The 144,179-nt window shown below is 42.4% G+C and overlaps 1 protein-coding gene and 1 non-coding gene across 2 annotated transcripts; both read left to right on the top strand.

The window, feature by feature from the left end:
• Positions 1-26,334: 26,334 nt before the first annotated feature.
• On the top strand, positions 26,335-120,678 carry LOC124798599 (RNA 3'-terminal phosphate cyclase). The gene is made up of 10 exons (XM_047262067.1): positions 26,335-26,525; positions 26,614-26,731; positions 49,365-49,494; positions 82,088-82,211; positions 92,027-92,085; positions 95,994-96,135; positions 107,490-107,614; positions 107,744-107,897; positions 112,341-112,445; positions 120,382-120,678. The coding sequence occupies exons 1-10, from the start codon at positions 26,481-26,483 to the stop codon at positions 120,460-120,462; spliced, it is 1,083 nt and encodes a 360-aa protein (XP_047118023.1). The 5' UTR covers positions 26,335-26,480; the 3' UTR covers positions 120,463-120,678.
• LOC124799742 lies at positions 92,124-92,250 on the top strand. The gene has a single exon (XR_007017081.1). It is a non-coding gene; the product is annotated as a small nucleolar RNA SNORA79 (small nucleolar RNA).
• Positions 120,679-144,179: the final 23,501 nt, after the last annotated feature.

The raw sequence follows: 144,179 nt of genomic DNA, 5'->3' as shown, positions 1-144,179 counted from the left end.
ACGTTTTACATTTCTTGGCTTTTGGTGAATTCGAATGGCGCCATTGCATTGATTGTTGCTTGGATTCAGGTGCATGGTGATAAACCCACGTCTCGTCACCTGTCATAAGGTGACCAAGGAACTCATCACCTGCTTCAGCAAAGTGTGTGAATAACTCGAGTGCAAAGCCCACTCTTTTCTTTTTGAGTTCTTTCATTAACAGTATTGGATCCCAGTGCACACACAATTTCCTGTACCCTCACTTGACAGTCACAACGTCATAAAGAGTTGTCATTGACACGTCCGGTATGATCTGAAGCAATTCTTTCAATGTGAGACGTCTATTCGCACGAATTGCTTCCTCTGTTCTCTGAAGAAGGGCATCAGAGATCACAGATGGTCGACCTGTTCTTTGTTCATCATGAACATCGGTCCTACCTTCAGAGAAATGACGACACCATTTCGTTACATTTTGTCGATTCATAATGTTCCCATAAACAGAAACAATTTCTTTGTGAGTATCCGCTGGTCACTGACCTTTTGCGTGAAGAAAACGTATGACGGAGTGCACTTCACATTTGGCGGGATTCTAAATTGGCGCAGCCATTTTAAACACGACCTACTCCAAATAGAAGCAACGTTCAACTGCCGAACGACCGCGAGGAGAAAGCTAACGGTTCAAGGTTAACACCAGTGTTGCCAACTTGCTTGCCAAAACTCTTCTGTTTCACTGGCGTACGGTGTATCTTTACTTTCCAGAATGCCCACGTATAAAAGTCACCAAATATATACTAATTAACACATTTAATTGTCATTTTTATGAAAAGACACATCTTTTTCTAAGTTGTAATGTAGTAACTAAGTTACATAGTATTGTGTAAATATAACACCCTCCCCCTATTTTTTAGTTTCAATTTCATTTAAAAACTTCAAGAATAATATTTATAATAACAAAAATTGTTTTATTTGCTTTATTGTCCAAATAACTGTGAACATAAAGTGGTTGAGTGCTTGTAAAGGAATTCCGATTCATTGTTTCATGTATGAATTTGTACGTGAGCAAGTGCAATTGTAGTTTCATTATTAAAAGACCCACACTGCAGTGCAAAATTAACTGTTTACAGTTACTCTGTGTGAAGCCAGTATCCAAATTATGTTCTTCCGGTATAAATGTACTGTTCCAGAAGTGGCTAACGTACACAAAATTTGTCGAAGCAGTAGTGCCTGACTGATAGTGAAGAATAATATGTACACGAATGGCCGATATGTCATCATATCACACACAAGGGAAGATGTTAGCCTGATACTCTGTCATTCGAGTGTTCTCGGATTCAACAATAGGTGCCAAGTACTACGGTGATAGCAATCCTTTGCAGATTTCATTTGTGATTTTTTAGAGGACAATGCGCCTCTCAATTACATTTCAGTTATCAAGGTAGATCCGTTTTCTTATATACAACGAACATTTTCATTCCCAGAATTACTTTATTTATTTATTTCTTCTCAAAAGAGACCATAGAGAATACATTGAGAGCAGAAGAGCGGGACTATCTTTGAGGGCACCGTTAGCCCACTGCTAGCCCTAATTAATGTAACTTGTTTCGCACCCCTGCTATCAAGTGACTAAACCCTGCCACCGATACATAGCAACAACAATCAAAATTATTGTGAACCATATTACAGGATTTTGTTTAGCCACCATGATAGTCAGGTGGAATAAGTCTCAGAGTGACAACATCTCCACCCAACCTGGTAACTATCAACGTGGCTACCGATCGAGGTGGCGCAGTGGTTAGCACACTGGACTCGCATTCGAGAAGAGGACAGTTCGAACCTGCGTCCGGCCATCATGATTTAGGTTTTCCCTGATTTCTCGAAAACACTTCAGGTGAATGCTGGGATTGTCCCCTTGAAAGGGCACAGCGGACTTCCTTCCACATCCTTCATTAATCTGCTGGGACCAATGACCTCACAGTTCGGTCCCCTCCCCCAAATCAACCAACCTTCCAATGTGGTACCATCATCTGGGAAAAAATTCCATTGTGACGCCGAAGCACAGGAAAATTTCATTGCCTAATGTAATGCTGAACGCACCCAGAAAAGGACGTACCTAAGTAAAACTGGCTAGAGAAATGAATCCAGTAATTTTAAAATTTTAACTTTAGCCGGATAAAGAGCAATTATTAATTATAAGGGAGTTTGAAGACAATTATCGGAATTCCTCAGTGTGAGCCATTGCATGGAATCATTGTCCTATACTGAGAAATGTATGAACCAGCAGCCGTAGTGGAGAAGAAGTGATTGCATGCCATATAACAGTATGCAAGAGTAGTGGCAGTTATGGACTTTGGCACAGGTAGCAGCAGGTGGCTGAGTATGGCACAGGAGGCCGATGCGAGACAGGGTGTCCCTCAACTACAACATGTTACCACAGCCTGCAGAGGGGCATCCTCACCAAGAAACATGCATTTCAAGCAGTATGACAGATCACAGGGGTCGACCACTTTCTGCAATGAGTGATTTCAACGCAGCACAGTGGACTGCTGCAAGACAAAGTTAAATGATAGAACTGTTTTGTTAGCGGAAAGTTATTTTAGTTATGAGTAAGAGAATGGTTGAGCGAATGGACAAAGATAGGTTCTCACCTCTTGATGAGGTGTATGAACCCCTCAATAGTTTTAAGGATATTCAGATTAAGCAGAAGCCACTTGATGACAGTGTAAAGAATGTGGTGATAAATGAAATGTGTTTATGAAGTTCAAAATGTTCAAATGTGTGTGAATTCCTAAGGGACCAAACTGCTTAGGTCATCGGTCCCTAGACTTACACACTACTTAAAGTAACTTATGCTAAGAACAACACACACACCCATGCCCAAGAAAGGACTCGAACCTCCAGCAGGCGTGGATGCGCAGTCCGTGACATGACGCCTCAAACTGCATGGCCACTCCTTGCCTAGAGTATGGAAGCAAAGGAACACATACGTTTCGTTACATTTAAGGGAAGATGCCGTTATATGGACAAATGGTACCAAACATACTTGCAAGACAGCACAACAATTTCAGGTAAAGTATTTGCAAAACTACTGGTCGAAAGGCATATAGGAAGATTTAATGAGGGATTTGCTGTGTAGAGAGCGATATCAGTCATGATATGACTCATTAACTGATTTCTGCAAACGCTGGTGAGCGAAAGTATGTATGTACTCAGTAGAACAGCTCACAAAGGGAGGGAATCTCCACGGTACACAGTCACTGTAAAAAAAGCTTCGAAAGAAAAGGAGATTATTGAATAATAGGTGTAAAACAAAGCATAAGGCTACAGGTACAGAGATTCTGAATGAAACCCACTTGGCTGTCAAGACAGCAGCATGATACCTTCAGTGACTACTGTAGCAGCATATTGACAAATGACGTTTCACAAAATCCAAAGAAACTCTGGTTGTATGTAAAGGCTGCTAGCAGCACCAAAGTTAGTGTCCAATTCATAACGAACGCCGTTTTCAGATGTTCTTTACAAAGGAAAACCCAGGAGAATTGCCTCAATTTAATCGCCATACCACAGAAAATTTAGATGCAATAAGTATTTCTGTCAGTGGTGTTCAGAAACAGCTGAGATCTTCAAAACTGAACAAACCTCCATATCCAGATGCAATCCCTGTAAGATTCTGTACTGAATTGTGGCTGAGTTAGTCTCTCTTCCAACTATAATCTATGGTACAGCCCTGAAAAAAAAAACATGCCCAGTTCTTGGAAAAAGGCTCAGTTCACACCTGTCTACAAGAAGGGTAGTAGAAGTGATCTGCATAACTACCATCCAGTATCTTTGACATCGATTTGTTGTAGACTCTTAGAACATATTCTGAGCTCAAACATAATGAACAAATTTACCTCCTCAATGCCAACCAGCATAGATTTTGAAAACATCGTTCATATGAAAACCAGCCCGCACTTTGTTCGCATGACATTCTGAAAGTTTTGGATCAAGGCAACCAGGTACATGCAGTGTTCTTTGATTTCTGAAAAGCGTTTGACTCAGTACCACACCTACGCTTATTGTCAACAGTACGATCATATGGGGCATCAAGTGAAATTTGTGATTGGATTGAGGACTTTTTGGTAGGGAGGACAGGGCATGTAATCTTGGATGGAGAGTCATCGTCAGATGTAGAAGTAAATTTGACTGTGCCCCAGGGACGTGTGCTGGGACCCTTGCTGTTCATGTTTTATATTAATTACCTTGCAGACAATATTGATAGTAAAATCCCTCTTTGTGCAGATGATACAGTTATCTGTAATGAAGTACTATCTGAGAGAAGTTGCATAAATATTCAATCAGATGGTGATAAAATGTCAATGTGGTGCAGAAATTGGTAACTTATCCTAAATGTTCAGAAAAGTATAATTTTGCACTCCACAAAACGAAAAAAACTTGGTATCCTATGACTATAATATCAGTCGTGGGTAAAGCAAGTGATAGACTTCGGCTTATTGTTAGAATACTGGGGGAAGTGAAGTCAGTCTACAAAAGATATTGCTTACAAATCACTTGTGCGACCAGTTTTAGAATATTGCTAAAGTGTGTAGGACCCATACCAAATAGATCTAACAGGGGATATTGAAGAGAAGGGTAGTATGAATGGTCACAGGTTTTTTTGGTCCATGGGAGAGTCTCACTTTGATGCTGAAGGAACTGAACTGGCAGACTCCCAAGAAAGTCTGTTAACAAAGATTCAAGAACCAGCTTTAAATAATTACTCTAGGGATATGCTACAACCTCCTATGTATTGGTGACATAGAGATCATATGGATAAGATTACAATAAATGCAGCACTCACAGATGCATTCAAACACAATAAATGCAGCACTCACAGAGGCATTCAAACAATCATTCTTCCCACATTCCATATGTCAATGGAACAGGAAGAATCCCTAATAACTCGCACAATGGAACATACCCTCTACCATGCATCTAACAATGGTTTCAAGAATGTAGACGTAGATGTAAAATTAATTGAAACAGGAATGAATGTCAAATCGTTTAGTTGCAATTTAGAGAGACTTTTGCCATATGATGTACAGAAAGCGATGCTATGAACACCGCGAGACACTAGCGAGAATTATTTTCGCTATCTTAGTACAGTAGAGCGAACATGACTCTACAGATCGAATATGACTCTAAAGAGTGAATACATAAAACCATGTTTTTTGGTAAAGTGAGCTTTTAATGAAGAACGCCTTGGATGAACGAGTTAGAAGTACCTAGCAACACCATTACACTGCATTTTGAGCAGCAGAATCCAAGTAGGAATAAGTGGCTACATTTTTTTCTCACTCTGCAAATAATGTGTACTGGCTTGCTGTAAGTACTGTGCAACTGCAAGAAACGTTATATTGACCAAGTATAGTAACAATAAGTACTACAGTTGTGAAACCACTATTATTTGCTGCAAATTATTCTTTGGGCAGTATTACTTGTTCGCGGTGATAAACTGTGCTCCCCACCAAGTAAGAGACTCAAGTATAATTTTGTTTGCGAAGTTTAGTGTGTCATGTACCGTGGGATAGGAACCCATCTACATCTATCTACACCTACATAGTTACTCTGCAATTCACACTGAAGTGCCTGGCAGAGGGTTCATCGAACCATTTTCAAACTACTTCTCTACCATTCCACTCTCGAATGGTGCATGGGAAAAAGGAACACCTAAATCTTTCCTTTCGAGCTCTGATTTCTGTTATTTTATTCTGATGATAATTTCTCCCTACACAGGTGGAAGTCAACAAAATATTTTCACATTCAGATGAGAAAGTTGGTGATTGAAATTTCGTAAATTGATCTCGCCGCAAAGAAAACTGCCTTTATTTCAGTGGCTGTCACCAAACTCGCGTATCATATCAGTGACACTTTAACCCCATTGCCCGATAACACTAAACGAGCTGCCCTTCTTTGCACTTTCTTGATGTCCTCCATCAATCCTAACTGGTAAGGATCCTATACTGCACAGCAATATTCCAGGAAAGGATGGACAAGTGTTATGTAGGCTGTCTCTTTAGTGGGTTTGTTGCATCTTCTGCCACAATATTATGTATGTGGTCCATCCACTTTGAGTTGCTTTTGTGCAATTTACCCTATACTCAAAATTTATCAGATTTCTTTTACTACCCATGTGGATGACTACACACATTTCTTTGTTTAGTGCCAATCGCCACTTTTCGCACCATACAGATATTCTCTTTAGATCATTTTGTAATTGGAATTGATTGTCTGATGATTTTACTAGACGGTAAATTACAATGTCATCTGCAAACAATCTAATGGGGCTGCTCAGATTATCACCTAGATCATTTATGTAAATCAGGAACAGCAGAGGACCTATGACACCACCTTGCAGAACGCCAGATATCACTTCTGTTCTACTTGATGATTTACCGCCTATCAATACAAATTGTTATCTCTCTGAGAGGAAATCACGAATCCAGTCACACAACTGAGACGATACAAGCTATTTCATTAATAGTCGCTTGTGAGGAACGGTATCAAAAACCTTCTGGAAATCTAGGAATATGGGATCGATCTGAGATCCCTTGTCGACAGCACCCATTACTTCATGGGAATAAAGAGCTAGCTGTGTTGCACAAGAACGATATTTTCTGAATCCGTGTTGGTTATGCATCAGTAAGTCATTTTCTTCCATGTGATTCATAATGTTCAGGTACAGTATATGCTCCAAAATCCAACTGCAAATTGAGGTCATTCATATGGGTCCATAATTCAATGGGTTATTCCTATTTCCTTTCTTGAATATTGGTGTAACCTGTAGTACTTTCCAGTCTTTAGGAACAGATCTTGTAACCTCCCCACAGAATTTTTTAAAAAGGATATTATTTAACAATCCTAATGGACATTGTGCTAAGTGTAAGCTCCCCAGAGAAATTTAAAAGGACAATATTTAATAGAAATGGGAGCCAAGCGTAACCTCCCTGCAATGAAGTGTACTGACAAAGACAATAAAAATGTGAAATTCGCAATCTGACTCTGGTGTAAGCTCCCACAAAAAAAATAATGAAAGACAATTCAATGCTAATGAGACTTCAGTGACAATGTAAACTCAATTAAACCGAAATATCGGTCTTTGGCCCTGTGCAAAAAATCAGAATTAATTTCTTACCTCAGTATAACTGCATGTCAAATTTCTGCTCTTATTGTTGGCCACGGCTTGGAGGAAATGCATTGCAAATAATATTTTTTTTTTTTTGAAATTTAACTGAAACTTTTCTTCAAAGGAAATGGAAGGAAATCGTTGGTTCAATTAAATGGTTTTTTTATAAAAAATTGCTTTGAAATCAAAATTATTATTGGGGGGATTATTGCACAAATTAGTTACAATTAATTTACATTATTAGCTAAGGGCATTGCTGATTGATTACCTTGTTTAAAAAATAATATACCTCGTCCTGAATCTTGACCAGAATGCCATGTCGACGCCCGTCGACTCCTCATACACAACTGCACTGGGCTGCTACTACCGGCATACTGCACTGCTCACAGACTGCCCACTAACAGACTGCTCGCAACTGTACTGCACTACTACTACCGACCGACTACTGGACGCAACTGAACTGAGCTACTGCTATCGACAGACTGTACTGCACGACGACTACTAGCGTACAGCTCGCAACACTCGCGCGGTCAAGCGCAGACTAACCACGATAAATGGCTCTCTGGTCAGAGACTCTGCAATGCCTCGCCATCGCCGCCTCACAACATACGTGTTTCATAACCCTCCACTGGGGGGGGCAAAAATTTGGCAGCGATGGTGAGTCATTTGGACTTGCCAAGCGCGGCAAAATTTTTCTTTAATTAATGAACTTCTACAATTTACAGAATATTTAAATGTAGTACATGAATTAAATGTTGTGCACATGCACCGAGTACAAAACATTTCAGACAAAGACAAAATGTGAGTACAAAACATAGTAGCAAATCAGAAAACTGTATATACAAATTATTTGACAGATAACAGAGTGCACACGCACTGAAAAAATTCTTTAGCATTTTCAGAACAAATAAACAGAATGGCAGAAAATCATGTTGATAAGTGACATGAGTGTACTCGCACTGGAGTTGAGAACATATCAGCAAATGACGAAATGTATATACAATGAGTAACAAATGACATAAGTGCATACGCACTGAAGTATTGAACATACAGAATGAGTACAAATCATATTGAAAAATGAGAAAAGTGCACAGGCACTGAAGTTCAGTAGAAAACATATTAACACACATTAGTGCACATGCACTGTAGTTCAGAACATATCATCAAAATTAAAATGTATATACAATATAAAAGACAAGAGTGCACATATACTGTACTTCAGAACAAATCGAAAAAATGTCTTTAGCATTTTCGCAATAAATAAACATAATGGCAAAAAATCATGTCGACAAGTGCCATAAGTATACTCGCACTGGAGTTCAGCGAATCCAAAAAAAATGTATAACCCATGAACATAAATGATGTTACCAAAAAAAATTATTTTCACTATGTGACAAGAATTAGGATAGGAAAGGGAAGGATTGCATCATGGTTGTAGCACTTTAGATTGCACACAGCTGTTCTGAAAGTCCATATCTTTCCACAGAAGTATAACACCAAGTGACACAAGTTGAAGTTCTTTTCCCATCAGAATTTATCAGCGTAGCCAAGACACTGAACTGTCGTAGTAATGTTCCATGTTTTCATTTTGGCAGTACATTAGGTACACCAAACAGTGGGACCATAATAACGTCTCCATCGCTCACGGTGGTGGACAGCATGTCGTGTCAACACCACGCTCTTACAATGCACACCAACGTAGAATTAGTGCAAAAACCGAATATAGTACTCCATGATCAGGAGGATGGACAGGACAAATGGATATTGCAGTAATTCAGGGTAGTTAGCTCATAAGGTGAAGGACATTAAGTCACATAATATTGAGAATTACAGTAGTAGTTTGCGGCATTCATAGCCTAGTTATTGAACATCTCTGTACCATGTAGTTAGTATTACAGAATAATGTTCATAAAATTAAATTATTGGCATCATGGGTAATCGTATTACAATAAACAGTGGCAGTCCTTGGCCAGTTACAAAGCATATTTAGTATGACAGAATAATGTTCATCAGAAGTCTTAATTGAAAAGGAGAGTCAATTATTGGCCTAGCATTAATATAATACATTGAGTGATACAAATTATTGGCACTCATTGGCCATTTACCAAAACATGAAAACTCAACATTGAAAACAAGAGTTAATTAATGGCATAATTAATAACATAATTCATTGAGTGACATTAATTATTGGCACTCAGTGGCCAGCAAGTATTGAATAGAATAAAACATTGTTCATCATTCAGTATTATTCAGATCATTACGAAGTCATTATTAAAAATCAGTTAATTACAGTCATAGCATTAATAATCATGGGCATTATAAGTAGTCTCATTACAATAAACAGTGGCAGTTATTAGCCAGTTACAAAGCATTATTTTATATTTTTTTTGTATTATTAAGAAGTCATTACTGAAGTGACATACTATTCAGAGCTGATCAGCATTACTCAGAACTTTCTCAAACTGGTATCACTATTTGGGACTGGTAATACATTTTTTGTTAGCAATGCATTGCATTGGGATCGATAATTAATTGCTGAGGCATAACAATATTTGCTTTTGACCTATTGCAGCAAATGAGGATAGGTAACGTCATTTGTCATGAGTCAGCTGCAGCAAGGTTATGTAACAAGGCAGTATATGTGATCACATTTATAAATGATAGACACAAATGGGTAAAAAATAAAATGCAAGTACTAGAACAGGTATAATAAGTAACAGGTTTAGTAAGTATCATGAAAAGCTTCTCCTGGAAAAAAATACAAAATGGATTATTGAGCTGAAAGAAGAAACGCATACTATGCTGAAAAGTAGTGAACTTCGAATTAACAGGTAGTGAAATGTGTATAAAAATGTGTTCCATAGCTGTCCTTTCCAAAATTTTCCGTCATCCTACTATGCAATATAACACCTGCTGTCAAAGCAAACTGCAACAAATACTTAAATAACTACATAGCATAAATACATAACTTCAACATTATCCTCATCTGTAAAGAAAAAAACTTCATTATCCATATCATCAAAAACTTCATTATCATCATCACCTGTAAAGAAAAACTTCATTATTCATAATAGCATATTCTTCATCATTATTCATCAGCATTCATTATCATCTGCAAAAAAAAATCACTTCATTACTCATTACACAACTATTCCTTATCTCTAGCATATTTCATCACTAAATCTAAAATGTGTAGTTCTGTCTGACAGCCTGCATCAATCACCTTGTATTCTGAAAGAAAAAATTAGTTAAGACTGCTATTCTACGATGAGTATAGTATATTCTTGTTAATGCTTGTTAATCCTGATCCATTTACTCTTCCTCATAAAGTTATTGCATCTTCTTTCGTTTATTCCATAGGTGAAATTCCCATTTCTGTTGAATTTATTTCTTACATGCATCATTTCCTTCTGAAATTGATGAACAAAGATTAATGTCTTGCATTTAAATCATATACCCACTAAATAATGACTGGTTTATGGTAACATAATTAACCATACAGCATAACATGACAGAAAACGTAATATGTCAAAGACATTGACAGTGTTCAGATGCAAAAATGTACACAGAATAATACAACGCAGCAGCAAAAAAAAATGTAAAACAGTCACGATGTTGAGATATCATAGGGCAAAAAGAATGTCAAAATCAACTGGTGTGTGTTATATCTTAGCTATTTCACAGGGCATACAAACAAAACTGGAATACAATCATACACACAAAAAAATGGAAAATGTGCACGGTCTGATGTGTAACGACAAGAAAAGCGACCTGCTAACCTTACCTTGTCGGGCACTTGCCAAGAAAAAAATACGATAATCATCAATAATTAGTCATGTGAATATAATTGCATAAGTGGTCATAAAGATTAGTAAATGGCATCATAGCATGTTACATCATAAAGTGGTTTCATTCAATAAACGGTTTAATATTTGACCAATGGTGGTTGCCTTTCGATTTTCTGGTTCTCAAAGTTTCGACATGTACAACATTGGGGTGAGGGATGCTGCGAATCCGATATGGACCTGCGTATAGAAGTTCAAATTTACTGCACTTACCTTTTAATTTGCTGGATAAATAGTGTGTACGTACTAATATCTTCTGTCCAATGTGAAAGTCTCGGCGTCTACAAACCTGTTTTTGCTGTCTTCTCCGGCGCTCTGCGGCACGTTTGATGTTGTTCAGCGCAATGTCAATTATTTCGTGGTGTCTTAGTCGACGATATTTAGAGAAGTTTACTAATTCTTTAATTTTGTTTGATGGTTCAACGTTTTTCGGTATAACAGACGGAGATAGCATAGTGGATTCATTTGGAATGGAATTAATTACATCTTGGAATGAGAGTACGTGTGTATCCCAATCAATATGTCTTTTGTGGCAGTATATTCGGCACAGCTTACCAATTTCTTTCATTAACCGTTCACAAGGGTTCGAAGAAGCATGGTACTTGGATATATAAATCGGAGAAATGTTTCTAGCTCGTAACATGCGTGTCCATATAGCAGAACGAAATTGTGATCCATTGTCAGAAATTACTTTCATCACATGCCCTACGTGAAATAGAAAATGTTTTACAAATGCTTTCGAAGCAGTTTTAGCAGTAGCTTTACGTAACGGAGTGAAAGTAACAAATTTTGAAATGAGCTCAACAGCGACAAAGATGTAGCAAAAACCTCTGTTAGTTCTCGGAATAGGACCAAAAATGTCTACAGCGGCCATGTGTCTTAATTTAACAGGTACAATGGGATATAAAGGAGGAATATGTGAAGTGGTGTCTGATTTAGCTTTCTGGCAAATTTTACAAGACGCTAAAACTCGTCGTATACGTTTCTCCATGTTGGTAAAATAACAGTTCTGTCTCAGTATAAGAAAACATTTTCTTGCTCCGTAATGTGCGTAACTTAAATGAGTGTACCAGATTAATTTGTTAACCAGTTCGTCAGAAATGCATAATAACCAATTGTTGCTGTCAGGATGAGAGCGGCGAAACAGAATGTCATTGCGTACAGTGTAGTGGTTCCTAATCGTAACATTATTCTTATCTTGTCAGAGGTGTTTAATTTCTTTCCACACGTTGTCTTTATTTTGCTCTTTTGCTATGTCCTGTAATGATGACGAAATAAAATTTTCAAATGCTACTTGTTGGATGTACATAACGCTGAAATTTGCTTTGCAGAAGTTGGTTGCGACGTCTTGCTGATTGTTGCTGAGAGAACGCGATAGTGCGTCTGCTATAACATTTTGTGTGCCGGGAATGTGAACTATTGTAAAATTAAATTCCTGTAAATAAAGTTTCCATCTACTTAATCTGTCGTGAGTAAATTTAGCCGAAAGTAAAAACTGTATCGCTCTGTGGTCTGTGTAAACGGTGGTATGTCTGCCATAAAGAAAATGCCGAAATCTCGTGAAAGCCCATACAACACATAATGTTTCCAATTCTGTAACGGAGTAATTTCGTTCAGCAGGTGACAAAATGCGACTTGCAAATGCGATGTTTTTAATTACTATTGAACCATCTTCTTCAATTTCCTGGAAAATATGTACGCCTAAAGCCGTGTTAGAACTGTCGGTGGCAATGGGAAAATTTCTAGTAAGATCTGGGTGTGGTAAAAGTGGAGCATTCAACAAAGCATGTTTCAGGTTCACGAATTCAGAGTGTGCTTCCTTATCCCATGACCAAATAGTGTTTTTACCTGTTAATTGGCATAATCTAGGTGTGTCTAAAGCAGAATGATGAATAAATTTACGAAAAAAGTTAATTAAGCCCAAAAAACTGCGTAGTTGTTTCTTCGTCGTAGGAACAGTAATGTCATGTAGAGCTTGAAGTTTTTCCGGATCAGGCGCAATGCCTTCTGCTGAAATTACGTGTCCAAGAAATTTTATAGAAGTTTTGCCAAAATGCGATTTAGTGAGGTTAACTGTAAGTCCTTGTGCATGAAAAGTTTGCAACAGTTGTTCTAGAATCAGATTGTATTCAGACCAGTTAGCTTCTGCGATAAGAATGTCGTCTACGTACGTCGTAATTCTGTCCTTAAGTTCTGTCGGAAGTATAGTGTTCAAACCGCGAATAAAAGCTGCAGAAGAAATAGTTAAGCCGCACGGTAATTTACAAAATTGATAACAGTCGCCAAAACAGAGAAAAGCTGTATATTTTCTGCAATTCGGATGAAGCTGAATTTGCCAAAATCCCGATTTCAAATCTAATGTAGAATAAATAGCAGTACCATGAAATTTCTGTAAAAGTTCCTCTAAAGTCTGTGGTCGATCTGTTTCATTAATAATAATGTCATTAATGTGACGTGAATCAAGTACAAGGCGAAGTGAGCCATCTTTTTTCTTAACAATATGTAGCGGGTTTATGTACGGACTAACTGCCGGTTCAATAATTCCTTGGTCAAGCATATCCTGCAATTCTTTCTTAACCTGTTCTCTGTGAATATATGGAATGGGATAATGCTTTGCTTTAAATGTGTCGTGCTGTTTGACTTGAAATTCATACATAAAACCGGACATAGTACCAGGAATATTGTCAAAAACTGGAGCTTTCTGTAAAAGAATTTTGTGTAACTGCGTGCGTTCGTCGTCTGTATTTGCACTGCTCTCTTTAACCTTATCAGAAATCATCTGTATTACGTCGTAGTCAGCTTCGTCTGGAGTGTTATAGTTGTGTACATACGTATCCGTGAACAATGTGGGATTACAGTCTATGCTACGTGTTGCGGAAATGACCTCTGTGCGGATAATTGTTTGTTCTTCCGCAGATAGTGAGTGCTGAAATTCTAAAGCAAGTTGTACATTTTCATCCTTTAACATTAAATAAGAATTCTGAAAATCAATAACTGTGTCGTGTTGTACCAGAAAATCCGTCCCTGAAATAACGTCTGTTGTCAGTAAAGGAACAATCCAAAAATTAGAGTGAAAAGTGTGACCTGCAATACAAAATGATAAATGCGTCTGTAATTTAACGTCTACTCCTTTACTCGATACTGCTCCTTTCACTTTTGTTTTGCCTAAAGGTAATGTCGGATAGGTATTCTCTTTGTTACACTCGTTAAAAGTTTCTTCATTTATTACTGATATAGGTGATCCAGAATCAATTACTGCTGAGAATTTCGATGAACCAATTTTAATTTCGATAACAGGATGTGAAATAGATTTCTGAACAAATGGTCTTTCATGCAAGAGAGTGTCTCTGATATCGTCAAAAGTAATTACATTTTCGTGGATAACATTCTGTGTGTCTAAAGTAGTACTTGTATTATTGGAAGATGCGACCTGTACAGTATCTAGTCAGATTCTATCTGATGTGTTACTATTTTCAGCTGGATGTTGTGGCATTTCTACTATTTGAACTGTTCTATTACTTCTTCCAGACGTATTACGTTCTGGATGGTACCTACTGTCGGGTTCATTCATGAGAATATGTTCTTGCGTATGATTTTGCTGTTGGTGAGACCGACTGTTATTATATGTACGCTGATAATTGTGCTCATCGTTTTTACGTCTGTCGTGATAGTCATTCCTATACGGTGCATTGCGATAGGAATTGAAATACTGTCTTCTTTGTACGTAGTTGTTTCCTTGCTGTCGTGCGCTACCATTTGTTGGATCTGGGACTATACGTGCACGCGGCTGAACATTAAAGCCTGGTTGACCTTGTGCATTACATTGTTGGTTACGTATGCTAACCGGTTGACTTTCATGCTGTTGCGGTGGAAAACCTCTATTATTACCAAAATGTGGTTCCTGTTGCTGATGATTTTGACGATATTGATAATCAGAATTCTGTCTGTGATTTAAGTCCTGGTAGTTGTCGTTCCTAAAGCGTCTGTTACTTTTCCTATTGAAATTACGTCCCTGATCATAATTACTGTAATTTTGTTGACCTTGGTTATTATACGAAAAGTTTTTGTTTACAAAAGAATAATCAGATTGTTGTACTTCCAAGAGCTGTAACAAATCTCTGAATGCTGAAATATTTTCTTTTTGCTGACCTGTTAAAAGTGACACTCTTAATGACCGTGGCAATTTAGAGATACATAATTGAATAAGTGCAGATTCACTGTACGGTTCACTTAAGTACTGGTTTTGTTGGACCATATGCTCAAAAAATTGCGTGACACTGGGAAAATTTGTGTTCTCATAATTTGGTAAGCTAATTAAGTGGTCTTTAATTCCGCGCTGTGTCGTCTTCGACCAATACGCTGACAGAAATGCATTCTGGAATTCTTCTACCGAATAGCATTGTCTCGCGATCGGTCTCATACGAGTTGCCGGTTCGCCTTCCAAAAAACTGCAAATAAATTCAAGTTTATGCGTAACGGGCCAAGTCGGTGGAAGAGCAAAGCTAAATTGGTGAATCCAATCCAGTGGGTGAATCTGTGTTCTGTCATTCTTAAACACTTTAAATTTTCTTATCGACAGAAAATGTTTGTAATCGAAATTATCGTCTCTGTGTGATGGAACAGGTTCAGGATTGTAAGAGAATCTATTGAACTGTGGTTGTTCGGATTCTAAGTCCCGTACTCTCTGTAGATTACTCAAATTATACGCGTTGCGCGAGTCTGACAAATGTTCGCAAAGTGGCGTCTGCTGTGATGTGTTATTAACTGAAATACTTTTCATTTCTGTTACCTCTTGCTGTAAGCTTGACAATTTTCTACGCATGGTGTTGTGAGATGAATCGATCTCATTAATTGTCTGCTGTAAATTTTGAAATTCAGGTGTTTGATTAAACGAAACCGGTGAAGTATCATCTGATTTGTTGTCATTACTACTTTCTATAACATCAATACGACTGGCCAATTCATCATACTTTTCAGTCAGTATTTTTACCTGCTCATCAGACTTAGTGTCAGAGGCATTAATCTGTTTTTGCAATTTACGTGTTGTTTCGTTCAGTTTTTTAACGTCAGTTTTGACGACATTGGAATCCTGTGTTAGTTCTAATTGTTCGAGTCTGTCGGTCACTGTTTGAAAATCGGTTGTGTATGTGTCTGTTTTCGATTTAAGATCAGAAATTTCGTCACGTAATTCTGTGTTCGACTGTTTGATGGAATTAATTTCGCCGGACACTGTGGCAATATTGTTGTCTACGTATGTCTTCGCTTTCGCGAACATTTTACGTTTGTCTTCTTGTCTCTGAGCAGTGATTGTTTCCATGACTTGATGTTTGACTTTATTTTGATCCTGAATAAATTTGCGAAAACGCGTATCACTGTTTTGTATGTGAAGATTAAAGCGTTCGTCAATCTGAGTGTTCTGCTGTTCGAATTTCGCGTCTATCTTTGCGTCCATTGTGCGCGAAAGTTCTACCGTCATTGCTTTAAACTCGTCCCGTAATTGTGTAGCTTTTTCAGAGCATTGTTTAGCGACTCCGCTAATTTCGTCTCTGAGTGTTTCTATTGCAGCTGTTTGCAATTCCCTTAATTCCTGAGCAACAGACTTAATTTCTTCGCTACTTTTTCTTGAACAAGCGTCAATTTCCTCGTGCAGTTGTTCCTTAGTGTCATGACACTGTGCGGCAACGTCTCTAATTTGTTCACTAAGCTGTCTAGAACTATTGTCTAATTTTTCATTTAACTGTTTGTTCTGTTCACTAAGTTGTCTGAAATCTTCACTTTGTTTTTCACTAAGTTGTTTGAAATCTTCACTTTGTTTTTCACTAAGTTGTTTGAAATCTTCCCTCTGTTGTCTGAAATTATTGTCTATTTTCTCACTTTGCTGTTGTAGCAAACTTGTCATAATTCGTACCAAGTCAAAATTAGCGTTTATATTCTCTGTGCTGTTTAGTGGTGGATCTGGAATTGTCTCGTTTTCTGTAACCATTTGGTTATTCTGAGATTTAAAAAAAGGTTTGCCAGTTAAACATACACTGTCAGTCCCTATTTCGGAATTAAATAAATCCGTCGTACTTTCACTACACTGACCATTTTCATTCGAAAAATTTGTCTGTACGTTACTTGAATTTTCCAAACCGGTTGTGTTACGCTGGGTAGCGCTCATTACAATAGAGCGTCCCGCGTCATCAATTGTCGTCAAATTAACAGAAGAGACAATTGAGTTCGTTTGTTCATCATTAAGATAAAAGTCATCATTAGTGGTTGGAATGCACTGATTGTTAGTGAACGCAGGATTGTCATCATTACACTGCGTGTCACAATTACTATCGGTCACGTTGTTTAAGTCGGTAATTTCATTCACAATACTTCGCGATACACTATTCACAGTCTTTCGCGGCATTTTTACAATAGTCACAATTATTCACAAAACAAATAAGCACAATGCAAAAGCAACACACAAATACAACAGAGCAACGAATTGCCGTTGACCTGTAGAAAGAAAGTCACAAAATTAGTAAAAGTGTTGCGCCAAATCCTAATTATATCTAAGCAAATAAGAGCAGATATCTGACTGTTTTTCAAAAGATTCTCAACGAAATACGATCCTGGACTGGGTGTCGCCAAGTGTAACCTCCCCACAGAATTTTTTAAAACGGATATTATTTAAGAATCCTAATGGACATTGTGCTAAGTGTAAGCTCCCCAGAGAAATTTAAAAGGACAATATTTAATAGAAATGGGAGCCAAGCGTAACCTCCCTGCAATGAAATGTACTGACAAAGACAATAAAAATGTGAAATTCGCAATCTGACTCTGGTGTAAGCTCCCACAAAAAAAATAATGAAAGACAATTCAATGCTAATGAGACTTCAGTGACAATGTAAACTCAATTAAACCGAAATATCGGTCTTTGGCCCTGTGCAAAAAATCAGAATTAATTTCTTACCTCAGTATAACTGCATGTCAAATTTCTGCTCTTATTGTTGGCCACGGCTTGGAGGAAATGCATTGCAAATAATTTTTTTTTTTTTTTAAATTTAACTGAAACTTTTCTTCAAAGGAAATGGAAGGAAATCGTTGGTTCAATTAAATGGTTTTTTTTAATAAAAAATTGCTTTGAAATCAAAATTATTATTGGGGCGATTATTGCACAAATTAGTTACAATTAATTTACATTATTAGCTAAGGGCATTGCTGATTGATTACCTTGTTTAAAAAATAATATACCTCGTCCTGAATCTTGACCAGAATGCCATGTCGACGCCCGTCGACTCCTCACACACAACTGCACTGGGCTGCTACTACCGGCATACTGCACTGCTCACAGACTGCCCACTAACAGACAGCTCGCAACTGTACTGCATGACTACTACCGACCGACTACTAGACGCAACTGAACTGAGCTACTGCTATCGACAGACTGTACTGCACGACGACTACTAGCGTACAGCTCGCAACACTCGCGCGGTCAAGCGCAGACTAACCACGATAAATGGCTCTCTGGTCAGAAACTCTGCAATGCCTCGCCATCGCCGCCTCACAACATACGTGTTTCAATCTTTCGTCAAGTGAGCGCTAGTATATGATTGCCAATAAAGGTGCTATTGTGTCTGTATACTCTGAAAGTAACCTGATTGGTATACCATTTGGACTGGAAGACTTGCCTTTCTTAAGTGATTTGTCTTGTTCTGCAACACCTAAGATATCAACTTTTATGTCACTCATGCTAACAGCTGTTCTGGTTTCGAATTCTGGAATATTTACTTCGTCTTCTTTCGTGAAGGACTGTTGCTTGGTCGATTCTCGTCGTTTCTTTGCCCTGTACCGTTGAGACTGGAGCCCTTTTTGATCTTTCCCGAGACTGTCTAACCTAAAAAACCGCCCAATCCACACCACACAGCCCCTGCTAGCTGTGCAGCCGCCACCTGTCTGTAGTAGACATCTGACCTATTTAGCGGAACCCGAATCCCCACCACCCTATGACGCAACTCGGGAATCTGCAGCCTACACAATCGCGTTTGACGACTTTTTTCTCTCAAAGCTATAAAGTGCAGGCTTAAGCGACTGAATTTCTCGAATGTATAATTGTTTCAGTACAGGTTACTGTTTGCATAAAAGATCACATCTGAGTAGTTAGTGAAAATTGACTTCAGACTAAAGTAAGCAAATTATGTCAAAGATATGCTTAAGTTCACATCCAATAGTTGTACACTTTTCAAAATCTACCACCACACTGGCTAAGCATCTTCATTGCTTAGCAGGTTTTTACGTTAAAATAATATTTCAGTGTACTTCTGCATGACTAATATATTTTATCATCGAATATATGTTTTGATGGAATCTTTGCTGAGTGATTTTATATCTGTTGTCCATTCATATTAGTCACCAAACTGGTAAATGTCATCTCAAAGTTAGTTAGAAGTAGTTGTGCATACATTGGTTAGAAGCAACTGAATGTACATCTTTATGGTATTAACTTCACAACAGTAATTATTTTGTGCCTTTTCCAACAATTATTTTTGTGTGGTAAAGTACTTGCTGTGGTTTCGGTAGAGCAATTAACTTTGGTTGTTTACTGAGTACTCTACAGGGTGTTTCAAAAAGAACTTTACAACTTTGAAAATTCGTATAAATTAATTCATACTACCTATAGAGGTAACTATAATGTTAATTTGTAGGGAAATACATCAAGTTTTGTCCCGCCCAGTTCGCTAGTGCCGAATCGCACTACCAGGAGCGCTACCGGTAGTTGCATTAAAGATGGCTGCCCTAAGTGGACCTGACCATACTAGTTTGAAGAGCATGCTGGTTTGAAGAATCGAAGTCGGCGACAACAGTTCAGCGTCATTTCCATATCAAGTACCCTAAAGATCCTACTAGCAGTCCTACAATTTATGAGTGGCATAAATGTTTTGTAGAAACAGGGTGCTTGGTAAGACATGGGACAGGTCGATCAAGCATATCTGACGATGTCGTTGAGCAAGTGAAACCACGTTTTGTCAACAGCCCTACAACATCGCCTCAATTTTATAAATGAGGATTCATCAAGGATATCGTGTTTGTATCTCCTGTGCCGGCTTCTCTACCTGAACTTAGAATTTACGCCGACACTAAACAAGTCACACCTACAATGCTACAGCGAGTTTGGAAAGAAATTGACTTCTGATGGGATGTGTGCAGGATAACCAACGGAAGCCACATGCAATATCTACAAAAAAACCACTAAACCCAGCTCTATGTCTTCTTTCAATAAATTTATAAAAAATTTTAAAATTGTAAAGTCTCTTTTCAAACACCCTATACTACACATGATTGTCTGGTCATACTTATGAATGAATCCGACCATCACTCATCATCACTTTAAGGAGCAAAACAATTATCCACATTAGGATAAAACTGGGTAGGGCATCGCAACACTGTCCTTTCTCATTTCTTCAACTGTCATCTGTCATGGTGGCAGCCCCCTTTGGCGCTACAGTCACACTGACCTCATCCCATGTGACTTCCAGCTTTCTGTGCATGACTGGGAGATCTCCAAAAACATATTTTTTTAACTATCATGTCGTTAAGTTTTGCAGAGCAGTGGGCTTCAACTTGAGAAAGAAAATTTGAAAATGTAAGTCTGTAACATTGCATTGTAACGAAAAATCATGGACTGTGGAAAAACTGCAAAAGATCAGAATCGAAGCACTTGAGACAGGTTGTTGTGGAAGGATGTTGACAAATAGGTGGGCTGATAACCAGAAATGAGGAGGTTCTAAACAAATTCCGTAAGAAAAGAATATATGGTGAACACTGAGAAAAAGAAGGTACAAGATCACAAGGCATGCGTTAAAAAGTCAGTGAATAACTTCCATAATACTATGGGAGATGCAGAAGATAAAAACAGTAGGGGAAAGCAGAGACTGGAATTTTTCCAGAGAATAACTGAAGTTGGGTGCAAGTACTTTTCTGAGATGAACAGGTTAACACAGCAAAGGAATACATAGTTGGATGCATCAAACTAGCTGGGAGACTGATGACCAAAAAAAAAAAATCCCTCTCCTGTGCTAACAGCAAAGGGATGCAACTAATGAATTAAGTATCCATAGATGTTAGTTGAATTTTATTCAACAAGCTGCCACAGTGTCTGAAGTGCTACAAGGAAGTTCTAAACTATAGCATACAAATTGAGACTTGACTGCTGTAAGAAATTAGCACATTGAGCAAAACTTTTATTTTCGGAAGGAACATGTTATTTATTTATAAATCGAAGTTCACAAAAGCTGTAATCACTGTTTTCGCCCGTCATTAGGACAACCAAAGACGATGTTTGATCTCTGAACGTTTGGGATCTTCAGCTTGTGAACAATTGATGTCATCTACATCACAGCTCAACGTCAATGGACGTTACCAAAGCTTCAGTTTCGCACAAAGTAACTTATTATACATGTGTTCACTTAGTCATTAGATATAGTATATCTTCTGTGGCAGAAACAGACAAACTTAGGAAAAAATTTTAAACTTGAAGAAGAGGGCAATTAGAATAATAACGAAAAAGAGTAAGTGGGCTCACTGCCCGAAAATATTTAAAGAACTGTGGATCTTGACTGTCCACTGTGAATACAATTTCGAAATAATACTGTATACCAGGAAAAATATTCCTCATAGTGCCACAAACTCTGTAGTCAAACATAAAATAAGACCAGTAAATTCCTGCACCTAGAAAGAAAAGAGACACTCAAAATAGTAGGCATATCAGATACCAGGAATTGAAACTATATAATGCATTATCTCAAAACGTTAAAGAACAAGGTGAAATGGACAGTTGCAAAAAAACTGTTAAATATAGTGCCTCAAAAAAGTTATTGCATAGTTAAATATTATTTAAATGAAATCTAGCAAAAGTAGCAATTGATACAAAAGTGCAAAACAGATGTACTGACAACATTTTTTGTTAAATTGGAAGCTGTATATTAGTATAGGTAGTATACTGTTATGTATATTTTCATTCCATTGAATTCTTTGCCTAGTTATTAATATTGTATATATTATGTATACTTGTCAATTGTGTGTGTGTATCTAAGCATATATGTTATGTGTAGGTATCACATTAAATAAATCACACATGATGAGTGACTCATAAATCAATATGAATATGAATATCATAATTCATATTTGCTGCTGAAGAGGTGGTCTACAGTTGAGGCAGCTTAAGAAGATCCCTGACAGAACTCAGCGTCATTGCCAACTTTCAACTGTAAGTGCAGGTGAAAACAGTAGCCATCTACAGAGCTGTTACAATGCTGTGGCGTTGCCATTCACATATTTACAAAATTACATTATTGGTTGAGGTATACATGCAAAACTGCCATACCCAGCCTACTGCAACTGTCAGGGTTCAACTTATGACGACTGAACTACAGCAGCAGGCATTTTCTGTTGTGCATTTGGCACTCTTATAACAGAACTAGTGGGAGGGCAAGGAGGAAGAAAGTGTGACATTCTTTTGGACAACTTCTATTTATTACAATTTTAAACATAGCGAACATTTTTAAATTCTGAGATCACCAGTAAGAGAAATAGTTAATATAATCATTGACACAATAAATGATAATATTGATAATATTACTAATAATCACACAATTTCAAAAAACTGATTCCAGTGACATAGGTCAGTTAAACACATAGTTGAACACATAGTTGAATGAGTTGAATGCTCCAACTAGTACACAAATAAATGATTCTGAGGATGCGCCAGCATGAATCACGAAATATTTAACACTCCATTCATGAAGAAGACTGCCACAAAAGTTCTGCACCAAAGGCAGCCAACATTACATGTCTGTTTGCCAAAAGAACAAATTTGCTTGCATGAAATAGTACCGGTACAATAAACAGACCCAGTTCCCGCCGAAATACATCCGCTAAGTCTTTCAGAAGCGCCCCACAGGTTCCAAAACCAGCAAAAAGTCTTCCCTAACCGCTTATAAAAATATAACGAAGATCAATGGCAGCAGCACTGGCACCATTACTGACCCAAAGGTTAACGCGGCGATGCGGCAAGTGACATGCTGCAAGAAGGCGAGCCGACTGATCGACCCTTCCAGGTGGACACCTGGACCACAAGAGAGCTCGCTGTGTGGCCATCAAGGACAAGCTGTAAGCAGATGGCGTCACAGTGACACCGCTCTCAGCGCTGCGCCGCAGCAAGTCCTGACGAGGTGGTGCGGGAATTCAAGTCGCCGCAACTCGTGACGACTTAATGTTGGAATAACTCTGTAGTATCGCTGAATGACTTTCCATGTCCTCAATTCGTTTCTCAAGATACTCTCTACACCTTGGTTGTTTTTGTTACACCCTGTATATAAATTACTGAAAGCATAGCGTATAGCATTCAAAGTAAAGATCATACCAAGCACAGAAATATGGCGCAGTTTCTGTTTCTTTTATTTTAGGAAATTGCAGGCATTGTATATACATTGGATGATATTCAGACGACGTAGTTTCTCTAAGAATTAATACATAAAATTAAATGAAATACAGGTCTCTTGAAGTTCAACTCATAATGACCATCATGTCACATCACACTCTCAATTTAGTGCCAGTAAGCTTCATAACATACATTCTTTATCAGATTTGTGTGGGAAAGAGCTATAAAGTGAAACAACATTTCGGAACATCAACATTTATTTATTATCGAAAACATATATATACAAACCATAAAACCACATTTATAAGGGAAAAAATAGAGCCTGTTTACCTTATCTATTGGGTTTTTTCCGCAAATAACAGATAGTATCACAAACAACATCTTTTTCGCCTTAATTAGCGCTGACAGTACAGAACTTATATAGCAACATGCACATTGGATGACATAAGTCACTGACAATGGACATAGAATAGTTTCAGCTGCTGCAAGATGTTTAATACTGGATGCATGGTGAGGGAGCTCTAGCACCATACAGCATATGCAGAGGACAGCAACTTACCGGTGGCCAACATCAACTGACTGCACCAGCGTGTTGCAACAGATTATGTAATCATTGACTTCACAGAGAAATCCAGAGCACAGAATTAAGGCGAGAGACCAGGCCAGCTACAAAATGAAAGAAGAAATCGCTTCTTAGCTTTTGACAAGCTTAATGTGTAGTTCATTTTACGCATTGTCACATCTCTAATTTATACAGTTTCTTGATGTACTATACTTAAATACTGTTATAGGAAATGATATCACCAGTCAAACCAATTTAATAAAATTTAAATTTGTTGGTGATATGACTGTTTATGGTAGTATTTAAGTGCACCACAAATTTAATGAAGATTTAAAGTGGGTTCACACATGCAACTGAAATGATGGCACAGCATGTGGCATTCTGTTGTGGCAACGTGAGCTACCATTCACACAGAACGCAACTGATTCTATGACCTTGCACAGTTTTCAATGTGGCATTAACTGAAACCATATGGGCAGATATTAGTGTTATATTCCATGTTATGGCATTACACTACATGGTGAAAATGTTGTGTACTATGGCAAACCAAACAACAGCTGGCACATGAACAAGATTTTAGAATTTTATTGTATTCTTTAAGGTAGGAATTTCGAATACAGTATCTCTAATTTTTAGTTTAATAGCAGCCACATCACATTTAGCAGCTATTTCCTGCATGCAATCCACTATCTATATGGTGCTTGGTGTCTCAAACTACAAGGTTTATACCACTGCATTTTTGGTTGCAGTACGTATTAAGTTTTTTTTATTTATTCATTCAAAAATCTTTCACAATTGTGCGACACACACACACACACACACACACACACACACACACACACACACACACACAGCAGCTGCTACAAAAAAAATTAACATTAACATCAGGCTATTGTTGTAATTCCAGAAGCTGCAGAAGCATACCTGCGGACCACAATACGACAGTGAAAACGCACTAAAATCGAAAGGAGTGTAGCAGTAGTTATTCCATGATAACTACTACAGAGTGCTGATGTTTCGAAATACAGCCAGTGTGTAGCAATCAAATGATGCTATTCATTTGTGGGGGAAGGGTAGCTACGCCATGACTGAAGCCATCGGCACACGGGAAGAGATAACTAACGTTGACGTGGAGCTCTACGAGTTTTGTGACGTCACTTCCTTCTGTTTCACTTGAGGAGCTATTTCTTCAGATTTTTCGGCGATATGTCGAGTAAAACCAATAGGAAATAAAAACGCTCCCTGCATCACAAAGCAAGACGCCATACTGTATTTGTCGTTTTAGTAGAAGCCCATATTCGGTGGGTTTTATGTTATATATTACGTTCTATGAATATAAAAATTTTCCCATTAAATTGTGGCAAGGTACCACAGCAACAAGTTTCGAACTATTTCAGAATAAAAACAGTCTTGGTTGCAAAGTTTCACCCTTTTGGGGCTTCATCAGATTGTGTAAAAGTAGCTAAATATGTAACCATTCCATTATAAAGCCATATAAAATTCAAAATGGAGTGGATATGTAATCTATCCGTCATAAAATCATATAAAATGCAAAGTGTACCTAGAGCACACCAGCTGACTGCGGCGTAGCAGTATAAAATAGGGCCATGATTACAAAATAAACGCTGTATGAGACGCATGCAGCAGAATGCTGTTCGCATTGGCACATACAAAAATATTATTGTAATATATGTGTGCAAGCCAAACGAGCACAGCACTGTGTACTGCTCATATGGCGTTTATTTTCTAATTTGGCCCTATTTTGTACCGCTGTCAGCTGGTGTGCTCAAGGTCCACTTTGCATTTTATATGATTTTATGGCAGATGGATTACATAGTCAATCACTGTTGCGTCCAATTTCTATTTTATATGGCTTTATGACGGATAGTTTACATGTGCAGCCACTTTTACACAATCTGATGCTGCCCCAAAAGGGTGAAATCATTCATTGATGTTAAATAACTTAGCAACCTAGACTGTTTTTCTTCTGAAATAATCCTATAAATATATGTTGTTTACGTCCATGTTAGACACCGAAGAGATAAAATGTTCTATCTCCTCGGTACACAACCGAGCGAGGTGGCGCAGTGGTTTGACACTGGACTCGCATTCGGGAGGACGACGGTTCAATCCTCCGTCCGGCTATCCTGATTTAGGTTCTCCGTGATTTCCCTAAATCGCTCCACGCAAATGCCGGGATGGTTCCTTTGAAAGGGCACGGCCGACTTCCTTCCCTAATCCGATGAGACCGATGACCTCGCTGTCTGGCCTCCATCGCCAAACAACCCAACCTTCTTCGGTACACACATCATTGATTCACTATTTCATCATTCCTATGTCTAGATTTCTTTTTGTTCATTATCTTTGGTATAAATGTTACTCCCGCTGCGGTTGACAGTGACAGTATTCGCCGGGTTAGGGGGTTTGGTGTCGGCGAGCGGAGTATGGGAATGTGTGGGTGGAAAAACAATTGTGCAGCAATATTGCGTTGATAATAAGATTTCTGTTGTTACTGCTTCCGAAATGGCAGCACAGCCAGTAGACATAGATGGTGGTGTTTTGGAAGGCGTAAGTAGGATCACATGGAGTTATAAACCTGTTATTTGTCATTTTAGAGTGCTTCCGATTGAGATTATTTCACATTTATCTGCTCTAGGGTGGCCAAATCTTGCGCCTAGCAGCGTCATTCAGTTACCTGACGAAAGTACCTATAAAGGTGAGAAATATACGCGCTGGACGCAGCAAGCCCGGTCTTATGGCCCAACACTTGAAGGGTAATTAATCGCAGTTTGCATATTAACACCTAACGAATCTGTAATAGTAATGATTTGAGGTAGTAACTTCCTCGCAATAGAGCGGAAGAGTGTTGATACCTCTGTTCACATGATCAATCGTGAGCACCATTTGCACAGTATCTTGTGAATAACCTGTGTACATAGATCATTTTACACTAATAAAGTTTTTTAAATTACCATTCTTTACTGTCACAATTGTAAGTTAAGTTATAATTATTCTGTTTACTTCTTTTTGTAATAATTAGAAAGATGACATCGCCTTTGGGAAACAATGAATTAACATACCTGTAAATTTCGTTTTGTTAGAACTGTAATTTTCTACCAGTGTTTACTATTTGATCCCGTTTCATAACCATACAACATACCTTCAGAAAAAGACATCCAAACAAATTTCAAAATTAATACGCCAACTTCGAAATCCCTGGCATCACACATTAACTGCCCAATAGTGACGTGAAAATTTGTGTATGCCCGGAGCGAATTCTCAATCAGCGAATAACTTTCTGAATGGTTCATGCAGCTGCGGATTATCAACTATGTGTGTTCCTTCACAGTTTACGTTAGATGGTAACATTGTTTCTCAGAACAGCTTATCTTGCAGTATATACCCTTTTGATTTCTTTACTCGGTTTAAGTCCTTTGCTGCCTCTGACTGTAATACCATTGGAAAACGCAAACGGTAATTTCAATGAAAGCGAAAACATAATGGAAAACTGAAATTCAGTATATTTTGTCTTCCTGTATATAAATAGAAAGTCAGGAGGTATGATTTCTGAAATAGTGTAAGGGACCAATCAAATTAAAGCAAGCCAGGTTGAAAGAAGTAAACTGTTTATTATTTCAAAAAGTAATCGCAATAACTGTCGAATTTATCCCAGTGTGAGACTAGATGGTCAGTGCCTTCACATAAAAATGTTTGCATTTTCCAGTGGAACTATGATTTAACAAGGTGTGCATCTCTTCATCTGAAGCAACTTAAAAGCCATGTCTTTCTTCAGTGCTTCAAAAATATGGAAATTGCATGGGGAGAGATCAGGACTGTACAGGGGGATTTGTAAGGGCTCCATAGTAAAATTCCTGCCTTGTAATCGAACATTTAGATGGAACCAACATGTTGCCAAGGTTGTTTTAAGTGTACTGAAGTTTCACTAGGAAGCCCTTACACATCCTTCATACAGCCCCAAACTCTCCCCACACAGTTTCCATATTTTTGAAGCCCTGAAGAAAAACATTATCGACTGTCTATATACTTTGTAGAGGTTAATACCTGGGTACAATCATGGTTCTGTAGTATAGTGCGGTCTTCAGTGCTTAATATTCAGTGATATGCCTTTGAAACTGGTGTTGATCTCTTATTTTAAGTAAATTGCATAGAATTCCTCATTCACATCTAGAATTCTAAAGTATTGTCTTATTTCTTCAGTGGCATCATTGTCTCCTGTGGAATATGATGCCGGTGTCAAATCCTATTTCTTACGCAAAGCAACATTAACTGGTGAAATGACTGTTGTTTATGTGGCTTCCAATCATTATTCCACTAAATAAAGTTTCTAATCTGTGAAAAAAAAATATGTTCACTAATACTTGCACATGCTGAACTATTAACAAAAGGTGCTTCCCCCTTCAGCAGTACTAATAAAAACCTCACCCCCATAATGAAGTATACATTATGTTGTTAGTGGAAAAAGAACTGATGAACTACTCAAATAAAGTGGAGGAAAAAGCGATGGCTTTTGTTGCATTGCATCTTGGTACAAAATAAATTTCTTTGCTGTGTAATTGTTCTCAGTTATTTAGATATCTTCAAATAATGTTTGGAAGCACTTTACATTTTAGTAACTAAAGAATAAAGGAGTTAAGGGAGTTTGTTCACTGTTACATCTGTAACAAATTAAGTGGAAATGTTTGCCTCATACCCTTGATTTTATATTTAATGAGAGAGAAAGTATACGTTTTTAATTAGCTATGACAAAATTGCAGTGAAGATAGTGTGCAACATATTACAGCTGGCAGAAATTTCTGATGACACAAATAATTCCAAACCTGTTCCTGAAAAGATGTTCGACACATTTCAGAACTTTGGAAATATTAATGAATTCAATTCCTTGTCTCCCTGCTAAAGTGATCTCATCAGCAGGTATCAGTGGAGTAATGACAAGACAGGATGTGAAGCAATTCTTTCTTTGAAATCATAAAAGCTCAGTGCTTTGAATGATTCGGTCTTGCTGATACACACTCGAGTGAGCATTTTCCATGTGTCCTTTGATTATTGCTACAACTGCCATCAATGCACCCAAGACACTGGAAGGTTTCCCAAGCAGATTGGACACTCCTCCTTTCTAGCAACATTTGATGACCATCAATTTCCTAGCATCGATGATAAAGTCACTCATGTTACGGAAGTTATTCTTACAGCTGCAGAACGTACAGTACCTTCTACCTCTTCTTTGCTCCGGCATCCCGCCAGTTACTTGGTGGAATGAGGCCTGCCATGACACAATACGGAATGGAGACGTGCACTTCACGGGGTTCCGTGTGTGATGCCGTCGCATCATACATGATAGCAAGAAGGCAAGCTGGAACTTCTTTACCAGCTCCTTTAACACTTCCACTCCCTCATCAGTTGTTCGGAGGTGAATCCGACAGATATCTAGCCTGTCCGGTTTTTCCCTGACCTCTGGGCTGTCACGCAGGATACCTTAGTGGACTCAGTCGCAATCTCTAATTCACTGGGTTGAAACTTTGTTTCTAATTACCCACCAGCTTTTCTCCCAAAGAAACGGGTAGTGGAAGAGCAACCTCTTGCTTTTTCCTCTCAAAATCGTGAAAGCAGTAATGCCGTTTTTTCAATGCGGGACCTTAGACATGCATTCTCCTCGTCTGCTCCGGGATGACAGTATTCACGTCCAAATGTTGGTGCACCTAGTCTTTGCTGCCCCTTCGCCTTTATAATTGACTTTGTGTTGACAGTACCTTTCTCCAAAGTTGGTGGAAAGCTATCGTCATTCCTGTCATCTCCCCTCCAGCTATTGCCCAATTTCTCTCATGAGTAGTGTTTGTAAGGTTTTGGAGCGTATGGTAAATTGCTGTTTAGGCTGGTGGCTGGAGTCCCAAAACCTTTTAACAATGGCCCAATGCAGTTACTGAATGCATTGTTCCGCAATTGACCATTTTGTTGCTGTCTCCACATATCTCGTGAACAATTTTCTCAAAAACGCCAAACGGTAGCTATATTTTTTGATCTGGAGAGTGCATACAATACCTGTTGGAGGACTGGCATCCTCCGCACATTGTTCTCTTGGGGCTTTCGATGTTGGCTACCCCTATTCATTTGTGAATTTATGACAGAGTGCACATTTAAGGTGCGGATGAACACTACTCTATCCCTACTTTCTTCCAAGAAAGTAGTGCCCCAGGCATTATTTGCCATCGCTATAAATCCAATTATACCTTGTCTCCTTCCCGATGTCTTGGGGCTCCCTCTTTGTCAACGATTTTGCATCTACTACAGCTCTCAACACACAGGACTTCTTGAAAAACTTCAAGGATGTCTCAATTGTCTCCACTCACGGAGCTTCGAAACTGGCTTCTGACTTTCTCCCAGTAAGACTGACTGTGCAAAAGTTATGGCGTCGTATGGGGAAATGCAAAGGCTCAATCTAGATATAGTAGGGGTCAGTGAAGTGAAGTGGAAGGAAGACAAGGATTTCTGGTCAGATGAATATCGGGGTAATATCAACAGCAGCAGAAAATGGTATTACAGGTGTAGGATTCGTTATGAATAGTAGGAAGGTAGGGCAGAGGGTGTGTTACTGTGAACAGTTCAGTGACCGGGTTGTTCTAATCAGAATCGACAGCGAATACCTTGTTCAAGAATCACAAGAGGAGGAGGTATACTTGGAAAAGGCCAGGAGATACGGGAAGATTTCAATTAGATCACATCATGGTCCGACAAAGATTCCGAATTCAGATACTGGACTGTAAGGTGTACCCAGGAGCAGATATAGACTCAGATCACAATATAGTAGTGATGAAGATTAGGCTGAAGTTCAAGACATTAGTCAGGAAGAATCAATACACAAAGAAGTGGGATACGGGAGAACTAAGGAATGACGAGATACGTTTGAAGTTCTCTAACGCTACAGATACAGCAATAAGGAATAGCACAGTAGGCAGTACAGTTGAAGAGGAATGGACATCTCTAAAAAGGGCCATCACAGAAGTTGGGAAGGAAAACATAGGTACAAAGAAGGTTGCTGCGAAGAAACCATGGGTAACAGAAGAAATACTTCAGTTGATTGATGAAAGGAGGAAGTACAAACATGTTCTGGGAAAATCAGGAATACAGAAATACAAGTCACTGAGGAATGAAATAAATAGGAAGTGCAGGGAAGCTAAGACAAAATGGCTGCAGGAAAAATGTGAAGACATCGAGAAAGATATGATTGCCGGAAGGACAGACTCAGCATACAGGAAAGTCAAAACAACCTTTGGTGACATTAAAAGCAACGGTGGTAACATTAAGAGTGCAATGGGAATTCCACTGTTAAATGCAGAGGAGAGAGCAGATAGGTGGAAAGAATACATTGAAAGCCTCTATGAGGGTGAAGATTTGTCTGATGTGATAAAAGAAGAAACAGGAGTTGATTTAGAAGAGATAGGGGATCCAGTATTAGAATCGGAATTTAAAAGAGCTTTGGAGGACTTAAGGCCAAATAAGGCAGAAGGGATAGATAACATTCCATCAGAATTTCTAAAATCATTGGGGGAAGTGGCAACAAAACGACTATTCACGTTGGTGTGTAGAATATATGAGTCTGGCGATATACCATCTGACTTTCGGAAAAGCATCATCCACACAATTCCGAAGACGGCAAGAGCTGACAAGTGTGAGAATTATCGCACAATCAGCTTAACGGCTCATGCATCGAAGCTGCTTACAAGAATAATATACAGAAGAATGGAAAAGAAAATTGATAATGCGCTAGGTGACGATCAGTTTGGCTTTAGGTAAAGTAAAGAAATGAGAGAGGCAATTCTGACGTTACGGCTAATAATGGAAGCAAGGCTAAAGAAAAACCAAGACACTTTCATAGGATTTGTCAACCTGGAAAAAGCGTTCAACAATTTAAAATGGTGCAAGCTGTTCGAGATTCTGAAAAAAGTAGGGGTAAGCTATAGGGAGAGACGGGTCATATACAATATGTACAACAACCAAGAGGGAATAATAAGAGTGGATGATCAAGAACGAAGTGCTCGTATTAAGAAGGGTGTAAGACAAGGCTGTAGCCTTTCGCCCCTACTCTTCAATCTGTACATCGAGGAAGCAATGATGGAAATAAAAGAAAGGTTCAGGAGTGGAATTAAAATACAAGGTGAAAGGATATCAATGATACGATTCGCTGATGACATTGCTATCCTGAGTGAAAGTGAAGAAGAATTAAATGATCTGCTGAATGGAATTAACAGTCTAATGAGTACACAGTATGGTTTGAGAGTAAATCGGAGAAAGACGAAGGTAATGAGAAGTAGTAGAAATGAGAACAGCGAGAAACTTATCAGGATTGATGGTCACGAAGTCAATGAAGTTAAGGAATTCTGCTACCTAGGCAGTAAAATAACCAATGACGGACGGAGCAAGGAGGACATCAAAAGCAGACTCGCTATAGCAAAAAAGGCATTTCTGGCCAAGAGAAGTCTACTACTATCAAATACCGGCCTTAATTTGAGGAAGAAATTTCTGAGGATGTACGTCTGGAGTACAGCATTGTATGGCAGTGAAACATGGACCGTGGGAAAACCGGAACAGAAGAGAATCGAAGCATTTGAGATGTGGTGCTATAGACGAATGTTGAAAATTAGGTGGACTGATAAGGTAAGGAATGAGGAGGTTCTATGCAGAATCGGAGAGGAAAGGAATATGTGGAAAACACTGATAAGGAGAAGGGACAGAATGATAGGACATCTGCTAAGACATGAGGGAATGACTTCCATGGTACTAGAGGGAGCTGTAGAGGGCAAAAACTGTAGAGGAAGACAGAGATTGGAATACGTCAAGCAAATAATTGAGGACGTAGGTTGCAAGTGCTACTCTGAGATCAAGAGGTTAGCACAGGAAAGGAATTCGTGGCGGGCCGCATCAAACCAGTCAGTAGAATCCGGAAGGGAAAAAAAAAAAAAAAAAAAATAATTTGAGTTTTATCAGCTTTCGCTACATCTAGGCCCTGTTTGTCGCAGGGGGTTCACAAGTCTTTTGTGGATATGTGTGTGGCGAGCATGGGACCCCAAGCTTGAACGGCTCTCTTTCCTTTCCGGGTTGCATACCTCATCCTCGTCCCTCCCGCAGCCTCTTCCCTTCCTCTTATCCTTCTGTTGGGGAGTATGTTTCATGACTACGTCCGGAGATGGATGCTTGTAACCCGAAGACATAGTTTCTGTTCTTTGCTCTCTATGTCAAAAGTCTCAGTCGTGCCTTTGTCCTTCTCTTTTCCTTGCTTTTTCTCTTTACCTTCTTCTCCACTGCGGTGTTTGATACCTCTCTTCTTTCCTTTTCTTTGTTCCTTCCTTTATCTTACTTTCCTCCCTGTGCATGTCTGAAGGCCGACCCACGCGTTCCCAAGCATAGACGGTGACAGGGTAACGTGTAATTCCATGGCCCCCCCCCACCCCAGGGGGCCCACAGTCCTTTTATGGGTATGTGTGTGGCGCTCACTGGGCCCTGAGCTATTGCAGTTTCCTTTCCTTTCCAGGCTGCATTACTATCCCTGTTCCTCTCCCTCCTATGCTATTGTTTAATTTGCTGTTTCCATCTCCTTTTTGGCGTTTTTGGTCCCCTTGGGGTTTGACCTCCATTTCCAAAATTTTCCGTTTAGTGTGAGCCATTTGGGGATGAACTCCCTACCTAGCTTCCATGGTGCAGGTTCCTCTACCCCTCCCCTTTCCCTTTGCATCCTGCCCCCCCCCCCTCCCCCGCTCGTTTGGTTACCAGCACAGTAGCCAGTGCATGTTATGGGTCTGTTAAGTAACCACTTGGCTGAGCCCCTGAAACCACAGGGATCACACTACTAGTACCTGAGCTGATAACGCCTTCTGTATGCCCAGGAGTCAATGCTCATCACTTTGGGGCACCAGAACTCCTGGCAATGGCCGCCACGCCAGACGGCCCTTGCTGTGGCTGGGTGTCTCCCACAGGACGAGCCCCTGATCGAAGTGAGTGGTACTAGGGCGGACGCCTTGGGCATGAGGCGACAAAGGCTTCACCATCATGGCCATTCTGTGGCCGTCCTAAAAGTGGTAACAGACGTGACACTCATTCTTCCAATCCTTCGGCCTTCCCCTCCCTGGTCACCCCCTGGGTGGAGGGTCAGGCTCTGCGGATTGATCTGAAACCTTTCCCTCGGTACCTGGTTTGTACCAGGACAGATGGTGGAAGTTTTTCCACGACCAAGCCTTTGTTTTTCGTGGAGATGATTGAAGATAAGTATGTCAGAGTGGTATCCATGAGTAACATGTGGTCCAGTGCCCCACCCATCTTTGAACTCGGGACAGGGTGTTATTTTCCACTGAGATTTTCTTCTTCAAATTGATGATGCGCTCCTAACCTCCAGCAACAAGGGGTTAGATTTATCCGCCGTGTGCAGCAAGGCCCTCCAAGCAATTGCACCCCCGCTGCGCCTTTATCCTGGCCTTCGAGGGGGATGTCCTCCCAGAGGAGGTCAAGATCATGGTGTATCGGTGTGATGTAAAACCTTGTATTCCACCACTGATGAGATGCTTTAATTGCTTACGGTTTGGACACGTCTTCCCACTGCACCAGTAATCCCCTCTGCGATGACTGTGGATCCCCCCCCCCCCCCCCCTGCCAGTGTGTGTAAATTGTCACGGACAGCATTCTCCACACTCACCTTCATGCCCAGTGTTTGTGAAAGAAAGAAGGATTCAAGAGTACAAGACCTTAGATCAGCTCCCCTACACTGTGACTTCTACTTTTGCTTCAGTTACATCCATTCCCCCTCCTACGCCCTCCTCTTCCCCACCTCACCCCATTTCCCCCATGCCTTCAGCCTCCTCCTCCCTCTCCCACTCCTCCTCCCTCTCCCACTCCTCCTCCCTCTCCCACTCCTCCTCCCTCTCCCACTCCTCCTCCCTCTCCCACTCCTCCTCCCTCTCCCACTCCTCCTCCCTCTCCCACTCCTCCTCCCTCTCCCACTCCTCCTCCCCTCCCCGTCAGTACCCATACCCACCCCTTTGGGTGCTGCTCCCCCTCCTCCCCCGGAGAAGTGCTCCCCTCCTTCAGCGGCCGCTGGCACTGGAGCTCTCTCCTGGGACTCCTCTTCCCGGCACCTCCCAGAAAAGCGATCTGCTGCCCCACATCGGCAGTGTGATCCGCGGCCGGTGGGCATCAAGATTACCCGGTATAATTCTGTGCCCGACCTCACTGCAGTCTGCCCTTCTCTTCCTTCACAAGAGGAGAAGCAGAAACACAAGAACAAGGACAAGGCCCCTGTGGTACCCCATGAGGTGCAGCCTTCCCTTCCTCCAGTCAATGAACCAACAGAGTCTGACCCCACCTATATGGATATTAGTCCATCCTTATTGGTAACGGATGGCAACTCAGCGGCGTGGCTGACTTGTGTCTGTTCCCTTCCCATTTGGACTCCTGCTTGAGAATCCTCCAGTGGAATTGTAACGGATATTTGTGTCACCTTCCAAAGTTGCAGCCCCTTCTTTCCTTCTACTCTGCCGCTTGTATTATGCTCCAGGAGACCCATTTTGTCAATTCATATTCACCTGCCCTTCGTGGGTCCCACGTTTTCTGTAGGAACCGAATTGGCCCCTTGCGGGCTTCTCGTGGTGTTTGCACCTTGGTCCGCAAGGACATTGTTAGTAAATGGGTTCCCCTCCATACCATTCTAGAAGCAATTGCTGTGAGGGTCCATCTGGCCACTCCAATCACAATCTGTAATCGCTACCTCCCACCTGACAGGCCGTCCACATCCCCTGCCCTAACCACCCTTCTTCAACAACTCCCTTCTCCCTTCCTGCTACTAGGGGATTTTGATGCCCACAACCCTCTTTGGGGTAGTTATACGACTACAGCTCTGGGCAGGACAGTTGAAGCTGTTCTGGCAGGTCTTGACCTGTGTCTACTAAACACGGTGCTCCCACACACTTAAGTGTGGCACATGACACTTTCTCTGCCATTGACCTCTCCATCTGCAGTCCTGGCCTTCTTCCCTCCATTCAGTGGGGCGTCCATGATGACTTGCATGACAGCGACCATTACCCAATTGTTTTGACCTTCCTTCAGTGTCTCTAATTCCATCACCCTCCCAGGTGGGCCATCTCTAAGGCTGACTGGGGTGCCTTCTCCTCTGCTCCCCCCTGCCCCCCTCTCCCCCCTGTATTACCACAGACTTTGACTACCGCCATCCTTTCAGCAGCTGTTTAAGCAATCCCTTCTTCCTCAGGTTCCTCCTGCTGGAAGATGTCCCTTGGTGTTATCTGGAAATTGCTGCAGCCATAAAAGACCACCGCCATGCTCTTCAACACTTCCAGCAGCGCCCTTCTACTGCTCTTCTTCTGGTCTTTAAATGACTACGTGCCCAGGCCCACTACCTAATCAGATTTCAGAAACAGGTTTGCTGGGAACGATACTTAGCTGCCATAGGGCCACACACTCCCTATTACAAGTCTGGGCGAAACTCAGGTGAATTTTTAGTCACCGACCTCCCACCGGGGTTGCTGGAATTTCTGTGCATGGTGTTGTCCTTACCAATTTGGACTTTGTAGCAGAAAATGCCGCTCAACACTTTGCTCAGGCTTCAGCATTGGCTCAGTATCCGCCCACGTTCCTTCTCCTGAAAGAGTGCTCAGAACGACTGCCTTTGTCTTTTGTTTCTCGCTGCTCGGAGCCATATAATGCCCCATGTAGCGAGTGTGAGTTTGCCAGTGTCCTTGCCCTTTGTTCAGACACAGCTCCTGGACTGGATCGAATACATAACCAAATGCTCCAACACTTACTGATCCTCTTCAACCATCTGTGGAGTGAGGGAGTCTTCCCTATCCAGTGGCAGGAAAGCATTGTTGTTCCAGTGTTGAAGCCAGGGAAGCTACCTCTTCAGTTGGATAGCTACCGTCCAGATAGCCTTACTAACTCCCTCTGCAAGCTCCTTGAGCGCATGGTGAGTCGGCGGCTATTTTTGATCCTTGAATCCCACGACCTTTAGTCATCGACTCAAGGTGGTTTTCACTGTGTCCGCGCTACGGTGGATAACTTAGCCCACCTGAAGTTTGCTATCCGGTCGGCTTTTGCCCATCGGCAACACCTCCTTGCAATATTCTTTGATCTGCATAAAGCCTATAATACCACTTGGCACCACCACGTCCTCACCACCCTTCACGAATGGGGCTTTCGTGGTGCTCTGCCCGTTTCTATCCGTAACTTCCTTCTTGTCGCTCTTTTCGGGTCCAAGTTTTCTCCTCCTACAGCACTCCCCATTGGCAAGAAAATGGGGTTCCACGAGGTTCTGTGCTGAGTGTCCCTCTCTTTCCTATAGCCATTAATGGTCTGGTGACAGCTGTAGGGCCAACAGTGTCCCCCTCTTTGTATGCTGACGATTTTTGTATCTATGTCGCTTCATCCGTAATGGGCGCTGCAGAACGCCGTCTACAGGGGGCAATCAGCCAGGCACACTCATGGGTTCTCTCCCATGGCTTTCAGTTTTCGGCGACCAAGTCATGTGTCATGCATTTCTGCTGTACGGTCCATCCCCATCCGGAATTGTTCCTTGATGGCCAGCCCCTCGAGGTAGTGGACACCCATCGCTTCTTGGGTCTGGTCTTCGATGCCCAGTTGACATGGCTCCCTCATCTTCACCAGCTGAAGAGGATGTGCTGGTCCCATAAGTGTTCTTAGATGTCTGTGCACTACCACCTGGGGTGCCGACCGCTCTGTTCTCATGTGTGTGTATCAAGCGTTGGTCCAGTCTCATTTAGACTATGGAAGTCCTGTCTGTGGTTCTGCGTTGCCTTCGCCATGGCAGATACTAGACCCCATTCACCACTGTGGGGTCCGACTTGCGACTGGTGCCATCCGGACTAGCCCCATACTTAGCCTTCTCGCAGAGGCGGGGATTCCACCACTCCGATTTTTTTGCCAACACCACCTGATATCTTATGCGCTCTGCATTCGCTGCACCCCAAAGCACCCTAATTATGGTCCCCTGCATCCAGACATGGAGATTCCTCTGCTGCAGCGGCGGCCACGATGTGGGCTTACCGTGGCTGTCTGCACTCAGTCGCTCTTTTCTGAGCTCTAGCAATTCCCTTGACCGCTTATGCATGTACCCCTCTGTGGTGCATCTCTCGGCTGCAGCTCTCAATCGATTCAAAGAATTCTGTCTCTCCGATGACTCTTCACCACCAGTTCTACTGTCTTCTCAGTTCTTTTCAGGTTTCAGAAGTGATCTATAGTGATAGCTCCATGGTTGCTGGTCGCACTGGTTTTGCTTACACCTGTGCACGACACTTGGAAATTCGTTCCTTGCCAGATGGCTGTAGTGTCTTTACTGCAGAATAGTTAGCCATCTTGAGCGCACTGGACCATATCCACTCCTGTTCAGGACTATCCTTCGCTATCTGTAGTGACTCATTGAGCTGTTTGCACATTATCGGCGAGTGCTTCCCCCGCCACCTGTTTCTCATCGCTATCCAGGACTCCCTTTCTCTCCTTCCTCAACTTGGATGCTCGGTGGTTTTCATTTGGACCCCAGACCATGTTGGGATTCGTGGCAATGAACTTGCTGCTCAACTGGCTAAATCAGCTACTACCAGGCCATCTCTTCCTATTTGCATTCTGGAAATAAACCTTTGCTCAGCATTACATCATCAGGATTTGCGCCTTTGGGATGCAGAATGGAACACTCTTTCTTCGCCAAACAAGCTCAGGGCAATTAAGGATTCTACAACTCCGTGGTGGTCCTCCTTCCGGATCTCTCGTAAGGCCTCTGTTGTCCTATGCTGGCTCCGCATCAGCCAGACGTGGCTGACTCACGGTTATCTCCTCTGTCGTGAGGACCCCCCTTTCTGTCATTGTGGATCAATGTTGACTGTGGCTGACATCTTATTGGACTGCCCCAATTTAGCCACCCTGCGACGGACTTTAAGCCTTTCAGACTCGCTACCCCTGGTGTTGCCTGACAGTGCCTCAGCGGCGGATCTCATTTCCCGTTCTATTCATGATGGGGGTTTTTATCACTTCATTTAAGGGAGGGACCTTCCACCTTATCGGTGAGTGGAGGGGCTGGTTGGCTCTCTTGCTGCACCCTTCGCCCCGACTGGATTGGCTTCAACTGGGTTTGGTGGTTCATCCCGGCCCTCAGCTTTCCCACTCCTTTCGTTATGGGGTCTGTTATGTCTTGAGCGGTCTCTCTTGTCACCTGTCCTTCTCCCTTCATGCCCGTCATTAGTCACTTTCTTTCCCTCACCTTTTCTTCCGCCCTTTTCCTTCCTTCCCTGTCAATAGTTTATCATTTTATGGCCATTGTAGTTCCCTCTTCTAATGTGGGATTTTATCGGTTTTAGTTAATCCAAGGTTGGAGGGGCTGATGACTGCGTAGTTTGGTCCCTTCTCCACCCAACCAACCAAATCCATGCCCCGGGTAGACAGGTAGGACACGTATGTACACCCTGCTAAAGGCCAGGCCCAGGGAGGGATGAGTTTGTACCATCTGAACGGGCCGATTGGTCACTCCATCCGTTTCTTGGTAGGTGTGATCTGAGGTGTGGACAATCGCTTAAGGCGGGAGTGCCCTCAGAGAAGGTCCCCACGAGGAAGGAGCGCACCATTGGAGATGCTGGTAATCATGGGGGTACTTTCGCCATGGCTTCCTACGTCTACAACTTTTGCTCACAAGCGAAAGCTAGATGAGTCTCAGCCACGGACAATTCTTCCATCTGTGCCAAAGTTAGTAGTTGTTTCTTTGTCTGACAAAGGTCAAGACTTTTCCACAGTCAACCCTTTCATTATTCAGAAAGGTGTCGACGCTATTGCAGGTCCTGTGAAGTCTTGTTCCCTATTATGAAACGTCACCTTGTCGTTAGAAACAGTCAGTGCCCTCCAGGCACAAAAATTGCTGTGAACTACACTGCTACACACCTTCCCTGTCCAGGTGGAAGCACACCGCACTTTAAATTCATCATGCGGGGAGGTTTATACACGCTCACTCAACGGATTGTCCGAGGACATTCAAAACTGCCTGTCTGACGAGGGTGTAACAGCTGTACATAGTCGTGAAAAGGATTGACAAGGACTTGCTACTGACTGTACTTTCTTCTTGACGTTTGACAGAGTTCAACTTCCATAGAACGGTAAAGCTGGATATGAGATCATTTCAGTGTGCCCTTACATCCCCAACCCTATGGATTGCAATCAATGTCAGCAGTTTAAACATACCAGCCAGTCGTGTTCCAATCCGGCGAAATGCGTTACATGTGGCAGGGATGCCCATGTGGGTGATTGTCCACCCCCATCCCCTCGTTGCATCAACTGTATGGGCGACCACGCCTCTTCCTCTAGAGATTGCCCTATTTTCAAAGATAAACGAATTATTCAGGAAGTCCAAGTGAAGGAAAAGGTGTCTACCTTTGCAGCTCGTAAGTTATTTGCCAGTCGAAAGCCCACTGTGCCCCCAGCGGGTAAAAATAGCCCTGTCCTTGCATCTCCTCAGTCTTCTATGGAGATAGCCACCTTTAGTGCCACAGTCGCCAGATTGGCCGGCCCAAAGAACCCACGTTCAACATCCCCACTATCACCTGCTCACTCTAAGGCTCACCCTTTACCGGCTCCTGCAAAATCACGGGCCCCGAAATCGGACGCCCAGATTTCCAAAAAAGAGCCTACTTGTGAAGATTTTTTACATACCCCAATTTCACAACCATCGAATCTTCCATAAGAAGGCTCATAAGAAACAGTTCCTCTCCTTCTCTGCCATGGTGTGTCTCATCTATGGTGCCTCGGCTGTCTTCCGTGTCGCCGAGACGTACCGCTGGCGGCCGATCAACCAGCTACCCCCGAACAACTTATGGATCAGGATTTTCTGCCTTTGGCTGAATGCCATTCCAAGCTGTTGGCCACCAGAGGTTGTTGACAGCAATCATGGTGAGATTCTTCCCTTTTCTGTTCACCCTATGTCACTTCTCCATTGGAATATCTGCGGAATTCGAGCCATTCGGGATGAATTGTTGATCCTCTTACGATCCTACTCTCCGGTCGTCTTCTGTCTTCAGGAAACAAAGCTACGTCCTCACAATCGCTTTGGTTTCCCCCATTTCCAATCAGTCCGGTTTGATGTCACCCCTGTTGATGGAACTCTGGGACACGGGGAACTTACGATTTTTCTCCATAATACTGTCCATTATCACCCAATCCCTTAAGCAGTCCCTTCCAAGCTGTCACTGTCCATCTTTCCCTTTCTGGATACACCTTATCGCTTTGTACTGTATACATTTCATCGCCCACACTGATAGTAAGAGCTGATCTCCTTCATCTCCTTGGTCACCTCCCGCCCCACCATTTGCTGGTTGGGACATCAATGCCCACTGCTAACTTTGGGGATCTCTGCGTCCTTGTCGGCAAGGCTCTCTATTGATCGATCTCTTCCACGAAGTGGATCTTGTTTTCCTCAACTCTGGGGAATCTATATTTTTGCCTCCATCCCGAATTTCTCTCATTCGGACCTCTCGGTTGGTACTGTTCAGCTAGCTCAGTGCTTTGATTGGTTCGCTCTTGCTGATACACTCTCAAGTGACCATTTTCCATGTGTCCTATGATTACAGCCACAACTGCCGTCTATGCGCCCAAGATGCTGGGAGTTTTCCCAAGCCGATTGGACACTTTTCTCCTCTCCAGCGACATTGGATGACCGTCACTTTCCCACCATTGACGATCAGGTCACTCATCACTCATGTTACGGAAGTTATTCTTACAGCCGCAGAACATTCAGTACCTCGTACCGCCCCGGCCACACGGCATTTCCATTTTTTCTGTGCAGGCACTCCAACACACTCTCTCTTCCTCTTGCGTTTCTGCCCCAGGACCTGATTGAAGCCACGTCAAAATGTTGCTTCATTTATCATACTGTAGTCTGCCTTCACCTTTATAATTGAATTTGGACTGGCAGTCCCTTTCACAGATGGTGGGGAGCTATCATCATTCCTGTTCCGAAACCTGGAAAGGACAAACATCTCCCCTCTAGCTATCGCCCCATATCTCTCTCGAGTAGTGTTTGTAAGGTTTTGGAGCGTATGGTGAATTGCCTTTTAGCCTGGTGGCTGGAGACCTAAAACCGTTTAACACCTGCCCAATGCGTTTTCCGAAAGCATATTTCTGCAGTTGACCATCTTGTTGCTCTCTCCACTTATATTGTGAACAATTTTCTTAGGAAACTCCAGGCGGTAGCTATATTTTCTGATTTGGAGAGAGCATACTATACTTGTTGGCACACTGTTTTCTTGGGGCTTTCTAGGTCAGCTACCCCTTTTTATTTGTGAATTTATGACACAACGCACATTTAAGGTGCTGCTGAACACTACTCTCTCTCGTACTTTCTCTCAAGAAAACGCGATGCCCCAGGGCTCCGTGCTAACTGTTGTACCATTTGCCATTGCCATAAATCCAATTATGGATTGTCTCCTTCCCGACGTCCCAGGCCCCCTCTTTGTCGATGATTTTGTGATCTTCTACAGCTCTCAACGGACCAGCCTTCTTCAACAATGGCTTCAAGGATGTCTCGATTGCCTCCACTCATGGAGCTTCGAAACTTGCTTCCACTTTTCTCCCAGTAAGACCATCTGTGTAAATTTTTGGCGTCATATGGAGTTTCCTCTGCCTTCCCTACATCTAGGCCCGGTCAACCTTCTGTTTGCAGACATCGCTAAATTCTTGGGCCTTATGTTTGACAGAAAACTGTGCTGGTCTTCCCACGTTTCCTATCTTTCAGCTCGCTGTCTGCAATCCCTCAACACCCTCCGTATTCTGAGTGGTACCTCCTGAGGAGTGGACATAGTGGTCCTCCTCCTCCTCCTCCTCCTCCTCCTATATCGCACCTTAGTGTGCTTGAAATCGGCCTATGGAATCATAGTTTACTCCTCTGCACGGCCATCTATTCTTTGGCGTCTCGACTCTGTTCACCACCATGAATTGCGTTTAGCGTCTGGAGCTTTTTACACCAGCCCCGTGGAGAGCCTTTATGCTGAGACTGCTGAACCTCCGCTGTCCAGTCGGCGAGCAGTCCTTCCGAGTCTTTACGCTAGTCATCTGTCTTCCATGCCTGCTCATCTGGCCTATGCCCCTTTTTTTTTCGACACCTCCTTGTATTTAGGTATGCAGACCACCATTCCTCTCTACTACCACCAGGAGTCCACTTCTGTCAACTGCTACATTCTCTTTGCTTCCACTTCCCTAAAACTTTCTTGACAGCTGGAAGTTGTTTTCCCTGAAAAGGGCTCCAAATGACCGATGTCATCTCACTGACACTGATAAACGCGAGGACGCAATCGGCTGAGCGCATGTCATCTGCTAAAAGGGAAGCCATATCAGGCGACATCTGTAAATGGGCATGTTGACTTTGCCTGCGGACCTGCCTTTGCCTTCTCCGTGACCTTTGTCAACTTCCCAAGGACAGTACCACCCCCCCCCCCCCCCCCCCCCCCCCATCTCTCCCCACTCTAGTTTATCGTCGGGCATTTGCTGCTCTATGCACACAAATGGAGCATGCCACATTTATTTACACTGATGGATCAAAAAACATCATTTGGTGTTGGGAGTTCCTATATTGTTGGCAATACACCTAGTAGATTTTGGCTTCCCATCCAGTGTTCTGTTTTTACTGTGGTGCTTTACGCTGTTCCCCAGGCTGTCCAATACATCTGTCGCCATAAGTAGCTATATTATATTATATGGTCGGATTCGTCAGATCTCTCCTCAGGCTCCAAGCTCTTTATCCTGTCCACCCTCTGGTCCACCAGATTCTGGACTGCCTCCACTTGCTCCACTTGGGGGGCATCTCTGTCGCATTCCTCTGGATCCCTGGGCACATTGGTATTCACGGAAACGAGGCAGCTGATATAGCGGCAAAGGCTGCAGTCTCTCTACCTTGGCCTGCTGTTGGCATGGTTCCCTTAGCCGATGAGAGCGTTTTATGTTGTCGTGTTGCTCTTTTATGGCACGCACATTGGTCTACACTTCTTGATAATAAATTACAGGATGTGAAACGCCTTCCCTGTGCTTGGACTTCTTCCTCCCGGCCTTATCATTGGGAGGAGGTAATTTTCACTAGACTCTGGATAGGGCACTATGTTTTTTAGCCATCGACATCTTTGAAGTGGTGATCCTCCCCTGCTCTCAGCCGTGGACAGTGAGACACCTTTCACTTCAGTGCCCCTATTTTAATCCACTACATGCCCAGTTACAGCAGTTGCCCGATATGGCTTCCCTTTTAGCAGATGACATGCGCTCAGCTGATTGCGACCTTGACTTTTGCAATGGCACATTTCTAAGATTTCCTGCCGTTTGTAGTTTGCTTCCGTTTTTAGTTTTGCTTCCATTGCTGCTGATTTATATTCCTGTTTTTACGCTTCACTAAGCCACAGCATGGGCGCTTATGACAATAGCTGTTTTGTGCCCTAAAACCATAACTAAAAAAAAAATGTTATACTGTACACTAGAGGCCATGTCATTCACAACACTGAAAAGCCTGCTGCCTCTGTTCAGGACTCATGTGTTAGCCTGGGTTCTTTTGATATCCGTATGATGTTTCCTCATACGATACAGCTATCAGTATCTTAGGCTCACTAGCTAAACTGTCAGGAGTAGGTCTATGTTTCATGGTTTGGGGACCCTAACTTCATGCAGTAACATTAAGCATCTCAGGCAACAGCTTCCATGTGTAAATTTTCTCAGCTAGTGTTTTGGAAGTATTGAAGAACATGATACAGCCTATAAACTTTGACCATTGATTTTGGCAGCCAGTGTAGTGACTGTGATGTTAGGTATAACATCACATGTATTTTAAATATTGGAGTATTATGACCTCAGCAGGAATAAAAGGGATTTTGGTGTGAATGATTGTGTTACTAACCCCTTAATTTAATGATCTTGTGTTACTAACCCCTAAATTTAATGATCTTTTTTAAAGTCATGTTCCAAAAGATAACATATTATTATTAATGAAATCATCCTATAATGAATGACATTATGTATAGACCTGCAAAGACAGCTTTTAAAGCTCAAAATAATGAGTTACAAAATTTTGAAAATCACTAGTAATGAACCCTAGTTTACTCGTGCACCAGACATTGACTAAAATATCCTGAAATTTGAAACATTTTTTCATTTGTGTTGCTGTGAAGTCTTAACTATGTCTTTCACAATAGTTTCCGTGTGCATAAATCCTGGAGCACAGTGAATGTATTTATCTTGTACCACCAACGAGCACTTGTTGCTCAACTGACAAACTGTCATCACTTTTTGCTGATGAAGTAACATAATGTTCTTCTTCACTTTATGAGCTGCTAAATTCAATGTCAAACTCTGGATCACTAGTAATCCTTTTTTGGAAGGATTGCCTAAACAACAATATAGGCGTGTCTGAAAGTGCGTGTTTTGTTGTAGAGTATCCAAAACTGTGCACACTAAAGATGATATATAGGGGCAACTACTTAACCTGAACACAATAGCCAGGCTACAAATGTAGTACCAGATGCTGTCTAGTGGCCAAATGTGTAACTGTCTGTGCTAAAATGGATATAAGTGGGTTTTTATGTTTTTGAAGGTCTCTTCTTAAGTTGCCAGTGTATACTTGGGATTTTAAATTTGTCAGAATAATAAAAACAAGGTAACTCATGGTTTTATGTTAAGGGGTTAATGCTTTCAAACATATGGAATTGAAATTATCAGACCACAGTGGGGAAAATCTTTCTTCTTTACATGGAGAACACAATTTTAGCTGCGAAAGGCGCAAGTCATATGTAAGGGGCAGTCAGATGAAAAAGAAACAGACTGAAAGAGAGTGAGTGTTTATTATTTTGAAAGTGATTGCCATGACTTTTAATATATTTATCCCGCTTTCGTGGAAAAATGTTTGTGGTTTGTACCCAGCCGTGCACCTCTTTGAAGCAAATCAATGCCATGAATGTATTTCTTCAGCTGTCCAAAAGTATGGAAATTGAATGGTAAGATATCAGGATTGTATGGGGGATGTGCAAGGACTTCCAGAGAAACTTCTACAGCTTACTCAAAACAACCTTGGCAACATATGGGCTTAACCACATTTCGATCTGCTGCAGAAAATTCACTGGAAAGCCCTTACTCGTCCTCTATATAGTCCTGATCTCTCCTCATGTGATTTCCATATTCTTGGTTGCCTGAAAAGAAGATATTAGTGGTCGTTAATTTGCTTCAAATGAAGAGGTGCATGCCTTTATACAATCACTGTTCTGTAGCCAACTGCAAACGTTTACCCATGAAGGCATTGACCATCTTGTCTCACAGTGAAATACGTGTATTAACAGTTATGGCAATACATTTAGAAATAATAAACAGTTTACGTATGTTTTCTTCTCTCATTTTCATTTGACAGCCTCATACACATAAAAAAGATTGACATACATTTGTTGGCTATGTCGGTACATTACTAAACTGTCACCTTCCAACCTAAGCCAGACCTCGGACTCCGCTAGAGATCAACTTCCATTCATAAAGTGGCCCCATTGCTGGCTGAAGTAGAACAGCTGTACCATGAGCTTCAATACACCCAGTGGTGATGTCTCAATTCATTATCTTTTACAGGGTGCCTGTAATTAAACTTTAACTACTTGAGCCAGTGTAGACAGAAAACTATTTACCTTATGGGTACCCAGCTTTATGGGAATCGTGCTCAGCCTGTGCTCTGCAGGATTTGTATTGTTAGTAGTCTGTGTCATGACTTGCCATTAAACACCAGTACTGGTATCGTGGCATAGGTCTGAAACACAAGCATCAGTGTGTGTTAGTTGTGGACAGTCAACATGGGTCTGAACAAGATGGGCAGGGTTTTACCCATAAAATTGTTTTATTAAAGCATCGATAGAGCTGTTGCTCTTTGAGAGTGATGCATTGAGTGAGTGACCCAGGGAAGTGTATTGGGACACTTGCTGTTCAGTTGTATATTAACGGCCTTGCCGACAATATTGATAGTAATCTCAGACATTGCAGATGATGCAGTTATCTATAATGAAGCACTGTCTGAAAGAAGCTGCATAAATATTCAGTCAGATCTTGATAAGATTTCAAAGTGGTTCAAAGATTGGCAACTTGCATTAAATACTCAGAAACATAAAATTGTGCACTTCATAAAATGAATAATAGGATTATCCTTTGACTATAATGTCACTGAGTCACTGTTGGAATCAGCCAGCTCATGCAAATACCTGGGTGTAACACTTTTTAGGGATATGAAATGGAATGATCGCATAGGCTCAGTTGTGGTTAGAGCAAGTGGTAGACTTCAGTGTATTGGTAGAATGCTGGGAAGTGCAATCAGTCTGCAAAGGAGGTTGCTTACAAATCACTCATGCGACTAGTTCTAGGATATTGCTCAAGTTGTAGGACCCATGCCAAATAGGACTAACAGGAGACATTGAATATATACAGAGAAGGGCAGTACAATTGGTCACTGGTTTCTTGACCCATGGGAGAGTGTCACAGAGATACCGAAGCAGCTGAACTGGTAGACTCCAGGACAGATGTAACCTATCCAGAGAAGTCTATTAACACAGTTTCAAGAATCAGCTTTAAATTGTGAATCTAGGAATATACAACCCCCTATGTATTGCTCACATATGAATTGTGAGAATAAAATTAGAATAATTACAGCATGCGCAAAGGCCTTAAAACTATCATTCTTCCCATTTTCTGTATGTGAATGGAAGGGCAAGCAACCCTAGTAACTGGTAAATGGGATGTATGCTCTGCCATGCACTTCATGGTGGTTTTACAGAGTACAGATGTAGCTGTTGATTAAAGGAATATGGAGAGAGGTGCTCTTTCCACACACTGGTTGAAGAGCACAATTCGGAACTAAGAATTAAGTGGAGATTCAGCAATTGCTCCTGGGAGAGAGAAGCTAACGGCAAATTGCACCAGAAATTGTTGAAGTTACTGTTGCCATGGCTGAGAATACTGGTCACAAGTACGATCTTCAAGTAGTGCATGGGCTGTGTCACAACAGCTGAACAATCTGTGGTTCACTGTTAGAAAAGTGCTGCAAACAATTGTGAAATGGTGTTAGTGCTGTTCCAGGCTGTTGGTGATGCTGTTGGTTGTCACATTGAGCAGTGCTTGTAATGTGGAATGTAAATATGGTATAGAGTTGTTATCCTCTCATGTGGAAATTATAATGTTTCTTTGAATGGTTTGTCATTTCTCTTCCACGTGCCCCTTCAAATGTTTCCAAAAAGTTTAATTGTCCTCCTATCACTCCTTTCTCATGGGGCCCTATCAAGTAGCGAAAGTTTCATTATAACCACCTGGTAGTTCAAAATTGGTCAAAGCTATTGCCCTAGTCACAGGAGTGTAAGAAACTAGCTTACTTCTCTTCTTCACAGCTCCATTAACTTTATAAATGAACTTCACTCAATATACGGCTGTGCCTGGGTCATGTGTTAGGTTAATTCAGTGATCTGGCATGTTTTGGTCTTGAACATTTAGGCATTTAAGTTTCAACTTAAAGATTACTAATCAAACACTGCCAAATGTTCTCGCAACCTGCAGCAATAGATCAACCCATCAACCCTGAAATGAGAAGATTTAAAGTGTCTGGATAAGCTTTACTTGTTTTACAGGCTAACTTCCAACATCTGGAAACCTCAGAGATTTTTAGCATCAGGTACTGCCACTGTACCAGATACTTTCTTGTGGTGGTTGCATGTAAAAGGTCATTCAAGGAAAAATATTTATGTGATTAACTTTCACAACATTGAAATGATATTTAAATCGACACCCTAGCTGCAAACAGGCATTGATATACATAATTGGGAACATGTTGAAAATGTGTGCCCCGAACGGGACTCGAACCCAGGGTCACCTGTGTACATGGCAGACGCTCTATCTGAGCCACTGAGGGTACAGAGGATAGTGCGCCTGCAGGTACTTATACCTTGCGTGCTCCCCATGAGATCCACATTCCCAACATGTCCACACCACTACATTCGTAGTGGGCCTAATAGATGTTTGCCCATCACACTCTTTACATGTGGCAGATTAATCTACCATGTCCCGTACAAGTTGGGGCATAGCGTGAAGTTCAGTGGCTGGGGCATACATTTTCAACATGTCCCCAATGATATATATTAACACCTGTTTGCAGTTAAGGTGTCGATTTAATTATCATTTCATTCTAGAGAAGCTGCACGGTCATCAATGGTATCTGTTTTTACAGGAACAGATACTACCTTCACATATAGTTTCACAACATTAGACATATGCACAATTGCAGACTTTTACTTGGCAGGTGTTGTCACTGTACAGACCAAATATTTGTTCAATTTACTAATCTCCTTTTTTTTTCTACAGGTCTTGAATTGGTGCAGAAATTGAGTGGAGGTCAGCTTGTAGGAGCTGAAATGGGTTCAACAGAAGTCACGTTTTTTCCAGGAGACAGACGAGGAGGAGGAGAGTTTAGTGCTGACACCCAAACAGCAGGGTATGAAAAATTATTGCTGTTAAAATAAGTGCCTTTTCTTCTTTTTCTTCTTCTATCAACCAGTAGATGTTACTGTTTGTTGTGACTTCAAATGTGCATTTAGACTCTTCCAGTTTGTTGCCACCATGTTCCTTCTTCCTCCTGGGTGGTTCTTTCAGGTAACCTTTAATTTGATATCCTCTACATATCTCCCCTCTTAAAGTGTAACAAGTAATAAATCCGTTAACAATTAGTGAATGAAATGACAGTTTTGGTGTTTATTAAGTAATGAAGGTGAAACAAATATTCCAATGTACAGTCCTTATTTCTGGCTTCAGTTTCATAAAAAGGAGAAAGGATATGTGGCAGATGAAGATTATTAAGTTTAAAAAGAGGAATCGGATAAGATATTTGATCATAATACTTGCATGACTACTTCTGAGACTACTGTCATCATAGTGACATGGACATCTGCAGCAATACAGAGTGCCTCCTATTGTTTAGTCAACAAAGGAAAATTATGGGGAAAAAATCATGTAGTTGCAAATTTTTGCATGTTGCTAGGAGGGAGTGTTGAGAACAGTGCACTAAAAATCCTGAGCGGTAGGGTGTGAGCGTTGGGATGTGGGGGTGTTTGAAGGTCACTTTTGTGTGGTGCTTTTTCTTGTTGCAGGGGATGTAAACAAATGCAGATGATTAAAAATATTGTTGTAACCTTGTAAAACTAATGTTCATCTTCAAATGAAGTGGGTGAAAATATTAAATGCATGTAACACATCTGAGTGCAGTAGAGATGTATTAAGGGATAAGTTGTGTTTGGGGGGGGGGGGGGTGATAAGTGAAGTAGAAGCATGAGAGAAGATAGATCGCCAGATTGTGCTCATGCGTTTGCCCCCCTTCATATGTCTGCAAACCAAAAGTTGAGCAGGTAATGCCCCACTCTGTCTAGCTCACTGTCACAAAAAGCTACTACAGGGTGTTTCACAAAGTCATACCAAACCTCCACAGTGCTCCTTAAGCACTGACGATGCAGTGCACAGACACGGCGGGGTGTATATTTCCTACAAAATGCATTAAAGCTGCAAAGAGTGCAGTTATATACTAATAATACTAACACAGATGGACAGCACCCATATAAATCTCTGCACTCTGTTGTACAGTGCCAGAGGAAAAATAGATTCTTAGTCAGCCTGTGTGGGATCTGTAGTGTTCTTCTGGAGAGTCAGCTTCCCCCACTATGAATGCTGCTGTATTTTCAGTTGACAGACTAAACCACCCTAGCATTTCCTGTCCAGTTCTTTTATATGGGTAAACAAGATAATGTCACTGAGCTAGTGTTTCGATTACTTTTTTGCAGGTGTTGAGTAACCTTCTATGTAAAATACATTCCTGTAAACAATGGCTGAGAAGTGTTTAAGTTATAAATGTTATGATGTGAGATGACCTGCGTAATGTTTGTGGAAAAAAGGATTGAATTGGTGAATGTGACACCTTACTGCTGCTTATCATTGACAGTGTATTGAAAACTCGTGCAACTGTCTTGTACTCATATGGTGGTCAATTAATGAAAGACCAGAAAGTTACTGCACTTCTTCCACCTTTAGTTGTGTTAATGGTAGGCTGCGTAAATCTTCTCTATTCAAGAATTGCTGTCACTTGTAGAGAGGTCTGCACTGAGTGGTGCCACTTATCTGACATCCATAGTATATCTTCAAGTATGGCTGTGAATGTGTCTTCTGGAGTGGGACTGATCATGTTAGTCTAGAAGAATAATCTGCTGTGAACCATTGCTCAACTTAAGCTGAAATATCTGAAGTTCTGTAACACATAGGTGACTTGTTGGAGAGTAAGACAATTTAAGCACCTGGGCCTCTTCAGTTGCTGGGGGAGCTGACACTGGGGCGATGCATTTGGCACCCATAATGCTGTGAAAAGTATTCCAGCCAGTGATAGTGGAGACAGTGAAATCACTATTGTCGAATACGTATTGATAGTGTGCTACAATTGGGACAGGCACTTCAGTGTAGTACAGTTGACAGCTCTGTCTGTCTGGTATTGTTTACATAATAGCTCTGTAATCAAATGCAAATACATGCTTAATGAACTGAAAATAGCTCTACATGACTATGAGCTCAATGAAGTAATTTTGTCTACTCACATAAGATAACTGGACAGAAAATGTTGGGGATGTATAGTCTGTCTGTAAGCTGAAAACTGAGCCGTACTCATAGTGGGGAAAGTAGCCTTTCCTGGAAGAACCGTACAGTTATTGTACAGGATAACCAAGAATAAATTTGCCCTCTGGCAGTGTAGGACAGTGTACAGAAATTTGTGTCGATTCTGTCCATGTGTTTTTGTGTTAGTGTTATTAGTAACTCAAGTCTGCATTCCCTGTAGTGTTAACACATTTTGTGGAACATAACTGTCCCCAGATATAATTGTGTCACCAGTGATTCATAGGGCAGGATCTGGAGGGTTAGTGTAACTTTGTGAGGCACCCTGTTGCTGCTTGTTGCGATGTAGTGGGTAATCATCGGCAATCCTCAGTTTGCAGAAATATGGGAAGGAGGGAACTGTGTGAACACAATCCTTCCCTCACATTTCTATACCCCCCCTTCCTCTCCATGTTACCTCCTTGGAACACAGTTTATCACTTAATATGGCTCTGTTGAATATTTGTTTTTAACCCACTTCTTTCAGAGACAAACAAAAATTTCATATGATTAAAACAATTTTTAATAAGTGATTCTTCCATCCCTGGCAGTGTGGAAACTATTACACCTAGAGAAAAAAAATTAATAAGACCTTTTTGAAGGGAATTTCATTTTGCACTGGAGAATATTTTCATTGAGAGCTGCAGTTTTTGACCTACTCGAGATAAACATATAAAAGTGACTTTCAAACACCCCCGCCACCCAATGTGCACACTTGTTCTGGTCGGGGCTTAGTATGTTGTTCGTGACACTTCTTCCTAGCACTGTGCAAAAATTTGCAACTACACGGTTTTTCCCCTACTCGACCTTTTTTGGTCTTCATTGACTGGCCTCCACAGGTGAGCAAAAAAAGTGACTGTCAGTAAGCTTATATATGAGCTTAAATCTGTCTGACTTTTAATGTTATGTACATTTTGCAGGATATATGTGGGAGAAAGTAAGAAGTTGTTCAAACATTACTGGAACAGTGTCTCAGAATTTTAGCTGTTAACTTGCCTTCTGTTGTGACGTCTGTCATTGAAGATAGATGAACAATGCTATAACGCTTTCGCATTTACTGACAAACCCATTATAATCTGTAGCTGTTCTTGGTATATTCTCCAGCTCCTCTGTTAATCTGACTCGCTAAGCGTTCCAAACTGCCAGCAACACTCAAGAATCAGCCGAACAAAGTTTTTGTAAGCTACTTCCTTTGTGGATGGATTAAACATCCTTGGGATCTTTCCAATGACTCTCTACCTGCTATCAGCCTTTCCTAGAACTAAATTAAAAGGAAGGTCAGCATTGGCCATAATATTGATGTTTTATTGATAGCAAAATCAATTTTCAATCACATAGTGATCATCTTCAGTGCTGGAAGTTAAAAATTTCACACAGCGATCAGTGAATAAAAACAAAAAACTATAAATACACCTGAGTATAAACCAACTGTTGGAAAGAACATACCTGTGGTGTACAAATTAAACTCAGACACTGGTATCAAGTCATCAGTGACAAAGACTGAGAAGCGATCACAATAACTGAAGCCGCTGTTTACATTCACCTATACAGCAGACCTCGGTGTGACAGGGTCTTGGAATGCCCTCTATGTGGCATGTGTTACGTGAAGACTTAACAATTCTTTATTTGCCAAGAGATTACCACAAAATACCAACGTGCACTTGCAAATCATTAATTGAATATTTCAATTTTAAAATTGTACATTAAAAACGCATAGCAAACAAGAGCGGGGGGGGGATGCACATCTTGCCAACATATGCTGGCATGTTATTTTCAAACAACTTAAAAAACATGTCAGAATAAAAATCGACAGGTGAAGTTATATAGTGTCAGATTACAGGACTAGAAAAGAAGAAAAATATACAAGTAACATGACATCAAATACAACAGAATTTGTTGTAACACAATAACCGCCATCTGGCGTAGGGAGTCGGAGATATAAAGTTCTTAATTTATGTAAAATATTACATTGAAACCAAAAAGTCAAATACATAAAAGTAATTATACAATGTATGTCACAATATAGCAGGTCAAAATGCCATGAAACTCATTACATGTTATAAAAAAATTTTTAAGGGTGCAGACTAACAATTTTTGTCGTATTTAACGACGTGATGAAACACACATCTCATTTATCCCGTTGGGACATGTGAACACTTTATATAGATTAAAAAGTCATCGCAATTATGAAAGTAGAATGTTTTAAAAGCACATTGTGACATTCATTGTATAATTACATTTATGTATTTGACTTCTTGGTTTCAATGTAATATTTTACGTAAATTGAGAACTTTATATCTCTGACTCCCTACTCCAGATGGGGGAGTGGAAAACTTCAAGCAATCCCCCTTCAGTTTAACATGGCATATTTGTTCCAGTTTCTTTATCCCATCTAAAAAAAATTTCAGCTGTGCAGGAAATTGCTCATCCATATTCTTACTGGCTTTCTCAGTGATCAGAAGTCATCTGCCCTTGAGATGTGTTTTGTGGTTTGCAAACAGATAATAGTCTGAGTGGGCTGGATCAGATGAATGGGGTGGATGTTTGAGGATGTCAGAGTGAAGATCTACCAATTTTTGCTGTGTGATTCCCCACCTTGCCAGGAGGGACATTGTCTTGTGGAAATGAGTTTCCTCTTCTCAGTATTCATTGAAGTTCAGATACCAATTGCTGCTTCAGTTTGTCGAAGTTCAACATATTACTTTGTCATGATGGTTTCACCACGTTGTATGTAGTCAGTAAGTAGGACTCCATCTTTATTCCAAAAGACTGGCCAGTCGGTGATCTGTGGCAATGAACAAGTTGATAGATTGGCTAGGATGGGGCAACATCTCCATTTATTGGACCGGAACCTGCCTTGACAATCACCAAGGCTATGATCAAATTAGAACTACGGAACTGGCTTAGGAAACAGCACGTAGGACCAAGGTCCATAAACAAAAACATGGTAAGGTAATGATGCCCAAGCCATGTTTTAAAAGAAGCTCTGTAATCCTGGGATTGAGCAGGAAAGAGATCAAACTCATGACTGGACTGATGACCGGCCATGGGAGCTTCAAAAAAACACCTACACAATGGGTATAATGGAAGAGGACCCTAAATGTAGTATCTGTGGTGAAGAAACTGCATCACACCCAATCTTTGAATGCATGGCATTGGAGAGTAAAAGATACAGAATCTTCGGGACAACTAGACCTGAAGAAATTGTGTCTAACAAAAAACCGGTAGAGGGACTCCTTGCACTATTTAAGGGCACTGGTTGGCTTTATTAGATATACAGGGAGCTATACCGCACAATAAACCTAGTTTCGGTGCGGGCAGTAGTGGGTTAGACCTAAGCTGTTTTAGCTCTCCTGTTAAAATCAAATCAATACCAAAAGACAGATATAAACAACTCATCTGCCAATCATTTTGTTTTTGAATGTCTTTGGATGTGGAGAACCACTGTGTCTTCGTTCTTCTGACTCTGAATTATAAGTGTATATCCGTTTTCATTCAAAGTGATGAAGCTATTAAAAAATCCCGCAGAATTCTGGTGAAATTAGACCAAATGGACTGTGAAGCAAACACTTTTTTTTTCATCAAGACATTAGAACACATTTGGCTGAGAGCTTTCTCATGCCCAAAATATCATGAGTAATGATGCACGTATGCACGTGTTCTCAGGACATCCCCAGTGTCTTGCTTGCTAGCAGTTATCCTCTGATCATCCAGGATCATGGAATGAACATCATCTGCAGTTTCCAGAACTGTGACTTGAGTTGACCTTCCAGGAAACTCATCATCTTCATTGCTGAAATGCTCTGTTTTAAATGCAGCAATCCAATTATTGATAGTGGAATAGGAAGGGCCATTACCACCCAATGTACCAGACACGTTACCATAACCCCTCCATGGGGTCCACAACTCCTTTGCGGATACATGTGTGGCAAGCACGGGAGCCCGAGCTAGTGCAGCTCTCTTTCCTTTCTGGGCTGCATACCTCCCCTTTCCACATCCCTTCCTGTCCCCGATCATCCACCCCCCTCCACCCCCTCCCGTCTCCTTCACCCTCTTTGGGAGTATGTTTTGCACCTACATCTGGAGATGGACACATGTGAATGTATGAAGTGGTTTTTCTTTTACCTCTATAATGGAACGTCTCTATCCTTACTTTGTCCTTCTCCTTTCCTAGATTCTTCTCTTTACCTTCTTCTCCACTGAGGTGTTTCAGAATTCTTCTGTTCTTTCCTTTTCTTTGTTCCTCCCTTTCTCTTTCTTTCCTCCCTGTGCATGTCAGAAGGCCAACTCATGTGGTCCCATGCATAGCCGGTGACGGGGTAATGCGTAATTCCCCACTCCAGGTAGACAAGCAGGACACATACATACCCCTGGTAAAGGCCAGGCCCAGGGAGGGGTGATTTCCCAAGCTGGTACCTTCTGAACATGTTGATTGGTCCCTGGTCCCTCACTGTTTATCGGGAGGTGTGACTTGAGGTGTAGACAGTCACCTAAGGTGGGAGTGTCCTCAGAGAGGGCCCCCAATAGTAAGGAGCACGTCATCAGAGACGCTGGTAATCGTTGGGGATACTTACGCAATGGTTTCTTCTATTCCTACAGCTTCTGCCCACAATAGAAAGCTAGACTAGTCTCAACCACAGAACATTCTACAGTCAGTGCCAAGGTTCCTAGTTGTTTCTCGGTGTGACGAAGGTCAAAACTTCTCAACAGTAAACCCTTTCATTATGCAGAAAGGTGTCAACACATTTGCAGGTCCTGTAAAGTCTTGTTCCTGGTTACAAAATGGCACCTTGTTGTCAGAAACAGACAGTGCCCTCCAGGCATACAAATTGCTTTGAACTACACTGCTACACACCTTTGCTGTTCGTAAGTTTTTTGCCAGTAGAAAACCCACTGTGCTCCCAGTGGGTTAATATAGCACTATCCTCACCTCTCTTCAACCTACTAAGGCGGTAGCCATGCAGAATTGCGATCTCACCTTTAGTGCCACGGTCGTCAGATTGGCCAGTCCAAAGATGGTCCTTTCCATGTCCTCACTATCACCCGCTCACTCTTAAGGCTCAAGATTCAGCAGCACCCACTAAATCATGGCCCCCAAAACTGGACGCCCGGACTTCCAAAAAAGTGCCTACTCGTGAAGATTTTTTACATCCCCGGACCTCACAACTGTCCACTCCTACTTCACCTTAATGTCCTGCTTCCAAGAAGGCTGATTAGAAAAACAGTTCTTCTCCTTCTCCACCACCGCGTGTGTCTTCTACAGCGCCATCCAGTGGTAGCTGCCCTCAGCCAACGCTCACATTCCCGAGACTCACAGTTGGCGGCCAATCAACTTGCTGATCACTGCTGGCAGGAACTGCCCCCGAACAACCCATGGACAAGGATCTTCTGCCTCTAGCTGAATGCCATTCGACACCATCGGCCACTGGCCCTCAGCGGTCGCTACATTGACGGCAATGGCGGTGATTTTGTCCATCGTGTGTCACTTATCCATTGGAATATCCGTGGAATTAGCTCCAATTGGGATGAACTGTCGATCCTCTTACGATCCTGCTCCCCCGTCTTCTGTCTTCAGGGAACAAAGCTACATCCCCAAGATCGCTTTGTCTTCCCTCATTTCCAGTCAGTCAGGTTTGATCTCCCCTCTGTTGTTTGCGTTCTGGCACACAGGGGACTAATGATTCTCCTCCATGGTACTATTCCTTATCACCCAATCCACTTACGCGATTCCTTCCAAGCTGTCACTGTATCTCTCTCCCTTTCTGGATTCACCTTCTCTCTTCCCCCCCCAGGGGGTCCACAACTCTATTGTGGATACGTGCGTGGCGAGCACGGGCCCCGAGCCATTGCAGCCTTCTTTCTCTCCCGGGCTGCATTTCCTTTCCCTTCCCCTCCTTTCCTCTCCATGCTCTCCCTCTATTGGTGTCCTTGCTTATGTTGGCCCCCGCTATCCTCCTGGTTCTGTTGGTTTTACACTCCGGCTTTGTTGCGTAATCATATCCTCCTTTTGGCATTCCTTGGTCCCCCTCTGGGGTTTGAACACCTCCATTACAAAATTTCTCCTCCATAGTGTGAGCCACTTAGGGAAGAGCACCTTACCTAGTGTCTCCGACGTGCGCCCTCCTAGTAAATTCCACCTTTTCTTTCACGTCGTTGTCTGATGCTAGGGTGCATAGCCAGCACGGTAGCCAGCCCGTGTGGTGGGGTCGCTATGTACCCTTTTGGTTGAGCCCCCTGAACACACAGGGATCACACTTCTGATACCTGAGCTGTGACACTCCTCATGCATGCCTTGGAGTGGTAGCTCGTCATCCTGGAGCATCGGAACTCCCGGCAATGGCCGCCGTGCCAGACGGCCCTTGCTGTGGCTTGGTGGCGCCCGTGAGGAGAGCCCCTGATCAGAGTGGGTGGTATCAGGGCGGACGCTATGCAGCTGAAACTCATACGGGTCCAAAACTCTGGCCGTTCTTCTGCGGCCGTCTCTCTGCGTGGAACTGATTCCTACAGTGCTGCTTCTCTTGCCCCTTCGGCCTTCCCTTCCATGGCTACCCCTGGGAAGAGGGTCAGGCCCGTCGTCTAGGGGCAAAACCTTTCCACCGTTATCTAGTTTGCACCAGGACTGATGGAGATACTTTCACCAGTGTCAAACCTTTATTCTTTGTGGAACACATTGAAGACAAGTTTGGCGAAGTGGACTCCTTGAGCAAGATGCGGTCGGGTTCGTTGCTGATGAAAACTACTTCAGCTGCCCAATCTGCGGCCCTTCGTGCCTGTACCCATCTTGGCACAATTCCTGTGTCCATTACCCCCCACCAGTCTCTAAATATGGTACAAGGTGTGATTTTTCACAGGGCCCTCATCCTTCAAACTGATGAGGAACTTCGGGACAATCTCGGACGGCGGGGTGTTCACTTTGTTCGGCGTGTTCAGAAGGGTCCTAAAGATAATCGTATTGATACTAGTGCTTTTATCCTGGCCTTTGAAGGGGATACCCTCCCTGAGAAAGTTAAGATTATAGTCTATTGCTGTGATGTGAAGCCGTACATTCCACCTCCTATGAGGTGTTTTTTGAGTGCTTGCGTTTTGGCCACATGTCTTCTCGCTGTTCCCAGGCCCCTCTCTGTGGTGACTGTGGACGTCCACTCCATGAGGGGAGTCCCTGTGTTCCCCCTCTTGTATGTGTAAATTGTCATGGTAGTCATTCTCCACGTTCACCACATTGCCCAGTATATAAGAAAGGAAAAAAGATACAGGATAATAAGTCCCTCGATCGTTTAACCTACACAGAGGCCCGTAAGAAATATGCACGACTGCACCCTGTGTCCATGACATCTAGTTACGCCTTGGTTACATCTTCACCCCTTTCTCCCCCTTCCTTACACTTCCTTACCCCCATCCCGGACCCCTCTCCTCCCTCCCTCTCCTGCGGCTCCCACACCTACTCCTATGGGCGCTGCTCCCCCTCCCCAGCCGGAGAAGTGTCCCACTCCTTCGGCATCTGCCGGTCAAGGGCGCCTCTCCCGGGATGCCCCTTCCCGGCATCTTCCAGGCCAAAGGTCTGCTGCTGCGCGACGACCGCGAGAGCCGCGGTCTGTCGGCCCCCAGGTCGCCCGGTCTCTTTCTGTTCCTGATCTTGCTGCAGCTGGCTCCTTTATGCCACACAGCCCTCCTCGATCTCAGCCTGAAAAGAAGAAGAAACATAAGTCCCGGGACAAAGAGCCTCTGGTGTCACTGGAGGACCCTTCCCCGACTTCACAACCGGATTCTGACCTGTCGTTCATGGATGTCGCCCCCTCCTTGTCGGTGACGGGTGGGGACTCGGTGGTATGACTGGATTTAGCGTGTTCAGCCCTCATTTAAACCATCGTTCTGTGGTTCTCCAATGGAATTGTAATGGATACTATCGTCACCTTCCGGAATTGAAATCCCTTCTTTCGTCCTACTCTGCAGCTTGTGTGGTTCTCCAGGAATCTCATTTTACTGATGCTCACTCACCGACCTTCCGTGGGTTCCGTGTTTTCTGTCGAAATCGGGTCGGACCCTTGTGGGCTTCTGGTGGCGTTTGTACGTTGGTCCGTACAGACATTGCTAGCACGTGGATTCCTCTCCAAACTACATTGGAAGCGGTTGCTGTTAGGGTCCACCTAGACTCTGCAGTCACAGTTTGCAATCTTTATCTCCCTTCTGACAGGACTCTTACACCTGCTACCTTAACCACACTTCTTCAGCAACTTCCTCCTCCCTTCCTCCTCTTTGGGAATTTTAATGCTCATCATCCTTTGTGGGGCAGTGCCTTTCCATCTAGATGAGGTCTTCTTATAGACCAATTTATTGCAGACCATGACCTGTGCCTTCTTAATGATGGCTCCCCTACTCATTTCAGTGCCGGTCATGGTACCTTTTCTGCCATTGATCTTTCTCTTTCTTCTCCCTCTCTCCTCCCTTCATTACACTGGTCGCCACACGACGACCTTTGTGATAGTGACCATTTCCCGTTGATTATCACACTCCCATCCCGCTCCCCGATGGACAGGTTACCTCGTTGGTCTTTCCACCGCGCCGATTGGCCTCTATACACTGCGCAGGTCGAGTTTTCTCCCTCTTTGTCGGGTTGTATTGATGACGTCCTACGTGACGTGTCTGATGCGATTGTTCGCGCTGCTAGCCTTGCTGTCCCGCACTCATCTGGACCATTTCGTCGCCGGCGAGTCCCGTGGTGGAGTACGGCCATTGCCATTGCCATCCGTGATCGCCGTCGAGCTTTGCAACACTTTAAGAGGCACCCATCCGTAGCCAGCCTTACTACCTTTAAACGCCTCCGTGCTAAAGCCCGTTATTTAATCAAACAGGGTAAGCGGATATGTTGGGAACGATTCGTTTCTTCCCTTGGTTCTACTGTCCCTCTGTCACGGGTATGGGCTACACTTCGTTCTCTCCAAGGTTGCTATCGGCAGTCCACCCTCCCAGGCCTTCACGTTCCAGATGGCATTTGTACGGACCCATTAGTTCTTGCAGAACATCTTGCGACCCATTTTGCAGTGGCGTCAGCGTCAGCCTCCTATCCAGCTGCTTTCCTTCATCAAAAACAGCTGGCTGAAGCTTCCACCTTATGTTTCACCCCTTGTGAGTCAGAATCATATAACGAACCTTTTACTGAATGGGAATTTCTTTTCGCTCTATCTTCTTCTCATGATACGGCCCCTGGCCCAGATTCCATTCATAACCAACTGCTTCAACATCTCAGTGCTCCACAACAGCAACATCTTCTTCGGGTGTTTAACCGTATCTGGCTCCAGGGTGACTTCCCTTCTCAGTGGAGGGATAGCATTGTGGTTCCTGGTAAGAACCCCCTATCTGTTGACAGCTATCGGCCGATTAGTTTGACCTATGTTGTTTGTAAGTTACTTGAACGGATGGTAGCCCGTCGGCTCAATTGGGTCCTCGAATCTCGGGATCTATTGTCGCCTTACCAGTGTGGCTTTCGAGAGGGACGGTCTTCAATCGATCATTTACTTCGCTTGGAATCCGCAGTTCGGCAGGCTTTTCCCAGCGCCGCCATTTGGTTGCAGAGTTTTTTGAGCTTCGCAAGGCCTATGACACGGCCTGGCGCCATCACATCTTACTTACCCTTCACCAGTGGGGTCTTCGGGGCCCACTCCCGATTTTTATCCGCCAGTTCCTGATCCATCGGTCATTCAGAGTTCGAGTTGGTACTGCTTTTAGTTCTCCATGGACCCAGGAGACGGGCATCCCACAGGGTTCTGTCTTGTGTCCTTCTTTTCCTCATTGCTATCGATGGACTTGTGGCCTCTGTCGGTCACTTGGTCGCCCCTGCCCTGTATGTGGATGATTTCTGCATTTGGGTTAGTTCCTCCTCGATGGCATCTGCAGAGCGGCAGCTGCAGGTAGCTATACGGCGTGCCTCTGCAAGGACCCTCTCACACGGGTTTCAATTCTCTCCTTTAAAATCGCGAGTGGTCCACTTCTGTCGCCGTACTACGATCCACCCTGAGATCCAGAGCTCTATCTCGCTGCACAACGATTGCCTGTGGTCCCACAGTTTCGTTTCCTGGGTCTTCTGTTCGACAACAAGCTCACTTGGCTGCCCGATATCAGACTCCTGAAGGTAGGATGTTTCCGTAAACTCAATGTCCTTCGCTTCCTTGCCCACTCCTCTTGGGGTGCGGACCGTTCCCTCCTCCTCCGTCTTTATCGTGCTCTAGTTCTGTCTCGCTTGGACTATGGTTGTCAAGTTTATGGTTCAGCTGCTCCTTCCACACTGCACGTGCTGGATCCAGTCCACCATCGTGGTATCCGTTTGGCCACCGGTGCCTTCCCTACTAGCCCTGTTGATAGTCTCCTGGTTGAAGCTGGGATCCCCCCCCTTTCTGTTCGGCGGTCCCAGCTTCTGATGTCTTATGCACTCACTATCCGTTCCTCTCCCACTCATCCTTCCTATTCTATCCTGTTCCCAGACCATGGACGTCGCCCACCCGACTCCCACCCTCGGGCGGGTTTACCGGTTGGGCTGCGCCTTGCGTCTCTTTGCCGTGATTTTCAGCTTCCTTCTTTGTCCTGTCTTCCTTGCTCCCTCCCCTCCGCCCCTCCTTGGTTAGTTCCTCGGCCTCGAAGTCGGATGGATCTCCGCCGAGGTCCGAAAGATTCCATCACCCCGGTGGTGTTCCGTTCCTTTTTCCGCCAAATGTTATGGGAGTTTCGGGATGCTGTTGTTTTTTACACTGATGGCTCTAAATCTGCTGATCGTGTTGGGTATGCCTTCACGTCCTCTGTTGGAACGGAAAGTCATCTGCTGCCACCTACATGTGGGGTGTTTACTGCGGAATTGATGCCAATTTCCCAGGCCCTTACCTTTATTAAACAGTCCCACCATAACCGCGTTTTGTTATGCACGGACTCGATGAGTGGCCTTCTTGCTATTGACCGGTGTTTCTCGTGCCATCCCTTGGTCTCTGCCATCCATGACCATCTCGCTGATATTCACTGTGCTGCTTGTTCTATTGACTTCCTTTGGGTCCCTGGCCATGTGGGTATCCCGGGTAATGAGCTCACTGATCGTTTGGCTGGGGGAGCAGTTACTTACCCCCGGTTTTCTGTAGCCCCTCCTGCAGCGGATTTACGGTTTCACATCAAATCCCACTACGCGCAGTCATGGGCCAATTCTTGGGAGGCTACTCCCCTGTCTAATAAACTTCGTGCAATTAAGGTGACACCAGGCCCGTGGCGTTCTTCCTTTCGCATCTCCCGAAAGGACTCGACCACACTGTGTTGTCTCCGCATTGGCCATACTCGGTTGACCCATGGTTTTCTTTTGCGTGATGAGCCAACCCCACTATGGGGTTGTGGAGCCTTCCAGTTGGTAGCCCACATTTTGGTTGAATGCCCCCTTCTTTTGGCTCTGCGTGCTCAGTACAGGCTCCCCCACACTTTACCTTTGATGTTGGCTGACGATTCCCAGATAGTCTCTTTGGTTCTCGGTTTCCTCCGGGAAAGTGGTTTTTATTCTCAGTTTTAAGGTTTTTAATCTCTCTCTGGTGTTGGGGCAGGGCGGTGAGTGTTTGGGTGTCTCCCACTGCAAGCAGTGTTCGGAGATTCCTGATTCACCTCCCTGACCAAATTCCTCTTTTCTTCCCCTTTTACTCTGTTTTTACCCTTTTTTTTTTAAGGCTTGGTTAGTCTTTCTATTCCCATACGTACTTCCTACATTCTAGCAGTTGTACCTTTTAAGTCACAGGTGGTCTTGCCTATGCTGCTTCAGCATAGTGTTGGGTTCGTTCTCTTGCCGACTTCCCTCATTTTGTTTTTTACCAATGACAACATGACTGCCTTTTTACATTTTTTCCCTTTTTCCGTTTTATTGTTCTGACTTTACTGAGTTGTCCCATTAGCGGAATGGCACATTTTTGAAACAAGGGACTGATGACCTTGCTGTTTGGTCCCTCAAACCTCAACCAACCAACCAACCAACCTTCTCTCTTTGTACCCTATACATTCCTTCGTCCACACCAGTGTTAAGAGCCAATCTCCTTCATCTCCTTGGTCATCTTCCACCCCCCTATTTACTGGTTGGGGGAATTCAACACCCACCACCTGCTTTGGGAATCTCATGTCAGAGAGGCTCCCTATTGATTGACCTCTTCCACCAATTGTATTTTGATTGCCTTATTAGTGGGGAACCTACATTTTTGTCTGCCTCCACATCAATGTACTCCCATTTGGACCTTTTGATTGGCGACGTTTGGCTAGCTCTATGCTTTTGAAAGGTTCGCTCTTGCTGATACACATTCGAGTGACCATTTTCCATGTGTCCTTCGATTACAGCCACAACTGCCATCAATGTGCCCAAGATGTTGGAAGTTTTCCCAAGCCAATTGGACACTTTTCTCCTCTCTGGCAACATTTAATGACCATCAGTTTCCTAGAATCAACAATCAGGTCACTCATGTTATGAAAGTTATTCTTACAGCTGCGGAATGTTCATTACCTTCCCATTGTTCTGGCACCCCTAAGTTCCTTGCTGGAACGAGGTGTGCTGTGACGCAATATGCGAGCGGAGATGTGCTCTTCGTGTTTTCCACCACCATCCTACATTGGCCAACTGTATTCGCTATAAGCAGTTACATGCGTGATGCCGTCGCATCATACACAATAGCAAGAAGGTAAGCTGGGATTTCTTTACCAGCTCCTTTAATACTATCACTTACTTATCAGTTGTTTGGAGTCTACTCCAACGGCTATCCGGCACATCCAGTTATTCCCCAATCTCTGGACTAACTGTCATGCAGGACACCTTAGTGGACCCAGTCGCAATCTCTACCTCATTGGGTTGACACTTTGCTGAGTTTTTGAGCTCTTCTAATTACTCACCAGCCTTTCTCCCAAAGCAGCAGGTAGCGGAAGAGCGACATTTTGCATTTTCATCTCAAAACTGCGAAAGCATAATGCTTTTATTTATTTATTTATTTATTTATTTTTTTTTTAATGCGGCACCTTAGACATGCAGTCTTCTCCTCGCACTCTTCTGCTCGGGGACCGGATGGTAACCATGTCCGAACGTTGCTGCATCTATTATACCCGAGTCTGTGCTACCTCCTTCGCCTTTATAACCGACTTTGGGTCGACAGTACCTTTCCCAGAATATAGCAGGAAGCTATCGTCATTCCTGTTCCGAAACCTGGAAAAGCTATTGCCCAATCTCTCTCACGAGTAGTGTTTGTAAGGTTTTGGAGTGTATGGTAAATTTCCTTTGAGGCTGGTGGCTGGAGTCTCGAAACCTTTTAACAACTGCCCAATACGGTTCCCGAAAGCATCGTTTCGCTTTGACCATCTTATTGCTCTCTCCACTTATATCATGAACAACTTTCTCAGGAATCGCCAAACGGTAGAAATATTTTTTGGTATAGAGAAGGCACGTGATACCTGTTGTAGGACAGGCATCCTCTGCACACTCTTCTCTTGGGGCTTTCTAGGTCGGCTACCCCTTTTCATCCATGAATTTATGACGGAGGGCACATTTAAGGTGCAGGTGATCATTACTCTATCTGGTGGTCAAAAAGATTACGGGTTTGCAGCCGGTCGTCGTAAACTTCATTGCACAATATTTCGGCTGGACAACTGCCAGCCATCTTCAGGTGAGCCGATCTTTTTGACCAGTTGATTCGCCGGGAAAATTTCAAATTTTACATTACTCTATCTGGTATCTTCTCACAAGAAAATGGGGTGCCCCAGGGCTCCATGCTAAATGTTGTGCTGTTTGCCACCCCCATAAATCCAATTATGGATTGTCTCCTTCCCAATGTCTCGGGCTCCCTCTTTGTCAGCGATTCTGCATCTAATACAGCTCTCAATGGACCAGACTTCTCCAATGACGTCTTCCAGGATGTGTCAATCACCTCCACTCGTGGAGCATCGAAACCGGCTTCAGGTTTTCTCCCAGTAAGATCGTCTGTGTCAGTTTTTGATATCGTGCAGAGTTTTATCCACGTTGCCTACATCTAGGCGCACTTGCCCTTCCATTCAAAGATGTTGCCAAATTCTTGGCACTTAAGTTTGACAGAAAACTGTGCTGGTCTTCTCACGTTTCATACCTTTCGGTTAGCTGTCGGCGATCCCTCAACACTCTGTGTTCTGAGTGGTATCTCCTTGGGAGTGGACAGAGTGGTTCTCCATCTCCTATATCGCGCCTTAGTGTGCTCGAAATTGGACTCTGGAAGCATAGTTTACTCCTCTGCATCGCAGTCGGTTCTTCAGTGCCTAGACTGTCCACCACCATGATGGATTGCATTTAGTGTCTAGAGCTTTTTACACCAGCCCCGTAAAGATCCTTTACACTGAGACTGCGGAACCTCTGAAGTCCAATCAGTGAGCTGTCCTTCTGAGTCATTATGCTAGTCATCTGTCTTCCATGCCTGCTCATCCAACCCATGTCCTTTTTTTCGACTCCTCCTTGGATTTAGGGTATGCAGGCCACCCTTCCTCTCTCCTACCACTGGGAGTCCGCTTCTGTCAAATGCTGCATTCCCTTTCCTTCCAATTTTGTGAAACTTGCTTCACAACTGGGGGTACGACACCACCTTGGCTTCGCCCTCGGAACTGTCTTCTCCGTGACCTTTCATCTTCCTAAGGATAGTACCACCCCCCCCCCCCCCCCCCAGTTTATCGTCGGGCATTTGCTGCTCTATGGGCACAAATGGAGGATGTCACGTTACACTGACATCTCCAAGACCACCTTTGGTGTTGGGAGTGCCTATATTATTGACGACACCCCTATTAGATTTTGGCTTCCCAACCAATGTTCGGTTTTTACTGCAGAGCTTTACGTTGTTATCCAGGTTGTCAAATACAACCATCGCCATCAGCGGATACGATATATTATATTCTTGTGTTCGCTCAGATCTCTTCTCAGTCTCCAAGCTCTTTATCCCGTCCACCCCCTGGACCATCTGAATCAGGACTGCCTTCACATGCTCCACTTGAGGGGGCCATCTCTGTGCATTCCTCTGAATACTAGGGCATCTGCGGAAATGAGGCAGCCGATATAGCGGCAAACTCTGCTGTCTCTCATCCTCGGCTTGCTGTTTGCATGGTTCCGTTTGCCAATCTACGGAGCGTTTTATGTCGTTGTGTTGCTCTTTTGTGGCACACAACTTGGTCTGCACTTCAGGATAATAAATTGCGGGACATAAAACCTCTTCCCCTTGCTTGGATCTCTTCCTCCTGGCCTCATCATCGGAAGGAGGTAATTTTAACTTGACTCCAGATTGGGCACTGTCTTTTTAGCCATCAACATCTTTTAATTGGCGATCTTCCCTGCTTTCTTCCCACTGCTCTTAATCGCAGATGTTGAGAGACTTTTTACTTCAGTGTCCCTATTTTAATCCACTACTCACCCGTTTACAGGTGTCACTTGATATATCTTCCCTTTTAGCAGATGACATGTTCAGCCGATCATGTCCTTGAGTCTGTAAGTATTAGTGGGATGACATTGGTGATTTGAGGCTCTTTTCGGGGAAAACAAACCCCCTTCAAAAGCACTTTTCTAAGATTATCTTCAGTTTTCAGTTTCCCTCCGCCTTGAGTTTTGCTCCCATTGCTGCTGATTTAAATTTCGGTTTTTTACCCTTCTCTATGCCACAGAATGTGTGCTTATGACTGTAGCAGTTTTGGCCCCTAAAACCTTAATCAAATAAAATCATCATAAGTTTGTTTGCCCATTGTTCCCTTAGAAGAAAGATACTTAATCACAGCACGACTCTGTGTATTATCTACATTCTTGCGCCACAAAAAAATAAAAACCAGTGTTACTTCTATGCAGGTACTGTCACACATAATGTGAAGAAGGGTTAATAGCAAAAATTCAAAACTAGTCTACATTCATTTTAACTAGAGAAACCAAAGGACTTACCAGCACCTCCTAGAATGTGCTAAATATTGTGTTCAAGCAGAGAGGGGGACCTGCAATACGGTCAATCTTTTTTAAGCAAAATTCTATAATGACGAATACTATCTGCAGGACAATTGTGCTGTCAATGACCTTTTTACAAACAGCTGTGGCACATGATGCGTGAGTACTGCAAATCAATGCAGAAAAAATATGCACTTCGGTTCATTGAAGTCCAAACATGAGGTTCAGAACTGTAATTGCATTTTTCTTCTTGTGATAAGTCAACCTGATACTATGATACTATAACTGTGTATAGTACTTTGACAGACATAAAATTGAAGGTTCAGAAAAAATGAACCACTGGTTGCAGGCACATAAACATTTACGTTCTCATTATAAAGTGATAGTGTTAGACCAAGAGCAATTGAACAGACACAAATACACATGTGCATCTGTGAATCAGCAATATCATGTTAATGCTGTGACTGGTTCTCTTTCAGTGTAAGGCAGAGATGACTCCAGTAAACAAGAAGGGTAAAAGAACATACCTGCAAAATTACAGACCAATACCCCTAACTTCTGTTTGCTGCAGAGTTCTCAAACATAATCTCAGTTCGAATATAATAAATTTTTGTGAAACTGAGAAGCTTATGTCCATGAATCAGTATGATTTTAGAAAGCATCACTCATGTGAAATTAAGCTTGGTCTTAACTCACATGATATACTGTGAACTGTGGATGAAAGGCAACAGGAAGATTCCTTATTTCTAGATTTCCAGAAAACATTTGACACTCTGCCCTATTGCAGGCTGTTAATGAAGGTATGAGCATATGGAATAAGTTCAGATATGTGAGTGGCTCGAAAACTTCTTAAATAATAGAACGCAGTACGTTGTCGTCAAGCGTTCATCAGAGAGGAAGGTATCATCAGGGGTGCCCCAGGGAAATGTGATAGGACCATTGTTGTTACCCGTATATACATAAATGATTTGGTTGATAGGGTGGACAGCAATCTGTGGTTAGTTGCTGATATTGCCTTGGTGTACAATAAGGTGTCAAAGTTGAGTGACTGTAGGAAGATACAAGATGACTTACACAAAATTTCCAGTTGGTGTGATGAATGCGAGCTAGCCCTAAATGTGGAAAAATGTAAGTTAATGTGGATGAGATCAAGTCTGTAATGTTCAGATAAAGTATTACTAGTGTCCTGTTTGACACAGTCAGGTCATTTAAGTATCTGGATGTAACACTGCAAAATGACGAAACGAGCATGTGAGAACAGTGGTAGGGAAGGCAAATGTTTGACTTTATTTTATTGGGAGAATTTTAGGAAAAAGTGTAAGGAGACTACATACAGGACAGCGGCCATGCCGCCGCCTCTCGGGAGTGTCCATTGTATCTTGCTGAGTGGGCTGTTCAAGAGATCGGAGTAAAGGAAAAGGTGCCTTATCCAGTTGCTTGCAAGTTAGTGGCTAGTCGCAAACCCTGCGTTCTCCCGTCTGGTACCTATAGTTCTGTTCTTGTTACCTCTTGCTCCATGAAGGACATGGCCATGCAGACATGTGACCTCCAATTCAGCTCTGAGGTTGTGAAATCGCCCAGTGTCTAGGTAACATTGCCATCCCCTTGTCCAGCTGTGCAGCAAGCTGTCAAACTCTTGCCTCAAGGGGCGAAACCACCAGCTACACAGCTCCTGTTTCTGTGCCCTGTAGTAGCACCTCTTCCCCAGCTGTCACTCGGCAGCCGCCAAGGTGACACCCCTACGTGTCTTCCTCATCATGACTCTCCTCCAATGGAACGTTCGTGGCCTTTGGTCCCATGACGAGGATTTACGGCTGCTTTTAGCGTCACAGCATCCCCTTGTACTCTGCCTTCAAGAAACGAAATTGCACTCTCACGGCTGCTTTGAGCTTTCACATTTCTTACTGATTCATTTTGACCTTCCCTCTGAGGTCGGCATTCCCTCTCATGAGGGCGTCTTGCTGTTCATATGGGATGATATTCATAGTCAACCCATCTCTCTTGACTACCAATCTTCAAGCTGTTTCAGTTTGCCTTTTTCTTCCCCACCCGACATTTCCCCTCTGTACTACATATATATGTCCCTCCCTCATTCGCTGTCACCAGGGCAGACTTCCTTCAACTTATTGGGAGCTACCTCCCCCATTTTTTGCTACTCGGTGACTTTAATGTACATCATCCCCTTTGGAGTTCTCCCAGGACCTGTCAGAGAGGTGCCCTCTTGGCTGATGTTCGTAAACAATTTAACCTCTTCTGCCTTAACACTGAAGTATCCACTTTGCTTTCTGACTCATTGCACATCTATTCCCATTTGGACCTATCCTTCTGCACTGCCCAGCTTGCCCATCATCTTGAGTGGTCAGTTCTTTCGGATACCTACTCTAGCGACCATTTCCCGTGTGCTATCTGTTTGCTGACTCCTGCCCCATCCACATGCATGCCTAAATTGCAGCTTCCTAAGGCTGACTGGCAGCTCTACTCCTCCCTGGCGAACTTTGAAGAACAAGATTTCTCCAGTTGTGATGGCCAGGTAGAATATCTCACAAACATTATCCTTACTGCTGCAGAATGTTCCATCCCCCCGCACTTCCTCTCTACTATGTCATGTCCCAGTCCCTTGGTGGACTGAGGCATGCCGTGACACAAGTCGCGCACGTAGATGTGCTCTCTGTGTTTTTAACCACCACCCTACTCTGGCAAATTGCATTTGTTATGAACAGATGCGTGCAAAGTGTCGTTGTGTTCTTCAGGATAGCAAAAGAGCTAGCTGGATTTCATTCACTAGTTTTAACAGTTCCACAGCTTCCTCTGTTGTGTGGGCCAACCTTCAACAGCTATCTGGAACCAAGATCCATTCCTCAATTTCTGACGGGACAGTCGCTGACGATGTCATCGTGGACCCTATTGCCATCCCCAACACCTTGGGCTGCCATTTTGCAGACGTTTTGAGCTCTTCCCACTATCACCCTGCCTTCCTCCATCGGAAACGAGCGGAGGAGCTTGGGCGATATCCTTCTCTTCTCTGAATCGTGAGCTCCACAATGCCGCCTTTACTGTGAGGGAGCTAGACCTTGCTCTCAGTGCATCCTGATCCTCCACCCCAGGGCCAGACATCATCCACATTCAGATGTTGAAGCACCTTTCTCCTGCAGGGCAAGCACTTTACACTTAACACTTACAACTGCATCTGGGCAAAGGGCACATTTCCTGGACACTGGAGTGAAGCCATCGTCATACCCATACCTAAGCCTGGTAAGGACAAAAACCTTCATTCTAGCTACTGCCCTGCCTCTCTTACCAGATGCGTTTGCAAGGTGATTTGCAAGGTGCCCTGCTGGTATGGTGGCTTGAGTCTTGCCATTTACTAACGAATTCACAGTGTGGATTTTGAGCATGGAGTTCTGCAGTTGACCATCTCGTTACTTTGTCCACCTATGTCATGAATTGTTTTCTGCGAAATCCCCAACTGTGGATGTGTTTTTCAATTTGGAGTAGGCCTACGACACCTGCCAGATAACTGGTATCCTCCATACTCTTTACACGTGGGGCTTCCATTGGTGTGCCTCAGGGTTCTGTCCTGAGCGTCGTCCTCTTTGCTATTGCCAGTAACACTATAATGGCCTGTCTCCCGTCGGGCATCTCGGGCTCTCTTTTTGTTGATGATTTTGCTCTCTATTGCAGTTCTCCATGGACCTGTCTCACTGAGCAGCGTCTTCAGTGCTGTCTTGATCGTCTTCACTCCTGGAGCATCGCCTATGGGTTTTGCTTTTCCCCTGACAAAAATGTGTGTATGAATTTCTGGCGGCGCAAGTGGTTTCTCCTACCATCTCTACATCTTGGGCCTGTTACCCTTCCGTTCATTTAAACTACAAAATTTCTGGGGCTCATACTCGATAGCAAACTCTCTTGGTCCTCCCATGTGTCTTCCCTGGCAGCCTGCTGTACGCAGTCCCTCAATCTCCAACATGTCCTCAATGGTACTTCCTGTGGTGCTGATCGAACCATCCTCCTCCATTTGTACTGGTCCTTCATCCATTCAAAACTCTACTGTGGATGCTTTTACACCAGCCAGGTTGAGAGTCTGTATGCTGAAGCTGCTGAACTACCACGGTCCTACCGCGATGACTTTCTCCTCAGCAGGTATGCATGCCATTCGTCTGTCGTGTGTGGCCACACTTGCTATGCCGCCTCTTCTGATGATTCCTTCGATCGTCAGTATGGGGCTCATCCCTCTTCTGTTACCTCCTGTAGTCTGCCTTCACCACTTGCTACAGCGGCTTACTTACACACTACCTGCAGCTTTCCCAGTGGATGTGAACCTTTCACCACCTTGGCTTCGTGAAGTGGTCCATGTTAACCTTCGTCTTCATTCGCTTCCTAGGGACACTTCTCCAGCCTCGATCTATCGCCTTCAGTTTCACGATCTTCGCATGGAACTTGGTGATGGTACCTTTGTATACACGGATGGCTCTTGGACTGACCGTGGGGTCAGGTGTGCCATCGTCATTGGGACCCATGTCTTTTGATATCGGCTTCCGGCATGCTTCTCAGTATTTACAGCCGAGCTCTTTGCCTTGTACCAGGCCACAGAGTACATCCGACGACACAGGCATTCCAATTGTGTCCTTTGCTCAGACTCACTCAGTGTCCTCCGAAGTCTCTGTGCGCTGTACACTGCTCATCCCTCAGCGCAGCAGGTCCAGGAAAACTGTCACTTGCTCACTCTTGGTGGAGTCACTGTGATGTTTATGTGGGTTCCTTCTCATGTCGGTCTGCCAGGAAACAAGGCTGCTGACGCCGCTGCCAAGATTGCACTCCTCACACCTCAGCCCACAAGTACCTATATTCCCTCCAGTAATCTCTGCCTTGCCATCTGTCAGGAGGTGGGCATTGCCAATGGTCTTCCCTTCATGGGAATAAGCTTAGTCTTATTAAGCCTCTCCCAGCGCCTTGGACGACCACCTCTTGGTCCTCCTGTAGGGAGATTATTTTAAGTTGGCCGCATCTTGGGTACTGCCTTCTTAGCCATTGCCATTTGCTAAGTGGTGCTACCCCACCACTTTGTACATATTGCGCCCAAATTTTAACTGTCTGCCACTTCCTGCTGGAATGCCCCTGTTTTAACCATTTATGCTCCAGCTAGGGTTTGCCATCTTATTTATCAGCCGTTTTAGCGAATGACACGCGGACTGTCGACCGCGTTTTACTTTTTATCCACCAAAGCAATGTGGCAAAGGCCATTTAATTTTTAGTTTTGGACCTCCATTTCTGAATGGTGTTTTCAGCCCTTTTTCCATGTGCTTGTTTTTAGCTGTCCACTATTCTCTCAATTAGGACTGATGTATAGTCATTTAACTCCTCTCTGTGTTTGTGTTCTATCGTTCTGACTTGAGTGTGTATGACCCCAGTTGTTTTTTTGCACCCTAAAGCAAAATAACACACCAAAAAAACACACAGGACACTGGTGTGACCTATTCCTGAGTACTGCAGAGTGTTTGGGATCCATACTGGGTAAGACTGGAGGAAGACATCAAAGCAATTCGGAGGCGGGCTGTTAAATTTGTTACTAGTAGGTTTGAACAACACGTAAGTGTTACAGAGATGCTTCAGGCACTCCAATGAGAATCCCTGGAGGGAAGCAGATGTTCTTTTTGAGAAATGTTATTGAGAGAACCGGCGTTTGAAGCTGACTGCCAAATGATTCTACTGCCGCCAACGTACATTGTATGTAAGGACCACGAAGATAAGATGAAAGAAATAAGGGCCCATATGGAGGCATATAGACAGTCATTTTTTCCCTCGCCCTATTTGCGAACGGAACAGGAAAGTAAATGACTAGTGGTGGTATGGGGTACCAACCACCATGCACTGTACAATAGCTTGCAGAGTATCCATGTAGATGTAGAAGAAAGTTCATACAGTTTTCATGAATTTGGTATGATTGTACCTCTTAATTTATTACCTGGAAGTCGCAGAGTTTTAATACACAAGTTGTTGTTGTTGCTGCTGCTGTATAATCTAAAAATCAGTTTATTTTTATTTTTATTTTTTTTTTAAAGTGCAGTTTTATCCATTTGAAACGTTAAATCTGAACAAATGTATGATATCATTTTTGAATGCTGGAGTGAAAACCTACTTAAAAATTTTAAGCACCAGTATTAAATGAGAAATGTGCGAATGTACTACAGCCATCTATGACTCTCATAGGAGCAACAAAGACAAAATTACACTAATTGCAGTGTGCAAACCCCATTCTCCCCCCCCCCCCCTTTCCCCCTCCTCACTGCATGCGCCCACACACACACACACACACACACACACACACACACAGCATTTAAGTGGTTGTTCTTTCCACACTCCACTGAAAAGAAGATATAGTAGGTGATGCAGTGGAAATACCCTCTGCCACACACTTTCAGTGGTTTGCAGAGTTTGTATGTAGATCTTGACTCCATTCAATGTGTGTTAATTTTAATCTATTTTACATACTTTCATACTAGGCCTAAAATGCAACCATATTAATTTAACATGTAAGCATTGATACTATTTTCATTATTGTTATACACTAGGTATGTAATCGAAAATTGGTGGTGTTTTATGATTCTGTCCAATGTGTAAACATATGTTGCTGCTGTTTGTTGTACGAACAATAGAATAAATTTCTGTACAGTCTTTGTTGTTGAACTATCTGCGCAATAGTTGTATTGAAATTAATTGAGCTGTGATAGGCCCATTTCACACTTTGTTGGCAACTCTCTCTATTCCACTGTGTGCATGGCATGCTGCCATGGTGGTTCACATTTACCCAGATGCTGTTGTACATGGCATGGCCCATTCACTTCCTTCTTCTTCTTTCCCAGTGTCTTGGCACAATCCCAAAGAAATGAAAAATAAACAGATGCTATCAAGGGTTTTAGTTTATCTTTGCTTAAAAAGGGGAAACAGAATACAGTTCATTCATTGAATTAATTTAAAAATGAATGCTGGCATTTCATACTCAATTTCAAGAGCTCTACAGTGATTCTGAGTAGTTTCGCCATTATGATTGAGTATATCAACATTCATTGAACTACGTGTGAGACAGAAGGATTCGTTACAGTGCATGAATGTGCTCTTAAAGAAATATATTCAACTCATACAAATGTTGACTGTTGCCATCACATAAATAAAATAAAATAAAAATACTATTTCAGCATATGGCAAGGTCTTAATAATTTGTACTCAGCACATCATAATTAATTGGGTAACCAACTACTGCAGGAACAGAGGCATCAAAAAATATTATTCAGAATTTTCAAAAGCAGTTGATTTTCTTTTAATTTAATACTGAGCAACAAATGAAGAATTTCTCAAATATCTTTGAACCTGGGCCCTGATTTTTCTGTAGATATAAAAGCCTCTGTCATTTTGCATAACTTTGAGTGTGGCAGAGGTGGCTTTGAAACCAAAGATACATTATCAGTAATTGGGCTTCAGGCACAGGCAATGGAGATAGGTACATGGTGAAATTTTAGCAAATAATGAGAGGAACATAATGTTGGATTACTTTTCAACTTCAGTTGGTTCTGTAAACTGGCAGTTTTCTAAAGTATAGTTTTTGGAAAGATTGTTATTGTTCCATTCAGTGTAAATATGTTTTTGAAAATGGTACAATAAAACCTCGTCAAGTGATTGGACAACTTACTGTACTCACATTACTGTGTTACCCCCAGGGGGTCCACAACTCTTTTGTGGATACGTGTGTGGCGAGCACGGGCCCCGAGCCATTGCAGCCTTCTTTCTCTCCCGGGCTGCATTTCCTTTCCCTTCCCCTCCTTTCCCCTCCATGCTCTCCCTGTATTGGTGTCCTTGCTTATGTTGGCCCCCACTATCCTCCTGGTTCTGTTGGTTTTACACTCCGGCTTTGTTGCGTAATCATCTCCTCCTTTTGGCATTCCTTGGTCCCCCTCTGGGGTTTGACCTCCATTACAAAATTTCTCCTCCGTAGTGTGAGCCATTTGGAGAAGAGCACCTTACCTAGTGTCTCCGACGTGCGCCCTGCTAGTACATTCCACCTTTTCTTTCACGTCGTTGTCTGATGCTAGGGTGCATAGCCAGCACGGTAGCCAGCCCGTGTGGTGGGGTCGCTATGTACCCTTTTGGTTGAGCCCCCTGAACACACAGGGATCACACTTCTGATACCTGAGCTGTGACACTCGTCATGCATGCCTTGGAGTGGTAGCTCGTCATCCTGGAGCATCGGAACTCCCGGCAATGGCCGCCGTGCCAGACGGCCCTTGCTGTGGCTTGGTGGCGCCCGTGAGGAGAGCCCCTGATCAGAGTGGGTGGTATCAGGGCGGACGCTATGCAGCTGAAACTCATACGGGTCCAAAACTCTGGCCGTTCTTCTGCGGCCGTCTCTCTGCGTGGAACTGATTCCTACAGTGCTGCTTCTCTTGCCCCTTCGGCCTTCCCTTCCATGGCTACCCCTGGGAAGAGGGTCAGGCCCGTCGTCTAGGGGCAAAACCTTTCCACCGTTATCTAGTTTGCACCAGGACTGATGGAGATACTTTCACCAGTGTCAAACCTTTATTCTTTGTGGAACACATTGAAGACAAGTTTGGCGAAGTGGACTCCTTGAGCAAGATGCGGTCGGGTTCGTTGCTGATGAAAACTACTTCAGCTGCCCAATCTGCGGCCCTTCGTGCCTGTACCCATCTTGGCACAATTCCTGTGTCCATTAGCCCCCACCAGTCTCTAAATATGGTACAAGGTGTGATTTTTCACAGGGCCCTCATCCTTCAAACTGATGAGGAACTTCGGGACAATCTCGGACGGCGGGGTGTTCACTTTGTTCGGCGTGTTCAGAAGGGTCCTAAAGATAATCGTATTGATACTAGTGCCTTTATCCTGGCCTTTGAAGGGGATACCCTCCCTGAGAAAGTTAAGATTATAGTCTATCGCTGTGATGTGAAGCCGTACATTCCACCTCCTATGAGGTGTTTTTTGAGTGCTTGCGTTTTGGCCACATGTCTTCTCGCTGTTCCCAGGGGATACCCTCCCTGAGAAAGTTAAGATTATAGTCTATCGCTGTGATGTGAAGCCGTACATTCCACCTCCTATGAGGTGTTTTTTGAGTGCTTGCGTTTTGGCCACATGTCTTCTCACTGTTCCCAGGCCCCTCTCTGTGGTGACTGTGGACGTCCACTCCATGAGGGGAGTCCCTGTGTTCCCCCTCTTGTATGTGTAAATTGTCATGGTAGTCATTCTCCACGTTCACCACATTGCCCAGTATATAAGAAAGGAAAAAAGATACAGGATAATAAGTCCCTCAATCGTTTAACCTACACAGAGGCCCGTAAGAAATATGCACGACTGCACCCTGTGTCCATGACATCTAGTTACGCCTTGGTTACATCTTCACCCCTTCCTCCCCCTTCCTTACCCTCATCCCGGACCCCTCTCCTCCCTCCCTCTCCTGCGGCTCCCACACCTACTCCTATGGGCACTGCTCCCCCTCCCCGGCCGGAGAAGTGTCCCACTCCTTCGGGGTCTGCCGGTCAAGGGCGCCTCTCCCGGGATGCCCCTTCCAGGCACCTTCCAGGTCAAAGGTCTGTTGTCGCGCGGCGACCGCGAGAGCCGCGGTCTGTCGGCCCCCAGGTCGCCCGGTCTCTTTCTGTTCCTGATCTTGCTGCAGCTGGCTCCTTCATGCCACACAGCCCTCCTCGATCTCAGCCTGAACGGAAGAAGAAACATAAGTCCCGGGACAAAGAGCCTCTAGTGTCACCGGAGGTCTCTTCCCCGACTTCACAACCGGATTCTGACCTGTCGTTCATGGATGTCGCCCCCTCCTTGTCGGTGACGGGTGGGGACCCGGCGGTATGACTGGATTTAGCGTGTTCAGCCCTCATTTAAACCATCGTTCTGTTGTTCTCCAATGGAATTGTAATGGATACTATTGTCACCTTCTGGAATTGAAATCCCTTCTTTCGTCCTACTCTACAGCTTGTGTGGTTCTCCAGGAATCTCATTTTACTGATGCTCACTCACCGACCCTCCGTGGGTTCCGTGTTTTCTGTCGAAATCGGGTCGGACCCTTGTGGGCTTCTGGTGGCGTTTGTACGTTGGTCCGTACAGACATTGCTAGCACGTGGATTCCTCTCCAAACTACATTGGAAGCGGTTGCTGTTAGGGTCCACTTGGACTCTGCAGTCACAGTTTGCAATCTTTATCTCCCTCCTGACAGGACTCTTACACCTGCTACCTTAACCACCCTTCTTCAGCAACTTCCTCCTCCCTTCCTCCTCTTTGGGAATTTTAATGCTCATCATTCTTTGTGGGGCAGTGCCTTTCCATCTAGACGAGGTCTTCTTATAGACCAATTTATTGCAGACCATGACCTGTGCCTTCTTAATGATGGCTCCCCTACTCATTTCAGTGCCGGTCATGGTACCTTTTCTGCCATTGATCTTTCTCTTTCTTCTCCCTCTCTCCTCCCTTCATTACACTGGTCGCCACACGACGACCTTTGTGATAGTGACCATTACCCGTAGATTATCGCGCTCCCATCCCGCTCCCCAATGGACAGGTTACCTCGTTGGTCTTTCCACCGCGCCGAATGGCCTCTATACACTGCGCAGGTCGAGTTTTCTCCCTCTTTGTCGGGTTGTATTGATGACGTCCTACGTGACGTGTCTGATGCGATTGTTCGCGCTGCTAGCCTTGCTGTCCCGCACTCATCTGGACCATTTCGTCGCCGGCGAGTCCCGTGGTGGAGTACGGCCATTGCCATTGCCATCCGGGATCGCCGTCAAGCTTTGCAACTCTTTAAGAGGCACCCATCCGTAGCCAGCCTTACTACCTTTAAACGCCTCCGTGCTAAAGCTCGTTATTTAATCAAACAGGGTAAGCGGATATGTTGGGAACGATTCGTTTCTTCCCTTGGTTCTACTGTCCCTCTGTCACAGGCTGGCTGAAGCTTCCACCTTATGTTTCACCCCTTGTGAGTCAGAATCTTACAAACGAACATTTTACTGAATGGGAATTTCTTTTCGCTGTATCTTCTTCTCATGATACGGCCCCTGGCCCAGATTCCATTCATAACCAACTGCTTCAACATCTCAGTGCTCCACAACAGCAACATCTTCTTCGGGTGTTTAACTGTATCTGGCTCCAGGGTGACTTCCCTTCTCAGTGGAGAGATAGCATTGTGGTTCCTATCCTTAAGCCTGGTAAGAACCCCCTATCTGTTGACAGCTATCGGCCAATTAGTTTGACCAATGTTGTTTGTAAGTTACTTGAACGGATGGTAGCCCTTCGGCTCAATTGGGTCCTCGAGTCTCGGGATCTATTGTCGCCTTACCAGTGTGGCTTTCGAGAGGGACGGTCTTCAATCGATCATTTACTTTGCTTGGAATCCGCAGTTCGGCAGGCTTTTTCCCAGCGCCGCCATTTGGTTGCAGTGTTTTTTGACCTTCGCAAGACCTATGACACGGCCTGGCGCCATCACATCTTACTTACCCTTCACCAGTGGGGTCTTCGGGGCCCACTCCCGATTTTTATCCACCAGTTCCTGATCCATCGGTCATTCAGAGTTCGAGTTGGTACTGCTTTTAGTTCTCCATGGACCCAGGAGACGGGCATCCCACAGGGTTCTGTCTTGAGTGTCCTTCTTTTCCTCATTGCTATCGATGGACTTGTGGCCTCTGTCGGTCCCTTGGTCGCCCCTGCCCTGTATGTGGATGATTTCTGCATTTGGGTTAGTTCGTCCTCGATGGCATCTGCAGAGCGGCAGCTGCAGGTAGCTATACGGCGTGCCTCTGCAAGGACCCTCTCACACGGGTTTCAATTCTCTCCTTTAAAATCGCGAGTGGTCCACTTCTGTCGCCGTACTACGATCCACCCTGAGATCCAGAGCTCTATCTCGCTGCACAACGATTGCCTGTGGTCCCACAGTTTCGTTTCCTGGGTCTTCTTTTCGACAACAAACTCACTTGGCTGCCCGATATCAGACTCCTGAAGGTAGGATGTTTCCGTAAACTCAATGTCCTTCGCTTCCTTGCCCACTCCTCTTGGGGTGCGGACCGTTCCCTCCTCCTCCGTCTTTATCGTGCTCTAGTTCTGTCTCGCTTGGACTATGGTTGTCAAGTTTATGGTTCAGCTGCTCCTTCCACACTGCACGTGCTGGATCCAGTCCACCATCGTGGTATCCGTTTGGCCACCGGTGCCTTCCCTACTAGCCCTGTTGATAGTCTCCTGGTTGAAGCTGGGATCCCCCCCCTTTCTGTTCGGCGGTCCCAGCTTCTGATGTCTTATGCACTCACTATCCGTTCCTCTCCCACTCATCCTTCCTATTCTATCCTGTTCCCAGACCATGGACGTCGTCCACCCGACTCCCGCCCTCGGGCGGGTTTACCGGTTGGGCTGCGCCTTGCGTCTCTTTGCCGTGATTTTCAGCTTCCTTCTTTGTCCTGTCTTCCCCGCTCCCTCCCCTCCACCCCTCCTTGGTTAGTTCCTCGGCCTCGAATTCGGATGGATCTCCGCCGCGGTCCGAAAGATTCCATCCCCCCGGTGGTGTTCCGTTCCTTTTTCCGCCATATTTTGTGGGAGTTTCGGGATGCTGTTGTTTTTTACACTGATGGCTCTAAATCTGCTGATCGTGTTGGGTATGCCTTCGTGTCCTCTGTTGGAACGGAAAGTCATCTGCTGCCACCTACATGTGGGGTGTTTACTGCGGAATTGATGGCAATTTCCCAGGCCCTTACCTTTATTAAACAGTCCCACCATAACCGAGTTTTGTTATGCACGGACTCGATGAGTGGTCTTCTTGCTATTGACCGGTGTTTCTCGCGCCATCCCTTGGTCTCTGCCATCCATGACCATCTCGCTGATATTCACCGTGCTGCTTGTTCTATTGACTTCCTTTGGGTCCCTGGCCATGTGGGTATCCCGTGTAATGAGCTCGCTGATCGTTTGGCTGGGGGAGCAGTTACTTACCCCCCTGTTTTCTGTAGCCCCGCCTGCAGCTGATTTACGGCTTCACATCAAATCCCACTACGCACAGTCATGGGCCAATTCTTGGGAGGCTACTCCCCTGTCTAATAAACTTCGTGCAATTAAGGTGACACCAGGCCCGTGGCGTTCTTCCTTTCGCATCTCCCGAAAGGACTCGACCACACTGTGTTGTCTCCGCATTGGCCATACTCGGTTGACCCATGGTTTTCTTTTGCGTGATGAGCCAACCCCACTATGTGGTTGTGGAGCCTTCCAGTCGGTAGCCCACATTTTGGTTGAATGCCCCCTTCTTTTGGCTCTGCGTGCTCAGTACAGGCTCCCCCACACTTTACCTTTGATGTTGGCTGACGATTCCCGCATGGTCTCTCTGGTTCTCGGTTTCCTCCGGGAAAGTGGTTTTTATTCTCAGTTTTAAGGTTTTTAATCTCTCTCTGGTGTTGGGGCAGGGCGGTGAGTGTTTGGGTGTCTCCCACTGTAAGCAGTGTTCGGAGATTCCTGATTCACCTCCCTGACCAAATTCCTCTTTTCTTCCCCTTTTACTCTGTTTTTACCCTTTTTTTTTTAAGGCTTGGTTAGTCTTTCTATTCCCATACGTACTTCCTACATTCTAGCAGTTGTACCTTTTAAGTCACAGGTGGTCTTGCCTATGCTGCTTCAGCATAGTGTTGGGTTCGTTCTCTTGCCGACTCCCCTCATTTTGTTTTTTACCAATGACAACATGACTGCCTTTTTACATTTTTTCCCTTTTTCCGTTTTATTGTTCTGACTTTACTGAGTTGTCCCATTAGCGGAATGGCCCGTATTTGAAACAAGGGACTGATGACCTTGCTGTTTGGTCCCTTAAACCTCAACCAACCAACCAACCAACATTACTGTATTCATGGTATGAAATGATCCACTTAATACCTTGAGTACACTGATCCACGCAATTTCTTATGAAATCTATCCTTATAATTTTCTAGGCTTTTGTCCCATAAAACTGGCCATTTTTCTATTACAGAAATTAATTGCTTGATGTCCATTTTTGAATGTAGGCCTACGAGAAGTTATGAAAACAAAAAGAACGCCAAATAACCTTAGAACAGATTAACTGATCTGCACCTTGTTGTGGCCTCAGTCCTCCATGCTGTGGCAGAAAGATGTGAAGGCATCAATGTTCCCTAAGAAACTACCCCACGGGTCACAATGCTAGTGAAATGGCAGATTTTCATTGCAATGGGAGTGCTCAGCAGTTCCACGAGTGCTGTTTGCTGTTTGGATGGCAACGGCTCATACCATGTAGATATGAAAGGCTGTGTTGGGCTGTCCATACCATGGCCGTGTGCACGGTACTGTGTAGAGGGCTGCTGGACAAGTGTGAAATGTGTCTTGGAGTGTTTTTAAATTTATGCCTAGGTCTGGAAGCTGAATTATCAGATTTCATTTAAGTGTATTGAATTTCATAGTCAGAGCTAAAGGACATTGGTACAGATGAATGCCATTGCAGGAGTGTTGGTCTGCTGATTCAGGTGGCATTGCCGTGTGCTTTGTTCTCATCAACTACTACCATTCTTCAGTTGAGAGGAGGGACCAACGCTGAGATGGCGCCTCAATTTGACTATACCACTGAGGTAAGTTGACATTACGACAGAACTTATTCTGGAGACATTAAAGTGAATACATTTTCCACATGTGATACAAAATAAATCAGTAGAAAAATCTGCTCTCCGAGCAGCAGCAGGAGAAAATACTCACAGAAGCTACAGAAGTGTGCAAGCTTTCGGAGTCAGTGGCTCTCCCTTCTGACAGAAAGGTTGAAGGGGAAGGAAGAGTGATGAAATAAAGGGTCTGGCACAGTCAAGTAAATAAGGAAACTTGCAGAAAAGTCATCCAGAACCAGATGGGGTGAGAAGGAAAAACTGATAATTGGCACTGTACCAGATGAGATTTGAAAGCCTGAGAGCTTGAAGATGGAAGGCAGGGTAATGAGGTAGGAGATTACTGACAAAGCATTGTGCAAGTGTTAATAAGAGCAGAAAGCAAAGTGCATTATACATAGTAGACAGGTGGGATGGGAGGTGGGGATTGACAGGTCAGCAAAGAAGACCTACTGAAAATAAATACTGAGAACGTTAGGTCAGGTGGGTGACGAGATCCAAGGACATTTTGTAACACCAGTTCCCACCTATTTAGTTCTGAGAAACTGGTGTCAGAATAATCCAGATGGCACATGGGATGAAACAGGCAGCAGTATCATGACTATCGTGTTGTAGAGCATGCACTGCGATAGGATATTGTGTGTTGCCAGTATAAACCTTCTACGACCATTCATCCTATCTGATGACTTGGTGGTAGTAATACTGATGTAGAAGGCTGACACATACTTACATAACAGGTGGTACATGGCGTGTGTCATTCCACATGTAGCTCTCCCTTTGATAATGTTTTGCCAGTTACAGTTCTAGTATAGGTTGTGGTAGAAGGGTGCATAGGGCAAGTCTTACGGGGGGGGGGGGGGGGGGGGGAGGACTGTCAGAGGGGTAGAAACCACAGGGAAATGAGTGGAGGAGGAGCATAGGATCTGATCAGGATATGGCAGATGTGTGGTGAGCAAAATGTTCGACAGAAAGGACCTTGTTTCAGGACATGATCTTAAGGAGTCATAGCCTTATTGTAGTAGCTGATTAATACATTCCAGACCAGGGTAGTACTGAGAGACTAGTGGTGTACTCCTAAGTTGTTTTTTTGGAGGAATCACTGGTACCTGGGTTGGATATGGTGGACTGGGAAATTTGCTTTTGAAGTAGGCTGGTGGGGTAATTATATCCTATGATGGCTGAGGTGAGAATGGCAGTGTATTGTTGCAAAGAGTCTGCATCAGAGAAAATATGTTTGCCTGGCTGTATGTGAGGGAATGTTTGATATTGAAGATATGGCAGCTATCAAAATGTGAATACTGTTGTTTCATAGCAGGTTTAATGTGAACAGAATTGTGTAGCTGAGGCTCAGTGAAGATGGGGTCAAAATTAAGGAAAGTGGCGTGGGATTTGGATGGTTATGTGAAATTTAATCAGGAGTATGTATTTAGAGATTCCAAAATTTTAATAGGTCATCCTCGTGTGAGGCTGACCTGTTAAAACTGTCATTCAGCATTTTCTTCCATTGTGGTCCAGTTTGGATCATCTTTCACCAGGTCTCTCCATCTGTTCATGATCTTCCAGTCTGTCTTCTTCCAGATTCTGTCCACTTCATCGTGATAATCTTCCTTTTACAATTCTTTTAATGTGGCTAAATCAGTTCAGCCAATTTCCATCCATAATTTTCTTTTAGGGGATTGATCTGAAGCATGTTTAGTATTGTTTAATTTTGTATCTTGTCCCTTCTTGTCTTACCCAGGAATCCCATTTAGAAAGTGCATCTCAGTTGGTTGTATTCCACTCGGATATTTCGGTTTCCAAGTCCAACAATTTGATCCATAGATCAAAATTGGTAGATAATATGCATAAAATGAACAAAAGGCAACCACTTCTCCATAAAGGAATAGTGTGTGGCACGCAGAAACACATAACAGGATATATATGCCCCAGGAAATCCAGGAGAGAGAAATTTTTTCATCCAGGAAAAACCTGGGAATTTTTTTTTTTTAGAATTCCAGGAATTTTCCATCATTTGTTTTCAGATAAATTTTTGTAATTTTGACTGGTAAGAACTGATGTTCTAACAAAGAATTTTACTCTAGAATACTACTTAGCATAATACTGTGGCAATAAGACATAAATGAGTGAATAACACTAAAATAAAACTTTAGTTGCAAAGAAAATGGACCATTTACAACAACAAAACAATGCACACACAAGCATCTGCCGGCAGCAAAATGTGTAAAAGGCTGTAGGACGAAGACTATGAAATACCTCTTAACAACAAATGGCTTTGATGCGTGTGACAACACAACTGTTTACATTTCTAATGATTCACAGAAAAACAATTGGGAAGGGGGAGGGGGTTTGAGAAGTGGTATTTTCAAAGTAAATTTCCTCTTATGAAAGATAAGTTATGTTATGTGTGAAAACATTCAATGAATTTCTTAAATTGCAGAGCACTTGACTCTCATTCAAAACTTAACACTTTGAGGACCAGCAACTTAGAAAAATGTTGGGACCCGAAGACCAGCCATTTATGCCATTATTTAAAATTCTTAGGGCACATTTGTGTTTGACGTTTCTTAAAGGGTAACACACACTAAAGAAGGCCAAGCTTTAATGTTCATTTTTCACATCTATTTTAGTTTTTGCATAAATTACAAATCACATAATAATGATAGCAGAAAGTATAATTATCCTTAAAAACTGTGAGATGCATTCTTGAGCAATTTCACACAAAACTGGCTATTCTGTGGAAAAATCGAAGTGCTGAACGGAACATTTATTCAACAATTTAGGGAAAGATATATACCTACTTACTGTAAAGAAGACATGTTAAGTTCCAGGCAGGCATAATTAACACTCTTACACAAAGCTTTTAGCCATAGCATTCATCAGCAAAACACACACACACACACACACACACACACACCACACGCACATGACCACCAACTCCAGCAGCATGGGTCAGAGCTGATGGAGGCGGCGGTCATGGGTGTGTGAGGTGTGCCTGCTTCTGTGTATGTATGGTGGGTTTATCTTTTATTGATGAAGGCTGTAGCTGAAGTGTAAGTGTCTTTTAATGTGCCTGTCTGCAACTTAACATGTCCTCTTTACAGTAAGTAGAGTTCTACCTTTTCCTACATTTTTAATATTCCTACTTCAAGTTTCCATTGCTTGGATCATTTATTCAGTCAGATAACCCACGAAATGTTTGATGCACAGCAGTGAAATTTGTAATCATGCTTGATAGAAATATTCACCTGTTGCAGTGATTTTTACAAGTCCTATGCTCGGAATATCTATTGTCATTGGTTGGCGAGATCATGTGACATCAACAATGATTGGCCAGGAAAAGCGCGTCACAATCTTGATTCCAGTGCTTCAGAAGCTGCCGTGCTGTATTTGGTGGAATTCATATTTATATTTTCATAACACAGGAAATATGCAGTGTACATGTTAACATGCATCAAAGATTTTTACAAAATGTGGGTTTTTCTCTTTAGTGTGGGAGGTGGTCATTTCTTAGCTCCGGGAAGTTCGATGCCAGGGTATAAAACCTTTACCATTCAAAGAATTGTTAAGTTTTACAGCTCTGAGGGAAAGTATGTTGTCACTTAAAATAGAAAGTTTGTACTTCCACCGATAGTATAATGTATTTTCAGCCAGGAAAAAGTGTTTTCCCCTGGAATTTTTTTTCCCTCTTATCTGTGTATACACCCTGTAATAGAAAACAGCTTTTGAGTCCTTACTCTTTTTCTAGTAAGATTACACATTTACATACACAACCACACAGACATCCAAATGTAGATGCCTGTGCTAGCAGTGAGGCTGATTACCGAATATCGATTATTGAAAGCAGTTGCCAGTAGATGGAGGTGGGGAGGGAGTAGCATCGTACTGTGAGGCACATGTTTCACCAGAAGACACAAGACACAACAGCTGCACAACAAGATGAAAGGAGTTCAGAGAATAGAGCATAGGGGTAGAGAGAGGCAGAGGATGGAGAGGAAGGTGCTGATGAAAAGGGAGCAGAGAGGAGAAAAAGTGGGAGGGTAATGGAAAAAAGGGAGAGGGAGGGGGGGGGGAGAGAGAGAGAGAGAGAGAGAGAGAGAGAGAGAGAGAGAGAGAGAGAGAGAGAGAGAGAGAGAGTTAGCTTATATGAATAAGGGGAGGTGGACGAGAGTTGTGGAAAAACCAGCACGGGGTGTAGAGAGAAGGGAAAAGGTGAGGCAGTGAGAAAGAAGTTAGTGGAGGTTTAGGCCAGGGGGATTGCAAGAGCACAGGTTATACTGGAGTAAAAATTCCTACCTGCGTAGTTTAGAGAAACTTAAGCTGGAATGGAGTATCCAAAGGGTGTATTAAAGCAGCTGTTTGTCGTCGTTGTTGTGTGCAGCATGTTCAACAACTGGATGTCAAGTTTGTGTTCTGCCGCAATTTGGCAATTTTCGGTATTTCTTGTCTCATTACCATTAGTTCCTTTTGTTGGTCATAGTGAATGCGACATCCTAAACACCATACCCCATGCTACCTTTTGCACCGTCATCCTGATACCGAACCTACCATCTCTTCCGTAATCCTCCTAGCCAACAACTTCCTGACCCACAATTATTTCACTTTTCAAGGCCAAGTTTATTAGGTTGGTGAATGATTTTGAGGTGTTTTTCCATAATTTTAATAAACACAACAGATACTCATAACAGAGAATTTAATCATCAATTATGTCAATTACATTCCCCTCCACTATTTACAACTGTCTGTCAACACTGTTGTAAACTTTCAATTCCGTGACTGTAGAAATTGTGTGGTTTTGAGGCAAAGAACTCGTCGGGCCATGTTCAGAGTGCATTTTCACCTGCAAAGGAAATTTCTTGAAGGTTGTTCAATAGGGAGCGGAAAAGATGAAAATCTGAGGGCGCAAGGTCAGGTGAATAAGGTGGGTGTGGAAGAACTTCCCAACACAGTTCCTGTTTAGTGTTTTTCGTCAGTCTAGCAGAATGTGGGCAGGCTTTGCTATGGAGTAGCATCATTTCACACAGTTGTCCTAGTTGTTGTTCATCGATCGCATCTGCGAGATGCCTAAATTGTTTACAATAAGTGTCAGCAGTGATGTTTACAACTGGGGCACGCAATTCGTAGTATATCACACTGTCGCTGTTCCACCAAATGCACAATGTTATCTTTTGTGGGTGTGCACAGCTGTTTGTGTGGGGAGTTGCTGCTTTGTTAGGGCTCAAACATTCCCTTCTTTCCCGACCAGTAATGATACACAAGCCAATTGATGACAAGCAAGCAGAGATGCACATACTGCCACCCGTTAATTTTTACGATTATGGCTTAGAGCATGCGATACCCATACCCCAAATCTTAAACATTCCGCATTGCAAGCAGATGTTGCACAGTGGTGGAATGATTACAGTTCATCACATTTTCCAGTTCTTGAGTACACTGACATGGCTCATTGTGGATTAATGTGTTTAAATGATATTCACATCCTGAAGGTATTCGTAAATGTGGAGAGTCACTAATGTTAAAACAATCCTCCATAAAATGAGAGAACCATTTTCCTGCTGTGCTCTATCCAAAAACACTATGAGCTTATGCACCAACATAATATAAACAAATATGTGGTCCTCTGCCATGGGTACTCACATGGCACCATCTTACTTATGGGCCATCAGGAGGCTTCGTTGCTATACTGTTGTAGCCTAAGACAGTTGTCTGCTTCAGATTCATTAATGACATTTTCATAATCTGATCTCATGGCAGGGCCAACATTTACTCCTTTCTCCAATCCTTAACACGTACTCCCAGATCTGCTTCGCCTGCTCCTTCTCAGCCCAAAGAGATGCCTTCATAGATGGTGGTCTCCACCTCTCAGATGGTTCCACAAATATGTCCATTCATATCAAGTGCACCAACCACCAACAGTACCTTCACTTCAACAGCTGTCAAAGTCTGTTCCATAAACCCTTGCTACCTGTTACTGCCACATATGCAGGGGACAACAGGATATTCACTACTGTCCAACTACACTATTGAATGCAAATTGCTGGAAACAGTATCTACCACAAAATTTCTACAAGTAACTAACCAGAACGACCTTCAGTGGAACGATCACATAAAACCAATTGTGGGAAAAGCAGATACCAGACTGAGATTCATAGGAAAAGTCTTCAGAAATGTAACTCATCCACAAAGGAAGTAGCTTATAAAGCATTTGTTTTGCCGATTCTGGAATATTGTTCTTCTCTCTGTGGTCCCTACCAGCTGGAACTGACAGGAGAGAGAGAGAGAGAGAGAGAGAGAGAAGATCCAACAAAGAGTGACACTTTTTTTTCATAGGATTGTTTAGCTACTGCGAGAGCATTACAGAGTTGCTCAAGAAACTCCATTGGCAGACATTACAAGAGAGGTTTTGTGGAGCCATTTATTACTGAAATTTTGAGAGAACACTTTTCAGCAAGAGACAACATATTACTTCCCCCCGCATACATCTCGCGTATTGACCATGAGGAGAAAATCAAGAAATTAGAGCTAATACAGATGTGTACAGTCAATCATTCTTCACACGTGCTATTTGTAAGTGGAAGAGGGTTGGAGGGCTCAGTTAGTTGTACAAAAAGTATACACACCATTAGGTGGCTTGTGGAGTGTGATGTAGATCTAGCTGCAGTTGTCGAAATGAACTGATAATCTTACAAGAGCCTTCATTGACAGACAATATTCTATTCAGATCTTCTATAAAGAGAATTCGCATGTCATCTCTTCCTCTGACATCAGTAACCCTGTTAACTAGCCACAAACTGTTCTCGTACCAAAGAAAAGGCAGGGCCACATGTAAAGCATCCATGTTACGCTGCAATTAATGTGCAGCATTCTATGTGGGCATGACAAGTAACCAATTATTCACTTGCTTGAATGCCAAACTGTGACAAACCACAAACTTGATTATCCAGTTGCCAAACGTGTTGCACAACACAATGCAAATGACTCTCCAACAGCTGCTTCGCTACATAGGTCAGTTGGATACTCCCTTAACAGCGCAACATTGCCTGAGCTATGCAGGTTCAAAGTCTCTCATCAGCATATCCTGCACTTTCGCAATTCTGGCGCTTAAAGCTTGACTAAGACGTTTCCCATTGCCTCACCATACGTTTTTTCTTCTGTCCATCACCACCCAGATAATGTACTTCTGTCCTTCACCACCCAGATAATGTACTTCTGTCCTTCACCACCCAGACAATGTACTTCTGTCCTTCACCACCCAGATAATGTACTTCTGTCCTTCACCACCCAGATAATGTACTTCTGTCCTTCACCACCCAGATAATGTACTTCTGTCCTTCACCACCCAGATAATGTACTTCTGTCCTTCACCACCCAGATAATGTACTTATTTTCCTACGATTCCCCCCTCCCCTCCCCCTCCCACCCTCCCTGTGCCCCACACGCCCCTCCCCTCCCCCACACGCCCCCCCTCCCTCCGTGTAAACCCAATTGACGCTTTCTAAGGCAGACTCCTCCGTGGCAACCTTCGACAAACCACATTCCCCCCGTTATGATGTCCAGGAATGCCTTACAGGTGTTACTCTTAGTGCCCCAGGATCCTAATATGGCAAACTATATTCGTTAAAAACAGTTGTGCACATTGTCATTGCATTCTTTAGGAGAACAAAAAAGCTAGCTGGATTTCATTTACTAGTAATTAAGTTTCACTCCCTCTTCCATTGTGTGAGGCTTAGGTCATCAGCTTTGCAGATGATTACGGAAATCGTGTGTCTGCATTACTGAATTCTAGTGGGGAAGAATAGTCATGGGCAGTTTGGAATGTCATAAACTTGAGGACTGTACGAAAAAGTTCAAATTCTTTGTTATGACACAACTGCATCCTACTCAGGTCGTTCTAGTTTCAAGAAACTTGGAGAAAAGTGAATGTAATGTAAAAGCAAGTTATGAAGATAACATTTACATGATGGTTTCAGCGATGTTGAAAATGACAAAGCATTAAAATTTTTCTGAAACTGCTAAAAGAACAATACCTGAAAAATGATTACTTTGAACTCATTCAAATGTGCATCATGTTTCTGGGGACAATGGTGAACGTGATCCAGTGTGGGCTGTAATTATCGTATGGCAGCAAAACTTGGTAGATGCGATAGTGGAGTAATGCAAAACCGATTTACACTAAAAAAAAAAAAATGTTACTATTGTGGCCATAAGGTGCTAATCTGGTACTGTACATCATCTTATCAACATCTCCGGTGCTCATATTGAACAAATTGTGTAAGCAGTGGTTAATAATGCAATCAATGTTGTGCCATTCTTACTTGTTTGACCTTTTCTGCACATGTCCCATTCCTAATCTGTTAAATACGGAAACATTTATATAAATCTTTCTCACATTCATAGCACCATATTTGCACCTTAAGGCCAAAATTGGAACTAATTTTTTTCTGGCATACATTAGTTCAGCATTAACGCTTTAGAATATATACCAAGTTTCACTGCCATACAATAATTACAGCCCGCACTGGATCTCTGTGAGTAGCTGCACTTTAATTATAACCACCCAGTACAAGTAAGACCACCTGCAGCTTTGCATCATGCAAGGTGGATGACCAAAGGAATTTATTCATTGAAAACGTTCCTTTTTCATTCTCATCTATCCATCAGTGTTAGTGAATTGGATTGCCTGAAAAATACTGTTGTAAAAGTGTATGAAAAATAGTAGTTTCAGAGTTCATCATCAGTCAGTGCACCTATGAATGACAAAACTGTACAAAAAAGTAAATGCAATGGTTTTTTAGAGTACTCTAAAGATGTTTTATCAGCACATGTGGTATTTAAATGAAGAGATTTGAGTGTTATCTCTGTCTGATAATGTTGCGAAAACATATATTGTTAGAAATCTACAATAGGAAGCTTTGTGGACGGAAAGGAGGTACTGTTTCACCAGTTGCAGTTACAAAATGTTTGGTAAGTCTAATTTTTGGCTTAATGTTATTTTATAAATGTAAGTTAGTTCTTTGGCATAGGCTTTTTGGAATGTATCAACATGTTTACTGGCAGACTGTGCTTAGAATCTCTCTATTATTTCAGCCAAGAAAATTGATGAGTTTATTTCAGTCAAGAGTGTGAACGCAATGAAAATTAAAGCATTAATTTAGATTTCTTAAATAAAGTTTGTATTTCTTGGGATTCTGACCCTTGATACCTTAGTGCCAAAGAGTGCTGAAAAATCTTCAGGTGGAGAGAGGAGTGATGTTAATGCAAGACTCCAGTGGGCTATTAACAGATGATGAACAACAAAAATAATTCATTTTGTGATGTCTGCAAGATCACTAGAGACAATAACCTGATTGTAAAAAGAAACTGAAAGGAAAGTTGTGATTAAACTAGTATTGATTTATACAACATTCACACATTTGTTATGGTCTGTTATATAGTAATACTTAAATTTCTCCCATTTAAATATATTTAAGCATATATGCAAAACATACATAGGTTGATTTCAGTTGTTTATAGCAACACAAAAAAACACTTTCACTAGTATTTAAATCTTATATAGATATTGAAGTCCAATGCAGCATGGCTTAATACTAAAAAATTGTAATGAAACTTTGCACATTTTCAAAACATGCCAAAAAGGGGATGGGGTGTACATTCATATCATTTGACATTTTTATGTAACCATCAGATAAGGCCCACCCTACCATTTAGTAACAGATATACTAATGTGGAAAGTTTTTTCCCAATATCAGTTGTCATTAAAGAGGAGTTAAGTATTTTTTTTATTTTTACAGGTTTTCAGACCACTGTTAGAGAGGTTTGGGGCAACATTCGACTACAAACTTTTAAGAAGGTAATACTTACTAATCTGCAAGAGCAATTGAAACTATTTGGCAATTGTTCCTCATGCAGTGCTTTCAGTAACTGCAAGATTTCAAATTGCCATAGATCAAATATGGATTGCTTCACCCAGAATTGTTTTGTGTAACACTGTTTGGCTTTGCGGATCCATACATTTGTCATGTTCCTTTAGAGATTAATAAATTTATGACTTCTGTTTAAGAAATAAAATTTTTATCCAGTGATACCGAGCATATCTGCTCGAGAAAAGTGGAAGATTTACAATTCTCTGTAAAGGCTGTCTGCTTTCTATTTTGCACTTTCATTTATTATATTTATGTGTAATGTAGTCAGCAACAAGTTTCTTAGAAGCAAGTTTCGGTGTTCAGTACTGTGTTACTTCAGTAGATATGATTGTGAACTATCAGATGAGAAATATCTTGAGGTGACAGAACACTGTTCTTCAAAGACAAAATGATTAGTGACTAAAAGACACATAAAAACTAGTAATTTCTGTTAAACTTCCAAACCTTTGTGCTTTTTCCAAGCACAGGGAGTTTGCACATACAGATAATGTGTGCTGCTGCATGCAAACATAAGTGCAATGGGATATGAAATGCTTGATGTTGCATTTGTAGCATCCATGGGTACCCAGGCTGTAGGGCAGAGATATTTAGGTCTGGAATGGCAGCATGTATTTAAAGGGAAGTCATTGTCTGTATGTTTAATTTTGTCAAAAGTTCATATGAAACAATGAAGACTCACATTGAGGAAAATGGTTCTCAGGTCGGAGGAATACAATAAAAAATGGTCAGTGAGCTAAATGTGAATCTATTTGTGTAAACTTTGGTGAGAATATTTTAGCAAAATCGTCATCTTGGACACCATATTTGATGATAACAAGAGGAGGGGTAGGGTAGGTAGAATACCAATATATTTCCTTCTTTATGTTAAAGCATATTTTGTTTGTGACCTGCTGAAGAGAAAGGTAGCGGAAAATAATTTACTCCTAGCTCTATAGTCGACCATCAATTGTCAATAACTCTTAAACCTTAATTGTTTCTTCTGATGGTTGCAGGAAAATGTTAGTATTCCTGTTATGTATGCAGTACAGATCTTGAAAATTAAGCTAAGATCATAATAAAAGATTAACAGGCGGAACTCACATTCAAAACATGCTGAAAGATATACCAGATATCTCTTCTGCATGTTGGCAGGTGCATTTTCTGTGGCATTTTACAGTTATTTTGGAGTCAGCCCAAACAAGTTCTGCTCATCATGGGTTTTATGTGACTATCGTCGAAGAATGTCAATTCTCATTGTAAACAAAATGTTTCTGGAAGTGCACTTGTATGTGCCTATTCAATAGAACAAACCCAGATTGGTGTAGTGTGATACTTGTTTTCACAGTAAGTATTAATACAAAAAACAAAACACGAAGAGGAACCAGTGCTCCAGCAGTGACTAATTAGTGCTTGTTAATAGCAAGAGTGTGGCAACTCCTTCCAGTTTCCTCCACTAACAGCATGTAATCGTACCCTCCCACATATCACCACTGAATTTCTCTGTCTCTAAAAGTTTTGAAAGCTTCGAGAGGCATAAGATATACAAAAGAAAAAACTTTTTACTTCATTTTCTCTTGTTATTGGTTGCAGTTCTCACACCTAGGGGTACATTCTCGAGGCTGAAATTTTTATTTTGTAGGCTCCTGTTGATCTGAATTATGTTTCAAGATTTGCCTGTTTTGCTCTTGAATTTTATTTTTTGTCACATTTTTCGATATCACACCATCTTTACAATTTCCACTTCTGTAACACCACAAATTACATTGTTAGTGTCAACCATACAAATACGTCTGATTCCATCAGAGACACGCCCACTACTACTTAAATTCTGCAATACTTGCAATATTCCAGAGAGTTTACAAAGCAAAGGAGTTTACAAACTTTCTTGACAAAAGAAGAATAATCACCAAGATATAACATTATTTTATAAATGAATCAGAAATAAATTTAATAATTAGCATTAGATTGTGCAATTAATAATATGAATTTTAAGTATGCCAGATATTTCATAATTTCAGATATTTCTAAAAGAAGAGTATTTTTAACCATTAGTACATATCAATTGTAACAAATTAATATCTTTTTATAAATTTTAGTCTGAAATATAGTACATCGTATACAAAATCATATGAAGTTCATTCAGTTCACCTATACAAAAATCGATAGTACACATGGTATTGGTTATTCCTATAAAAACGGTAATGTTAGAGGAGGGTATCCTATTACAGGCAGCAGATGATGTTCCACACCTACAAAAAAAAAAAAAAATCAGAGGGGCTCCTACCGTCTAGTGTGTCACCATGTTTCTCCAACACCCATGCTGGTCACTTCCGCTACATGTAGATCTTGGACTGCCATGCTTCCCAGGAGCCATGTCATAACCCCCACCCACCCCCACCTCAGTCTGTCATACTGATGAGGTAACTTCTCTGGCCACACCCTCACCAGCTTGCATTGCACAACACCATGTGGTTCGTTTCACTAATTGCCATGCCTCACTGGAGTTGGCGTTAGGAGCAGGTTACACACTTGTATTCAGTTTTTGCATTTCCTCACAGTTCAAACAACATGAGAAATTCTACTTGTCTTCCACACCCTGACCTCAAGCTGTGTTCTCTTGAGGGATTTTTGTTGCAGTTCTGCGAAGTGAGATGCCAGACACCCGATTCGTCCCTCTGGTATTGGCACATGGATTAATAAGTGCGATAAAGTGTGTTTCATTCCAGTGAGGTTTAGTGAGTGCCAGGCGACTTATATTATCGCTTTATCCCTGATAGCTATAGTATCCCTGTACCTCCAAGTGTGCTCAGAAAGGATTTTCTTTTGTCTGACAGCCAAGTCTGTCTTTATCCTGATTCTCCCCCTTTTTATGTGTACATATTTCACTCATAAGAACATTGTTCCAACGATACCCTGTAGTGACTTCTCCTATTTGCTGTTTGAGTCACCAGGTGTTGCTGCACCAAATACTGCAACCTGTGAACTGCTTTGCTCTATAGAAGACTCAGCCATGAGTGACGTTCCCTCTTAATTCCAAAACGTGAATTTATTATATTTTGTTGTGGTAGTCTTTTGGAATAAACATCATGCAAACCAGCTCATGTGTGTCCTTCAGTGCATGTTGTTAACTGTTATTTATTCTTGGCAATTTTGTATAAGCTTGGCACCTTACAAGCCCTTAAGAGCAAAGGACGAAACAGTCATTTCTTAAAGAGCAAACAGAAAACACTTCTCAACTGAACCTACCAAACCTGGATGTCGACTTCACCCTGTAACGTGATTTAGCATACGACATCATAAGTGCACACACAGAAAAATAACAGATCACTGACAGTACTTTCTTTGCGGCTGTATTAGTTTCTGAAATGCGAGTTGTTGTGACAGACTGACCTCCTGTGATGCTAGAGGTCTAGGTTGGGTTGAAACATCAAAGTTCAGGTGTGAGTTTGTGAAACTGTATGACACTTCATTTAATTCAACAGTGCAGTGGGGGCAACATGGAAGATACTTAAACGGAACAGTCTCTTACACAATATTATCTGCTGCATTCTGCTGTGCTTTGGGATTAAAAACCAGCCTGCTTTAGCGTCGTATGGCACTTCCATTCACAGTGTGCCAAGTATCTTGTGCGCCAGAGCCTCACTATCTACATAAGATTACTATGCAGTGGCACTGCTCAGTCACTCTTGGAGTATTGCTTATCCTTAACATTTTGTTGCCCCTGTTAGTACTACATTAAACTGAATATCTTATGCATGCAGGCGCGCACACACGGACTTAATGATACCCCCCTCCCCAACAGAACTTTTAAGTTACTTACATCAAGCTATTTTTCACATGTCTGCTTTCGTTACAGGGGATACTTCCCACGTGGTGGTGGTGAAGTGCATATCAGGGTGAATCCTGTAAGACAACTAAAACCAATCAAAATGATAGATGGTGGAAAGATCCTAAGAATTTGGGGTTGGGCGTTTGTAGCAGGAACATTGCCAATCAAGGTAAATTTTTCCAATGTCACTGCATTGATGAGCGCATGCTTTTTAATTAGCTCCAAACTCCCTAGTGTATCTATGAATTGGAATGATAGGAAAATTGCATTGTTAACAACATGGTATGTTTTTTTTAAATAAGTTCATATGGTGAATATGTATGTTTACTCTGATGTAACAAATTACTTGCATGGTTGAATGAATCATTTATTCATTCATTCAATAATTTGCCATACTGATGGATACGTAGTGTATAATTAGATATAAGCCTTCAATGTTTTGATTTTACACTGGCATTTACATAATGTACTGTACAGTTTGATGAATAAATATAACGGATTACAGCATAATAAACAGGTGATATTTTACAGTGTATACAGTTGTTATTTACACTTAATGGATCATTCCTACTTTTACATGCACATATGTTTTTATTGTTGTATGCTCATTTCTTCATCATCATTCGTGAGAATGGCTCACTTGGACTGTGTAAAAGATTGGATTCTACTTATCACCACTCAATTGAGCGCCCCACAAACCAAACACCACCACCTCATTGTTGTATTCACCGAAACAGATTCGAGCCACAACATTCAAGTTAGCAGGAAGTGAAGCCTGTACCACAGGCACTTTGTTGCTGTACAAGGCACTGGCAACAGATGTCATCACAGGGCATTATATCTAAAACAAGTAATACAAGCAACACTAAAGGAAACATTTAATAAAAGAAGTTATTCAGCTTTTAGTGATTTATGGTGTGTGGCTCTGTGGTTAAAGCCCTACATGCTAGTCTGACCTAACAGATTGAAAGAGAACTATCCAGTCTAAAGTAGTTCAGTCTGGACTGCTGTATTTAACATTTGGCTTCTGTCTATGAATTGAATATAACATAAACACTTGGCATTTAATTTTTGATAATCAGTCATTAGTAGCAGTGGTCAGTGATGATGGTGGCTGCTGATGCGTGTCAGCTGGAACTGTAGGCAACAGTTTCTATTGAACTGGAACAGAAACTGTCAGCAACTGCAGCTGGCAGTGTGTTTGAGGTGCATTTCCATTCATCTGCAACTGATGTATTGATGTCCATTTGTGCTCTAGTAGTACATTCTATGTATCAGTGACCTGTGTGGTGGTTGACATAACTATAAACATATGGAGAGCACTATTTGGAGGTTCCATGAAAGAAGCATGAATTGGTTCCAGATTATGAGTGTCATCTAGGTGGTGACAGATCAAAACTGAGGGGTGCCTGGTGTGGGAAGTGCCTGAATGGCAGTGCCTTTTGGTGTTATCACTGTGTTCCATATGCCTGCATGTACAGCATTAATCAAAATTGAATTATGGTTACTTCTATTTTCTTGCTTTCGTGTTCATTGTACTTTCGGGTTTACATTCCAATAATCAGAAAGTTCATTTAAGAAATAGAATAAATTTTTATCCTGTATTTCTGACATTAATGCTCCTTATTTGGCTGATTCTGTTTGGAAGGCAATAGAATAAGTACATCACCATGTAAGTCTTTTCTTGTAACAACGTGGTCTGTGTACACTTATTACACACACACACACACACACACACACACACACACACACACACACACACACACACAGAGAGAGAGAGAGAGAGAGAGAGAGAGAGAGAGAGAGAGAGAGAGAGAGATGTCTGCAGTCACCAACTGTTCTCCATTGCCATTGGATTTTGCTTCTCCAGCAACAGAAAGGCAGTCTGTTCTTAAACCTGAGATATTTCTTGCCAACTTCATTACTGCTTATAGATCAGAGGGAAGAGACAACACCTATTGTGTACCTTGGAGGAATAGTAAGTCACTCAGAGGGGATATGTATTGGTTATTTTGTTACAGAAAAGAGATAGGTGGGTGGGCATGAATGAATAGTTTAAGGAAGGAATGAGTGTTGTTTGAATTGATACCGTAATTTTGAGAGAACGATTTGTGAATTATTTTTTGTGACCTGCTCTAAATTAATGAGGTGAATTATGAATAAAACAGAATATGGCCTGTTTCTCATGAATACCTGATACTGTTTGGAGTGGCTGGGGGAATGAATTATTTAGCCTTTTTTTTTAACTGAACAAAGAAGCTTTTAACACATTTTAGTTGTTCCTAGGTCTCGTCAAATTTGGGTGGTGCAGTTATTGTCAACATGCCTAATTATTTGGTGCGCCCTGACACACAATATTCCCAGGACTATTGTCAAGATAGAATAACCAATACCTCTTGTTTTGCTTCATTCAGAAGCTGTCACTCAAGATGTTGAAGCATAGTTTTATTGAACAGCCTGAGGGCCACAGAGTTAAGCTTCCATTGTGCTCCCTTCTGGCAAGGCAGTCATCTTTCTTGTACATGCACACAATACCTAGACCAGCTATAATTAAAACTGATGATGTCGATAAATTGAATCATCATTAATCAGTTTATATCATTTGAGGCTTCTTTGCTCACTTCACTAGTTATCAAATTTTTAAAATGTGGAACTGCCTCAGAGATCATGAACACATCACTTCATGAAATCAACTGAAATCTTAAAAAACTTAGTATGTGTAAAGATGCATCCTTCAGGTGTTTCAGAAATGATTGTAGAAACACTGAAGTAGCTAAGTAGTTAAAATCGTCCAAAATTAACATTTTGGAGGAGTTTTTTTCTTGGGAAAAAAGTTATTTGTACTTCAGGCTCATCTGTGTATACAACCATAGGTGAAACTGTATCAGTAAGTCTTGAAATTCTGAACTGGTGGGTAAACTTGACCTTTATTTATTTTAAATTGAGAAAGATCACAGCATTTGTAATGCACCAAATTCTCATCGTGAGGCACAAGCTGATGGGATGAAATGCCCTGGAATATGAAAGCAGTCAGTCACAATTTTGTAATGACATTTCTGATAACTAGAGCCCAGATTTTATGTAATATCAAATTAAGAAATGTGTACATAATATATAAACAAAATTTGTGAAATACTGTATGCCCATAAATATGTAATGAAGCAATTATATGTAAAATACAAAATTTAATTTTTTTGTTAGAAAATATAACAGGTAGTTCCTATTTATGTAAAAGTGTTCCTATTCAAGTTTTTTAAGTCACAAAGGAACAGGATGCTCAATTAATTATAATATAATTTTCCAAATGTTTTGTAGCCATGCACAGTCTTCTGTCTGACAGTATGTTTTCAAAAATAGAGAAAGAACGCTCAAATTGATAAGTCAATGGTGCGTAATTATACAGAGGGACTGTGCTACAAACAATATTCTCAGGCTGTTCTAAAGTAACACCACTAAATAAGCTAGATAAAATAACGAGATTTTGAGAATCCAGGACCCTTGTTGAACACAGACTGCGGTTTACTGGAAACTACACCACCTACTTCACCTGGTACAACGCTGACTTTCTGAACTGCATTTTCCACCATTCCCACAGCCTCTTGGAGAGGCGTACTTGAAGTGTCCAGTTTTTTGATACTGTTGGGAAGCCAACTGAAGTGACTTGGAATGTATGAAACTGAACTGAGCACTTTAGAACTGTTGAATGCTGACAAGGATTTATTCAGAGAGACTGCAGGATCAGCAGAAAAGTTTTCCGACACTGACTTCAAAGCTTCAAAGTGTTACCTGTAAAAAATCACAGCTTGTATCCATGTTGACCAATTTGTTGTCACTGGCTCTAGAAGCAGAAGTACATCAGTTAGTCATTGTTTGTGGTGTAAGGACATTTAAAGGAAACCACCTTTCTTGCTTATATCAGTGTATGAGAATTGCTGTCTAACTGTCTCTGCCTCTTGTTACAATGTGTGAGCTGTACATGTAACATGCACTAAGGTGGGATAAAACACACTAAGTGATTTCCCTGCTTGCAACATGTATGGAGCTTCATCTGTTTACATCAGTAGGATGGTCTTCTTTTTTACACCATCTGGCCATAGTACATTCAGTTCATCATTAATGAATCTAGCAACTGTTGACCTGTATGTTGCCTCCAGAGGTGTACAATAAATTAAATTGGGTTTAGGTGCAGCCTCATAAAGAGTCCAAATTGAACAGAAATAAATTACCCCCCCCCCCCCCCCCCCCCCCCCCCCCCCCCCCCGGGGGTCCACAACTCTTTTGTGGATTCGTGTGTAGCGAGCACGGGACCCCAAGCTAATGTGGCCCTCCTTCCTTTCCGGGATGCATACCTTTCTATTGTGCATCCTTCCCCATCCCCCATCTTCGCCGCCCCCCCCCCCCCCACCCCGCCTGTCACCTCCGCCTCTTTCCTTCCCTTTCTCCCCCTCTGGGAGTATGTTTTGTGCATGTGTCTGGAGACGGACGCTCGAAAATGTAACACATTCTTCGCTTTCTGTGCTTGCAAGTCTTCGTCCTTCCTTTGTCCTTCTCTTTTCCTTACCTCTTCTCTTTACCCTTTCTCCACTGCGGCGTTTGAGACCTCTCTTCTTTCCTTTCCCCTTCTTTGTTTTTTCCCTCTCTCTTTTTTCCTCCCTGTGCGTGTCTGAAGGCCGACCCACGCATTTCCATGCGTAGCCGGTGACGGGGTAACGCGTAATTCCCCGCCCCGGGTAGACAGGTAGGACACGTACGTACCACCTGGTAACGGCCAGGCCCAGGGAGAGGTGATTACCCGAGCTGATACCTTCCGAAAGTGCCGATTGGTCCCTCCGTTCGTTTGTCGGGAGGTGTGACCTGAGGTGTGAACAATCACCTAAGGCGGGAGTGCCCTCAGAGAGGGCCCCCACAAGGGAGGAGCGCGCCATCGGAGACGCCGGTAATCATGGGGGATACTTCCGCAATGGTTTCCTCATCTTCTACTATGTCTGCTCACAAGTGTAAGTTCAATGAGTCTGTGCCACAGACAGGTCTTCCATCGTTCCCACAGTTCCTTGTTGTTTCTCGGTCTGACGAAGGTCACGACTTCTCCACGGTCAACCCTTTCATTATTCAGAAAGGTGTCGACGCAATTGCAGGTCCTGTAAAGTATTGTTCCAGATTACGAAATGGCACCTTGTTGTTAGAAACAGTCAGTGCCCTCCAGGCACAAAAATTGCTGCGTACTTCACTGCTACACACCTTCCCTGTCCGGGTGGAAGCGCACCGCACTTTAAATTCCTCACATGGGGTCGTTTATACACGCTCCCTCGACGGATTGTCCAACGAGGAAATTCAACACTACTTGTCTGACCAGGGCGTAACGGCTGTTCAGAGAGTCATGAAAAGGGTTGACACAAACATCGTTCCGAGCCGTACTGTCTTCTTGACATTTGACATAGTTCAACCCCCATCGAACATCAAAGCGGGCTATGAGATAATTTCCATTCGCCCTTACATCCCAAACCTTACGCGTTGCTATCGGTGTCGGCGGTTCAATCATACCAGCCAGTCCTGTTCCAATCCGGCCAAATGTGTTACGTGTGGCAAGGATGCCCATGAGGGTGCTTGTCCACCTCCATCCCCTCGTTGCATCAACTGTATGGGTGACCACGCTGCTTCCTCTCGAGATTGCCCCATTTTTAAAGACGAAAAGCACATTCAGGAAATCAGTGAAGGAAAAGGTGTCGACCTTTGCTGCTCGAAAATTATTCGCCAGTTGAAAGCGCACTGTGCCTCAGACTGGTAAATACAGCACTGTCCTTGCCTCTTCTCGGCCAACAAAGGAGGCGGCCACACAGACTTGTGATCTCACCTTTAGTGCCACAGTCGTCAGATCGGCCATCGCAAAGATCGCCCGTTTAACCTCCCCACTTTCGCCTGCTCACTCTATGGCTCACCCTTCATCGGATTCTGCTAAATCTCGAGCCCAAAAGTCAGACACCCGGACTTCCAAAAAAGAGCCTACACATGAAGATTTTTTACGTACCCCAAATTCACAACCATCAGTTGCTGGCGGCCGATCGCTGGTGGCAGGAGCTGCTCCTGAACAACCTATGGATCAGGATCTTCTGCCTTCGGCTGACTGCCGTTCCACGCTGTCAGTCGCAAGCTCTGAGCTGTCGTTGAGTTGAGGGCAACCTTGGTCACATTCTTCCATTTTCTGTCCACTCTACGTCCATTATCCATTGGAATATACATGGCATTCGAGCCAATCGGGATGAATTGTCGATCCTCTTACGATCCTACTCGCCGGTCATCTTCTGTCTTCAGGAAACAAAGCTGCGTACCCACGACCGCTTTGTTTTTCCCCCATTTTCAGTCAGTCCGATTTGATCTCCCCTCTGTTGAAGGCACTCCAGCACATGGAGGACTCGTGATTCTTCTCCATGATACTCTCCATTATCACCCAATCCCCTTAAACACTTCCTTCCAAGCTGTCGCTGTCCGTCTTTCCCTTTCTGGATACACCTTCTCTCTTTGTTCTGTATACATTCTATCGTCCACACCAATGGCATGAGCTGATCTCCTTCATCTTCTTGGTCAGCTTCCACCCCCCTATTTGCTGGTTGGGGACTTCAATGCCCACCACCCGCTTTGGGGATCTCCACATGCTTGTCCTCGTGGCTCACTATTGATAGACGTCTTCCACCAAGCGGATCTTGTTTGCCTCAACACTGGGGACCCTACATTTTTGTCGCCTCCACGACAAATTTCTCTCATTTGGACCTTTCGGTCGGTACTGTTCCGCTAGCTTGGCGCTTCGAATGGTTCACCCTTGCTGATACACACTCAAGTGACCACTTCCCATGTGTCCTTAGATTGCAGGCACACCTGCCATATATGCGTCTGCGACACTGGAAGTTTGCCCAAGCCGATTGGACACTTTTTTCGTGTCTAGCGACATTCGATAACCGCCACTTTCCTAGCGTAGACGATGAGGTCACTCACATAACAGACGTTATTCTTTCAGCTTCGGAACGCTCAATACCTCGCACCTCCAGATTGCCCCTCCTCCCCCCAGTTCCTTGGTGGAATGAGGCATGCCGTGACGCAATACGTGAGCGGCGGCGTGCTCTTGGCATTTTCAGACACCATCCTACTTTGGCCAACTGTATCCGCTACAAGCAGTTCTGTGCGCGATGCCGCCATGTAATCCGCGATAGCAAGAAGGCAAGCTGGGACTTCTTTACTAGCTTATTTAACACCTTCACTCCCTCCTCAGAAGTTTGGAGTCAGATTCGACGGTTATCTGGCACGCCTAGTTTCTCCCCGGTCTCTGGGCTCACTGTCGAGCATCATACACTAGTGGACCCCGTCGCAATTTCTAACTCATTGGGTCAACACTTTGCTGAGATTTCGAGCTCTTCAAATTACCTGCCAGCGTTTCTCCCGAAGAAACGCGCTGCGGAAATGCAACCTCTTGCCTTCTCCTCTCAAAATCGCGAAAGCTACAACACTTGTTTTCTCCATGCGGGAACTCCAACATGCACTCTCTTCTTCTCGCTCCTCCGCCCCAGGACCGGATGATATCCACATCCAAATGTTGCTGCATTTACCATACCATATCTGCGTTACCTCTTTCGCCTTTATAATCGAATTTGGACCGCCAATACGGTGGCGGGAAGCTATTGTCGTTCCTGTTCCGAAACCTGGAAAGGACAAACATCTCCCCTCTAGCTATCGCCCCATTTCCCTCACGAGTAGTGTATGTAAGGTTTTGGAGCTTATGGTGAATTGCCGTTTAGCTTGGTGGCTGGAGTCCCGCAGTCTTTTAACACCTGCCCAATGCAGTTTCTGAAAGCATCGTTCTGCAATTGACCATCTTGTTGCCCTCTCCACTTATATCATGAACAATCTCTCCGAAAACTCCAAACAGTAGCAATATTTTTTGATCTGGAGAGAGCATACGATACCTGTTGGAGGACTGGCATCCTCCGCACACTGTTCTCTTGGGGCTTTCGAGGTTGGCTGCCCCTTTTTCTTCGCGAATTTATGGCAGAATGCACATTTAAAGTGTGGGTGAACACTACTCTCTCCCGTACCTTCTCCCAAGAAAACGGGGTACCCCAGGGGTCTGTGATAAGTGTTGTACTGTTTGCCATTGCCATAAATCCCATTATGGATTGTCTCCTTCCTGATGTCTCAGGCTCCCTGTTTGTGGTCGATTTTGCAATCCACTACAGCTCTCAACGGACCAGCCTTCTTGAATGACGCCTTCAAGGATGTCTCGAACGCCTCCACTCTTGGAGCATCGAAACTGGCTTCCGCTTTTCTCCCAGTAAGACCGTTTTTGGCGTCGTACGGAGTTTCTTCCACCTTCCTTACATCTAGGACCTGTCAACCTTCCATTTTCGGACGTCGCTAAATTCTTGGGTCTTATGTTTGACAGAAAACTGTGCTGGTCCTCTCACGTTTCCTATCTTTCGGCTCGCTGTCTGCGATCCCTTAGCACCCTCCGTGTCCTGAATGGTACCTCCTGGGGAGCGGACCGAGTGGTCCTCCTCCACCTCTATCGTGCCTCAGTGCGATTGAAATTAGACTATGGAAGCCTAGTTTACTCTTCTGCTCGGCCGTCTATTCTTCGTCGTCTCGACTCTATCCACCACCGTGGATTACGTTTAGTGTCTGGAGCTTTTTACACCAGCCCTGTGGAAAGCCTTTATGCTGAGACTGCTGAACCTCCGCTATACAATCGTTGAGCAGTCCTTCTGAGTCGTTACGGTAGCCATCTGTCTTCCATGCCTGCTAATCCGGCCCATGACATTTTTTTCGACACCTCCTTGGATTTAGGGTATGCAGGCCGCCCTTCCTCCCTACTACCATCGGGAGTCGGCTTCAGTCAACTGCTCCATTCTCTTTCCTTTCGGTTTCCTAAAACCTTCTTGACAACTTGGGGTACAGCACCGCCTTGGCTTCGTCCCCGGACCTGCCTGCTCCATGACCTATGTCAGTTTCTCAAGGATGGTACCCCTTCACTTGTTTATCGTCGGGCATTTGCTGCTCTATGTGCACAAATGAAGGAAGCCACATTTATTTACACTGATGGCTCGAAAACATCGTTAGGTGTAGGGAGTGCCTATATTGTTGGCGACACCCCAAATCGATTTCGGCTTCCCGACCAGTGTTCGGTTTATACTGCGGAGCTTTACACTGTTCTCCAGGCTGTCCGGTACATCCGTCGCCCTCAGCGGATACAGTATGTTATCTGTTCAAAGTCTCTCAGCTCTCTCCTCAGTCTCCAAGCTCTCTAACCTGTCCACCCTCCGGTCCATCGGATTCAGGACTGCCTCCACTTGCTCCACTTGGGGGGCGTCTCTGTGGCGTTCCTCTGGATCCCAGGACACGTTGGTATCTGTGGAAATGAGGCGGCCGATATAGCGGCCAAGGCAGTAGTCTCTCTTCTTCGGCCAGCTATTCACATGATTCCTTTCGCTGATCTACGGAGTGTTTTATGTCGTCGTGTTGCTTTTTTATGGCACGCACATTGGTCGACACTTCCCAATAATAAATTGCGGGACGTGAAAGCTCTTCCCTGTGCTTGGACCTCTTCCTCCCGAACCAGTCGTCGGGAGGAGGTAATTTTAACTAGACTTTAGATAGGGCACTGTCTTTTTAGCCATCGCCATCTTTTAAGTGGCGGCGCCCCCCCCCCCCCCCCCCCCCCCCCCCCCTGTCCCCACTGCTCTCAACTATGGACGGTAAGACACCTTTTACTTGAGTGCCCCTATTTTACTCCGTTACGCGCCCATCTACAGCTGTCGCCTGATATATCTTCCATTGTAGCAGATGACGCGCGCTCAGCCGATCGCGTTCTCGAGTTTATTAGTGCCAGTGAGATGACGTCAGTCATTTGAAGCTCTTTTTGGGGACAACCAACCCCTTTCTATAGTGGTTTTTTAAAGCTTTCCTTCTGTTTTTAGTTTCTCTAATTTTTTGACTTTTGTTCCCATTGCTGCTGGTTTCCAGTTTCGTTTTTTAGCTTTTCCTAAGTCACAGACCGGGCGCTAATGACCGTAGCAGTTTTGCGCCCTAGAACCGTACAAAAAATTAGCAGTGAAACAGCCTACTGCATCTGTCAAGTAGTATTGGTAATGGTTGGATTACATTCGCTGTTGTTGTTTGTCATGATGCTTCTAGGACTGGATTGGAAAGTTTTACATCTCGTGAAGTTTTGTCATTTCGTACTGTACATTTGTCAGAAATTATTGTTATTAATGAAGGTTCTTATTTAGTGCCTTATGGTTCATTGTCTCTTAATTGTAGGTCTAGACGTAAGATTAATTCTGACGAAAAAATTTATATATGGTCCAAAATAAGTGGTACCTCTAATATGGAAGATTTTCTTTCTGATATTCTGCCCGTTTGCGATGTTACTGTTGCAGTATTTCTTTAAGAAATGTTTAAATTCCAGTACCCGTAGTTTGTTCCAAGGTATGTTCCCTGGAACCAGTGCAAAACACAATTCTTTGCAACATTCATTGTTAGATTATGCAGGTTGTTCCTGCAGCTGTGTAAATAGAACCTATTTCTCTGAAGCAATCATTTGTTTATTCATAATATGTAGATTGCTTCGTAAATGTTTTTCAGTTTAAGATTTCATCATACACCCTGTATGTTTATCACAAATTTGGCAGAGAACTATTTTACCATCAGTGGTTAAAGCACTATCAATAGAAATCCATGTTTGCAGCTTTCGTGGCAATGAAGAGGCATACGTGGCCATGATTAACTTAAATGCGACTGACTGCTAATCATTTTGATGCATTTGAGAACAAGAAAGGACAGCATTTAAAATGAGTCGTCGTTGTCGGTATCAAACTTGTGCAATTTAGCTTTGATTGTAATGGGACTGATAACAGTATGAGAAACACAGTAACAAAACTTCATCTTTTTTTTTTGTTTCTTGATATTTAAGGAAAATGTATGGGATTTATAAAAATGTATAATAATTATGCAGTAATATTAAAATATGTAAATTATATAGTATAGCGTGAAATACGTATTATGAGTACCACAGAATATATAATTAACTCTTGAAATAAGGTCCTTTCAGTGTAACAGGTTGACATTCTCTTTTTTCTTATAACTAAGTCTGAAGGAACAGAATATGTTAATTCGTAAATCCAGGCTCTACTGATAACTCTACTTTCTCATAAAGTGGAATAAAGATTTCTTTTCTGTGAGAATGTTGAAAATTTTCCCATGAATACTTTGGCTGAATAGAGAGAGAGAGAGAGAGAGAGAGAGAGAGAGAGAGAGAGAGGTGGGTCAAACCTCCTCTCTCTGAATGAATACTTTGGCTGAACTTTTCCTGTATTACAGAGACCTTAGCTATTTAACATGTTGGATAGCTCCTTTGTGCAATTTTTATTGCAATGATGTGAACAAGTGTGTTTTAAAAAAATAGTCAGGTTTTTATATTTTTGGACATTTTTGGGACAGTTTTGAAATGTGTTCAAGTAACGTCCTTTTATTTCCTTGCAGTTGGCCAGTGTGATGGCAGACAGTGCAACAGTTGCCTTGCAGCGTGCATTCAAAGGAGTGGAAATAAACATTGAGGCTTATAAAGAGAGGGAAGAAGATGCAGTTGGAAATGGTTCAGGGATCAAGTATGTATCTTGTGTTCTTACATTTTCATAATGTTATGTGAATATATTAAATTACTAAGCTAGCAAATGACTTATATTTATATACTACTGTGGCTTCATTTATGCTCAGTCTTACCCCTCTCCGTACAGCATAGTTGCAGAAACGACTACAGGTTGCATTTTGGGAGCATCAGGCTTGGGAAAGAGAGATGTGCGGCCAGAACAAGTAGGGAAACAAGCAGCAGATGACCTCATAAGCACTGTTGAAACTGGTGCCTGTGTTGATCCCCATGCACAAGATCAGGTAAATTGAAAGTAAATTTAACTCCATATTTTGAATGAAAAATTGACACTGTAATATATCTGGACCATCGATTAGCACATAAAAAGTCTGTGGTAATGGTTTGAAGCAGTGTCAGTTTAAACTGTGTCTGCACTTAGTTTGTGTCTCTTGACTTATATCTGAGTGCCATTTGCTCTGTTCATAATTTTTAATACACATTTAAGGCAGTGTAAAATCACTCCAATGTAAAACACTTGACTGAACTTAGTCAGTTGTAGAGGACTGTCATGCTGTGGCATGAGTTGGAAATAAAGTTGGCTATTGAGGAGGTTTGACCCACCTCTCTCTCTCTCTCTCTCTCTCTCTCTCTCTCTCTCTCTCTCTCTCTCTTTCACACACACACACACACACACACACACACACACACACACACACACATCCACTTGCAACTCTGCAGGATGTAGGAATAAGAGTGTAAATGTGTTAAATGATATGACAGGTGACTAGGAGTATTGTAGGGCAGGTCATAACAGGTAACATCATAGAGGCTGGTGGGATTTTATTTTGGAATATTGAGCATATTTGTGTAGTCAGTCTCATTTCAAGGCATGACATAAGGTAGTTAATTGTATTGTGTGTGTGTGTGTGTGTGTGTGTGTGTGTGTGTGTGTGTGTGTGTGTGTGTGTGTGTGTGTCGATGAAAAATAATGAAAGGAGTAAAAGTAATGATTCACCATATAGTTGAGGGATAGTTTTCGATAAACAAGACTGAGAATTTTGCTAAGCTTTCAGATGAATCTCTCGCTCCTGATCTAACTGCCACTACTGCAGCTTGACTGGGTTTTGACTGGGGTGAGGGGTGGAGTACGGTGAAGCAGGCAAAGGGGGGAAAACGTGAGGAGGGTTGAAGAAGAATGGTAGCAGGATAGAACAGATGGTAGGTGCATGGGACAGGAATGTGGGGCAAGTAAGCTTGTTCTTGTGGCACTGTGGCAGTTGGGTGCAATGCACATTAATGTGGATTTGGGAAGGGGGTGGGGGGCAGTGGAACATGGAACAGAAACTGCAGAGAGGGGTTGACAATGCAACATCAGTGAAGTTAGGGTCTTGGGTAAGGCTGTAAGTGGGTTTGGGATAAAGTCTAGTGGAGACTGCCAAAATGATTGAGATGAAAAGGATTTCTTGCAAGGATAATTTGCCACTATGTAATTCAGAAAAGTTGGTCTTCGGCAAAGGAATTAGATGGCACAGGTTGTGTGAAGCAGCTATTGAAATTGAGCAAATTGTGCGCAGCATCATGTTCTGCCACTTGGTGGTCAACTAGGTTCTTTGGCACAGTTAGGTGATGGCCACTCATTTGGGTGAACAGCTTTTTGGTTGTCATGCTCACATAAAGTGCTGTGCAGAAGTTGTCCTCCCCCCTCCCGGGTGCCCCACATCTCTTTTTGTGAGTACCAGCCCTTGCAGTTGCACTAATTCCCTTTCTGAGCTGCAAGTATATCCTACTATTCTTTATCCTCTCGACCTTTCCATTGGATGGTTTTCATACTGGTTCTGAATTGTGATTTTAAACACTAGTTTTGTATCCTTCCAATGTTCTACAACTTTTCATTAATTATATGGTTACCTTGTTGGGACTGATTTGCCATTCATTTTCAAAATAATTTTCCATAAGTGCAGATTGTGCAGGGAGGGTCACCCATTTCATCATATATTCCACCTTTTTGTGCCTTTCTTTCTTAGTACCCTTCTTTTCATTTAAAGGTACTATGCCCAAAACCCAGCTTGGTACCATTCTGTTAAGGAAGTCAAGGATTATGTGCCCATCATGACTAGGGTATGGGGAATCCTGGCAATGTTTCATAGTTGTACTGGTCAGGTTGCTGTGGTTAGGTGGCACTCGTGGGGAGAGTCCGCATTTGGAGTGGGTAATACTAGGGCGATTCTTCTGCAATTTGCATTTCCCTCCAAGCAACACACTTTACACATGGCCATTCTCCAATACTCAGCGGTTATCATGCATTCTTTCGGAACTGTGCTGGTCCTGAAAGGGCATCTGGAGGGTTCTGTACTTTGGTTGATACAGATGATGTCGGCAAAATGGATTCCCCTTCGTACCTTGCTAAAGTTATGTCAATTTGACCACATTAATCCAGCCTCTCACCCCACCCTTTCTCCTGCTTGGGGACTTTAATGCACACCACCCCATGTGCTGAAGTTACGGCTTTTTAATTGACAAGCTTCTCACAGACCATGACATGTGCCTCTTTTTAAGTGATACATCACCTATCCACTTCAGTGCTGTGCATGGTGCCTTTTCAGCTATCAATCAAATGATCTCTTTCCCCTAATCTACCAATTCAGTGGTTCTTGCAGAACACCTTGTGACCCACCTTGTGACAGCAGCAGCAGCATACTCTTCCTACCAGGCTCCCTTTCTGCTGCAGAAATGACAAGTTGAAGACATCCCCCTACCTTTCTTTCTCCACCAAACTAAATCCTGTAATGAACCCTTCACTGACTGGAAGCATTTGAGACTCTTGCCTCACCAAATAACACGGTCCCAATCCTGGATTCAGTTGCAATGGTGAGACAGCATATTTGCCCCAATACTTATGGCAGACAAGAACCCAGCACTTGTAGATAGTTACCAGCTGATTAGCCTGACCAACGTACTCTGTAAGCTGTTTGAAAAGATGGTTGCCCGCAGATTATACAGAGTTCTTGAATCTTGGGGCCTCAACTGTGGTTTTCAGGAGGGATGATCCACAACTGACCACCTGCTTAGGTTGGAAGCAGCAATCCGACAGTCTTATTCTAATGCCAGCACTTTGCCACTTTGACCTGCATGAGGCATATGATACTGCTTAACGTCCTCATATTCTACTCAGCCTATATGACGGGATTTTGAGGTCCCCTACTGAGCTTTATTTATCAGTTTTTATCCCACTGGTAGTTCCAGTTTAGAGTCGGCTCTTCACCCAGTTCCCCATGGGTCCAAGAGAATGGTGTCCTGCAGGGCTCTCTGTTGTGTCACTCGCTTCCTCATCACTACTAATGGTCTAGTGACATCTGTTGGGCCACTGATCGCCCCTGCATTGTATATTGACAGTTTTTGTGATTTACTGGACCCAGGTTTTATCCAGATTTATGGCTTGACAGCTCCTTCAACCTTAAAACTTATACACCCAGCGTGCTTGTAGATATGTTTTTACATCCCCTAACATTACGTAATACCATTTGCTGCTGGGACCATGTGATGTATTCATGGCAGAGCTGACAGCTGTTACTAGAGCCATCCACTTTATTAAATGGGCCTCCCTTGACTGTTTTAATATTTACTGATTCAATGAGTAGTCTCCAGGCTATTGACCAATGCTATTCTTGTCACTCTTTGGTATCTGCTATTCATAAGCTTCCCACTGACCTTAGTTGTGTTGCCTGCTCAGCCGTCTTTCTCTGGATCCCAAGTCTTGTGGGTATCCTGGGGAATGAACTGGCTGACAGTTTAGCCACAGGAGAACTTACTCATTCCGTGTTCACTTTGCCGATTCCGGTTTCTGATTTATGGTTACACATAAGATCTCTGCTTGTTCAGAGTGGCACCTTTTGGACTACTGCCCCATCTAATAAACTTTGCACAATCAAGGAGACTGCTGCAGCATGGGACTCTTCTTTCCACTTCTTCTGGAAGGAATCCGTAGTCCTATGTTGTATCCACATCGGTCATACCAGATTAACCTCTGTTTTTCTTCTGTGTAACAGACATTCCCCACATTGTGATGTTGGAGTCTTACAGACAGTGGAATGCCCCCTCCTTTGGCTTTCTGTGCTAAGTATGGACTTGGGGCTCATTGCCCTAATATTGGCAGATGACTCTTGTATGGCGGAATTGGTTCTTGGTGGTTTTCATTCTCAGTTATAACTACCTCAGGAGGAAGGGCAGGATAGTTGGGGAGGGTGTTTCTCCCGCTGCATTCCAGGTCTGGGGAATCCCCGATTCTACCTCCTGGAATAGGCCAATCTTTCATCCCTGTTTTATTCTGTTAGAATTACTTTTAAATGTGGTTTGCCTCATTTCTGCTGCACCTAATTTCTATTCTTCGTGTTACACTTTAATAGTGGGTGCTCTTGACTGTAATGGACAAGGGGTGGGACAGCTGTGGGTGAGATGTTTCTTAATGAGAGACAGTACATGAGAACAAACCCTCGGTGAGTTTGAAGTGGATCAATGTGTGGAAGTTGTCCTTTTCCGTATTTACACTTCTCCTTTCTCTCAACAAGTGTTGATGTAAAATACAAAAGCTATAAATTTGACCATATTAATTTGTCAGTGGACCCAAAACATATTGTGCGGGCATGGGTGTATGCAAATTATTTTTTTCTCAATCATTAAAGTTATGTATGGAAATGGTTGTTGTGTACATCGTTTGCTTTTTCTTCCTCATTTCTTTTGCTTCACAGATGGTAGTCCTCATGGCCCTAGCAGATGGCATTTCACAGGTGAAGGTGGGCCCAGTGACACAGCATACCGAAACAGCTATTTACATTGCAAAATCTCTAAGTGAGGTGAGTAATCATGTTTTCTATAAATATCCTTGTAATAACACTGATACAAATGTCACATTTGGAAATGTGATTACAATAATATGACAAATCCATCCCAGATTTTCCTTTCTTTAACTGCAGTGTTGCTTGTTGCCATGTTATGCTGTAAAACTAAATTATTGCAGTAAGTGGGCTTATACAACAGAAAATCTTACAGTTAAGGTAGTCAGTCATTTTACTGTCAGGAGCAAGAGAAAAACAAGAAAAGAGGAAAAGAAAGATTAGATTTGTACTTGTGATGGAGAGGAAAAGTAGTTCCTCTCAACCTCACATTGGCTGAGACAATAAACACAAAATGGTTCAGAAGTAAAAATAAATCAACATCCAAGATTAAAGTTCCAAACTACTTATAATGAGGTGCACCATAAAAAGGCTAGTCCAGAAAATGTGTTGCAGCTGCTATCCATGTCAAAGTTCACCGTGCAGCGGTAGACAAGTATGGTTTATTTGAACAACACATTGTTCTAAAACTGTGTCAAAGTTGTTTGTGAGGTCAACATACATTTTCACCTCAAACATGTGATGCATGGCACTTCAGTTTCCATAAAACTTACTAACAATTGTGCCATTAGTTTACCACAAAGGCATGTGCATAGTTCATAAACTTGGCTGTCTCAGAAATACTGCTATCCTATGTAGAGAATTAGATGATCTTTTTTCACATCTTTCATCAGTTAACTTCATCTGCAAATGACATCAAGGAGGTGGTGTGTATGTAGCACGCCAGACCCCTGAAGTGTAGCAGTAATACAGGTAACAACACATTTATATCGAGCAACACATTGCAAATGTCGTGCAGATTGCAGAAGGCACAATGTAATGTGTTAGTGTATATTCGATAAAAATGTATTGTCAGACGAAAGTAGTGGGGTATATTAAGTATGCAACAAAATCTGAGTTCCTTCCTTAGATGGAAAAGGGATGGGTTGGGGCAAACAGGTCACTCGGACCCTAGGATGGGAAGGGTTAAAAAGGGAATATTGTTTACAAAACTATTTAGCTAACCAGAAGAATGCCAGGCAATTTGTAATTTTGTGTTTTTCTTTTGCTGTCCATACAGTCTTCATCCCCAGCTGCCAAAAGTATATAATTCATGACTTAGTTAAATAATACTGAGTTTTAATACTTCCTTGCGGTATGTTGATCAACCAGTATTTCTGTTTTACCATTGAATCTGAGACTGACTTTGAAATTTGATCTGTCTGGTTCCTGTATTATTTCTTGCAAACAGTACAATGCAATCGGGAAAACGAAGGTGGTTCAGCTTATTCCCTTGATGCACAGTCCTTTTTTTGCACCTGGAGGAGTAGAAAATTTCTTGTATACAAAATGACAGTTTTAGAGCCTAGGTGTCTCCCCTACCCCCTCCGATGTGTTTCTGTGGACACCCATGTCTGTAAAATGGAAACTGAGTACCTGATGGTTGCACATAGTGTGTTCTGACAGTTCCTTTTTATAATCATTTTATTTAGATTAGTATGAGGGTAGTTCAATGAATAATGCCCCAAATGTTTTACAGCTATTAATAAATGTAGGAAACAACTTTTAGGTGCTTGTAATTTGATGTTTCTTCTGCATGTTTCTCAAGTTTCAAACAATTCTGACTGGTAGCAGAGCCATAATGAATCACGAAAATGGCATACACACAAGACGCTCATTACAAGTAACATAGTTTAATTGAATTCCAGATGTGTAAAAGGAAACAGGAGTCGTCATTCATAAACATTCATGTGCAGAGTATGGCAATTTGCTAGGAGTGATATCAAGTGCTGGATTAAGAGAGTTAGTACCAGGAAGTGCAGGAACAGAGCTCAGTGAGCAGCTATGTTTGGGAGACCCTGTCACAGCCACTGCTGCTGACGTTTGAATCACTCTGACTTCCATTTATTTGGAACACATATGGATTCTCTATGAGAATACTTCGAAGACGAGAGTGTAATTCATGTAGAGAAAACATGGCCTCAAGCACAGGACAAGAGCTTTTACCAATGTGCAATATATGGTCTTAAACTTTGCTGACATAAGCTCATAGAATGTGATGGAGATTGTAGAAAATAGTACACATAAAAGAAATGTTGATTGATACTGTCAAAAATCCTCTCTCTTAAGAATAAATGTGTTCTGTTCTAGAAAAGAAATTGCAGGGCATTAATTACTGAGCAACTCTCATAAAATTTTAGATTACTCAGCCCTAATTTTGATGACATTCTAAACATTGTTTACTCCCCTTTATAACTTACCATATTGCCCAGGTTGCTAAGCTATTTCAGTTTCTTATGTTAAGTTCACCCATGGTGAACATCTACATGTAGATGTAGATGGTCTGTGGGTAGTGTCATTGATTACTAATTAAAATGTCCTGGGTCCCAAGTTAGAACCCAGTCATAGCTTAAATTTTAAATGAACATCGGCAGTGGCGGCAGCCGAAGAGTTCCGGCATAAAAAAACATCATTCTGTCAATGACCTTCTTAGAGAGGTTGGAGGAGCAGGCAGAGTTTCATGGCACTCTCTTGCTTATAGGGTGAGAAACAGCTCTTTAAAACATGGAAGACTCAGAAATGATCAGTGGAGTGAGGATGCAGAAGGCAGTGGAAACCAATGCATTAAAGACATCTAATTGAAAAAGTGTTGTGATGCTCTCTCACAATGGCAAAAGATGCCATATTAGTCCCCCATTCAGATCTCCGGGAGGGGACTGCCAAGGGGGAGGTGACCATGAGGAAAACATGGAATAATAAATGACGGAATAACTTTATAAGAGTCTGGGCATAGAATGTAAGAAATTTGAATGTAGTAGGAAAGCTAGAAAATCCGATGAAAAGGGAAAAATCAAAGGCTCAACGTGGGTGTAGTGGGGTTCAGTGAAGGGTAATGAAAAGGAGATAAGGATTTCTGGTCAGACGTGTATAGGGTAATATCAACAGCAGCAGAAAATGGAATAGAAGGATTGGGATTCGTTATTGATAGAAAGATTGGGCAGAGAGTAAGTTACTGTGAACAGTTCAGTGATAGGGTTGTTCTCATTAGAACTGATGCAAACTTATGACAATAGTTCAGGTACACGTACCAACATTGCAAGAAGCAGATGAAGATAAAGTTTATGAGGCTATTGAATGGTTAATTCAGTATGTAAAGGGGGATGGAAATCTAATAGTTACGGGGTATCGGAATGTGGTTGCAGGTGAAAAAATAGAAGAAAGGGCTACGGGAGAATATGGGCTTGGCAATAGGAATGAGAAAGTAGAAACACTAATTGAGTCCTGTAATAAATTTCAGATCTTAATAGTGAAGACCCTGTTCAAAAATCATAATAGGTGATATACTTTGAAAAGATCCAGAGGCAAGGGATGGTTCCAGCTGGATTATGTCATGGTCAGCCAGAGATTCTGAAATCAGATACTGGATTGTTAGGTGTACCCAGGTGCGGATATAGACTCAGATAATACTTTAGTAATGACGAAGAGTAAATTGAAGTTCGTGAATAGTCCGAAAGAATCAATGTGGAAGGAAGCTGGATACTGTAATACTGAGGGATGATGAGGCACATTTGAAGTTCACTAAAGATGTGGATACTGCAATAAGGAAAACCAGAGTAGGCAGTTCAGCCGAAGAGAAATGTACATCTCTGAAAAGAGCATTCACAGATGTTGGACAGGCAAACGTAGGTACACTGGTAATAAACTTTGGGTAACAGATGAAATGGTTAAATTGGTCAATGAAAAAGGTATATAAATGTTCAGGGAAATGAGAGGAATGGAGCAATACATGGTACAGTCACATTATGTCCACTGCCTATATTTGTCAACCTGCAGTAACCTCTACCAGATGGCCAGTGGCAGCTCCAGCAGTGGAGGGTATATAAAGCATTTCAAGGTGCTGAAAACAGTGCAGTCATTATCGTTCGGTTGAAATGGGGCAATTTATCTGATATCCAAAAGGGCATGATCATTGGCTTCAGGGCCGAGGATGGAAGCATTTCCAAAAGTACTAAGTTTATGAACTGTTTGTGTGCTGCTGTAGTTAAAGCAAATAGTTAAAAAAATCAAAATGTCACTATCCAAAACTGGTGCCACGGCAACCGTGGTGTTCTAAGGGCCACAAATGACAGCTGAACAACAGCTGTGGAGAGGTGTACAGGCAAATAGATGCCCAACTGTTCGGCAACTGATGGCCCAGATGAACCAAGGGGCAACCTGAACAACTGTTCGGTGCGGGCCTCCACATCAGGCACCTGGTTCATGCACCCGTGCTGACTGCCGTTCAGCAGTGACAAAGGCTAGAATTGGGATTCCAATTCCACAACTGGATGTCAGCTGACTGGCAACAGATGGCTATTTCAGATAAATCTCATTTTGTGCCCCATTGGACAGATGGCAAACACGCTGCAGCAATTGTCAGAAGGGTCCAGGCCAGAGGCAGATGCATTAAGGTCTGGAGAATGTTTTTGTGGCATTCCCTGGGTGAACCCATCATTCTGGAAGCCACAGTGGATCAACAAAAGCATGCATCTATCCTTGGAGACCATGTTCAGCCCTACATGCAGTGTGTTTTTCCTTGGCATGATGGCATATACCAGCAGGACAATGCAGTGTGTATACAGTTTGCAGTATATGTGCATGGTTTGAAAAGTACCAGGATGAGTTTACCATACTCCCATGGCTACCATACTCATGGATTTGAGCCCAATGAAGAATCTGTGGGATCATCTCGACTGGGCTGTTCGTTCCGTCGATCCTCAGCCCAGAAATCTAGTGCAGTGAGTCCTGGCACTGGAGCTCGCAAGGGTCCACCTTCCTGTTGGTTCCTCTCAGAACCTCACTGTCTCTCTTCCTGCTCTTCAGGCTGTTGACAGGTGGTCACATTAATGTAACTGTACGGTATATAAATCATTTAGGAATGAAATATAGCAAGTGCAGGGCAGCCAAGGCAAAACGGCTACAGGAAAGATGTAAAGAAATTGAAAAAGAAATGATCACTGGAAGGCTGACTCGGCACATAAAAAAGTCAAAACAACCTCCAGTGAAATTAAAAGCAAGGTTGGCAACATTGAGAGTGCAATGGGAATTCCAGTGTTACACAGGAGAGGGAGAGGGGGGGGAGGGAGGGGGGAGAGAGAGAGAGAGAGAGAGAGAGAGAGAGAGAGAGAGAGAGAGAGAGAGAGAGAGAGAGAGAGAGAGAGAATAGATTTGGGGGGGGGGGAATACATTGAAGGTGTCAGTGAGGGGGGAGTACTTGTCTGATGGGATGATAGGAGAAGAAATTGGAGTCAACATGGAAGAGACGGTCAGAATTTAAAAGAGCTCTGAAAGACTTGAGATCAAATAAGGCAGAAAGGATAGATAACATTCCATTGGAATTTCTAAACTAATTGAGAGAAATGGCAACCAATGTTGGTGTGTAGAATCCAAGACTGGCGACGTACCTTCAGACTTTCAGAAAAATCCCATCCATACAATTTAAAATATAGTAAGGACACACAAGAGCGAAAAGTACCACACAATCAGCTGTTAAAGTTGATGCATCCACGCTCCTTACCAGAATAATATACAGAAGAATGGAAAAGAAAATTGAGGAACAGTTAGATGACAATCAGTTTAAGAAAGGTAAAGGCACCACAGAGACAATGCTGACATTGTGCTTGATAATGGAAGCAAGGCTGGAGAGAAATAAAGGTATGCTCATAGGATTTGTTGACCTAGTAAAATCTAAAATGGTGAAGGAGGTTTGAAATTCTGAGAAAAAAAGGAAGTAAGCTATAGGGAGACAGTCCTATGTTCAGTCAATTCATAGTTTCTCAAGGCCATTTTGTACAGATTTTCTTGAAACTGGAGCCAGAAGCTTTCTCATAATACATGGATCATCGACAGAGCAGTAAGTCATACCCATTGTTCGAGCCTGTAATTTCCTTTGTGACTTTCAAATGGATCATTGTAATGTCTGCATGAAAATCCAGCTTGTTAATATGTTTGTCAGATTGAAACCCAATGTTCTTTCTCGTGGTTGGTGATGTTGCTGCAGCCAGAGCTCACTGCAGAGTCGTAGGGGTCAATCGTACATCAGCGCTCGGAGGTACATGCATTTACTAAACAATAGTCCCTTAGACCAGTATAATTTACTAAACAGTTTAGTGAAATAATTTATAAACTGGATAAATAAATCCTGTGGATTTAATAATGTTGTTGAAACAGGAGAATTGTTCTTTAAATCCAGTAGATATTTATTGCAAGTAGTTCACACGATTGTGATCCATGGCTCTATGTAGTCATAGATTCAAATGAAAACAAAGATATATAATTAATGTAGATGACAGAGAACCGTAAATAGAATATTTGCTTTGGAAAGATCCCATAAAAACCCATGAATCGAGAAATTCTAAAGCAAGCACTCATAGTCAGACAGCACAATTTCTCAGTGTTTCTTGCAAGATTAAAATGACGCTCAATATCCTAAACAATTACTTCAAAAACGAATAAAAAAGTTAAACAGCTGCTAAATAATTAAAGATATCAGCTGTCTCGAGTCTCACATATAATGTCCTTATTGTTGCTCCTCGAACTCAATCACCAAAAGCCAATGTCAAATATTTTTAAGTCAAATGATTTGTACCCAAACAAAGCTGCTTCACTGCCCAGACAATCTCTACTACCATCAAGCACATCCACTGACACAGTACCATTTGCAAAAGACAAAACCTTCCTTTTCGAAAGAATGAAACAAGAAGACCAGTGTCCACATATGCACTGCTTCTCTCCCTTAAAGCGCGCGCACACGCACACGCGCGCACACACACACGCACACACACACACACACACACACACACACACACACACACACACACACACACACACACTCTCTCTCTCTCTCTCTCTCTCTCTCTCTCTCTCTCTCTACTGAGTCCATGTTATATATTGAAACAATGACCATCATTAAAAATTAAGGCTATTTGCATGTATTTACTTATTATTGGAATAATCACACAACTATTAAGGTCATTTTGCGACCTCTCACTAAAAAAAAAGTATTATATAAAGTTTTTAGCAAAATCCCTAAAAGTGCTTGCATCTGTTTTTAAAATATGAACTAGTTAAGTTACAGTTATACGTATGTCCAGCCTTAGCAAACTGTCGTTCTGACCTCTAGATATATTTGCTTTCATGCAAATGTTAAACTTTTTCTTATACACACTTCCATAGCTTTTTAATATAACTTCTTTTTATGACTAGTTACACAATCATTTAAAGCATATTTAATAGTTGGCTGTAGATATTATCTGGCAAGGCACAGTGAGGAACTAGGTAACTCATTCTGCCCTCACACTACATGTAGCTTGTGGAGGATTTGACTGTGGCACATTTGCATATCTATATTTTAGGAAACCAATTGTAACTTTTAATATACGTGCAGGATTTGGAATGTAGCTTGTTCTGATGTTTGCTGATGTAATCAGCTTTCGTTTGATATCTTATATTATGTGATGCTCCAATGGTTTAATTTTCCAGCATAATATTCATAATTAAAAACAGTTGTAACTTTCTTAATACTACTGTAGAACTATACTTGCCACTGGTTTCCATTTTTGTGAATTAAGTGTTGTTACGGCAGTGTTCCAGTTTTTCAGGAATTGTACTACTATGGTGCTCTGCAAATAATTTTGCTAGTTTGTTTCACTTTTCCTCCAACTTTAATCTTCACTGCTGAGAAACCTTTTTGAGGCACCTTACCTTTATTTACTTCAGACATATTTGTGCCACATCTGGCATCATTTTGAAACTATATTATTTTCATTATTCACCATCTGTGCCGTATATTGTGCTATACAGACATTTAAAGAAATAGTAGAATCCTCAATACTATAATGTAATTTTGTATGTCATCTGATGCTATTTTTGTTTGCAGGCAAAATTCAACATCATTAAGCAAGGACCAAATTCAAACATCATAGAGTGCACTGGAATAGGCCTGCTTAATCCTGTTTAATAGCCAGCTGTGATCTTAATATTGAAATAAACAGATGAAGTTCCCTTTTTTAATATCTCATATTTATTCCTATAATAACATATGTTGAACATATGACTTGTGTGCCCAAAAAACTGATATCTTACTACTAGTGGTATCATTAAAAGAAACCTTATTCTTGTTTGCTGATTGTGATAAGCAAAGCTGCGTGAAATATACTCTTTTCAAGTACCAAAATTATGTTGCCTTTATTCCTTCACTTCCTTGTGCTAGTTTTGTAGCCCAGTACAAATAGCTATATATTGAGTAAATGAAATAATGTAACTGTTTGTGTAAAATAATATTTAGTACATACATTTAAAAAAAAATGTGGAAGGAGGGGTTGCAGCCGGAGACAGATAATTTCATGGTAAGGCCATTGGGGGGGCATTCCATGAGCCAAGCAACAACGCAGGAAAAGTACTTGGGGCTATGGATAAGGAAACTTTGTGTATTGATGCAGATGGAAACAGAAAGGATCATGGTGGTGGATAAAAACACGTAAATATAAGTAGATAAAATTGATAACAAGTGCTTTTTCTGATCTTGATGCACGGTCAGTTAGGATAAATGATTGTCTTAAAGTACAGATACTCTTCAGGGGAAATCGGAAAAAGTAATGACACCAGGACAAATGTTTCTAAGAGGAGTTACCAGAGATGATCTGGAATCAAATTTATAATGAGACAAATACTAACATAAATTTAATCTATTCCATAATAAATTTGTATCATTATTTGAAAATAGCTTTGCATGAAACCTAATCAGAAAGGACATTAAACAACCATGTCAAAAATCATGGGTCGCTAAAGGAATTAAAGTAAACCATCTGTTTGCAAGAACAAGTAGAGATTATGCAGTTGTTGCACACTACAGAAACTCCGCAAAGTTCCTAAGAAAAATGATTAGAAAATCAAGGAATGTGCACAAGTCAGACATCAGTAATCGATTAGTAGATTTAAGGCCATATGGAATTCGTTACAAATCTCAGTGACTGAGAAGTCACAGATATCATAATAACTACTTTACAGCGTCTGGGTGTGATTTCAGTTACAGCTAGGAGTAACAAGAAGCATTTTACTTCAATGTCGTGTGCCATCTGATGGCTTAAGTTTGTAATACTGTTTTTGTGACACGCTATCGAGTCAAACTTTCTGCGACAAGTTGCAAACAGAAACTAAAAAGAGCAGTTAACATTAGACGCCTTATGCCATCTGTTGACGCGTGTCTGTACTTCGTTCTAAGAACCTCATGTCTCATGATAAGGATGTATCACAGACTTACGGTCAAAAAAGTGAACCAAGAAGCTAATTTACTCTGAGAAAAATTTTATGGTTGAGAAGTGGTGCAGCCAACGAATGTGAATGCCAAATAACGGTTGTGCTAGTAGGTAGACCTATAGCGTAGCATAGAATTTTTGTGGCATCTCTAAACACACATTTCATTGTGTGGTGTGCGTACTGTAAGACCTTCGGTACACACACCATCAGATTATTTGACTTGTTGCTCTAACGAAGTAGGTGAGGGTCAGCAATATGTCTCGTGGTCTTATCGTGGCGTGTTTATCTTCTGCCGTTAGGTCAGACGATAGAAATGCCACTTGCACGCTTAGAGTAGCAGATTGACGGTGACCAACTTTAAACAGAACTTGATTAATTTTCACACACATTTATTAAAATAATAACAAGCATAAAAATAACTTAACTTGGTTCTGGATGCTATTTACAATTGACAATCTGAAGTTCCTTTGGTGTTGGTACGTTAATCTTATTCTCACATATCTCTGATACTTGACAAAGTGTCTATTCATTTATCTTCATGGGTATGTACAGGAATATGGTAAGCTTATTAGGCGCAGACTGAAACTTGACTATAGACTAATGCAGACTGGTACAGACAAATGCAGACTGACTAATCGGAGGTCTGTACACTCGTTATAAGACCTCGTGCGTTCATGTATCACTGCGCGAGTGTGATCCGCGAGGAGAAAAGGTTCTACGTTAGCAGCAATCTCATTGGCTGCGTTACATATTAATACGCGGATCGGCGGAAGCAGAATGAACTATGTACGCAACACATTGTAAAAGCTAAACCAGCAAGGTTAATTCAGAAAACAGATAATGGATAAGGCTCCGATGAGTATTTTGTTGTGTATTACACACACACACATATAATGAAAAAGATTACCAAAAATGCAATCTGGTGTCTGCTGTGTAACTTTTATGTAATGTTTAACAACTGTATTCACAACAGAGATATTTTTTTTTCATCAGTACAATACGCAGTTAAACTTTTGTCTATATTTTCAAATATTGCATTAATACCATTCCCAACATCCACTTTTAACTGTAAGATTAGTATTTTTGGCTGTTTTCACTTTCACATTATCAACCTAAGAACACGAAACCCTCCAGCCTACCCTAGACCTTGTGCTACACTACAGATCAGTCTATCGTCACAACCATCATTCAAGGCGGGGGGGATGGACGGATCAATATCAGACTCTAACAAGTCTTCATCATTAAATACAGGGCAGAAAAATTTGGGGTATGAGATGGCTTAAACAAGGTGAGAATGGAATTTTCATTACTCACTCACAGTGTAGCTCACACCCCTTTCATATAACATAATGACTTCAATGACACACTGTACCAATACTCATGTTGCACACATATGTTATAAATTACGGCTGTTTTACGCTGCGTGTTCTTAAAGAGCCGTCTTTAATCTTCCCGATTATCTCTTCTACATTAGGATGGGAGTGCCGTCTGAAAACCATGAGGATTATTAAACTTTTATACTGCTGCTAATTAGTAGTAATATAATTCATACTGTACAATGGTTGTGACAGTAGATGAGTGAGAAGAGGTATCACATTTTGTATAATCGACATCCCAACATTCATTCACAAAGTTAGAAACCATTAGCGCTTATGGTACAGTATGGTAATTTGTGTTCTGATTCTCAGCATCACATTATCAACATTTTCACACTTGGTCCATTAATATAAAACTAAGGAAGAACATATAAAGTAAAACATATGTACTACTGATTGTTTTGTTGAGACGAAATTTTGTCTGTGGGCAAACGTATCTTCTGTTTATCCTGTAACAGCAGAGGGAGAATCATTGGAATTATTAATAATATCATTTCACATAACTTTTTGTCAGTTGGCATACTGAAACGTTAGCCTTAAGTCCTGACACGTTGTTGCCTATACAGGCGAGAACATATTTCTTAAATGTATTGGCACAGTTCACTTCGTGCTTGACAACGTAACATTATGGTGATAAATTGCGTAAAGCTCCGGAGCCTCAGAAATGACGTAAAATGCATAATTAGCAAAAATCACAGAAATAGCTTTAGTGAAGTGCAGAGGTATAAGAGTTGTGAATTCATTAACTGTGATTCTTAAGTGTGACAAATTTCAGTTAGGACTCACAGTTACCGAAAAGTAGCATTCACAGAAATCATTGATATCACAAAATCACAGTTTAGCCCATTCCTATAGCTCTGCTTAGCGAGTTTCTTCTCCTGTCTCCACTCGGTTGTTCAACAACCTGTGCGAAAGCTGCTGGCCTGGGCCACAAAACACCCATCTGCCTGAAGATACCTGTTGCTTTCACTTCTGGGAACCCTGCTCCTCTACCTGAATGTTCCCCGGTATACAGGGTGTATCTCAAAGAATCATCAGATTAAAAAAAAAAATAAATAAATAAAATGATGACTATTATATCATTTGAAATAGGTATGTGAACAACGTACTGTTGGAAAGGGCAAAACTCTCGAGTTTTACATTGTTCCCACTAGGCAGCAGCAGGGTGCGCCCAGTTAAGGGGACCACACCATGGTTCAGGTCGGAAAACATTGATTTTCGGTTTCCATTATATTTTGACAAATTAAGGTTTTATTTAAGTACTCTGAAATGGATTTTGCTGAAGTTTTTTGAGCATTTAAAGAGCATTTTCCTACCACGTGTGTGTATGTGTCACACCCACTTTTCTGCATATATTTTAGATCTTTATATCTCCTACATTGCACGTTAGGGATTTTTACTTCCGAGTGTGTTGGCTATTCTTGGAATGCAACAGTTGGTATTCTTTTATTTCTGCTGTTTGTAAACAACACTCTTTCAAACACGCGGTTAGTTTTGTTCAAGTGTGATTGCGAGTAGTTTTTATACTTACTTTTACAGTGCTTGTTTATGTGTGTTTTGTTGTGTTTATTGAAGATGACGAAATGTAAAGGCATTTTCAAGAAACGACAATTTAGAGGAAACAATTTTAGAAAGCTTTCTGTACAAGAGGTTATGTCGCCTGGTAACGATGTTTCTAATTGTAATTCTTCAACAAGTGCATCGTCAAAAAAGCTCTCTCCATTTCAAGAGAGTTTCAACGAATTTACTGTAAGTGACAAGGGGTGCAGCAATGTTATTTATGAGAATATTATCAGATGTAATTTTTAAATTTGTACAATGTAGACAGTGTGGTGAGTCACAGAGTGTGAAAATTTGTGTACAGTACACCAAATATCTGGGCGACGGTAAAATTAGGCCTACGACAATGTGGTGAACTCTAAGCCAGATAGAGATGCCATTATTAGCAAAATAGAATGAGTAGGTCATGTTCAAAAATGTTTGGGAACAAGGCTGAGAAAACTAACTGTTGATATGAGAGGAAAAAAATTAGAAGATGGGAAAACTGTTGACCCGGCAGGGTCGGTTAACTAAAACTATGGGCAGGCAATTAGGAGAAATAAAGAAAATCTGGAGGCAATGAAGAGAGATGTTTGGGCCATATTCTTCCGTAAGTCCTCTGCTGCTGATAAGCCATGTCATGGATTGTGTCCACCAGGAGAAAATTCGTGGTGCAACTACAATAGGGCTCAGGCAACTGGAGAATCTTATTCTCACAAGCATTCTCTTCCTCCTGCCGTTATTAGAGCAATTATTTTCAGAGACTTAGCTCATCCTGACCTTCTAAGGAAAAGTCTGCATGGGGAGACACAGAACCCAAATGAATGTTTCAACAGCATAATTTGGAACTGCCTTCCTAAAACTGTATTTGTAGGCATGCATACAATGAAACAAGGAGTTCATGATGCTGTTATACATTCAATTGCGGTAATATTGGAAAGTGTTGGATACTGAAAAAGCTGGGAAGTAATCCTGGTGAAAATATAATCACTGGGCTGCAACATTGCGATAAAATGAGGATAGCCGATGCAGACAGGTCTGCATCTAATATGACCAAGAAAGCAAGATAAACATCCTGGAAGGTGAAAAAGAAGCAGGAAGACCTGCTAGAGGCCAAAGAAGGGCCATCATATGCTGCAGGATAGTTTTAATTAACTGTAAGTAACAAATTTCAAAAGTTTTTTTCTTTAAAATCAATTTCCCGCAAACTAAAATTTTCAGTACATATGCCGCATTATATCAGAAACTAACATAGATAAATGAATGAAATTTTCAGAGACCCTGCGTAACATAAAAAGCCATCTGTGGTACTACATTCATTAATATTCCCACATTAGGAAGTTCACAAAATAATATTTTCTTCAGAAAAAACTTAATATTTTTTGTTAATAAATTTAAAAAAGTATTTCTCAGAAACTATAAAATGGATAAAATAGATTTTACTACAGTTGACAATATTAGCATCATGTAACATACAGTAAAAATATTAAGGTCCTGCATTACATAGTTTTTTTTTTCAGAAATGGGTCAAATACTTGCCTAAATCAAGATGGGTTAGATAGGCAGGGTGTGGTACCCTTAAGTTCTATTAAAAGTGTTGCCGGGACAACAGAAAGCATTTTGTGTTCTACGTTGTGTGCAGTGAGTGTCAGTAATAACTAGCCAGCTTGACTTTTGTATTAGGTATGGTGTGGACCCTCCTACAGCACAGAGCATTAGACTATGGTACAAACAATTCCGAGAAACAGGTTGTTTGTGTAAAGGCAAATCGCCAGGCCATTCCCGAGTGTCTGACACAGGCGTCTAATGCATGCACCATAATTCACAAGGAGACCGCAGAAATCCGCTCGCCGTGCAGCTCGACAGTTCAACTTGCCACCAATGTCTGTCTGGAGTGTGTTGCGTCAACATTTACACATGAAACCATACAAAATTCATCTACTGGAAGGCCTTTGTGGAGTTGACAGACAACAATGTGTGGAGTTTTGTAATTTCATTCTTGGCAAGATGGAGGATGACAGTTTACTTCCACACTTAGTGGCTAGTGACGAGGCAACATTTGATGTAAATGGAATTGTGAGCAGTCATAATGTGAGAATATGGGGTACGGAGCAACCACATGGAGTTGTAAAACTTGAGAGGGACACATTAAATTTAATGTGTTTTGTGCAGTTTCAGGGGGAAAGGTGTATGGTCCATTTTTCTTTGCCAAGAACACTGTTACAGGAAGCACATATCTCGATATGCTCGAGAACTTCCTTTTCCCATTTTCCCACAGCTGGAGACTGATTCGAATGACTTCATTTACCAACAGGATGCGGTACTGCCACATTGGCATCTGAAAGTATGGGAATTTTGAAATCAAAAGATCACTGAAGGTTGGATCAGTCACACTGTACCAAATGATTCAGTCTTACGTTACTGGCCTCTGAGGTCACTGGACCTGACTGTGTGTGATTATTTATTGTGGTGTTTACAAAAGACTGTGTTTATGTGCCTCTGTTACCAACAACAATGAATGAACTGAGACGTTGCATAACAGCAGCTGTGGAAGCTGTAACTCAAGACAAGCTCGCTGCAGTGTGGCAACAATTTGAATACTGCTGTGACATATGCTGTGCGTCTAACGTTTTGAATTTCTCATTCTCAAAAAACTAAATTCGTTGTATGTGATTATTAGTTTCAGAAATATATATGTGGCAAATAGGATGATACTTTTTGATACACCATGTACTATGTCCCTTGCTGGCACAAAGTTGCTGCTAATATGCAGTAGAGCTTTACACACACACACACACACACACACACACACACACACACACTGTTCCATATTGCATGTGAGAATGCCCAGTCTCTACCAGCTCATCTTGACAAGTTCCTTCATATATTTCAAGATACAGACATCCATGTAATACTTCTGTCAGAGACCTGGCTCAAACCAAGTGATCCCCAAGTTCAGTAAATCTAGATGGCTACTTCTTTCTAAGACATGATGGATGTAACTTAAGGGGTAGAGTAGGGGCATAATGCACTCTGATTTATCATCTACTGTGCTACAAACATCCAACAATAATGAAGATAAAAATGTGGAATTCATGTTCATAAAGATCAAATCCCTTAACAGAAAGTGCCTGATACGTGTCCTCTACAAGCCTAACATAGGTTATTTGCCTGCTTCGAAACTGCTCTTTCTACCTGAGTGGTCAGCGTGACGAACTGTCATGCCAAGGGGCCTGGGTTCGATTCCCGGCTGGGTTGGAGATTTTCTTCAGTCAGGGACTAGGTGTCGTAGTCGTAATCGTCATCCTAATGTCATTTCCATCGACACGCTGAACGGTGTCACCACCTAAAAAGTCGACCGGTCTACCCGACGGGAGGCCCTAGCCACACATTTCATTTCAAGTCCTGAATTGACATAAGAGAATATAATTACAGATGGTGACTAACAAATTTTTCCCAATCAGAATAATTCTTACCTCTCATGCATGCACCCGACACGTCTGATCATGACATAATTTTCGTGATGTACTCGCTAGAATGTCTTGGAAAGAACCCACAGCTGACTACATAATGAGATTTCAAACACACAAACGTATCAGAACTTGGAAGTGAGATGCAAGAAATAGTCTGGAGGAAATCATCTAGTCCCTTCTCGGACATACCGGTAACTGAAAATCTTCTTACATTTACTAACGAAATTACTACGTTAAATGATAGATATGCTTTCTAAAGAGTGGAAAAGTGAGAAAGAAACATCCATCTTGGCTAACTGATGAACTGAAACAGCTCGTGAATCTCGGAGATGGTGCACACTGGGCATACAAACTACGCACCTGCCTGAAAATCATATTGCGTAAAGCAGAAGTGCAACAGTCAGTCAAGCCGTGAGGAATACAAAACTGAGGCATGCCCATTAGGGTGTGCTTTATTTTCCGACTTCATTATTTTTAAGCGCTTGCTCTCCATCGTTGTTTGAATGACTCCAAAGCATGTCTGTACAAAATTTTGTTGTGATCAAAGCATGAGGAACATGATCTTCCTCATTGTTCACATCTGCCATGCAGACTTCACATCAGCTTATCTGTACGTGCACATACAGGACAGTTAGTTGTTTGTTACCGATAGTGTCGCACAAGTTTTGAAGTCTTAAGATGACTATCTAATGCTAACGAACATGCCTGTTTTAGTAGATGTAAAATGCCAAATAACTGGATACAAATTATCATCAAATGGAAAAGCGCCGGAAGTTGTAACATATGAGAAGCGAAATTAACCATAAGTGAAACTGCTAATCTTGTGGCTCGCGAGTGAATTATGTTTTGGGAGAAAGCAAGAATTCTGACTACCTATTCAGTCAAAATTATTCACAAAAAAATTACTTACTTTTCATTCAGGGTGGCTAAAATTGCAAAAAAAGTGCCTGGATGTGTTTTAAGAGCAGTGAAGAGAAGTTATAAATGATTTGGACAGTTTATTTGATATTGCAAGTGCCAATATTCTGCAAACAATCTAGCTGGGAGAGAGCCTGGATGTGAAACCTACCGTGGAGCAGCTGACTGAAACTTACAAATAAAGAAGAAAGGGCGAGGCAGAGAAAATTGGAAGATGAGAAAAAGCAAGAGATACAAAAGTGCACAGCATCTACTTCTACGTCTTCTGCTGTCCTTCCTTCAGCTGATGAATTGGATAAGGCATTTTCAAGACAGGCCGCAGTGGCCGAGCGGTTCTAGGCACTTCAGTCCGGAACCGCGTGACTGCTACGGTCGCAGGTTCGAATCCTGCCTCGGGCATGGATGTGTGTGACCTTAGGTTAGTAACAGTCATGAGACAGATTACTCATCATCTCAGATCGGGTCTGACACACCTCAGATGACGACAACAACCGTTGAGGACCGTCAGAACGGGCGCGGACGGCAGTCTGAACATCCGCGACTGGAGGGGTCCATTTAAGCCGAGTCAGACGGGCGCGGACCGATTAGATATGCCCAACGTGCAGCATCGCTGAGATTCATGAGCATTAGGTTAGTTAGGTTTAAGTAGTTCTAAGTTGTAGGGGACTGATGACCTCAGATATTAAGTCCCATAGTGCTCAGAGCCGTTTGAACATTTTCAAGTTCAGATGAAATTGACAGTGATGGTGAGTTTTTAGAACTTACTTCTGAGAACAGTTCATTGGATAATGCAGCCAGACAAGGTACCAAGGAACGTTGATGGGTCCATCCCAACAATATTCCAGGCATAATTCTGATGGATCTACTATCAGACAACTTGCGGATTCTGTCCCAAATGTACTCTGGACAAAAAAAGTGGCTCTGAGCACTATGGGACTTAACTTCTGAGGTCATCAGTCCCCTAGAACTTAGAACTACTTAAACCTGACTAACCTAAGGACATCACACATATCCATGCCCGAGGCAGGATTCGAACCTGCGACCGTAGCGGTCGCGGGGTTCCAGACTGTAGCGCCTATAACAGCTCGGCCACACTGGTCGGCGTACTCTGGACAGTAGGGCGCCCACAGGAAACTAACACAATAGCCTGACTGAGGTATAAGCGTTAATAACAGGATGAAGTCAACACTACCTCCATAGAAATTAATGTATGTGTGTATTTTGGCGTTGGCTTTGGCGTTTAGTATTATGTGGGTCGACATTCGGAAAAATTATAGTTTGCAGATACGCTGGCAGGACTGGGACTCTGTGTCACAGCAGCATGGTAGAGATAGTTCTACATTTTCATACAGAATATGGAGAATACGAAAAAAATGTAGGAAAACAGAAAAATGCGGAATAAAGATAAAACATAGAAAAACCGATAACTGTGTAAAATCTGGCGAATTCCATCTACGGAATGGTAATACTGGATATCTGTATTCATGCAGAGGAAGCAGTCGAAATTTGTGGTATAAGCACTAGATCAAAGTGTCTGATGACCTCTTGGATATTTCCCTACAAAGCTACAACATCGTACCAAGAACGAGAACTATTACAACAACAGTACCATCTGCTCCGAAAATGATTGAGAGATGTGCACTAGAGGTTGAGCGAGCTTGCAGAGCACTTGAAAAAAAGCAGAGTTATACTCAGGAAGTAGTCAAAATTTGCGGCATAAGCAGCACACACAGACAAACACACAGCGTGAGTCAGGTAAGATGTTAACACCCCTTTTATTTCGTGAACGGCTAGAGATATCGAAACGCAGTTTTCGGCAAATGTCCGAGCGTCGCGGGACACGTATGTTTTTGTTTGGTTAATGTTTTTAGCGTTGGTATCAAATATGATAAGGGCGTTTTCTTTTTTAATGGGAATGTATACCTTTTGTAACTGCATTCGATAGCTCTTGCGAAGACAGTTACAGTGATAATAGCGTTTGTTGATGTTGACGTTGAAGCCTATCCAAAACAAAATTCGAGAAATGACCTGGAATGTGAGAGTATGGTGGCCGGAAACCGCATTTACAGTGCAAACACTGCTAAGCAGGAGCCTCGGACCTGGCTGCGCTACGAGAATAAAGCTTTATTTCCTCTTTAACCACCTTATGACCTTGATGTAAGTTCACCTACGAATGTTGTACTGTAAAACTTGCTCAAATCGGCACGTGCATAATTCGGAAATCTGCCCAAACCGTACAAGTATTTCAGTTCCGACGAATTCAGCGCACTTTTACATGCTGATTTTTTGTATGAAGCGGAACGTGCCTAACGCGGAAACGGAAAGCAAATCGTAGAACATACTTAATAATTCATTGTATAATGCAGAAAACAGCCTATACAGTTCATTAGTCATTCACGACTCTACAAGGACGTTACTTTTAACACCACCGTTAAGTGGCGCAATACCAAGAAAAGAGGTCCAACGCAGCGCGGCGGCCAGTCTTTGTGGCCGAGCGGTTCTAGGCGCTTCAGTCCGGACCCGCGCTGCTGCTACGGTCGCAGGTTCGAATCCTGCCTCGGGCATGGATGTGTGTGATGTCCTTAGGTTAGTTAGGTTTAAGTAGGCGACTGATGACCTCAGATGTTACTTCCCATAGTTCTCAGAGCCATTTGAACCATTTGAGCACCGCAGCGCCATGGTGTCGACCTAAAACCGCGCCGCTCTGTGCAACAACGGATACGTCACCCTCAGTGTCTGTGCAGTACATCAAAGGAAAAGATTCGTTCGTCAGCGCTCTGTTTGTCGGCTTTCTCGTTTTCCTCATTATTGACGCACGTCGGCGAATTCAGGAACATTGCTGCGCATCTACCAACACACTGCTGCGATGTGCTCAGTGAAAGAGGTGGGTTTTGTCCCGTTAAACAATGGTTTTATCCGGCAAGGTCATTATTTTCTGCCAGTTTCAGTTGACTATAGCAGTTTAAGAGCTACAGTAACATGATGTCGAACAAACGGAATGTGTCGTTAACACTTAACGTAAAGATTAATGTAATAAAGGCGAGTGAGAAAGACAAAGTCTCTGTGCGCGAAATTATGTTGCGTTTCAAATGCGGTAAAACACGAATTTATGAGACTTTAAGAAACAAGGAAAGGATTTGGGACGAATGGATAAAAGGAAACGGGCAGATGAAAAGTAAGGCGAAGAAGACCGGAAATGAAGAAATTAACGAAATAGTTCAAAATATGCGTGTCAGTTCCTAAGGGACGAAACTGCTGAGGTCACCGGTCCCTAGACTTACTCGCTACTTAAACAAACTTATGCTAAGAACTACACGCACACACCCATGCCCGTGGGAGGACTCGAACCTCCGGCGGGAGGGACCGCGTAATTCGTGACATGGCGCTCCAGACCGGACGGCCACTCCGCGCGGCAACGAAATGGTGTGGGAATAGTTCGTATATGCGCGGGCAAAAAACTTACCTTTATCAGGACCCATGTTGCAGAGTGAGGGTTTTAAAGTCGCTAAAGAGCTTGGAATTACGGAGTTTTGAGCATCCAAAGGATGGCTGGACAAAGCTAGGCACAGCATCGTGTGGAGGGAAGTGTGTGGGGAAGCTAAGGATGTGCAGGAAAGTGTAGCAACAGAATGGAAGACAATACTGTCCAACCTAATTGTGAATTATGACCCGAAAGATGTGTTCAGTGCCGATGAAACGAGACTGTTTTATCGCCCGCTGCCTTCAAAATCGCTAGCAATTCGAGGTAAAAATTGCACCGGCGGAAAGATGTCCAACGAAAGACTCACTGTACTGCTGTGTGGAAACATGTTAGGTGAAATGGAGAAGCAACTGGTGTTTGGAAAGGTGGCAAAAGCGCGTTGTTTCAAAAACATAGACGTCAGTAACCTTCCAGTCACGTGGCGAAGCAATAAAAACGGGAGGATGGTGAGTGGTCTTATGGAAGAAAGGCTGGTCTCTTTCAATGCCAAAATGAAAAATGGAAATCACTAAGTTCTCCTTTTCCTAGATAATGCAACCTGCCACCCGAAACTAACGTTATCAAACGTGAAATTGGTTCCCTCCAGGTTCATCCAGCCCCACACAACCCCTGGACCAGAGGGTTATTTACAAGTGTCATTATAGGCGATTGCTGATGCAGTCTCTTATTCTTAGCGTGGAAGAAGCCGAAAGTGCGTTTCCTTTTGCACGGTCAGTTTCTGTTCTGGATGCAGTAAATTGGATTGGCTTGACAGTAAAGGAAATAAAACCCGAAACTGTCACCAGGTGCTTCAACAAAGTGGAGTTTGGGGCTCAACAACAAGACGCTTCTGTAGCCATCGAAGTTCAAGAAAATGCAGAAGCAGTTGCTGAAATAATGAAAGTGCGAAACATTTCATGTAGTACAGATGATTACATTTGAAGGGATGACTTTCTGTCAGCTCACTTCACTTTCACTTTAACAGAAATCCGCAATACGGAGTAGGATAAAGAAGAAACAAAGGAAGAAGAGGAGCAAAGTGATGTTCCTAGAAAAATTAATAAGCCTGAAGAAGCCATTGCATGCATAAACGGTGTTATGCAATTTGCAGCACACACAATTTCTTCCAACGTGTTGTATGATGTAAAAAATTGCCTAGAGAATACAATTTTGGACAGGAAACTAAAACAAGTTTCCTTGATATGTGGCGAAAAAAAATGAAACGTAAAGCAAATAAACATGGGAATAATATGTATGTACACTCTTGACACAAAACTTGACTGGGGGCCGGCCGCTGCCGAGGCTAAGTCCGCGCCGATCGCGACATGGGACAAATAAACTGGCCAACTCGCTAATTCTCTAAGTTTGGCAATCTGCACAATCTGGCAACGCTGTAGACTGCGGCACTTCCTGGAGGGAGTCTTGTCCCATGTTAGAGAACACCTAGACCACAGTCTAACATAACAGTCGCGACACTTAGCCTCGATTTTGTTGCCTTCAGCGCCAGCAGTGCTCCAAGCGGCCGGTAGGTTGAACTGTGAGTTCGGCGCGATCGTGAAAGCGAATATGATTGTTTATTTTGATTTATACAATGGTTTTTACCATCGGGAGCGTTTGTAGCGCAATAAATTGCAGCAGCAATAGGAAGAAGACACCACAGCTGTCTTTTTTAGGTTTCCTAAGGATCCTGAGAGGTATATACCATCATGTTACTAAACTGTATCGTCAGGATTCATTTGCAAATGTATGTCTATAAATCATGAATGTTTCGTTTTAGGAGCAAAAAAATGGCTAGTTAATAGCAGACGAGAAGACCTTATGAAGAATGACCCGGTTTACCTGTATAATAATATTAGGTTTTGTTCGCTACATTTCGAACAAAACCAGGTCATGAACGCAGACAATAACAAACTCGTGTGGAATGCAGTATCCCCACTGTTTGACATTCCTAATAAGCCACCTCAACTGACGATAAAGAAGAAACTGCCACAAAGATTCGACAGTCAATCTATAGCTGTAAAACAGTCCTATGGCACAGAAGCAGCTAGTTCAACTCTCCATTTATTAGTGCCAGATTCGTGAGAATCATCAACACAAGACCTGCTTTGACGATGAAGTGGTTAGATTAAGTGCAGCTGTTCGTGTCTTACAAAAGCGTGTGAAGTGTCAGAATGTTCAGATCGCTAGACTTCGAGCGAAACTATTATGGGACAAGGAAAGTGCTACAGACAGTTTGTTTGAAAATTATTCAAATATTTGGTTTTTCGTGAAATGTAATGTAATCAGCTCATTATGTTTTCAGCATATTTCTCCCACTATTTGTCAGTTGCTTGTCCCACTTAGAATAATATAAAGATGAAAGTCGTGGAAACAAGTGACAATGACAAACACAGTAGGCCTACATAACGATAAACGAGCTGTCCATCGCTTTTGCATGTAGAGGTACATGTCTGTGCTTCTTACATGTGAATCTGTGTGTTTATATTCTTTTGATATCAACGTGGTAAGCTGCAATTCTGTCCAATGTCACAAGTGTTTCTTCACGAATGTGTTGTAGCTTGCCACTCTATTCATTGTTTTTGTCCATACTTGCGCTTATTTTAGAATCAATTTTAGAAACATATATGCCTTCTGATACTACACAAACTCTTGGAGGCAAGAAACTAACTCGAATAATTCGGAAATTACGTAGGAAATGGATGCAAACAAACATTATGCTTACGACGCGCCTGACGTTCACCTTACCTGCCACTCTGAGCGCTGGTGTCGCTCCATCTGTCAAACGGCAACAACTTTTACAGCAGTGAGTGTCGCGACTGTTATGTTAGACTGTGACCTAGACCGTTTATGCCTGTGGTCTAGCGGTAGCATGCGTTGTTTCTGTGTACGATATCTGTGGCTCGAGACCAGCTGACGTAAAAGATTTTTATAGCCTCTTCTGTCTGAATGATGAAGATGTGAATTTAGTGGTAGCGCAGATTCAATCTATTTCACTATCTGACACATCGATAACAAAATTTTGTCCAGTAACCATTTTGCGGCAGATTTCTCGCAGACTGTCCTACTCTGGACTCCGTGTGCGGCAAACTTCCGGGATCCACTTGCTGGCTACCGGCAGCGGCCGTGGCGACAGCAGCGGCGCTGCACTCCCCAGTTCTTTATCGAAAGCGCCTGCTACCGCTCATCGCTTTTGATACTTTAAAACGCTTTATTATTATTAAATGGTGCTCCACAGAAAATTTCTACGATTTCCATTCTCGCTCAAAAGCAACGGAGATTACTGTATTACATTAATCGGCAAGAGCTGACTACGGCCCGAAATTAATTTTATAGACTGGGACGAAATTAAACCACCTCACTACATTCGGTGAATTTATGAATTCTCCATACCTCGTTTCTTTTTCTTTCAAAGTCAACTATTTGTGCAACTTTTGGCCAATATTCGGATGTTTTGGTCAAGCCAGAGTGAGCGCCTGTGGTCCACTAAAGTGTATTACAGTTTTTGTTTCATTCCTTATGGTAAGTCTGTGCGATAAACTGTGCGAATACCTTGCAATGCATGCTCTGTAGCAGTGCAGGATCACTGCGCATTTGGAGTTCCATGTATGGATTCATGAAGTATTTAACGTTGATCGGAAGTGATAGTTAAGGTCATCAGATTTAAACCAGAAAAAGTTATCGTTTTTGAGGTTTCAGAGAACGGAAAGGAATTGCTAACGCCGGTGTCAGAAAACCTCTACAGTTAAATGCTATTGCAAAATTTTAGAGGAGAGGAACTATATTAATCAACATGTTCACTTCATAAACAACCTCCTGACATGTTAGATCTATATGACGAACAAAGCTCAAATTCGTATCGTTGACAGTCGGTTTGAATCTTTTCAGAAACTAGTTTACAGTGAAGCACCTTGGCATTTGCAAAGCAGACATCCGTGATATTAACATAATTTACTAAGTAGAAATTGCACAAAGATTTGTGTGTAAACGCATTCTTCAGATTTCATATAAGGAATTTTTACTAGCAGTTTGCAACTCCATTAATTAAAATGGAAAATAAAACGTTGTGTTCAGCTGCTTTCGCCGAGATCGGAACTGCCGTCTCATATAGCACTAGCGTCGCAACACATAAGGGAACCAATGAGCTAACGACACACTGGCGGCAATACGCGGACTACAGTCAATGCGATATTGCCTGATCCTCATAACGCAACATTAAACACACAAACAGGTGTTACTTATGTGCAGAACGCCGTTCTTTGAGTCCAGAAATTAAATATACTTTCTGTCTCATCTTACAGTGGATTATATCGTATGAGTCTTCGATGCAAAAAACGAATGCCCAGTGAATTTAGCGAGGTAATGCCGGGCTACACCCGGAAGTAAATGCACTATCACAGTGTTGACAAATACTTTCTACGACGCTGCCAATTCTCAGCTCTATTATGAAACAGCTCTTTAGCGAAACGCTTGTCGTGATTGTCCGATCCGGTTCTTCAGAGGGGAGACGCGTGCGCACGTTTGGGTTTTATGCGGCGTTCTCCCCTGATAGTTTCTGACGTCGCCTTGTGAGGCATACAATTATCATTAATCCAGAATGATACAAGTTTCAGCTTCCGGCGTGGAAGAAGGCTGTTTACGCCTACATTATATCTTTTAAACATAGGGAAATCAAAGCGGATGATTCAGTGTTTCTCATTCAGCATAAAACATGTGAGATAATTTTCCTTAGCGTTCATAATCATCTCAAAATATAAACGAAGTAAAAATACATGGGAAGCTTATGTGGATTGAATATAATATAAGATATCAAACGCTTTGCACCTCGATGTCGCATGTGCCCGCGTGCAATCTTTTGCAGCATACTTATAGAATGTCATGATCAACACGAGAATAAAGAAATATGTTGGTAGAGATGGAAGCAAGAAGAGATGCAGTTAACAAATATTTCATTCCTCATGGCATTCATTCCATTTGAAATTTAAGAAGAGGTAAAGCGGGATATTACTTCTGCTAACGCGAAAGACACGCGGCACATAACTATAACGAGGAATTCTGCGTCTTCATACGTTTCCTCCTTCCAATCTGTATGGTCTATTATATACTATGTAGCCTGATCATTGTTTCCGTAATGTTACCCTCTTGTTCAACCCCTAAACGATGAATAGATTCCAAATGCATGTCTCTGAATGAAACTAGTTGTTCGAATTATTCCTGCGTTGTTGCAACACTCTAACCAGCAGCTGATCCAAGGGTAATTCACGGTCATGGTCCGAAGTTAGCAGCTCTCTGCTACTGTGGCAAAGTCCGTACTACATTTTCGATCCTGCAGCACTAGTTTATCTGGTAACACTGTGTTAAATCAACAGGAGTAGTTGCAGAGTTGTGCCAGCGTATCTGTCCTCCCATTGTCAACTTTTGTATCTCACTTCTCCTGCAGCGTTGACAACGAGGTGCCAAAGTAAAGGAGTGTATTCTGCATGACGTAACATTCAGTATTCCCTTCTTTCATAGCCACTCTTCATGTGAATCGATACCAAATAGGGATATGAAAACTTTTGCGAGTGAGAGAATGACAATAATAACCGTAACAAGAACAAGCAAATAATGAGTGAAGTTATTGGAATGCAGAACGAGAATGGCTGTGAATATAAAAATCTATAAAAATAGCTTGATCGTTGAGATGGCACAATGCAAATATCTTCTTAGCATTTTGTTACTGAATTTAGTTCTGGATGTTTGGAGAGTCAAAAGAAAATTCGGTACTTCTCTCTAGTGTAATATAATATGAACCAGCAACTACCCTTTGTGCAAGATACCTGACAAATTTCACGTAGCCCGGTGAGTTTCGTGTAATCCGGAAACTTGTCCAATTTGGAAAATTCTAGTGTAGCCTATCACAAAGGGCTTAGGAAAACTATTTTACATTTGCGTATCCTCTCAGATTTACACGAGTTGAAACAGAGAAATCAACTGTCCATTTTTCAAAATTAAAGAAAAGCAACTGTTGCATTAAATATCTAAATGGTAACAGGAAGATTTGACCTCTCTTTTCTTGTACGTGGCTGTGCGTTACTTGGAGGTAAAATACATGCTGTCGGACAGTTGCCTCTACCTACACTGCCCTAAATTGTATCATATGAGAAACATTTGTTGAACTAAACATTTTATTAAAAATACTTTGGTGACCAACTGAACAACTCAAAATAAATATTCTTCTTAACATAATGTCGCTTCATACTGAACTTAAGCGCGTAATGACATTGTTACCAGCTACGTGCAATACGGCGGCCGCCGTGGCCGAGCGGTTCTAAGCGCTACAGTCCGGAACAGCGCTGCTGCTACGGTCGCAGGTTCGAATCCTGCCTCAGGCATGGATGTGTATGATGTCCTTAGGTTAGTTAGGTTTAAGTAGTTCTAACTCTAGGGGACTGATGACCTCAGATGTTAAGTCCCATAGTGCTTAAGGTCATTTGAACCATTTTTGAATGTGCAGTACACGCTGTTGACTTATTTGACATTGCAGTGCAGTTTCGTACACACGTAAATGAAATAAACAATTTACTATGAATAATTTGGTAACCACTCAAATCATATAGCATAACTTTTGTCTTTAAAAAAATAACTTTATCCTTTATTTAAGCATGTGTTCAAACTGAAAGGCATTTCTGCATTCGCCGTTGGAAAGAACGATGAACAGATGTAATTACACTGGATGATATTGTAGAGCATGCTCTGACGATTCGACGACACGTATCGTCTGCCGTAGTTGAGGCTTCGTCGTCCGAGTTCACGATGATGATGATGATGATGATGATGATAATGTTTGGTTTGTGGGGCGCTCAACTACTCGGCCATCAGCGCCCGCAAAAAGTCCCAATTTTTACGCAGTCCAATTTTTTTCCACAGTCCAATCGAGCCACTGTCACGGATGATGATGATGATATGATGAGAACAATACAAACCCCCATTCCCTTGGCAGAGAAAATCCCAATCCGGCCGGGAATCGAACCCGGGACCCTGTGATCCAGAAGCAGCAACGCTAGCCACTTTTTCTTCTTCTTCTTCTTCTTCATTTCTGCTCGTTGTTGATCGTTGTATGCCTCGTACCACTAATGCGGATTCATTAGCTTCGTAGCCAGAACAGCTTCTTCGTGTTCTCTGTCAGTTGACGTCTTCTTTCTATCCTCCTTTTGACATCCAAGCAGCCTATCCACACTAGCGTCTTCATAATTCGTGCAATTGCCTGGCGAATTGGACACTGGCGATCGAGATAGATAGCCCTACACCGCTGTACTGTATTTACGGCACTTCTTTTGCATTCACCATATAAGAGTAGTACCCGGTGATCAAAAAGTCAGTATAAATTTGAAAAGTTAATAAACCTCGGAATAATGTAGATAGAGAGGTAAAAATTGACACACATGTTTGTTAGCTTTTATTAGAACCAGAAAAAAAAACAATCTTGCTAGACGCGTGAAAGATCTCTTGCCCGCGTCGTTTGGTGATGATCGTGTGCTCAGCCGCCACTTTCGTCATGCTTGGCCTCCCAGGTCCCCAGACCTCAGCCCGTGCGATTATTGGCTTCGGGGTTACCTGAAGTCGCAAGTGTATCGTGATCGACCGACATCTCTAGGGATGCTGAAAGACAACATCCGACGCCATTGCCTCACCATAACTCCGGCCATGCTTTACAGTGGTATTCACAAGATTATTCCTCGACTACAGCTATTGTTGAGGAATGATGGTGGACATATTGAGCATTTCCTGTAAAGAACATCATCTTTGCTTTGTCTTACCTTGTTATGTTAATTATTGCTATTCTGATCAGATGAAGCGCCATCTGTCGGACATTTTTTGAACTTTTGTATTTTTTTGGTTCTAATAAAACCCCATGTCATTCCAAGCATGTGTGTCAATTTGTACCTCTCTATCTACATTATTCCGTGATTTATTCAGTTTGCAACTTTATACTGACTTTTTGATCACCCGGTATATCCAATTTCTCCTCATTGATGTACATGTCTGCACGCAACGAATACTGAAGCAGAAAAGAGCGGCCTGTAGTACAGACAAGTAAACCGGCAATGTTTTGACATTCTGTCCCAGCGTAGCACGAGAACTCTGCTTGGCGGTGTTTGCACCGCTGATACCCATTCCGGCTACCGTGCTTTCAAATTCTAGGATATTCCTCGAATTTTTTACGACATATTTCAATGTCAAAGCTAATAAACACTATATTTCAGTAATTGGCTTCTCAAGAGCTATCGGATGCAGTTATAAAAAATATACGGTTCCACTAAAAAAAGGTACTTGCATCAGCATCTCCGTTGATACCAGCATTAAAAACATTAACAAAAAAAAGAAGAAAAAAGGACGTGAGGCTCTAAAATTTGTCAAAATACCCTTTCGATATGTGTAACCGTTCACGAGATAACGTCTTATGTGACTCACCCTGTGTATATATGTGCAAGATGTTCAAAAAAGTACCGAGTACTTTGAGAGGTTGTAGCACTTATCGAAGCAAGAAAAATAAGTCCAATAAACATGGATCCAGAAATGAATACTTTCTGAGATAAGTCCAACAAACATGGATCCAGAAACTCACATTTTCTGTGATAAACATGTGTTTACAGTAGGTGTTCAACATGGCGTCCATTCATGACAGTGCACCCCATTGCTCTCCGGTGTAAGCAATAATGCACCCTTTGCCGGCCGGAGTGGCTGAGCGGTTCTAGGCGCTATAGTCTGGAACCGCGCGACCGCTACGGTCGCGGGTTCGAACCCTGTCTCGGGGATGGATGTGTGTCATGTCCTCAGGTTAGTTAGGTTTAAGTAGTTCTACGTTCTAGGGGACTGATGACCTCAGATGTTAAGTCCCATAGTGCTCAGAGCCCCAAAATGCACCGTTTGAAGTATACTCATTTGTTGTTGTACAGCTGGCACACATTGAAGATGGGACCCTGTAGTGTGCACGCATTGTTGATTGTCATGGCGTAGACCAAGTCCTTCAAGTGTCCCCATAACCAAACGCCTAGGGGACTAAGACCTGGGGAAAGAGCAGGCCAAGTGGAGAGGGAGTAGGTACATAATGTAGCGACTAGATATAGGGGAGGGAATGACATCATAGTGCTTGAGTAATGGAATGATGGTTCATTCTAGAGAGACATGGTGACAAGACTAAATTGTCATATTCCTACTAGTTCTATGTGCATGAGAAAATGGTAATGCTATTCACATTTCACGTTATACATACAAAATATACTATTTTTTCAAATTACCTGGCAGTATTTTTACAACACATTCCCAGGTATGCTGGCTACATTGGAATATAGGGTGATAGAAAGTTGCTGACATGCACTATGTCCTCTTACCTCGAGTCGTTCTATTACTGTGGCATGTGATTTGTAAGACACCCTTTGTTTGTATTCTGAATGCTGTGGTATTCTCTCCCAATGCACGCAAGCTACAAGTCATATATATTTGGAATTTGTTTGGATCATTGAAAAGTGGCAAGATTCCATAAATGAAAAGCGATCTCATGGATCATATGTTGATGCTACTACAGATGTAATCACGAGAAGTTCGCTAAAAGAAGGTAAACGGTTCTGTGCCCGAGATGGGTAGCATATATACTGTCTACATGATTTAGGTTAACAAGTTATGCTATTGCTCAGTGTTTATCTAATTTTTGCCACAGTATATGATAAATTTAACAATTTGTTTCGATTGTTCTCTCTGGCAGTATCAGTGGTGGGAAATTTACAGCTTTTGACACATAAGCAATTACCTGTGTGGGAGGAGAGCGAGTGCGCATTGGAAGGAGATAGCCGATGATGATGTAAGTGGGAATATCATACGTATCGAATTGCTGCTGTGTGGAATGTTAGGCCCACCATTGCTGATTCTCCGGGGCCGCCAAGCTATCATTATCTGTCAGCCAGGGAGCGCCTGTCACTGTCCTATAGTTTTAATGTTTAACATTTTACTACCAGGCATTATAGTCTATTTTTTAAATAATCAAATACACTCTTTCTATAAAGTGGAATTTTTAAAAAAAGTTGTAGAAACACATTTTAGGCACTGTCTACAACACACGGTGGTTCGTAAAGCTGTTACTGCACATGAAATGAAATGATCATGTGGCATTGTTGGCCGAAAGGCCCCATTCAGGGGAGTTCAGCCGCCGTATTGCAAGTCCTTTTTAGGTGACGCCACATCGGCGACTTGCGAGTCAATGATGATGAAAATGATGATGGACGCACAACACCCAGTGCCCTGCCGGGAATCGAATTCGGACCCCCTGTGTGGTAGGCGGTAACGCTACTGCTATGCTACGGAGGCAGACACTGCACATGATTAAGCTGTGTTTGACAGGTTAGCATCTAGAATGAGATTTTCACTCTGCAGCGGAGTGTGCGCTGATATGAAACTTCCTGGCAGATTAAAACTGTGTGCCGGACCGAGACTCGAACTCGGGAGGAGCTTCTGTAAAGTTTGGAAGGTAGGAGACGAGGTACTGGCACAAGTAAAGCTGTGAGTGCCGGACGTGAGTCGTGCTTCGGTAGCTCAGATGGTAGAGCACTTGCCCGCGAAAGGCAAAGGTCCCGAGTTCGAGTCTCGGTCGGGCACAAAGTTTCAATCTGCTAGGAAGTTTCATATCAGCGTACACTCCGCTGCAGAGTGAAAATCTCATTCTGGAAACATCCCCCAGGCTGTGGCTAAGCCATGTCTCCGCAATATCCTTTCTTTCAGGAGCGCTAGTTCTGCAAGGTTCGCGGGAGAGCTTCTGTAAAGTTTGGAAGGTAGGAGACGACGTACTGGCAGAAGTAAAGCTGTGAGTACCGGGCGTGAGTCGTGCTTCGGTAGCTCAGATGGTAGAGCACTTGCCCGCGAAAGGCAAAGGTCCCGAGTTCGAGTCTCGGTCGGGCACACAGTTTCAATCTGCTAGGAAGCTTCATATCAGCGTACACTCCGCTGCAGAGTGAAAATCTCATTCTGGAAACATCCCCCAGGCTGTGGCTAAGCCATGTCTCCGCAATATCCTTCCTTTCAGGAGCGCTAGTTCTGCAAGGTTCGCAGGAGAGCTTCTGTAAAGTTTGGAAGGTAGGAGACGACGTACTGGCAGAAGTAAAGCTGTGAGTACCGGGCGTGAGTCGTGCTTCGGTAGCTCAGATGGTAGAGCACTTGCCGCGAAAGGCAAAGGTCCCGAGTTCGAGTCTCGGTCGGGCACACAGTTTCAATCTGCTAGGAAGTTTCATATCAGCGTACACTCCGCTGCAGAGTGAAAATCTCATTCTGGAAACATCCCCCAGGCTGTGGCTAAGCCATGTCTCCGCAATATCCTTTCTTTCAGGAGCGCTAGTTCTGCAAGGTTCGCGGGAGAGCTTCTGTAAACTTTGGAAGGTAGGAGACGACGTACTGGCAGAAGTAAAGCTGTGAGTACCGGGCGTGAGTCGTGCTTCGGTAGCTCAGATGGTAGAGCACTTGCCGCGAAAGGCAAAGGTCCCGAGTTCGAGTCTCGGTCGGGCACACAGTTTCAATCTGCTAGGAAGCTTCATATCAGCGTACACTCCGCTGCAGAGTGAAAATCTCATTCTGGAAACATCCCCCAGGCTGTGGCTAAGCCATGTCTCCGCAATATCCTTTCTTTCAG

Source organism: Schistocerca piceifrons, chromosome 5, assembly GCF_021461385.2.
Source record: "Schistocerca piceifrons isolate TAMUIC-IGC-003096 chromosome 5, iqSchPice1.1, whole genome shotgun sequence".
In the NCBI taxonomy this organism is placed as follows: Eukaryota; Metazoa; Arthropoda; class Insecta; order Orthoptera; family Acrididae; genus Schistocerca; species Schistocerca piceifrons.
Note: the sequence above shows the minus strand (reverse complement) of the source record. Positions and strands in the feature narration are given on the sequence as shown.

Coding starts and splice junctions, on each gene's coding strand:
- LOC124798599 (XM_047262067.1), top strand. CDS start 26,481: ATGGCAGCACAGCCAGTAGACATAGATGGTGGTGTTTTGGAAGGC. Junction 26,732..49,364: donor TATGGCCCAACACTTGAAGG/GTAATTAATCGC, acceptor TTTTTTCTACAG/GTCTTGAATTGGTGCAGAAA. Junction 112,446..120,381: donor TTGCAAAATCTCTAAGTGAG/GTGAGTAATCAT, acceptor TTTTGTTTGCAG/GCAAAATTCAACATCATTAA.